This window comes from Phalacrocorax aristotelis, chromosome W (genome assembly GCF_949628215.1).
Source record: "Phalacrocorax aristotelis chromosome W, bGulAri2.1, whole genome shotgun sequence".
Taxonomy (NCBI): Eukaryota; Metazoa; Chordata; class Aves; order Suliformes; family Phalacrocoracidae; genus Phalacrocorax; species Phalacrocorax aristotelis.
Genome location: NC_134310.1, coordinates 10,193,348 through 10,337,526, shown reverse-complemented (window position 1 = coordinate 10,337,526; position 144,179 = coordinate 10,193,348). Strand labels below are relative to the sequence as shown.

Sequence of the window (144,179 nt, the reverse complement as noted above, 5' to 3'; positions counted from 1 at the left end):
TTAATTTGTTTTATGGCAAAGCCAGCCTTCAGAAGGATTTGGACTATTTAATTCTTTGAAGGGGTACCTTTCTCTCACGCTTGACAGGAGTCTCCTCCAGAGGCTGAGGGCTTGTTTCCCTTTTCCAATTGCTTTGTCAGTGCCCCCTTCCCTAGAAAGGGATCCCAGTTGTTTGGTTCTTTGCCCTCTAATTCCAGACTACTGGCCCCATTATCCCAGCATCGGAGCAGCCAGGTGGCAATGTGCTCACCTGACGTACGGCTGAACTCTTTTTACATATCTCACAGCTCACTCAAGGATAGGGATCAGGTAGTTTCTGTTTCTTGTACAAGTTCTTCCTCTTCCTCCTCCTCTCCTCGTGATGGCCCTGCTTCTTCATCATCTCTTTCTAAACAAGTTGACTTTCTCTTCCAGGATTTCTTCTTGTGTATAGGGGCAACTGATACTGGCACGGGTTGGTCCTCTGATTTAGCTGCAACGCTTGTCATTGGGGTTGGAGTAGCCGCAGTGTCTGTCGTGGGGATTTGAGTGGGCGCAGTGCTTCTTGCATTCCTTGTCCTTGTCCTTTTAGATCTAGAGGCCTTCTCTTCCCCTTGGGAGTACTGAAGAGTGTTAAATAGGGCTCGATAGGCATGAGCTAGGCCCCAGCACATTGCAGTGATTTGTATCTCTCTGGAATTGCCAGGGTGACAACATACTTCGTCCAAATGTTCTACTAATTTTTCAGGATTCTGCACTTGTTCAGGGGTCAAGTCCCACATCACGGGGGGTGCCCACTGTCTTAGGCATTTGCCCATACTATCCCGCATACCCTGCCACACATATCTATTGAGCCTTGGGGCAGATCTCTGGATGATATTTTTAAATTGCTTATTAACCTTATACAGAGCTGAAATGGTCTGCCAAAGCAATATCAACAGATGTATCTTACCTACCAAAGTATGTTCAAGGTACTGAAAAGTAGTTGTAATGAAAGAGGAGACATTGGAAGGGGTTAATTTTCCTCACTGTGGGGGTCGGCTACCTTTCCAGCTTCCCAAGCTCTGCCGTATTGGCGGGAGGCTGGGAGGGGCAGGGCCACGGCAGGAGCGGCTGACCCCGTCTGGCCAACGGCATGTTCATTCCATACCATCTGACACCATGACCAGTATATTAAGGGGGGGCAGTTTGCAGCTTGGAAGAGGCACGGCGTTGGGTTGGCGGGCAGTGAGCAGCTGCATCGTATGCAGTTTGTTTCGGCAGTTCGTTCCCCTTCCCCCCCTCATGTTTCGCGCCTCTCGTTGTTCTTTTTTCCACTGCATTTTTGTTGTTGTTTTTTTAATTTTAATTATTAAACTGTTCTTATCTCAACCCACGAGTGTTACCCTTCTGATTCTCTCCCCCATCAACTGATGGGGGAAGTGAGTGAGCGACTGTGTGGGGCTGAGTTGCCGGCTAAACCACGACACCTAGGTATTTGCCCATGCTATCCCACATGCCCTGCCACTCGTAACTATCAAGCCTTGGGGCAGATTTCTGGGTGATATTCTTAAGTTGCTTAGTCAAAACCAAAACAATATGCCCAAAATAATAACAATAAGTGCACCTTAACCACCCAAGGATGTTCAAGATACAAAAAGGTTGCGGAGACATCATAGAAGAAAGTAGCAAAGATACCATTCCGTACTTTCTCCATATAAAATCTCTCCAAGGAGGAGGTATAATTGCTAATCGCCTCAACAAGGTGGTATCCAGAGTAGAGTAACGGTTTCAGCAAAAACCCCAAATGCCAGATAAAGCTGAAAACCAGGGTTTGCATAACAAATCTCTTAGGCAAAACCTTACTAATCACAGCAGAACACAGCAGACTAAACAAACCAACATCAATCTTTAACACCAACTGCCAAAACGACAACATGGTGCTGTGACCAGCAGCTGTTGTTATCTCCAACCCTTGAGCCCCATGTTAGGCACCAAAAAAGACTGTCATGGTTTAGCCGGCAGCTCAGCCCCACACAGTCGCTCACTCACTCCCCCACCGGTGGGATGGGGGAAGAGAATCAGAAGGGTAACGCTCGTGGGTTGGGATAAGAACAGTTTAATAATTAGAATAAAACAACAACAAAAATGCAATGGAAAGGAAAACAATGAGAGGCACGAAACATGGGGCGGAGGGGGTGGGAAGGGGAATGAACCACCAAAACAAACCACACGTGATGCAGCCACTCACCGCCCAACCCAATGCCACCAGTCCCTGAGCCACAACTGCCCCCCCCTGCACCCCAACCGCCCCCATTAATATACTGGTCATGGTGTCACATGGTATGGAATGAACATCCTATTGGCCGGTCAGGGTCAGCTGCCCCGGCCATGGCCCCGCCCCTCCCAGCCTCCCACCCACGTGGCAGAGCGTGGGAAGCTGGAAAGGTCCCTGACTACTGCAGGCACTATAGTGAAGAGAATTAACCCCTTCTCAGCCAAAACCAGCAGATGGGAGATGTGGGTCTCAGGTGGTTCAGTGGATGAAGTTTCAACCTTTGTCTCTTCCTAACCCCAATGTAAACATTTTAATTTACATTGCAAGTTTTTCAGAATTCCAAAAGAAATTAAATTAACAGGCCTGACATGGTAATAACTTAAACCAAATTCATGCAACAAGGAGGAGTCATTTGCCATCACTTCTTGGAAGAATTTGTCAGCCTTCATTGGGAACAAAAGATTAGGTAGCAATCAGGGCAAAACGTGACTGGTTATTTTCCAACACTTGAAAATAAACACCTTTCTTTCTAGAAATCCTGACAGCTGCCAAAAAGTACAGTTCAATCGCTCTGCTGACTACAATGTACTGCTGAAAGACAGGGCAGGGAGTGTGATGAAGGTAAAGAGCACAACTGTTCTTTAGAAGGTATTTTTCCTTTTTTTTTTTTTTTTTTAAAGTGCCTGCTAATTATGCTATTGGGCTCCAATCCTTAAAATGGTGAACTAGATGAGTAAACATACTGTGAAGAGCAATGAAACAGAACATGCTTTGATAATGATTTAGGAGCCATGTGTTGACAATTATAGTGAATTAACTGTTTCATGGGAAGTATGATTTTTGCTTCTCTCAAGTTCCATGTACAGCATTTTGCCTCATGTTTGAAAAACCAGCTTAAGTTATAGATATATTGTTTTGATTTAAAAGTGCCAAGCGCACACCGTACAGATTAATAGACTGTCAAAAGCAAGGAAATTCAGTTGGCAGGCTGCAACCTGTCTTTAATTCACTGTTTCATATAGTCCAAGTTTCTCAGAATGCATGCTTTAATACAAGAGCTTTTCAGTATACCTGTATTGGATTTACATGGCAAGGTTTTGGTAGCAGTGGGACTGCATAGGTGGCTTCTGTGAGAAGATGCCAGAAGCTTCCTCCATGTCCAATAGAAACAGTGCTAGCTGGCTCCAAGATGGACCAGCCGCTGGCCAAAGCTGAGCCAATCAGGGACGGTGGTAGCGCCTCTGTGATACCATATTTAAGAAAGGGAAAAAAAAATGCTGCGCAACAGCAGCTGGAAGAGAGGAATGAGACTATGTGAGAGGAACAACTCTGCAGATACCAAGGTCAGGGAAGAAGGAAGGGGAGGAGGTGCTCCAGGTGCTGGAGCAGAGATTCCCCTGCAGCCCATTGTGAAGACCATGGTGAGGCAGGCTGTCCCCCTGCAGCCCATGGAGGTCCGCAGTGGAGCAGATATCCACCTGCAGCCCGTGGAGGACCCCACGCTGGCGCAGCCCATTCCTGAAGGACTGCACCCCATGGAAAGGCCCCACACTGGAGCAGTTTGTGAAGAACTGCAGCCCATGGGAAGGACTTACATTGGAGAAGTTCGGGAAGGACTGTCTCCCTTGGGAGGGACCCCATGCTGGAGCCGGGGAAGAGTGTGAGGAGGCCGGCGTGGCAGAGACAAAATGTTATGAACTGACTGCAACCCCCATTCCCCATCCCCCTGTGCTGCTCGGAGGGGAGGAGGTAGAGAAGTTGGGAGTGAAGTTGAGCCTGGGAAGAAGGGGGGGCAGGGGAAAGGTGTTTTTAGTTTTGTTCTCAATAAATTAAATTAATTTCCCCAAGTAGAGTCTGTTTTGCTTGTGAGGGCAATTGATAAGTGAGCTCCCTGTCCTTATCTTGACCCACGAGCTTTTAATCATATTTTCTCCCCCCATCCTGTGGATGAAGAGGGAGTGATAGAGCAGCTTGTTGGGCACCTGGCAGCCAGCCAAAGTCAACCCACCACAATACTACCAAGAATTAGACTCTTGGAACCACAGTCTTGGATGTCTGTTCTTTGGTGCATGTTGTTTGGCTTACGCTTTTAGAAATAGCTTTAGTAGATGAGTGAAAGATGTACGGGTAGGGGAAATAAGGTGATATAAAACAAAATGAACAAGGCAAATGTTGGAAAATGTTATTTAAACAGGAAGCTTTAATTTTAGGACAAGAAAAGAAATTATTTTGGCTTAAGTTGACTCAGAATTTGTTAAGTGGGTGCATGAAGAAGGGAAAATACTTTTCCATTAATATATTTAGCCTGTGGTGTCTCAGGATGTGTGTATTATAAGATAGTCATTATTTTTCTTTATTTAAGCTATATGTGGTCATAAACAGTAATAAAATAAATTTTTTGATTGTTGCTTTGATAATAGTAACATTTTTAGTGATAACTTTTCACATTTTAGAGTTCACATATTGAACTCGTCATTTTCATTTCAGTCTAACATCTTCTAATTGAATCCTGCCATCAATATACAATTTCTCTAAAATGACATAGTGAAAAAGTACAATAACTAATTATACCAACCAACTAATGGCATATATTGAGTATTAAGTTGCAAAATCTCACCCCATCTGCAAAAATAAGAACTTGTTAATTTATGGGGGCTACAACCTTTATAACTGTTAAAGAATTTAAGACAGCTCAATCTACCACTGCAGTCCTCAGAGCCTTTACACAGCTGTTGCCTAATCCAGTAGTACCTGAAGTACCTCAATTTTCTATATTAAGATTTATTGCTTTTCTAAATTTCTGCTTCTGATCACATATCCACACAATCCCCTGGCTTTAAAGGACTGAGCAGATCAGTGCTATCTCCTTACTACATCCAGGAGCATGCATTTCTATGATCATCCTCCTTAAGGTTTCAGTTTTGTAGACATTTTCATCTGCCACTAGATTTCTAGATCGCGTTTGTTGTTTTTATTCTCCTTTGTGGCTTTGGCAAGACATTTCTTTACCTAAATCCAGAAATGGGCTAGGCATTATTAATGTGTAGAAACCTAAGCTGTGAATTGCTTACAGTCCAGGTAGAAAATCTAAGTGCAGGAAAGTGAAAACACAAAGCTCTGCTTACTGAGCAGAGAAATGTTTCTTGTGGGATGCATATCTGTTTGCTTGAATTATATTTGTGGGGATGAGACACCTGCCTGCATAGGAAGGGAAAGTTTGTTTAATTGGAAATTGTGATTTTAATTTGGTTTTAAGTACCGGTGCTTGTAATATTGGTTTTGGTCAATTATTAAGAGAAAAAGAATTTTGCAAAGTATGTTTTCTGGTTGGGGGGGTTTGAGTCCCCTAGTTGGTTTAGAAAGGGGTTCGAGTCCCTGAAGTTTAAGGAGTGGGTTAGAGTCCCACTGAAAGGGGTTCGAGTCCCCAATTTGGTTAATTGTCTTGAGTGGTCTCTGAATTTTGGCTTGGTTATCGGAACGGCAGATTTGGTTTTGCATGTTTGGATCAGATAGTTGTTTTGGAACTCACATTTAATATGGGTGGGGAATCATCTAAAGGAGACATCTTAAGGAAATCACCTTTAGGGTGTTTACTGAAGCATAGAAGAAGGGGGGGATCCCCTCACAAGGAAGCAGTTAACTGAGTATTGTAATCATTGGTGGCCGATGTATACTTTGAAATATAATACTATAATAATACTATATTATTATAATGTAATAATACTATGCTACAGTTAATGTTGTTTTGTAAAAGAGAAGGAAAATGGGATGAGATACCATATGTGGAGTTGTTTTTCATGTTGCAGAATGGTTGGAAAAGTAGAAAAGAACGTGGCTGCAAATGTTTTGGCTTTAGAATCAATTTGGGACAAACACCTAAACAATGTTGTTCTGCATGTAGTATTGGTAAAAGGTATAAAAACACAAAGAGCCAGTGGAAGAGGAAGATGATGTAGGATTCTTAGTAGCCCAGGGACAGGGAACTCTATGGGGAGGTAATGATCAGGGTGGAAACAGGGAAGATGGAGAAGTGGATAATAGGGATGTGAACAGTGATGTTGAAGAACTGGGGGGGGGGGGGGGGGCAGATATTGTTTGGTGTAAGGAACGTGATTCTAAAACTGAAAAACTTGTCAAAATTATATCAGATGATACAAGGGAAAGATGAAACTCTGTCAGCTTTCTTTGAATGTGATGTGGCCAGGAAATGGATGGATGCTGAAAAGTTGTTGTAATGAAAGAGGAGGCATTATAGAAGATGGTAGCTAAGGTGCCATTCTGTATTTCCTCCATAAAAAAACCCTCAGAGGAGGCGGTATAATTGCTAATTGTATCCATGAGGTGGTAGCCGACGTACAGTAACGGCTTCAATATAAACTTCAAATACCAAATAAAACTCAAGGCCAATGTTTTAAAAACAACTCTCCCAGGCAAAACATCTCTAATCACTGCAGAGCACAGCAGACCACAAAAACCAGCACCAGTCTGTAACAGACACAGCAAATACAAGAGCATGGTGCAGATCGGATAAACTAATATTGAGAACAGAGTCTATGCTGTGACCAGCAACTGTTATTATCTCAACCCTTCGAGCCCCACGTTGGGTGCCAAAAAGGACTGTCGTGGTTCAGCCCCAGTCAGCAACTAAACACCACGCAGCCACTCGCTCACTCCCCCCACCCCTCTGGGATGGGGGAGAGAATTGGAAGAGCAAAATAAAAAAAAAAACTTGTGGATTGAGATAAGAACAGTTTAATAGTTAGAATAAGATAATTATAACAATGATTATTATAGTAATAACAATAATGATAATATTATTAAAAGGCAAAGGGAAAAAAGATAAAACCACAAACGATACAACCGCTCACCACCCGCCGACCAACGCTGCCGGTCCTCGAGCCGTGATTGTTGCCTCCCTCCCCCAGCCAGCTCCTCCCAGGTAACATACTGGGCATGACGTTACATGATATGGAATATCCCTTTGGCCAGTTTGAATCCGCTCACTTAGCTGTACCCCCTCCCCTCCCAGCTTCTTGTGCACCCAGCAGAGCATGGGAAGCTGGAAAAGTCCTTGACTAGTACAAGCACTGCCCAGCAACAACCAAAACATCTGTGTGTTATCAACATTGTTTTCATACTAAGTCCAAAGCACAGCACTGCACCAGCTGCAGTGAAGAAAATTAACTCTATCCCAGCTAAAACCATGACACCTTCCCTTCCCTCTCCGTTTCTCTGGACACTCATTTTTCCAATGTCCCCTCTGTCTACACCATGCACATTGGTCTTTCCCAAAGGCCTCTTAGGTCTCCCACTTTTGAATCCTTTACTCTCTTGTAGTGCCGCTACCAATGCCCGCCTGTCTTTCCTTCGGTCTTCCTCTTCTCTATTGCTAAACACTCTCCATGCTTCATCTAATAAAATCTCCACATTTCTACTTTCTGCTGGCCTCAATTTCTGCAACTTCCTCCAGATATCACTTGCTGATTGGCCAATGAATAGAGACACTAACTGCTGGATTCCTATCTCCGATCCTGGGTCTAGAGGAGTGTGTCACCTCACAGTGTCCCGTTGTCGTGGTTTAGCGGCAGCTCAGCCCCACACAGTCGCTCGCTCACTCCCCCACCGGTAGATGGGGGAGAGAATCAGAAGGGTAACGCTCGTGGGTTGGGATAAGAACAGTTTAATAATGAAAATTAAAAGAAACAACAGTAGAAATGCAATGTGAAGGAGAACAATGAGAGGCGCAAAGCCCCGGGGGAGGGGGGAAGGGAGGGGAGGGGAGAGGGGGAACGAACCGCCGGAACAAACCGCACGCGCCGCAGCCGCTCGCCGCCCGCCGACCCGACGCCGCGCCGCCTGCGCGCTGCCACTGCCCCCCCTCAATATACTGGTCATGGTGTCACATGGTATGGAATGAACCTGCCATTGGCCAGTCGGGGTCAGCCGCCCCCACCATGGCCCTGCCCCTCCCAGCCCCCCCCTGCCACGCCACGCGGCAGAGCGCGGGAAGCTGGAAAGGTAGCTGACCCCCACAGTGAGGAGAATTAACCCCTTCTCAGCCAAAACCAGCACATTCTCCACCCCTTATTCCATACCACTTACACCATGCCCAGGTCCCATATGATGCAATACAACCGTACCAACCACCACCCCTCCCCTTCCCATCCTTTAACATAATACACAGACATCATTCCCTTAGTTCATGGATCTTCCCTGTAAAATGTCCATTAAAATGTCCATTGAGTTCACGCAGTCCATGACTCTGGGCTCCATCTGTTGTATCAGTCTTTCCGGGTGGGAGAGATGGTGTGTGGCGTTGGGTTGCTGCATACCGAGTCAGTCATCGTTCCATCACTGCTGCACGGCTTGTTTCATAGTTGATCTTCCATGGGTTGGGAGGCTCGTACTCTGATATCATTGATACAACACAGAGGTGACACACAATATTATATAGCAGTTCACATTGTGCCATTCAGTTCATTGACTGTTTTCACCCAAAATCAAATCCCCTTGAGGCACACATCGGATTTCTCCATCCTCCCGCATCACCCACCAAGTGCACCCAGGTCCTCGAGCAAAAGCAATCCCACGAATGGGTTTGCCTTTGCCAGAGGCAGGAAGAACCCAGACTGTTTTGCCCAGCATACTTTTTCTGTGCACTACAGGGACTCTATCCCCTTCCACAGTATGTAGGATTTCTGACTGGGCAGGGCCAGCTCGGTTGGCAGATCCCCTCGTGTTGACTAACCACGTGGCTTTTGCTAAATGTGTATCCCAGTGCTTGAATGTCCCACCCCCCATTGCTCTCAGTGTGGTTTTTAACAGTCCATTGTACCTTTCAATTTTCCCAGAGGCTGGTGCGTGATAGGGGATGTGATACACCCACTCAATGCCGTGCTCTTTGGCCCAGGTGTCTATGAGGCTATTTCGGAAATGAGTCCCATTGTCTGACTCAATCCTCTCTGGGGTGCCATGTCGCCACAGGACTTGTTTCTCAAGACCCAGGATAGTGTTCCGGGCAGTGGCGTGGGGGACAGGATATGTTTCCAGCCAGCCAGTCGTTGTTTCTACCATTGTAAGCACATGGCGCTTGCCTTGGCGGGTCTGTGGGAGTGTGATATAGTCAATTTGCCAGGCCTCCCCATATTTATATTTCAGCCATCGTCCCCCATACCACAGAGGCTTTACCCGCTTCGCTTGCTTGATTGCAGCGCATGTGTCACATTCGTGGATAACCTGTGCAATAATATCCATGGTCAAGTCCACCCCTCGATCACGAGCCCACCTGTATGTTGCATCTCTCCCTTGATGGCCTGAGGTGTCATGGGCCCACCGAGCTAGAAATAGTTCACCCTTATGCTGCCAGTCCAGATCCACCTCAGCCACTTCAATCTTGGCAGCCCGATCTACCTGCTGGTTGTTTCGATGTTCTTCAGTGGCCCGACTCTTGGGGACGTGAGCATCCACATGCCGTACCTTTACAACCAGTTTCTCTACCCGGGCAGCAATATCTTGCCACAATGTGGCAGCCCAGATGGGTTTGCCTCTGCGCTGCCAGTTGCTTTGCTTCCATTGCTGCAGCCAGCCCCACAAGGCATTTGCCACCATCCAGGAGTCAGTATAGAGATAGAGCACTGGCCACTTTTCCCGTTCAGCGATGTCTAAGGCCAGCTGGATGGCCTTTACCTCTGCAAACTGGCTCGATTCACCTTCTCCTTCAGCAGTTTCTGCTACTTGTCGTGTAGGACTCCATACAGCAGCCTTCCATCTCCGGTGCTTTCCCACAAGGCGACAGGACCCATCAGTGAACAGGGCATATTGCTTCTCATCTTCTGGCAGTTTGTTATACAGTGGGGCTTCTTCAGCACGTGTCACCTCCTCCTCTGGTGATAATCCAAAATCTTTGCCTTCTGGCCAGTCCATAATCACTTCCAAGATTCCTGGGCGACTGGGGTTTCCTACTCGAGCCCGCTGGGTGATCAGTGCAACCCATTTACTCCACGTAGCATCAGTTGCATGGTGTGTAGAGGGGATGTTTCCTTTGAACATCCAGCCCAGCACTGGCAGTCGGGGTGCCAGGAGCAACTGTGCTTCAGTACCAACCACTTCTGAAGCAGCTCGAACCCCTTCATATGCTGCCAATATCTCTTTTTCAGTTGGAGTATAGCGGGCTTCAGACCCTCTGTATCCCCGACTCCAAAACCCTAGGGGTCGACCCCGGGTCTCCCCAGGTGCTTTCTGCCAGAGACTCCAGGTAGGGCCATTCTCCCCGGCTGCAGTGTAGAGCACATTTTTTACATCTTGTCCTGCCCGGACTGGCCCAAGAGCTACTGCATGGACTATTTCTCGTTTAATCTGTTCAAAGGCTTGTCGTTGCTCAGGGCCCCATTTGAAATCATTCTTTTTCCGGGTCACTTGATAGAGAGGGCTCACGATCAGACTGTAATTTGGAATATGCATTCTCCAAAAACCCACAACGCCCAAGAAAGCTTGTGTTTCCTTTTTGCTAGTTGGTGGAGACATGGCTGCTATTTTGTTGATCACATCCATTGGAATCTGACGACGACCGTCTTGCCATTTAATTCCTAAGAACTGGATTTCTCGTGCAGGTCCCTTCACCTTACTTTGTTTTATGGCAAAACCAGCTTTCAGAAGGATTTGGACTATTTTCTCACCTTTCTCAAAAACTTCTTCTGCTGTGCTGCCCCACACAATGATGTCATCAATGTATTGAAGGTGTTCTGGAGCTTCTCCCTGTTCCAGTACAGTCTGAATCAGTCCATGGCAAATGGTAGGACTGTGTTTCCACCCCTGGGGCAGTCGATTCCAGGTGTACTGGACGCCCCTCCATGTGAAAGCAAACTGTGGCCTGCACTCTGCTGCCAGAGGGATTGAGAAGAATGCATTAGCAATATCAATTGTGGCATACCACTTGGCCGCCTTTGACTCCAGTTCGTATTGAAGTTCTAGCATGTCTGGCACAGCAGCACTCAACGGTGGAGTGACTTCATTCAGGCCACGATAGTCTACTGTTAGTCTCCACTCTCCATTAGACTTCCGGACTGGCCATATGGGACTGTTAAAGGGTGAGTGGGTCTTACTGATGACTCCTTGGCTCCTCAGTTGGTGAATGAGTTTATGGATGGGGATCAGAGAGTCTCTGTTGGTGCGATATTGCCGCCGGTGCACTGTTGTGGTGGCGATTGGCACCTGTTGTTCTTTGACCTTCAGCAACCCCACCACAGAAGGGTCCTTTGAGAGACCGGGCAAGGTAGACAGCTGTTCAGTTTCCTCCGTCTCCAAGGCAGCTACACCAAAAGCCCACTTGTAACCTTTTGGGTCCTTGAAATACCCTCTCCTGAGGTAGTCTATACCAAGGATGCACGGAGCCTCTGGGCCAGTCACAATGGGGTGCTTCTGCCACTCATTGCCAGTTAGGCTCACTTCGGCCTCCAATACAGTTAGCTCTTGGGATCCCCCTGTCACTCCAGCAATGCTGATGGGTTCTGCCCCTATATAGTTTGATGGCATTAAGGTGCACTGTGCGCCGGTGTCCACTAAAGCTTTATACTCCTGTGGGTCGGACGTGCCAGGCCATCGGATCCACACAGTCCAGTAAGCCCGGTTATCCCTTTCCTCCACCCGGCTGGAGGCAGGGCCCCTCTAGTCCTGATCATGGCAGTCACAACTCACTTCCTGTAAATGTGAATCAGGAGTCCCTCTATTACACTTAGAAATAAAATCTGCGCTTCTACTCCTCTGTCTGGGGACTTGCTCGCTGGAAACTGGAGCAGCAGCTTTCCTGGAAGAGCCTCCCTGAGTGACTGTTCTTCCTTGCAGTTCATGTACTCGTGCCTGTAGGGTCGAAGTAGGCTTGCCATCCCACCTCATCATGTCCTCTCCGTGGTCACGCAGGTAGAACCATAGGGTGGCCCGTGGTGTGTATCCCCTTCTTTGAGCCAAAGGACGCTTATTCCTAACAGCTGAGACACTGCTCTGTCGAGGTGGGGAGTAGGACAGATCTTCTTTGAGTTGCTGGACCTCTTGGGATAGTTTCTCCACAGCAGAGACAAGCGAGGAAGAGATATTTGTGTCATAATCCCGGAGCCTATCTATCACCTCTGCCACCGTTGGTGTCTCGTCATCTTTCCAGGACATCACTGCCAATGAGTTTGCATGCGAAGATGGTGCGCTCCGTACAAACTTCCGCCACATGGGTCGTGTGCACTCGGCTTCATCTGGATCTTTGGATGACCGTTGATCATCCAGGTCACCATAAATCACCTCAAACACAGCTAATTCCCTGAGATACTGGATGCCTTTCTCCATAGTTGTCCATTTTCCTGGGCGATATGTAACATCTTCTTTAAAGGGATACCTTTCCTTCACTCCAGACAGGAGTCGCCTCCAGAGGCTGAGGGCTTGTGGTTTTTTTCCAATTGCTTTGTCAACGCCCCCTTCCCCAGAAAGGGATCCCAATTGTTTGGCTTCTTTTCCCTCTAGTTCCAGGCTACTGGCCCCATTATCCCAGCATCGGAGCAGCCAGGTGGCAATGTGCTCACCTGAACGACGGCTATAATCTTTTCGCATATCTCGCAACTCGCTTAAGGACAGGGATCGGGTGGTCTCTATTTCATTTATTACTTCTCCCTCCTCTCCCCGCGATGGCCCTGGTTCTTCATCATCCCGTTCTAAACGAGTTGATGTCCGCTTCCAATATTTCGTCTTATGTATGGGGGCAACTGATACTGGTACGGGTTTATTTTCTGAGCTAGCTCCGGTACTTGTTGTGGGGGTTTGAGTGGCTGCAGTGCCTGTTGTCAGGGCTGGATTGTCTACAGTGCCAGTCACTTTGCATTTCAATCCAGAGACATTCTCTTCCCCCTGGGGGCACTGAATACTGTTGAGCAGGGCTCGGTATGCATGGGCCAGACCCCAGCACGTTGCAGTTATCTGTGTCTCTCTGGAGTTCCCAGCGTAACAACATACTTTTTCCAAATATTCTACTAGTTTTTTAGGATTCTGCACTTGCTCGGGGGTGAAACTCCAAAACACTGGGGGTGCCCACTGCCCTAGGTATTTGCCCATGCTATCCCACATGCCCTGCCACTCGTAACTATCAAGCCTCGGGGCAGATTTCTGGGTGATATTCTTAAGTTGCTTAGTCAAAACCAAAACAACATGCCCAAAAACTAACAATGACTGCACCTTAACCACCCAAGGATGTTCAAGATACAAAAACGTTGTTGTAACAAAGGCACAGACATCATAGAACAAAGTTGCAAAGGTATTATTCTGTATTTCCTCCATATAAAATCTCTCAGAGGAGGAGGTATAATTGCTAATTGCCTCAACAAGGTGGTATCCGAAGTACAGTAACGGTTTCAGCAAAAACCCCAAATACCAGGTAAAGCTGAAAACGAGTGTTTGTATAACAAATCTCGTAGGCAAAACATTACTAATCACAGCAGAACACAGCAGACTCAAACAACCAACACCGATTTTTAACACCCACTGCAAAAAGGACAACATGGTGCTGTGACCAGCAGCTGTTGTTATCTCCAACCCTCGTGCCCCACGTTGGGCGCCAAAAAGACTGTCGTGGTTTAGCGGCAGCTCAGCCCCACACAGTCGCTCGCTCACTCCCCCACCGGTAGATGGGGGAGAGAATCAGAAGGGTAACGCTCGTGGGTTGGGATAAGAACAGTTTAATAATGAAAATTAAAAGAAACAACAGTAGAAATGCAATGTGAAGGAGAACAATGAGAGGCGCAAAGCCCCGGGGGAGGGGGGAAGGGAGGGGAGGGGAGAGGGGGAACGAACCGCCGGAACAAACCGCACGCGCCGCAGCCGCTCGCCGCCCGCCGACCCGACGCCGCGCCGCCTGCGCGCTGCCACTGCCCCCCCTCAATATACTGGTCATGGTGTCACATGGTATGGAATGAACCTGCCATTGGCCAGTCGGGGTCAGCCGCCCCCACCATGGCCCTGCCCCTCCCAGCCCCCCCCTGCCACGCCACGCGGCAGAGCGCGGGAAGCTGGAAAGGTAGCTGACCCCCACAGTGAGGAGAATTAACCCCTTCTCAGCCAAAACCAGCACACCCGTAATCTATCTAAAAATTCCGAGGGGATTTCCTTTGGGCCTTGCCGAACGGTATATAAGGCTGACCAATTGATTGTTTCAGGGATGGCCCGCTCCATTCCCTTTATGATCCAGTCCCTGTATTCATTCAATAACCTCATGTGGGCCCCTCTATTAGGGTTCCAGTGTGGATTTTGTAAGGGAAAGTGTTCTTTTATGTCCCCTCCTGTACCCTCAAGATGATCATTAGCCAGATCTTGGGCCGTTTTTAAGATTAGCTGCTTTTCAGTTTCTGTCATATGGTCTAATAATGACTGAATATCACTCCAATCAGGATTATGCTGTTTTACCAGGAACTGGAAATGCCTGGTTACCCCCACAGGGTCACTTCGGTAACTTTTCACCATATTTTTCCATGTTTTGAGATCAAATGAGGAAAAGGGAACTTGTGTCAGGATAGGATCTCCCCCGGTCCTACTGCTTGCCTTAGGGGCGCCTGCAATACTACTTGTTCCTTCTTACTCCGGGTATGAGAGGATACTGGACTCCCTGGAGGGGTTCCAGGACTGGAACCCTCACTCTCCTCTTGTTGTGCCCTTAGCTGGGTCCAGCCTCTTTCTGGTGGTTTATAATATTCTGGTAGATCCCCTGTTTCAGGATCTCTTACCTTCCCTGGCTTCACACATCTCTGCCCTATGCTACATGCTGAGCAACATCTCTTCAACTTTCCTTTCCCTTCTTTCTTATTCTCCTTCTCTAAAGCTAACACCATTGGGTCCTGCGGGACTGTCAGTCCACAGTTGGTTTAGTACTCGGGGTGACTTTGGAGGGTAAAGAACATGTCCACGTACGAGACCTCATCCCACTTCCCCTCTCTCCTCAAAACCAACAGCAATTGCAATAAGGTATTATAATTCAGTGTTCCGTTAAAGGGCCATTTCTCTCCATCGTCTAATTTATACAAGGGCCACCATTGATTACAATACTTTATTAAAGCTTTCTTATCCATACCGCCACCTGGCGGTCCTCCTATGTCCTTCCAACGGGCTAAAATGCAGACTAAAGGGCTCTTCTTTAGCATTCCACTACTTTGTCCGCTTATTTTCTTAACCAAGGAACACAGCCTGATTATACCGACAACAATAAAACCTAACCCAGGGCAAGTCAGGTAAGGATGTACCTGCCCCGCAACGGATACAACTAAAGTCTAGGCAATTAATAAGATAGTGTTCCTGCCTTCCACCGAAGGAAAAAAGGCCGGGGGAGGGAGGCAGCAATCGCGGCTCGGGGACCGGCAGCGTCGGTCGGCGGGTGGTGAGCGGTTGTATTGTTTGTGTTTCTGGATTTTTTCCTTTTTTTCCTTTTCCTTTTTATTATATTATCATTATTATTATTATTTTATTTTAATTATTAAACTGTTCTTATCTCAACCCACAAGTTTTCTTTTTTTGTTGCTTTTGCTCTTCCGATTCTGTCTCCCATCCCACAGGGGTGGGGGGGTGGGGGGTGAGCGAGCAGCTGCGTGGTGTTTAGTTGCTGACTGGGGCTGAACCACGACAGTCCTTTTGGCAAACAACAATGCTTACAAAGCGGACAGATGCTAGTTCGTGCTCTGTTCGTTTGTTAATCCAGCAATGTTCCTGTCAGCAGAAAATCCTATGGGAAATTTAGAACATGATTGCCTGCTAACTATTGGACAAGTCTATTCCAGCAGACCGGACCTGAGAGATGAACCTCTGGAAAATCCTGATCTGGAATTGTTTACAGATGGAAGCAGCTTTGTGCAAGAAGGGAATCAAATGGCCGGATATGCTGTCGTTACCTCCACTAAGGTAATGGAGTCAGAGATGCTGCTTGCACCCACCTCAGCACAGAAAGCAGTATTGGTGGCATTGCAGCAGGCTCTGCGAATGGCAGAAGGACAAAGGGTAAATATCTGGACTGATTCCAAATATGCATTTGGTGTGATCCATGCTCATGGAGCTATTTGGAAGGAAAAAGGACTGCTATCAGTCCAAGGATCATCGATAAAGCATAAAGAAGAAATTCTCCAACTTCTGGAAGATGTGCAGAAACCAAAAGAAGTGGCGGTAATACATTGCAAAGCTCATCAATTTGGTCAGACGGCTGTAAACATAGGTAATCGATTGGCAGCTAAAGCTGCAAAGGAGGCTGCAGAACAAGGTATCCTTGCACTAGTACCAGTAAAACAGATAAAAATTCCGAACTTGAAACCGAGGTACAATAAATTGGATGAGCAATTAGAATCATCACAAAATGCAGAAAGATGGTGGGTAACACCAGAAAAACAGGTAATAGTGACCCCGCAAATTATGACAGAACTTGCAAAAGAAAAACATGAGCAAATACATTGGTGCATAGATGCTACGGCTTTGAGTTTAAAAACCTCGGTAGTGTGTGTAGGGATGACTGGACTAGTTAAATCCATAGTGGCTAAGTGTCCAATCTGTCTTAAAAATAAACCCCTGAACCAAAAAAGAAACCACCTTTAGGATTATCGAAACAAGGAAATTCTCCCGGAGATTATTGGCAAATTGATTTTTCTGAGTTACCCAGACAAAATGGATATAGGTATTTGTTAGTGCTGATTGATACATTTTCTGGATGGACAGAAGCTTTCCCTTGCCACACCAACAAAGCTAGAGAAGTAGTTAAAATAGTGCTGAAGGAAATAATACCAAGATTTGGGGTGCCAATGGGAATGTCCTCTGATAGGGGACCACATTTTGTGGCAGATGTTGTTCAACAAATTAGTAAAATTTTGGGTATAAAATGGGACCTACATACCCCCTGGAGACCACAATCAAGTGGGAAAATTGAGAGGATGAACCAAGCACTAAAGAGGCAAATAAGTAAGATCTGTCAAGAAGTGTCTTTAAAATGGCCACAGACCTTGCCATTGGCTCTCTTGAGAATTAGAATTCAACCAAGATCTAAAGATGGTGTAAGCCCATATGAGATTTTGTATGGCAAACCTTATCAAATTCCTCTCATCCCAGGGGATATGAAGGTAGCAGGGGAAACAGATTTAAAAGTGTATTTGGCTTCTTTAGGAAAAACTCTTGGAGCTCTCCAGAGATATATTGTGTTGGCTAGATCACTTGCCTTGGATATGCCTATACATCAGTATCAGCCAGGTGATTTTGTGTACATAAAGACCTGGAACTCTGAACCACTGCAGGAGAAGTGGAAAGGAGCTTTACAGGTACTGTTAACAACCTACACTGCAATCAGAGTAGAAGGAGTGCAACCATGGATACACTACACTTGAGTGAAGAAAGCACCATCATGGAAAATCATCAATAGAGACCCTGAGACTGCTAAATTGACTTTAAAATATGTATAAGTTTTTCTGTAAATGGGTGTTTGTTTTGGTGTGGAAACTTCTCGATAGGAAAAGAGGAGATAAGTGCAGAGGATCAAAAAAAGGGTGATTATTTCTATAAAATGACATTGCAGGATAGGATAGCCTTAGATATGCTCTTGCTAAAAGAGCATGGAGTCTGTAGATATCTGAAGGATAAAATAGACCATTGCTGCATACATATCCCGAATGTAACTCAGGGTGTCGAACATGATTTGAGTCTGTTAGGACAAGTAGAAAAAGACGCTCACAAAATTCAACAGGATATGCAGGAAAATTTGATTGGTAAGATATTTAATGGACTGGGACGGAATCTCAGCTCCTGGGTAATATCTATAATAAGCATGGTGTTGCTCTTGCTGGTCGTGGTTCTGATAATCCTCCTTGTCTATTCTTGTCTAAAGAAGGTTCTAGCAAAAGAGATGGCGATGAATTGAAAGGTCACTCTTGCACTGGCAAATGGAAAATATGGTCCAGAGAATTTTGATAGGGAAATCCCTATCACATAGAGGTTAACAGGCATTGATATTATAGGGTAACTAGTGGTAGGATATTGAGTACTAGTTTGTAGTGAAAGTGTTGAGAAAAATAATCTCAAAACTTTCAAAGGGGGGAAATGTAACCAGGGTGATGAAATTAACCAACCATGGATGTCGCTATACTCCTTGGATAGCCCTGTCCAACTGGACATCAAGTCTGGAGACATGGAGTATACAAATTAGTATATTCTTTGATCTGTATTTTAGTCATTAGTTAATCATTAATGCGAACGAAACAATAGACAATGTATTTCTGTCAGAACCCCTCTTTTAAGGCTCAAAGCCTAATTTTTAGATCCCAAACCCTCGCTTTTAGGGTCCAAACCTCTGTTTTAAGGATTAAAGCCTCATTTTTTAGGTAGCAATAATTCAGGGAGTAAATGGTTGGGTGTTACTAATGCAGTCCAGTGTAGCTTGACAAATACTGGGGCCCAGAGCCAAAACTTAGCCAAGATAATGAGGTAGCCGAAACAGGAACAGCCTGCACGATGACTAAAACTTGTTGCTTTGGGGGAGTCAGAAAGGCCTCAAGATAAGAAATGCCTAAACAAAGTTACGATGACATTTGACCTTAAGAAAAGCCGATGTACAGAGCTATAAAGATAAAGAACTGCAGTTCTTTAGGCAGTTCTCAAGGCTAGTACATACGTAATCTCAGAACTGAGTTTGCGTGAAAGCAAGGGTTAACTAGCGGACACAGTGAGGAAGAGTATATCCTTCATCCAGAGACCCCTGACGACCACCCGGAGACACCAACAGGTATGCGCAAATGACATCTGCGTATGATGAATATGTATATATTTTATCCCTACGCACGTTAGGAGGAGCGATCCCCCGTGCATCCGGCGCCGTAAATAAAGAATGCCTCCCTTTTAACACTACATTGGTGTTATAAGGTTCATTCCTGATTTCAGTGACACCACCTGTTTGCTGCTGCGTGCCCCCACCCCCCCACCCCATCTTTCTCTCTTACAGAATGTTCTCCTTAATGTGAGGTGCGGAAACAAACTCTACAACTCACAGAGAGTTATAAAGCAGGTATGTTTATTGCAGCGCTGGGTGCAAGGGGGATCGTGCCTCCTAACTTGCACATCGCAAGTCATGATGGACAAAGCTTATATTGCTCAGTTATATACATATGCATTAGATTTCCTGGAACTAATTATCTTAATTACCCATGCGTTTTAAGTCCCTTCTTCCACATATGGACATGAGTTGGCCCATCCAGTAATCTTGTCACAGTGTGTTGCAAGGTGTGTTGGTTTCAACTGGTGTTCTGACTCTCATCTAGATGGAGATGTCCTTAGTTCCTTTTGTCTTGGTTTCGACTGTCACCTGCTGCTAGGTTGTTTGCATCCTCCCCCCAGGACGTTCCCCATCAGGCTTGTGAAGATTATGTCCTTGAGTGCATTCTTGCCTGAGGCCCCTTACAACAGTGGCAGTCCTGAGGCTGTTGTGTGTTTGTCCTGGGTGCTTCTGAGTGGAACCTCAGGGATCATGGGGTGGTTTCCAGACAGGAGTTTGGTAGTTCTGCAGTGTCCTTATCTTTATGGTTCTGTACATCTGCTTTTCTTAAGGTCAAATCTCGTTGTAACTTTGTTTAGGCACTTCTTGCCTTGAAGCTTTTCTGACTCCCCCAAAGCAACAAGTTTTAGTCATCTGCAGGCTGTTCCTGTTACCTTACAGCCCAAGGCTACCTCATTATCCTGGCTAAATTTTGGCTCCGGGCCCCAACATTTGTTGAGCTACACTAGATTGCATTAGTAACGTTTAACTATTTAGTCCCTGAATCAATGGGTGAGCACTCTAAGGTCTTTATAATGTTTTCTGTCGTAATTGTGGATGTGGAAGGGGCTATTGCAATGTAAGAGGTTTGCTTGATTTCCCTCTGCCTTCTGTTTTGTGCTTAGCTGACTGCCAGCTTCAAACACCTTGTTGAATCCAGAAGTGCACCATAGACTTTATGTCCTTAACTTCATATCTAAACTCTGCTATTGATGTCTTTGATTTGGAGTTTTGCAGGGCCCTGTGGGCATATGCTGCTTGTACCTATCACAATTCCAAAATATGCCATGGAAATCTAGTCTACCATTCTGTAGTGCTTGGAATTAGTGACCTCATGAGCCAGAAAAACTGTTCCAAGGATGGACACTCATCTTCTACCAACCCTGAAGTGACCCATGATTCCTGCAATTACAGTGTCCACACAGGAACCAGAGAACATCGGGGAGAGGAACAGACTTCTACTTATCTATTTTGTGGCTTGTTTGGTGATCCACATTTGAGAACTTTTAAGGATCACTTCCAGCCATGCAAAGTGGAAGGTGCTTGGCCTCTCATAGACAGTAACTACTTATTAGTGCAAGTGACAAACATGCCTGTGGTCCCAGGATCCAGTGCTACTACTACAAATAAGGTATGGGTTGCTCTTAAACACTGTGTATGCATACAGAAGTGGAAAGCCAAGACAGAGTAGTAAACTACTCAACAGTTAAGGGTTGTAGTAGGTTGAGAATCTTCCATGGAGTAGTTTGAGGAAAATAAAACTACTGGGTTAATCTTTTAGAAAATTGCTTCTTTCTTTAGAAAACAACAACATTCAAACCAGGTCCCCCCAAAAAAAACAACTCAACCCATCCATAAGATAATACCACATAAACATTTAAGAATAACTAAATTGATGCTTTAAAACAAGCGTCAGACTGCAGCAACTGTGACTGTCCCCACACTAAGTGGAAATTCTAGGGCGAAAGGATAGAAGGAGTGTGGGTCTTTGCATTAATTCTTCAAATTGTATAATAGAAAAAAAAAAGTATTGAGTGGCACAACAAATTAGTTACCCAGGATATTAAGTCTTTAATTGGAAAGATATGTCCTGTGGGAGATGCATTCATTCACAAAATGCTCTTGGCAATTTGTAGGTGTCTTGTGTAGTTGTGATGCTGATAGTAAGGACACATGTTGCTTCAGTGACTGAAGCTGTTATATATTCCATGGTCTAATTAAAACTTGCTGTGCTAGTTTCTTCTGAGCTTGTTTGATCTGTTTATGCCTGTTGGCATAGGATCCCAGGGCCTTTCAGATAGAGAATGAAGGATTACCAAGTAGCTGGGAGACTTGAGTTGAGTCTCTCCTTTTCCTTTCCTACAGACTTCCAATATGAGTTTGAGTTACAGAATCACAAAATCACAGGTTGGAAGGGACCTCAGGGATCATCTAGTCCAACCTTTCTGGGAAGAGCCCAGTCTAGACAAGACGGCCCAGCACTCTATCCATCTGAGTCTTAAAAGTGTCCAACGTGGCTGAGTCAACCACTTCCCTGGGGAGATTATTCCAACGGCGACTGTCCTCACTGTGAAAAATTTCCCTCTCATGTCCAATCGGAATCTCCCCAAGAGCAACTTGTATCCATTCCCCCTTGTCCTCTCCATGGGACTCCTTGTAAAAAGGGAGTCTCCATCATCTTTGTAGCTACCCCTTAAGTACTGGTACATGGTGATGAGATCCCCTCTAAGCCTCCTTTTCTCAAGGCTGAACAAACCCAGCTCTCCCAGCCTATCCTCATATGGCAGGCTTCCCAGTCCTTTGACCATCTTGGTGGCCCTTCTCTGGACCCCTTCCAGCCTGTCCACATCCTTTTTGTATAGCGGGGACCAGAACTGCACACAGCACTCCAGGTGTGGCCTGACAAGCACTCAGTAGAGAGGGATGATGATTTCTTTCTCTCTGCTGGTGATGCCCTTTTTGATGCAACCCAGCAACCTGTTGGCCTTCTTGGCCGCAGCAGCACACTGTTCGCTCATGTTGAGCTTTCTGTCCACCACGACCCCCAGGTCCCTTCCCACAGAGCTGCTCTCCAGCCAGGTGGATCCCAGTCTGTACTGCACTCCCAGATTATGTTTTCCCAGGTACATGACCTTACACTTGTTGAACTTCATAAGGTTCTTGCTGGCCCACTCTTCCAGCCTATACAGATCATCCTGCAGAGCAGCTCTCCCTTCTGGAGTGTCTACTTCCCCACTTAATTTGGTGTCATACGTAAACTTCATCAGGCTACACTTGATGCCATTATCCAGATCACTTATAAAGATATTGAATAACATTGGGCCCGATATCGATCCCTGGGGGACTCCACTTGTGACAGGTTGCCACTTGGAAAAGGAGCTATTTACCACCACCCTTTGGGTGCAGCCTGTCAGCCAGTTCCCCACCCACTGCACAGACCACTTCTCTAGGCCATAACGCATTAATTTCTCCAGGAGGAGACTGTGGGGGACTGCATCAAAGGCCTTGGAGAAGTCCAGGTAGACAATGTCCAACCCCCGCCCCATGTCAACCAGGCAAGTCACTTTGTCATAGAAGGCCACCAGGTTTGTCAAGCACAAGCTGCCCTTAGTGAAGCCATGTTGGCTTTTCCCAATCATGTGCTTCATTTGACTTGTGATGGCCCCCAGGAGGATTCGTTCCATAAATTTCCCAGGGATTGAAGTAAGGCTGATGGGCCTATAGTTACCCAGATCCTCCCTCGAGCCTTTCTTTTAGATAGGGGTAACATTTGCCTTCCTCCAGTCCCCTGGGACATCCCCTGTTCTCCATGACTTCTCGAAGATTATGGAGAGCAGCCTTGCGATGATGTCAGCCAGCTCTCTCAACACCCTCGGGTGGATATCGTCTGGGCCCATTGATTTGTAGGGGTCAAGCTCCTGTAATACTTCACGTACTAACTCTTCCTTCACCGATGGTGGGTCGGTGTTTGGATCAACCGGCAATTTCGTTCCCAAAGCCTGGGACCCGACAGTGCTGGTAAAGAAAGAGGTGAAGAAGGTGTTGAGGACCTCTGCCTTTTCTGCATCATTGGTGATTGACTCTCCTATTCTGTTTAACAGGGGGCCTATGTTTTCCTTCTTTTTCTGCTTGTGGTTAACATACCTGAAGAAACCTTTCTTGTTATTTTTGACATCTACGGCCAGTTTCAATTCGAGCTGGGCTTTTGCTTTTCTAACTGCATCTCTGCATGCTCTGGCAGTGCCCTTGTAGCTTTCGATGGATAATCCTCCACTTCTCCATCTCTGGTATGCCTCCCTTTTGGATTTGAGTAGACCCAGGAGGTCATGGTTGAGCCAAGGGGTCCTCTTGCTCCACTTACTTCCCTTTCCTTTGTAGGGGATAAATTGGCTTTGTGCTTCCAATAGAGAGTTCTTGAAGAACTCCCAGCACTCACTAGCTCCTTTGTCTTCCATGGAAGCTTCCCATCAAAATCCCTCCCAACTGAGCCCTGAGTGAACTGAAGTTTGCTCTGCTAAAATCCAGAACCCTTGTCTTAGAGCTGACCTTCAGCACACTCAGCAGGATCCCGAACTCCACAATATTGTGGTCACTGCAGCCAAGGCTATCACTAACTGAGATATTACAAAGCAGGTTTTCTCGGTTTGTGAATAGCAAGTCCAGCAGCGCCTCATTCCTGGTTGGCACGTCTATCATTTGTATCGGGAAACAGTCCTCTATGTGTTCCAGGAACTTGGTGGATGACATGCGAGCTGCCCTATTGTTCTTCCAGCAGATGTCTGCATAGTTGAAGTCACCCATAAGGGCCAGGTTTTGTTGGCGAGAAGCTTGCTTTAGTGCCCCAAATATCGCTTCATCACCTTCGTCATCATGATTAGGAGGTCGATAGCAGATGCCCACTATGAGTTGGTCACTGGCATCTCTGTATCTGATTTCTCCAACTACAGAAGTAGACCTCCCCAGTCTTTTGGGGAATCTTCTGAGGCTTAATGGCTATTACAGGGGCTGTAGAGGAAGCAGGTAGGAAGGGTATTGTAGAATGCCTTAAATAGAAGGGGTGGTGGTGTTTGTTCCCCTCCAAATAAAGTGTGCACACAAAAAAGGCTTTGTCTTTAGTCACTATGACAGGTGTTCCGGATATCACTAGCACAGTTGTCCCTGAGTAGTAAATAAGGCAGAGGTGCTTGTACTTCCCTATGGAAACCTTTCCTTCTTGTTTGCAGTAACTGAAAACAGGAAGGGAACTTTTCTTATCTGGGTGTCTTGTACTGGGTTGCTTGAAAGTGAAAGGGAGGGCAGAGAAGGAAAAACAAACAGGTAGTGGAAAATCCAGAGCTTTTACTGTAGTGGGTTTACTGGTCATAAAGTTTGGAACCTGGGAATAGGTTGTATTAGCAGTATAGTGAAACATTGGGTAAGGGCTGAGAGATGTCTCTTTTGCAGTCTGATCTTATTTTTTTGTAGAACATCACTGGACTGAACAGCCTGTACTTACTCTCCTTTAAGTAATTAATATTATAACACTTGTTTTCCAGTTATCACTCAGCTTCTTAAAAGCAGGAGCATCAGAACACTGACCATGTGTGATTTAATTTTTTCATCTTTATAGACTTCCTGCCCAAGGTAAAGATGAACTTGGCTTTCTTTCTCAGAAGAGGTACATGTTACTGCTTTGTTAAAGGACTTCAGTCACAAGCTGCTTTGTCTGTGAGGTGGAGCTGATAATGTCCTATCTTATAATGCAATGGGTTTTTTTCCTATTAGTAAAGAGTGGGAGGGAGAAAGAAACAGTTTGGCCTGTGCAGGTTAGTGCTGTGCTTGGGCATAAACCGGTCAAATGGTTCAGCAGGTAGCTGTGGACAGATTGAAAATGTAGATGCTGAAGCACTTTCTACGGATTTGTGATATTTCTAAAAGGCAGAGGCCTGCCCGTGCCTTTAAGTCAACGTCTCTGTTCCCATATCAAAAGCTACCTGCCTGTGCCTAAACTAGATGACTTATGATTGACTCTCTAGATAGGTAGTTGTTGTATCTCCCCTGTGAGCAGCATTCAATCTTAGCTTAGGGCAGACTGAAACCTCTTGGGGTTAAATATGACAGGTTTTGCCTTAGGTTCGTAGGTATATCCATTACAATCTCCACCCCTCGTCCCTTTGGGCCAGGTTATAGGGTTTAACATTGCAATGAACTCCTCCCCTCACCCCTGCTCCAGCTTGGACTTATCCACAAACTGCAGTCCCTTAGGCATGTATGTGCTCCAAGTGAAGGCTTATCTATGAGCCACGGTCTCTCCAGGGGTACACCTGCTGTGGCATAGACTTATCCATAGCCACAGTCACTTTGAGATATGCCTGTTCCAGCGTGGCCTTCTCCATGGGCCGCAATGCCTTCAGAGATATACCTGCTCCAGCATGGGTTTACCCACAGCTGCAGTCCCTTCAGGAGTGAACCTGCTCCAACATGGCCTTGACCATGGCTGCAGTCCCTCCAGGGGCGTGCCTGCTCTGTCATGGGCTTATCCATGGCCACACGCTTTGAGGTGCTCCAGGATGACCTCATGCACAGCCAATGATGCTTCACAGTGTACCTGCTGCAGCATGGACTTATCCTTGGGCCACCATCCTTCAGAGGTATTTCTGCTGCAGCACAGACATAACCACGGCCACAGCCGCTTCGAGATGTACCTGCTCTGGCGTGGACTTATCCATGGCTACAGACACTTCAGGGTGTCCTGCTCCCATGTTGCTTCATCCACAGGTCACAGTCCTTTTGGCTCAAGTTCACGCTGGAGTTCCAGCCTGTCCAGTCAGCAGCACAGAAATAGCAGCGATGCCCTGGCCATCTGCTGTTGCTGTTATCAAAATGTTCCCAGGTACAGCAAGCAGTGAAAGCAAAAAGCAGCCACTAACAAGCACTAGACTCAAATATACAGTAAGGCAAGCAAGCTCTAGGGCAAGCCTGTCAATTAATAGCTAAACAGCAATAACAGCTATAAATTCAATCTAGCACATTCCAATTAAATCTGTCATTATCTCAAACCCTTTGAGCCCCACGTTGGGTGTCGTGGTTTAACCCCAGCTGGCAACTCAAGCACCACACCGCCGCTCAATCACTCGCTCCCCCCCACCCCGGTGGGATGGGGGAGAGAATCGGAAAAGTGAGAAAATTTGGAGTTGAGATAAAGACAGTTTAACAGGGAAAGCAAAAGCTGTGCACACAAGCAAAGCAAAATAAGGGCTTCATTCACTGCTTCCCATTGGCAGGCAGGTGTTCAGCCATCTCCAGGAAAGCAAGGCTCCATCATGCGTAGCTGTTACTCAGGAAGGCAAATGCCATTGCTCCAAATGTTCCCCCCCCCCCCCTTCTTTTTTCCCCAAGCTTTATATACTGAGTACAACATCATATGGTATGGAATATCCCTTTGGCCAGTTGGGGTCAGCTGTCCTGGCTGTGTCCCCTCCCAGCTTCTTGTGCACCCCCAGCTTACTCACTGGTGGGGTGGTGTGAGGAACAGAAAAGGCCTTGGCTCTGTGTAAGCACTGCTCATCAGGAACTAAAACATCCCTGTGTTACCAACACTATTTTCAGCACAAATCCAAAACATAGCCCCATACAAGCTGCTATGAAGAGCATTACCTCTATCCCAGCCAAAACCAGTGCACAGGAAAGCTAACAAAACCTAATAAACATAATTATGAATAACCTGATGAACATTTCTGTCTTAAAGAACACTATAACTTCACTGCAAATGTGGGAAATTGAAGGATATGGAGTGTACTGGGTTTTGTTGGGATGGCATTAACTTTCTTCATAGCAGCTGTGCTGTTTCAATTTGTGACCAAAAGAGTGTTGATAACACATCAGTGTTTAGACTATTGCTGAACAGCACACCACTTAGCTCAAGGCTTTCTCTGTTTCTTGCTGCCTCTTCCCCCCCACCCCCACCCCAAGCTAGCAGACTGGGGATGAGCAAGAACTTGGGAGGGGACACAACCTGGATGGCTGATCCAAATTGACCAAAGGGATAGTCCGTGCCATATGACATAACACTCAGAAAAAAAATACTGTGGGATAGATTTTCCAAAGTAGCTCTTGCTCAGAGATGGGCTGAGCATCAGTCTGCTTCTGGGAGGTGGTGAGTGCTTGCCTTTGCATCACTTGGTTTTTTTGATTTTTTTTTCTGTGGGTGTGTTTTTTCCCTTATTAAATTGTCATTATCTCAACTCATGCATTTTTCTTACTTTTGCTCTTCATTTTCTCCTCGGGTGGGGGGAAAGTGCGCAAGCAGCAGGTGGGTGCTCAGTTGCTTGCCAGTGTCAATCTACCACACAAACCTGTTAGAATCTATGGTAAAATAGCACCTACTAACTACAGACCTAGAGCACTGTTATTACATTATGGTGCTCGCAGAATAGTGTGAGAATGCAGAGTTACAAGTTTTCTATTTAAGGCACACTAGCCATGCACCTTCTAGAGCTGTGTTATCACAGAATGCTTGAGGTTGGAAGGGACATCTGGAGGTCATCTGATCCAACCCCCATGTTCAAACAAGGTCACCTAGAGCCAATTTCCCAGGACCATGTTCAGATGGCTTTTGTAATATCTCCAAGGAGAGAGACTCCACAAGCTCTCTGGGCAACCTGTTCCAGTGCTCGGTCACCCTCACAGTCAAAAAAAAAAAAAAAGGAAAGACTTTCCTGATGTTCAGATGGAACCTCCTATGTTTCAGTTTGTGCCCACTGCCTCTCATCCTGTCACTGGGCACCAATGGAAAGAGCCTGGCTCTGTCCTCTTTGCACCCTCCCTTCAGCTATTTATATACATTAGTGAGATCCCCCCTGAGCCTTCTCTTCTCCATCCCAGCTCTCTCAGCTTTTCTTCATAGGAGAGATGCTCCAGTCCCTTCATCATCTTCGTGGCCCTTTGCTGCACTCTCTCCAGTAGTGTCGTGGTTTAGCTGGCAGCTCAGCCCCACACAGCCGCTCGCTCGCTCACACCCCCACCAGTGGGATGGGGAGAGAATCAGAAGGGTAACGCTCGTGGGTTGGGATAAGAACAGTTTAATAATTAAAATTAAAAAAAAAAAAAACAAACAACAGAAATGCAATGGAAAGGAAAATGACGAGAGGCGCAAAACCCGGGGGAGGGGGATGAACCACAGAAACAAACTGCACGTGATGCAGCCACTCACGACCCGACGCCGCGCCGCTCCTGAGCCGCAACTGCCCCCCCTCAATATACTGGTCACGGTGTCACATGGTATGGAATGAACCTGCCATTGGCCAGTCGGGGTCAGCCGTCCCCACCATGGCCCCGCCCCTCCCAGCCCCCCCCCCCCCGCCACGCGGCAGAGCGCGGGAAGCTGGAAAGGTAGCCGACCCCCACAGTGAGGAGAATTAACCCCTTCTCAGCCAAAACCAGCACAAGTTGTAACCACCGCATATCTGGCCATCTGTTTCCCATCTTCTACAAAGCTGCTACCATCTGTAAACAGCTCCAAATCAGGATTAATTAATGGTTCACCTCTTAAATCCTGTCTGCTGGAATATACATGTGCAATGGTTTGCAGACAGTCATGGTGCAAGGGTTTGGAGTCCCTTATATCTGAATTCAAAAACATCGCTGGGTTGATTGCTGTGGTGATTTTAAGTTCCACATCATTCTGTTCCAACAAGATAACTTGATATTTGAGCATACGCTTTGGAGACAACCAATGTCCCCCCTTTTGCTCTAAGACAGAAACCACCATATGCAGAACATACACTATGGTTCTTTGCCCTATTGTTAATTTTCTAGCTTCTTGGATTAGAAGAACAGTTGCAGCTACAGCACGCAAACATCCTGGCCATCCTTTACTCACATTATCCAGTTGTTTAGAAAAATACCCCACAGCTCTTCTCCAGGTTCCCAGTCTTTGAGTCAGCACACCCAAATCAAGATGTTGTCTTTCATGTGCAAATAAAAGTTTTAGACAAATTGGGCAGTCCCAATGCAGGTGCTGACATCAAAGCCTTTTTTAAGTCCTTAAAAGCTACTTGGCATTCAGGGGTCCATAGTAGGTGGTTCTCTGTTGACCTCTTCAGGGTTTCATAAAGGGGCTTTACCAATAGTCCACAATTGAGGATCCACAGCCTGCACCACCTGGCCATACCCAGAAATGCCCTCAGCTCTCGTATGGTTCTTGGTTCTGGAGTTTGGCAGATTGCTTCTTTTCTGTCAGCTCCCAGTCTCTGTTGTCCTTGTGAAATCTCAAAACCTAAATAAACCACAGTCTGTCTTCCCACATGAGCTTTGCTCTTTGATGCACAATATTCTCCTTGTGCTAAGAAATTAAACAGGCTTATAGTCTTTTGTAGACATTCTCTCCGAGTCTCTGCAGCCAACAAAATGTCATCTACATATTGCAGTATTGTTCCCTCTGGGGTTTCCTTCTTTCATAATTCCAGATCCTTTGCCAGCTGGTTGCCAATTATTGTAGGACTATTCTTAAACCCTTGTGGCAGCACTGTCCAGGTAAGCGGTGCTTTGCGCCCAGTGGTGGGGCTTTCCCACTCAAAGGTGAATATTGCCTGGCTATCTTTGTCTAGAGATGTGCAGAAGAAGGCATCCTTGAGATTGAGCACAGTAAACCACTTGTGCTTTTCCTTCAAGGTTGTCAGCAAGGTATATGGATTAGCCACTGCTGGGTGAATAGCTTGAACAGATTCATGGCTCTTAAGTCTTGAACTAATCTATATTCCTTGCCATTTTGTTTTGGTGTTTTGTTTTGGTTTTTTTTTTTACTGGCAATATCGGAGTATTATATTAATTCACACTCTATCAATAATCCATAATCCAAAAATTTCATTATTAATCCTTCCTATCCTCCCCTTTGATAGGGTACTGTTTTTGCCTTGCTAGCTTAGTTCCAGATTTTAAGATGACTTTTACTGGTTCCACCAATTTAGACCAACCTGGAATTCCATCAGCCCATACCAAGGGTGTTACTGCATCCTCTACTCCTGCCGGAATGTCTTCCTCTGGTCTTTCTGCATTCTGTAGCATAAAAATTCTCGCTTCCACAGCTTTTGATTCAGGTATTAATAATTGCACTTCTCCATTCTTAAAGTTATCTGCGCGTCTAATTTGCTCAATAAATCTCTTCCCATCAAGGGCACCGGGCATTCAGGAATGTATACAAGTTTGTAAGTAAAAACTCCATTTCCCAGTCTACACTTGACTGGTTGGAAGAAAGGCCTTACCTCCTTTTTCCCTGTGGCCCAAATAATAGATATGTTTTGTTTACTCAGTTTACCTGTACAGGTATTTAACACTGAACATGCCACTCCTGTATCGATTGAAAAAAGAAAAAATTCTATCTTCAAGGTAACCAGGGATTCTGTTGGGAGACTCAATTCAGCCCCTGGCCCCCATCAATCTGAATCTCGACCCAAAGTAAGCAGCTCTTCCACGTCGGGATTTTCCTGTTTTCTTGGAAGATTTCTCTGAAAACACTTCTGAAGGCATTCCCTCTCCTACTTCCCCTTTTGTTTACAAAAAACCCCACACTTATCCTTATTCAAAGGTTTATGCTCCCCAGGTCTAAAGTAGGTGGGGTCCTCATACTTCTTCCCATAGGAGGGTGATCTAACCTATACCCATCATTTTGCCTTTTACTATTTTGGTTGCCTTCCGCTACTGCTGCAGCCAGCAATTGAGCCTTGTGATCCTCTTTCTTAAGTTGCTCCTTTTCCTGTTGATTCACCACCTCCCTATCAATATACACCTTCCACACTACCTCTAACAACTTATCCATAGATCTTGCCTTTGCTCCTTCTAGCTTTTGCAGTTTTCTCCTAATATCAGGATTTGACTGCCCCACAAGGAAAGTCACAAACATTAGTGCATCAGTCTCTCTCTCCAGATCCAAATCCATCCATTTCCTGGCCACATCACATTCAAAGAAAGCTGACAGAGTTTCATCTTTCCCTTGTATCATCTGATATAATTTTGACAAGTTTTTCAGTTTTAGAATCACGTTCCTTACACCAAACAATATCTGCCCCCCCCCCCCCCCGCCAGTTCTTCAACATCACTGTTCACATCCCTATTATCCACTTCTCCATCTTCCCTGTTTCCACCCTGATCATTACCTCCCCATAGAGTTCCCTGTCCCTGGGCTACTAAGAATCCTACATCATCTTCCTCTTCCACTGGCTCTTTGTGTTTTTATACCTTTTACCAATACTACATGCAGAACAACATTGTTTAGGTGTTTGTCCCAAATTGATTCTAAAGCCAAAACATTTGCAGCCACGTTCTTTTCTACTTTTCCAACCATTCTGCAACATGAAAAACAACTCCACATATGGTATCTCATCCCATTTTCCTTCTCTTTTACAAAACAACATTAACTGTAGCATAGTATTATTACATTATAATAATATAGTATTATTATAGTATTATATTTCAAAGTATACATCGGCCACCAATGATTACAATACTCAGTTAACTGCTTCCTTGTGAGGGGATCCCCCCCTTCTTCTATGCTTCAGTAAACACCCTAAAGGTGATTTCCTTAAGATGTCTCCTTTAGATGATTCCCCACCCATATTAAATGTGAGTTCCAAAACAACTATCTGATCCAAACATGCAAAACCAAATCTGCCGTTCCGATAACCAAGCCAAAATTCAGAGACCACTCAAGACAATTAACCAAATTGGGGACTCGAACCCCTTTCAGTGGGACTCTAACCCACTCCTTAAACTTCAGGGACTCGAACCCCTTTCTAAACCAACTAGGGGACTCAAACCCCCCCAACCAGAAAACATACTTTGCAAAATTCTTTTTCTCTTAATAATTGACCAAAACCAATATTACAAGCACCGGTACTTAAAACCAAATTAAAATCACAATTTCCAATTAAACAAACTTTCCCTTCCTATGCAGGCAGGTGTCTCATCCCCACAAATATAATTCAAGCAAACAGATATGCATCCCACAAGAAACATTTCTCTGCTCAGTAAGCAGAGCTTTGTGTTTTCACTTTCCTGCACTTAGATTTTCTACCTGGACTGTAAGCAATTCACAGCTTAGGTTTCTACACATTAATAATGCCTAGCCCATTTCTGGATTTAGGTAAAGAAATGTCTTGCCAAAGCCACAAAGGAGAATAAAAACAACAAACGCGATCTAGAAATCTAGTGGCAGATGAAAATGTCTACAAAACTGAAACCTTAAGGAGGATGATCATAGAAATGCATGCTCCTGGATGTAGTAAGGAGATAGCACTGATCTGCTCAGTCCTTTAAAGCCAGGGGATTGTGTGGATATGTGATCAGAAGCAGAAATTTAGAAAAGCAATAAATCTTAATATAGAAAATTGAGGTACTTCAGGTACTACTGGATTAGGCAACAGCTGTGTAAAGGCTCTGAGGACTGCAGTGGTAGATTGAGCTGTCTTAAATTCTTTAACAGTTATAAAGGTTGTAGCCCCCATAAATTAACAAGTTCTTATTTTTGCAGATGGGGTGAGATTTTGCAACTTAATACTCAATATATGCCATTAGTTGGTTGGTATAATTAGTTATTGTACTTTTTCACTATGTCATTTTAGAGAAATTGTATATTGATGGCAGGATTCAATTAGAAGATGTTAGACTGAAATGAAAATGACGAGTTCAATATGTGAACTCTAAAATGTGAAAAGTTATCACTAAAAATGTTACTATTATCAAAGCAACAATCAAAAAATTTATTTTATTACTGTTTATGACCACATATAGCTTAAATAAAGAAAAATAATGACTATCTTATAATACACACATCCTGAGACACCACAGGCTAAATATATTAATGGAAAAGTATTTTCCCTTCTTCATGCACCCACTTAACAAATTCTGAGTCAACTTAAGCCAAAATAATTTCTTTTCTTGTCCTAAAATTAAAGCTTCCTGTTTAAATAACATTTTCCAACATTTGCCTTGTTCATTTTGTTTTATATCACCTTATTTCCCCTACCCGTACATCTTTCACTCATCTACTAAAGCTATTTCTAAAAGCGTAAGCCAAACAACATGCACCAAAGAACAGACATCCAAGACTGTGGTTCCAAGAGTCTAATTCTTGGTAGTATTGTGGTGGGTTGACTTTGGCTGGCTGCCAGGTGCCCAACAAGCTGCTCTATCACTCCCTCTTCATCCACAGGATGGGGGGAGAAAATATGATTAAAAGCTCGTGGGTCAAGATAAGGACAGGGAGCTCACTTATCAATTGCCCTCACAAGCAAAACAGACTCTACTTGGGGAAATTAATTTAATTTATTGAGAACAAAACTAAAAACACCTTTCCCCTGCCCCCCCTTCTTCCCAGGCTCAACTTCACTCCCAACTTCTCTACCTCCTCCCCTCCGAGCAGCACAGGGGGATGGGGAATGGGGGTTGCAGTCAGTTCATAACATTTTGTCTCTGCCACGCCGGCCTCCTCACACTCTTCCCCGGCTCCAGCATGGGGTCCCTCCCAAGGGAGACAGTCCTTCCCGAACTTCTCCAATGTAAGTCCTTCCCATGGGCTGCAGTTCTTCACAAACTGCTCCAGTGTGGGGCCTTTCCATGGGGTGCAGTCCTTCAGGAATGGGCTGCGCCAGCGTGGGGTCCTCCACGGGCTGCAGGTGGATATCTGCTCCACTGCGGACCTCCATGGGCTGCAGGGGGACAGCCTGCCTCACCATGGTCTTCACAATGGGCTGCAGGGGAATCTCTGCTCCAGCACCTGGAGCACCTCCTCCCCTTCCTTCTTCCCTGACCTTGGTATCTGCAGAGTTGTTCCTCTCACATAGTCTCATTCCTCTCTTCCAGCTGCTGTTGCGCAGCATTTTTTTTTCCCTTTCTTAAATATGGTATCACAGAGGCGCTACCACCGTCCCTGATTGGCTCAGCTTTGGCCAGCGGCTGGTCCATCTTGGAGCCAGCTAGCACTGTTTCTATTGGACATGGAGGAAGCTTCTGGCATCTTCTCACAGAAGCCACCTATGCAGTCCCACTGCTACCAAAACCTTGCCATGTAAATCCAATACAGGTATACTGAAAAGCTCTTGTATTAAAGCATGCATTCTGAGAAACTTGGACTATATGAAACAGTGAATTAAAGACAGGTTGCAGCCTGCCAACTGAATTTCCTTGCTTTTGACAGTCTATTAATCTGTACGGTGTGCGCTTGGCACTTTTAAATCAAAACAATATATCTATAACTTAAGCTGGTTTTTCAAACATGAGGCAAAATGCTGTACATGGAACTTGAGAGAAGCAAAAATCATACTTCCCATGAAACAGTTAATTCACTATAATTGTCAACACATGGCTCCTAAATCATTATCAAAGCATGTTCTGTTTCATTGCTCTTCACAGTATGTTTACTCATCTAGTTCACCATTTTAAGGATTGGAGCCCAATAGCATAATTAGCAGGCACTTTAAAAAAAAAAAAAAAAAAGGAAAAATACCTTCTAAAGAACAGTTGTGCTCTTTACCTTCATCACACTCCCTGCCCTGTCTTTCAGCAGTACATTGTAGTCAGCAGAGCGATTGAACTGTACTTTTTGGCAGCTGTCAGGATTTCTAGAAAGAAAGGTGTTTATTTTCAAGTGTTGGAAAATAACCAGTCACGTTTTGCCCTGATTGCTACCTAATCTTTTGTTCCCAATGAAGGCTGACAAATTCTTCCAAGAAGTGATGGCAAATGACTCCTCCTTGTTGCATGAATTTGGTTTAAGTTATTACCATGTCAGGCCTGTTAATTTAATTTCTTTTGGAATTCTGAAAAACTTGCAATGTAAATTAAAATGTTTACATTGGGGTTAGGAAGAGACAAAGGTTGAAACTTCATCCACTGAACCACCTGAGACCCACATCTCCCATCTGCTGGTTTTGGCTGAGAAGGGGTTAATTCTCTTCACTATAGTGCCTGCAGTAGTCAGGGACCTTTCCAGCTTCCCACGCTCTGCCACGTGGGTGGGAGGCTGGGAGGGGCGGGGCCATGGCCGGGGCAGCTGACCCTGACCGGCCAATAGGATGTTCATTCCATACCATGTGACACCATGACCAGTATATTAATGGGGGCGGTTGGGGTGCAGGGGGGGGCAGTTGTGGCTCAGGGACTGGTGGCATTGGGTTGGGCGGTGAGTGGCTGCATCACGTGTGGTTTGTTTTGGTGGTTCATTCCCCTTCCCACCCCCTCCGCCCCATGTTTCGTGCCTCTCATTGTTTTCCTTTCCATTGCATTTTTGTTGTTGTTTTATTCTAATTATTAAACTGTTCTTATCCCAACCCACGAGCGTTACCCTTCTGATTCTCTTCCCCCATCCCACCGGTGGGGGAGTGAGTGAGCGACTGTGTGGGGCTGAGCTGCCGGCTAAACCATGACAGTCTTTTTTGGTGCCTAACATGGGGCTCAAGGGTTGGAGATAACAACAGCTGCTGGTCACAGCACCATGTTGTCGTTTTGGCAGTTGGTGTTAAAGATTGATGTTGGTTTGTTTAGTCTGCTGTGTTCTGCTGTGATTAGTAAGGTTTTGCCTAAGAGATTTGTTATGCAAACCCTGGTTTTCAGCTTTATCTGGCATTTGGGGTTTTTGCTGAAACCGTTACTCTACTCTGGATACCACCTTGTTGAGGCGATTAGCAATTATACCTCCTCCTCGGAGAGATTTTATATGGAGAAAGTACGGAATGGTATCTTTGCTACTTTCTTCTATGATGTCTCCGCAACCTTTTTGTATCTTGAACATCCTTGGGTGGTTAAGGTGCACTTATTGTTATTATTTTGGGCATATTGTTTTGGTTTTGACTAAGCAACTTAAGAATATCACCCAGAAATCTGCCCCAAGGCTTGATAGTTACGAGTGGCAGGGCATGTGGGATAGCATGGGCAAATACCTAGGTGTCGTGGTTTAGCCGGCAACTCAGCCCCACACAGTTGCTCACTCACTTCCCCCATCAGTTGATGGGGGAGAGAATCAGAAGGGTAACACTCGTGGGTTGAGATAAGAACAGTTTAATAATTAAAATTAAAAAAACAACAACAAAAATGCAGTGGAAAAAAGAACAACGAGAGGCGCGAAACATGAGGGGGGGAAGGGGAACGAACTGCCGAAACAAACTGCATACGATGCAGCTGCTCACTGCCCGCCAACCCAACGCCGTGCCTCTTCCAAGCTGCAAACTGCCCCCCCTTAATATACTGGTCATGGTGTCAGATGGTATGGAATGAACATGCCGTTGGCCAGACGGGGTCAGCCGCTCCTGCCGTGGCCCTGCCCCTCCCAGCCTCCCGCCAATACGGCAGAGCTTGGGAAGCTGGAAAGGTAGCCGACCCCCACAGTGAGGAAAATTAACCCCTTCCAATGTCTCCTCTTTCATTACAACTACTTTTCAGTACCTTGAACATACTTTGGTAGGTAAGATACATCTGTTGATATTGCTTTGGCAGACCATTTCAGCTCTGTATAAGGTTAATAAGCAATTTAAAAATATCATCCAGAGATCTGCCCCAAGGCTCAATAGATATGTGTGGCAGGGTATGCGGGATAGTATGGGCAAATGCCTAAGACGGTGGGCACCCCCCGTGATGTGGGACTTGACCCCTGAACAAGTGCAGAATCCTGAAAAATTAGTAGAACATTTGGACGAAGTATGTTGTCACCCTGGCAATTCCAGAGAGATACAAATCACTGCAATGTGCTGGGGCCTAGCTCATGCCTATCGAGCCCTATTTAACACTCTTCAGTACTCCCAAGGGGAAGAGAAGGCCTCTAGATCTAAAAGGACAAGGACAAGGAATGCAAGAAGCACTGCGCCCACTCAAATCCCCACGACAGACACTGCGGCTACTCCAACCCCAATGACAAGCGTTGCAGCTAAATCAGAGGACCAACCCGTGCCAGTATCAGTTGCCCCTATACACAAGAAGAAATCCTGGAAGAGAAAGTCAACTTGTTTAGAAAGAGATGATGAAGAAGCAGGGCCATCACGAGGAGAGGAGGAGGAAGAGCAAGAACTTGTACAAGAAACAGAAACTACCTGATCCCTATCCTTGAGTGAGCTGTGAGATATGTAAAAAGAGTTCAGCCGTACGTCAGGTGAGCACATTGCCACCTGGCTGCTCCGATGCTGGGATAATGGGGCCAGTAGTCTGGAATTAGAGGGCAAAGAACCAAACAACTGGGATCCCTTTCTAGGGAAGGGGGCACTGACAAAGCAATTGGAAAAGGGAAACAAGCCCTCAGCCTCTGGAGGAGACTCCTGTCAAGCGTGAGAGAAAGGTACCCCTTCAAAGAATTAAATAGTCCAAATCCTTCTGAAGGCTGGCTTTGCCATAAAACAAAGTAAAGTAAAGGGACCCGCAGAAGAGATCCAGTTCTTAGGAATCAAATGGCAAGATGGTCGTCGTCAGATTCCAATGGATGTGGTCAACAAAATAACAGCCATGTCTCCACCAACCAGCAAAAAGGAAACACAAGCTTTCTTGGGCATTGTGGGTTTTTGGAGAATGCATGTTCCCAATTACAGTCTGATTGTAAGCCCTCTCTATCAAGTGACCCGGAAGAAGAATGATTTCAAATGGGGCCCTGAGCAACAACAAGCCTTTGAACAGATTAAACAGGAGATAGTTCATGCAGTAGCTCTTGGGCCAGTCCAGGCAGGACAAGATACAAAAAATGTGCTCTACACTGCAGCCGGGGAGAATGGCCCTACCTGGAGCCTCTGGCAGAAAGCGCCAGGGGAGACCCGAGGTCGACCCCTAGGGTTTTGGAGTCAGGGATACAGAGGGTCCGAAGCCCATTATACTCCAACTGAACAAGAGATAGTGGCAGCATATGAAGGGGTTTGAACTGCTTCAGAAGTGGTTGGTACTGAAGCACAGCTGCTCCTGGCACCCCGACTGCCAGAGAATTAACCCCTTCTCAGCCAAAACCAGCACATTCTCCACCCCTTATTCCATACCATTTACACCATGCCCCGGTCCCATATGATGCAATTCAACCTTACCAACCACCACCCCTCCCCTTCCCATCCTTTAACATAAGACACAGACATCATTCCCTTAGTCTATGGACCTTCCCTGTAAAATGTCCATAAAAATGTCCATTGAGTTCACCCAGTCCATGACTCTGGGCTCCATCTGTTGTATCAGTCTTTCAGGGTGGGAGAGATGGTGTGTGTGGCGTTGGGTTGCTGCATACCGAGTCATGCATCGTTGCATCACTGCTGCGCTTAGCTTGTTTCACAGTTTTTCTTCCATGGATTGGGAGGCTTGTACTAGGATATCATTGATACAACACAGAGGTGACACACAATATTATATAGCAGTTTGCATTGTGCCATTCAGTTCATTGGCTGTTTTTGCCCAAAATCAAATCCCCTTGAGGCACACATCGGATTTCTCCATCCTCCCGCATCACCCAAGTGCACCCAGGTCCTCGAGCAAAAACAATCCCATGAATGGGTTTGCCTTTGCCTGAGGCAGGAAGAACCCAGACTGTTTTCCCTAGCATATTTTTCACATGCACTACAGGGACTCTGTCCCCTTCCACAGTACATAAGGGTTCAGACTGGGCAGGGCCAGCTCGATTGGCAGATCCCCTCGTGTTGACTAACCATGTGGCTTGTGTATCCCAGTGCTTGAATGTTCCACCCCCCATTGCTCTCAGTGTAGTTTTTAACAGTCCATTGTACCGTTCAATTTTCCCAGAGGCTGGTGCGTGATAGGGGATGTGATACACCCACTCAATGCCGTGCTCTTTGGCTCAGGTGTCTATGAGGTTATTTTGGAAATGAGTCCCATTGTCTGACTCAATTCTCTCTGGGGTGCCATGTCGCCACAGGACTTGTTTCTCAAGACCCAGGATAGTGTTCCGGGCAGTGGCATGGGGGACAGGAGATGTTTCCAGCCAGCCAGTTGTTTCTACCATTGTAAGCACATGATGCTTGCCTTGGCAGGTCTGTGGGAGTGTGATATAGTCAATTCGCCAGGCCTCCCCATATTTATATTTCAGCCATCGTCCCCCATACCACAGAGGCTTTACCCACTTCGCTTGCTTGATTGCAGCGCACGTTTCACAGTCATGGATAACCTGTGCAATAATATCCATGGTCAAGTCCACCCCTCGATCACGAGCCCACCTGTATGTTGCATCTCTCCCTTGATGGCCTGAGGTGTCATGGGCCCACCGAGCTAGAAATAATTCACCCTTATGTTGCCAGTCCAGATCCACCTCAGCCACTTCAATCTTGGCAGCCTGATCCACCTGCTGGTTGTTCCGATGGTCTTCAGTGGCCTGACTCTTGGGGACGTGAGCATCCACATGATGTACCTTTACAGCCAGGTTCTCTACCCGGGCAGCAATATCTTGCCACAATGTGACAGCCCAGATGGGTTTGCATCTACGCTGCCAGTTGCTTTGCTTCCACTGCTGTAACCACCTCCACAGGGCATTTACCACCATCCAGGAGTCGGTACAGAGAGAAAGCACTGGCCACTTTTCCCATTCAGCAATGTCTAAGGCCAGCTGGATGGCCTTTACCTCTGCAAACTGGCTCGATTCACCTTCTCCTTCAGCAGTTTCTTCTACTTGTCTTGTAGGACTCCATACAGCAGCCTTCCATCTCCGGTGCTTTCCCACAAGATGACGGGACCCATCAGTGAACAGGGCATACTGCTTCTCATTTTCTGGCAGTTTGTTATACAGTGGGGCTTCTTCAGCATGTGTCACCTCCTCTTCTGGTGATATTCCAAAATCTTTGCCTTCTGGCCAGTCCATAATCACTTCCAAGATTCCTGGGCGACTGGGGTTTCCTACTTGAGGCCGCTGGGTGATCACTGCAACCCATTTACTCCACGTAGCATCAGTTGCATGGTGTGTAGAGGGGATGTTTCCTTTGAACATCCAGCCCAGCACTGGCAGTCGGGGTGCCAGGAGCAGCTGTGCCTCAGTACCAACCACTTCTGAAGCAGCTTGAACCCCTTCATATGCTGCCAATATCTCTTTTTCAGTTGGAGTATAGCGGGCTTCGGACCCTCTGTATCCACAACTCCAAAACTCTAGGGATCGACCTCGGGTCTCCCCATGTGCTTTTTGCCAGAAGTTCCAGGTAGGACCATTCTCCCTGGCTGCAGTGTAGAGCACATTTTTTACATCTTGTCCTGCCCGGACTGGCCCAAGAGCTACTGCATGAACTATCTCCTGTTTAATCTGTTCAAAGGCTTGTTGTTGCTCAGGGCCCCATTTGAAATCATTCATATTCTGGGTCACTTGATAAAAAGGGCTTACAGTCAGGCTGTAATTTGGAATATGCATTCTCCAAAAACCCACAATGCCCAAGAAAGCTTGTGTTTCCTTTTTTCTAGTTGGTGGAGACATGGATGCTATTTTGTTGACCACATCCATTGGGATCTGACGATGTCCATCTTGCCATTTGATTCCTAAGAACTGGATCTCTTGTGCGAGTCCCTTCACCTTACTTTGTTTTATGGCAATACCAGCTTTCAGGAGGATTTGGACTATTCTCTTCCCTTTCTCAAAAACTTCTTCTGTTCTATTGCCCCATACGATGATGTCTTCAATGTATTGTAGGTGTTCGGGAGCTCCACCTTGTTCCAAAGCATTATGGATCAGTCCATGGCAAATGGTAGGGCTGTGTTTCCACCCCTGGGGCAGTCGATTCCAGGTGTACTGGACACCCCACCAAGTAAAAGCAAACTGTGGCCTGCACTCTGCTGCCAGAGGGATTGAGAAGAATGCATTAGCGATATCAATTGTGGCATACCACTTGGCTGCCTTTGACTCCAGTTCGTATTGAAGTTCTAGCATGTCTGGCACAGCAGCACTCAACGGTGCAGTGACTTCATTCAGGCCACGATAGTCTACTGTTAGTCTCCACTCTCCATTAGACTTCCGCACTGGCCATATGGGACTGTTAAAGGGTGAGTGGGTCTTCCTGATGACTCCTTGGCTCCTCAGTTGGTGAATGAGCCCATGGATGGGGATCAGAGAGTCTCGGTTGGTGTGAGATTGCCGCTGGTGCACTGTTGTGGTGGCAATCAGCACCTGTTGTTCTTTGACCCTCAGCAACCCCACAATGGAAGGGTCCTTTGAGAGACCAGGCAAGGTAGACAGCCCACCTGTACCCTTTTGGGTCCTTGAAATACCCTCTCCTGAGGTAGTCTATGCCAAGGATGCACGGAGCCTCTGGGCCAGTCACAATGGGGTGCTTCTGCCACTCATTCCCAGTTAGGCTCACTTCGGCCTCCAATACAGTTAGCTCTTGGGATCCCCCTGTCACTCCAGCAATGCTGATGGGTTCTGCCCCTATATAGTTTGATGGCATTAAGGTGCACTGTGCGCCGGTGTCCACTAAAGCTTTATACTCCTGTGGGTCAGACGTGCCAGGCCATCGGATCCACACAGTCCAGTAAACCCAGTTATCCCTTTCCTCCACCCGGCTGGAGGCAGGGCCCCTCTAGTCCTCACCATGACAGTCACAACTCACTTCCTGTAAATGTGAATCAAGAGTCTCTCTATTAAGCTCAGAAATAAAATCAGCGCTTCTACTCCTGTCTGGGGACCTGCTCACTGGAAATTGGAGCAGCAGCTTTCCTGGAGGATCCTCCCTGAGTGACTGTTCTTCCTTGCAGTTCACGTACCCGTGCCTCTAAGGTCGAGGTAGGCTTGCCATCCCACCTCATCATGTCCTCTCCGTGGTCACGCAGGTAGAACCATAGGGTGGCCCGTGGTGTGTATCCTCTCCTTTGAGCAATAGGACGCTTATTCCTAACAGCTGAGACACTACCCTGTACAGGTGGGGAGTAGGACAGATCTTCTTTGAGTTGCTGGACCTCTCGGGATAGTTTCTCCACAGCAGAGATGAGCAAGGAAGAGATAATTGCTTCGTAATCCCGGAGTCTATCAGTGACCTCCGCCACTGTTGGTTCCTCGTCCCCTCTCCAGGACATTGCTGCCAATGAGTTTGCATGCAAAGATGGTGCGCTCCGTACAAACTTCCGCCATATGGGTCGTGTGCACTGGGCTTCATCTGGATCTTTGGATGACTGTTGATCGTCCAGGTCACCATAAATCACCTCAAGCACAGCTAATTCCCTTAGATACTGGATGCCTTTCTCCATAGTTGTCCATTTTCCTGGGCGATATGTAACATCTTCTTTAAAGGGATACCTTTCCTTCACTCCAGACAGGAGTCGCCTCCAGAGGCTGAGGACTTGTGTTCTTTTTCCAATTGCTTGGTCAACGCCCCCTTCCCCAGAAAGGGATCCCAGTTGTTTGGCTTCTTTTCCCTCTAATTCCAGGCTACTGGCCCCATTATCCCAGCATCGGAGCAGCCAGGTGGCAATTTGCTCCCCTAGGCAATGGCTATCATCTTTTTGCATATCTCGCAACTCACTCAAGGACAGGGATCGAGCGGTCTCTGTTTCATTTATGACTTCTTCCTCCTCTCCTTGTCATGGCCCTGCTTCTTCATCATCCCGTTCTAAATGGGTTGACATCCGCTTCCAATATTTCTTCTTGTGCATGGGGGCGACTGATACTGGCACAGGTTGATTCTCTGAGCCACCTCCAGTACTTGTCATGGGGGTTTGAGTAGCCACAGTGCTTGTCCTGGGGGTTTGAGAGGCCACAGTGCCTGTCACTTTGCCTTTCAATCCAGAGACCTTCTCTTCCCCTTGGGAGCACTCTATACTGTTGAGCAGGGCTCGGTACGCATGGGCCAGGCCCCAGCATGTTGCAGTTATCTGTGTCTCTCTGGAGTTCCCAGGGTAACAACACACTTTCTCCAAATATTCTACTAGTTTTTCAGGATTCTGCGCTTGTTCAGGGGTGAAACTCCAAAACACTGGGGGTGCCCACTGCCCTAGGTATTTGCCCATGCTATCCCACATGCCCTGCCACTCGTAACTATCAAGCCTCGGGGCAGATTTCTGGGTGATATTCTTAAGTTGCTTAGTCAAAACCAAAACAACATGCCCAAAAACTAACAATAAGTGCACCTTAACCACCCAAGGATGTTCAAGATACAAAAAGGTTGTTGTAATAAAGGCGGAGACATCATAGAAGAAAGTAGCAAAGATACCATTCCGTACTTTCTCCATATAAAATCTCTCAGAGGAGGAGGTATAATTGCTAATCGCCTCAACAAGGTGGTATCCAGAGTAGAGTAATGGTTTCAGCAAAAACCCCAAATGCCAGATAAAGCTGAAAACCAGGGTTTGCATAACAAATCTCTTAGGCAAAACCTTACTAATCACAGCAGAACACAGCAGACTAAACAAACCAACACCAATCTTTAACACCAACTGCCAAAACGACAACATGGTGCTGTGACCAGCAGCTGTTGTTATCTCCAACCCTTGAGCCCCATGTTAGGCACCAAAAAAGACTGTCGTGGTTTAGCCGGCAGCTCAGCCCCACACAGTCGCTCACTCACTCCCCCACCGGTGGGATGGGGGAAGAGAATCAGAAGGGTAACGCTCGTGGGTTGGGATAAGAACAGTTTAATAATTAGAATAAAACAACAACAAAAATGCAATGGAAAGGAAAACAATGAGAGGCACAAAACATGGGGCGGAGGGGGTGGGAAGGGGAATGAACCACCAAAACAAACCACACGTGATGCAGCCACTCACCGCCCAACCCAATGCCACCAGTCCCTGAGCCACAACTGCCCCCCCTGCACCCCAACCGCCCCCATTAATACACTGGTCATGGTGTCACATGGTATGGAATGAACATCCTATTGGCCAGTCAGGGTCAGCTGCCCCGGCTGTGGCCCCACCCCTCCCAGCCTCCCACACACGTGGCAGAGCATGGGAAGCTGGAAAGGTCCCTGACTACTGCAGGCACTATAGTGAAGAGAATTAACCCCTTCTCTTCTCAGCCAAAACCAGCACAATCACTAACTCCTTGAGGTCTTCCCACGAGGATCACTACAGAAACTGAAAAGCAAAAAATCATCCTTGATGTTTATTAATGCATTTAAGATTGAACTACATTGGTATTAATAAAAACAACAGTATGAAAGGAAACAAGCTGTTTTGTAGAAAGTACTAGAAAACAATGTATCAAAGTAGAGGTTTTTTTTTTTAAATATTGCATCTTAAACAGGCATGGGATGTCTTTGTATCTGCTCTGAAGTGCCTGACTCCATAGTGGGTAATGCTAATAAAATTTACTAAATATAGCTAGAAGTTGATGATAATCTTCTAAAATCAGTAAGTCATTATCAGTGCACTCCAGAAACATGGATTGCTTGTGACCTGCTGTGTTGCCCTTCCAGCAGATATCAAAGGCTTGCAAACATGAGGCTTCTTCCCTTTGTCTGAAGAAGGCCTCATCTACTACTGCTTCCTGATCAGGCAGTCTGTAGCTTATACTCACCCCAACATCACACATGTTGGTCTGCCCACTAATCCTGATCCAAAAACTCTTATCATCTATCCCTAGGCAGAGCTCCAGGCAACCCTGCTCCTCCCTCACAACTCTCATTCCTTGCCTTCCCAGCCTGTCCTTCCTGAAAAGCCAGTATCAAGCCATTGCAGCACTTCAGTCCTGTGAGCTATCCCACCATCTGTGATCCCAATGAGAATATGCACCTGCAAGTGCATACAGGCCTCTAATTCTTCCTGCTTGTTTCCTATGCTGTGCACATTAGTGTACAGACACTTCAGAGAGGCCCACACTCACGCTGATTTTCCCAGAAAGGGTGTGAGCCTCCGCCATCATTCTGTCCTCTCAGCATGTCCTTATTTGTGCGTGTACACCTAAAGTCAGCCCCCTTCTGCCCTGTTTTGTTGGTGTCAAGGTCTCTTTTGTCCACATCACCCTGCCAACCCAGGCCACCACCTCCTCACTTGATTGCAGGTCACTGGTGCTCTTTAAGTGTAGCTTGGATACCAGGGCATCCACACTGAAGATCAAAATGGGGAAAACACAGTGACTGAACAGGTAAACGGTGATGCCAACACAAGAGCCAATAAGCTAATGGTAACCAGTCAGAGAATACATTTATCTGTCCTTAAAACACTCATAGCAGACATGCATTTTTTTAAATGCGCTTTTGCAGACAGACCACCAAACTACTCTTTTTAAGTAGTACTGGGGATGGTGAACTTGGCAGTGTTAGGTTAATGGTTGGGCTCAATGATCTTAAGGGTCCTTTCCCAACCTAAATGATTCTATGATTCTATGCATGGTAGATGAAACAACTGAATCTTTATCAGCAGCATGAGTTCTCTTGGAGCCGCCAGAATTCTTACTTCCTAAAACCTCTTGTAGAGAACAACACTAAGATCTGAAACAAGAGGCTTGTTGTCAAATGGATACTTCAGAACTGGACACACTCCTCAACAACTTACCATTATAAAAGAACAAAATAAAGACCAAATCTGCATGCATGGAAAATTAATTATAAATGGCTTATTTGCAGAGGATATGGTGCATATATTACTATTTAGGGAAATCCCATAACAGTCAATCTTATAAGCCATGGAGAACACCTGTACCATCAAACTTAATTCCCCTCTGCATTCAGTGAAGTCTTAAACAGCTATAACATGATTAAAGTTAACACAACCTAAATACACTATTTAGCAAAGATTCTAACCAAAGCCACCAAGTATGTTCTGTCTTGCTTATCTCTGAAAGACCCAAGATGCCTTTGACAAAAGTGGATGCAGATTAACCATGTCACATAGACACGATCAGCCACAATGCCATGCTAATATAGCTACACTGATGGTGAAGCAGACTTAGTGGGACTTCTCTATTGATGTGTTATTATAGTGGATCCAAGATTCCAGCTCACTACCCAAACTTTAAGAACTAGGCAGTGGTTGTAAATGCTCTAACTTCTAGATTTTCACCACTGGAAGAGGAAGATGCATAGCACCCATGCACAACCTTACTAGGCACCACTAGCTAACCACTGCTTCAGCAATTAAGCTCAAAAGCATAGTTCAAAACCCTCCCAACCCTGGGAAGATGAAGAGCTAAGAAATGAAGAAGCATTAGTTATCTGAGTTGCAGCCTACATTAATTTAACCATACTTGGCTAAATGATATTAGCTTAGAATGTGCATCAGCTGTACCTACAGTGAGAGCACAACAGACAGGTACTCTGAAGAGGTTTTGGTTCAATTTTAATGCTGTCATGTAAATCTGGTTAATTGGAAAAAAATGCTCAACACATTGCAAGATGAGAAAAATTGGAGCAACATATTTGCTCCAACCACATGATGTCAGGGTAGACATTTATCTTCCCTAATTATGTTGTGTATTAAAATTTAGTACTTAGTTTAATATTTTTATGGTTAAATGAGAAAGGTACAGTGTAGAAAAACACCATCAGAAAACAAGAGCCCATGTATCCTTTTAAATTTAATTTGTCAGACAGAAGTTACCTATGTACAATCAATGTGCATTGTAGCAATGCTATTAATAGAAAGCCATTCAAATATAAAACTGGCTGCATAGCACATTTGACATTATTGCCCATTTTAAGAGGGAAAACAAATATATTTCCAATAAATTTTGGCTGATTTGGATTCAGAAGTGTTCGGATATTGAATGCTCCTTCTTTAAAACCAATGGACTGGAAAAAACTTTCCAAATCACAGTTTAGCTGAATATTTCCCACCATTTCATTACAACAAATCACAATATTGACAGCTTAATAGAAAACCAAAACCATGTATCTGAAGCATCCAATAAAAAGGGGGCACTAAATGGAATAAAAATGTTCTCTTTCCCCATTTTTGCATTCTGAATAGTGATTTCATAAAGATATTTTATTAAAGAGTGTTAGTATACTGACTTTGTTTCATACTTGTGACAAGAAGGCCTGAGTTGGTGGGGAAAGGAACAAGAGAAAAAAAAAGCTCATTTTATTAGTTTGCAATAATTTTCAGCCATTTATTTTATTTTGTAAAAAGGCATTATTACAACTGATCACAAACAGGAGAAATCCTGGCTATTTTACAGTTATAAGTACAGAACTTAAATATTCAAGCTTGTGATGAAAAGCGGCAAGGTGGTTGCAGTGTACAACGTAAACAAATAGCTTTGGAAGGTGAACAAAGTCCTTGAGAATTCTTCACTAAGAAAACAAAACAAACTCCTCGTTCCTTCCTGAAACGTGATCACAGGTCAGTGTTTAAAAACTCATTTGCAAACATAATTTAAACTGCGTTCAGCCTCAGTTTTATGAGATCCAGTCTGAATGGGGCAGTGTTGAGGTCCCTGTGAAAGTAAACATTTTCCATTTCTTAAAGAGGGGAAGAAAAAAAAAAGTGCCACAACATTTGCAGCACAGTGCAGCATAAACTTTAAATACAAAAATATTTTTCTATTGTTGGGATAATAGACCTTGCATCCTGGAAAGAAGTAACAATACTGCTACTGACAGAATATCCAGTCCATATCTTTCAAGTCACATAAGGCAATTACTGTGTTAGCTTACTGTATATGGCTAAAAGAAGGTCCAGAAAATGACAGTCTTTGTTATGTTTTCCGGCTACTCCATGTATGTTCAGGTGTACTTTTGTGATCTGATGAGTGTTCAAATGGAGATCTGTGTCCTAAAGGAGATCTTGAATCATAAGGAGACCTCTGATCTAATGGTGACCTCGGGCCACTACCAGAAGCTCTGTGGTCCATTTGCCAGTCTGAGTGGTACCTATAATCTCTGGAAGATTTATGATGGCTGTACTCTGAAGTGGAACGGTGATCTGAATGTATCCTGTGGTCTGAATGGGAACGGTGATCTGAATGAGGCCGACTGTCTTTTAAACTTCCTTCCAGGTTTGACCTGTGATCTCTGCTCCTGTGGTCATCCAACTTTCTATGTTTACTATCACTATAGTATCTGAAAAAATTTACTTATATTAGTATTACCGAACACACGGTAAGAATTACAATTATGTCAGTTCAACAGAACTGCATTAGAAAAATTCCTTTGCGATTCTGCATTACTCAGAAAAGATACTTTAATGCTTACTACAAACATACTGCAAAACCAGGAAGGGAATTCTTAACAGATTTTACAATTGCTGAAGCAATTTACCTGCTGTCTTGTTTATAGTGATCCCAGTCTCTGTGGTCTTTTCCATTGCTGAAGGCTGAATAGAACCTTTTCCTAGATTCACTTTTCTTATAAGCATCCCCCTGATGCCTGTCCTTATGATGATCATGGTATTGTGACAAATGTCTATCAGAAGAATAACTGTCCCTGCTACTGTCATCATGGTTTGTATTCTCTTTCAGTCTTTCAACATCTGTTTAATAAAGCAGAGGTTATAAGGAAGTCTTATACACTATAAATTTTTTTCTTCACCAATTCAAACAGCACTTCTACCTGTTAGATTTAAAGCAATTTAAAAGAACATTATAATTTGACAGAAACAAGATCTAAATAACTGAAAGACAAATGTGCTAATGTGAACAGAGAGAAACCTCAGAAGTAAGCAGAAGGCAAGCAAGCTAGAAATGTAGATATGTAGAGCTGAGAAACTAAAATTTTCCACCTTACAGACAGAATGGAGAGGATCAGTGTGGTCCAAATGAGCAGTGAGTAGAGACCAGGTGTCTTTAGTAGAGCGATTTTAGACAGAATAGTAAGAAGTTCCTCTCTAAGGAGAGATAGCCCTAGCATGAACATCGGTTTTAGAGGTATACCTTGTTAATGAAAGGTTTTTAGTGGTATTACTAAAATACATTATATTTATTTTAAACCCATTATAACATACTCAAGGTTTTACATAACATGATTTAAAAGCAAGCATTACAAGAAGGCAAGTGCAGGAGCATAAAAAACAGTAGTATTGTCAACAATAAAAGACATCCCATTGTCCTGGTGTCGGGGGGCAGCAACCTGAAACTCGGGAACTGTCTGGGCACCATTTGGCAGATGGTGAGCAATTGCATTGTGCATCACTTTGTACATTCTTTTACCATTATTAATTATTATTATTATTTTCCCTTCCTTTTCTGCCCTATTAAACTGTCTTTATCTCAACCCACGAGTTTTACCTTTTTTTTTTTTTATTCTCACTCATCCCACTATGGGGCGGGGTAAGTGAGTGAACAGCTGTGTGGTGTTTAGCTGCTTGCTGGGTTAAACCACAACAGCCCTTTTTGGCGCCCAATGTGGGGCGCGAAGGATTGAGATAATGACAAATCTGACCAGAGCATGTTAAGGCAAATTTGTTATAAACATTCATTATATTAGTTTAATAGTCACTGGTCACAATGTCAATTTATTTGCTCTTAAAGTTCTCATGCTTGCTCTCAAAGTTGGATTATATAACACTATACTTGCAGTATATGTTCCCTGTTGTGCTGTTTATCACCACTAGGAGCTGGGTCAAGGCTATCATTTTGCTGCACTTTTTAACAGTGGTTTATGATATGATAAAATCATTGGTCATGAGACTAATTTGGTATTTGTACTTGACATTACCATCATCTCCGTACCTTGGGAGCCACCTCTCGGAAACTATTAATAATTACACTCTCTACCTTTTTTCCTCAGAGAACCAATCTATGGAGGAGATGGGAGAACACTTTATCCCACTCCTTCACTTTCCCTCTCTCCTTCAGACTAGTTACAACAGCTCTTGAGAATTTTGAATATCCTTGGGATGTTCACACCAGCATAGTCCTATTGCTATGTCTCCTGAATGTGTTTCAGGTCTTGCTTAGGGTTAAAGATGATATGTCCTACTGGTCTGTACAGGTAGGGAGTATCTCAGCCATTAGGAGTAAGCATCCCTTTGCTCAAGAGAGAGGATATAATGGATACACACCATGGGCCACCCTATGATTTTACCTGCATGACCACAGAGAGGACATGAGGAAGTGGGATGGAAAATCTGCCTCGACCCTAGAGGCATGGGTACATGAGTCGCAAGGAAAAACAATCACTCAGGGGGGTTCTTCCAGGAAAGCTGCTGCTCCAGTTTCCAGTAAGCAATTCCCCAGATGGAGGAATAGAAGTGCTGATTTTATTTCTGATCCTAATAGAGACAATTGTGATTTGTATTTACAAGACGTGAGTAATGAATACTATGATCAGGGGTCCCTGCCTCAATCCCAGCAGAGGAAAGGAACAACTGGGTTTACTGGACTGTGTGGATCCGATGGCCTGGCACGTCCGACCCACAGGAGAATAAGGCTTTCATAGACACTGGTGCACAGGGCACATAATGCCATCAAGCTATACAGGGACAAAACCCATCAGTACTGCTGGAGTGACAGGGGGATCCCAAGAGCTAACTGTATTGGAGGCCGAAGTGAGCCTAACCGGGAATGAGTGGCAAAAGCACCCCATTGTGACTGGCCCAGAGGCTCCATGCATCCTTGGCATAGACTACCTCAGGAGAGGGTATTTCAAGGATCCAAAAGGGTACAAGTGGGCTTTTGGTGTAGCTGCCTTGGAGACGGAGGAAATTAAACAGCTGTCTACCTTGCCTGGTCTGTCAAAGGACCCTTCTGTGGTGGGGTTGCTGAAGGTCAAAGAACAGGTGCCGATCGCCACCACAACAGTGCACAGGCAGCAATACTGCACCAACCGAGACTCCCTGATTCCCATCCATGAGGTCATTCATTGTCTGGAGACGCAAGGAGTCATCAGTAAGACTCACTCACCCTTTAACAGTCCCATATGGCCAGTGCGGAAGTCTAATGGAGAGTGGAGGCTAACAGTAGACTATCGTGGCCTGAATGAAGTCACTGCACCGTTGAGTGCTGCTGTGCCAGACATGCTAGAACTTCAATACGAACTGGAGTCAAAGGCAGCCAAGCAGTATGCCACAATTGATATCGCTAATGCATTCTTCTCAATCCCTCTGGCAGCAGAGTGCAGGCCACAGTTTGCTTTCACATGGAGGGGTGTCCAGTACACCTGGAATCGACTGCCCCAGGGGTGGAAACACAGCCCTACCATTTGCCATGGACTGATCCATAATGCTTTGGAACAAGGTGGAGCTCCCGAACACCTACAATACATTGAAGACATCATCGTGTGGGGCAATAGAACAGCAGATGTTTTTGAGAAAGGGAAGAAAATAATAGTCCAAATCCTCCTAAAAGCTGGTATTGCCATAAAACAAAGTAAGGTGAAGGGACCTGCACAGGATATCCAGGTCAGGAATCAAGTGGCAAGATGGCCGTCGTCAGATCCCAATGGATGTGATCAACAAGATAGCAGCCATGTCTCCACCAGCCAGCAAAAAGGAAACACAAGCTTTCTTGGGCGTTGTGGGTTTTTGGAGAATGCATGTTCCAAATTACAGCCTGACTGTAAGCCCTTTTTATTAAGTGACCCAGAATATGAATGATTTCAAATGGGGCCCCGAGCAACAACAAGCCTTTGAACAAATTAAACAGGAGACAGCCCATGCAGTAGCTCTTGGGCCAGTCCGGGCAGGACAAGATGTAAAAAATGTGCTCTACACTGCAGCTGGGGAGAATGGTCCTACCTGGAACTTCTGGCAAAAAGCACATGGGGAGACCCGAGGTCGATCCCTAGAGTTTTGGAGTTGTGGATACAGAGGGTCCGAAGCCCGCTATACTCCAACTGAAAAAGAGATATTGGCAGCATATGAAGGGGTCCGAGCTGCTTCAGAAGTGGTTGGTACTGAGGCACAGCTGCTCCTGGCACCCTGACTGCCAGTGCTGGGCTGGATGTTCAAAGGAAACATCCCCTCTACACACCATGCAACTGATGCTACGTGGAGTAAATGGGTTGCAGTGATCACCCAGCGGGCTCGAGTAGGAAACCCCAGTCGCCCAGGAATCTTGGAAGTGATTATGGACTGGCCAGAAGGCAAAGATTTTGGAATATCACCAGAAGAGGAGGTGACACATGCTGAAGAAGCCTCACTGTGTAACACACTGCCAGAAGATGAGAAGCAATATGCCCTGTTCACTGATGGGTCCCATCATCTTGTGGGAAAGCACCGGAGATGGAAGGCTGCTGTATGGAGTCCTATACGGCAAGATGGAGAAACTGCTGAAGGAGAAGGTGAATTGAGTCAGTGTGCACAATAAAGGCCATCCAGTTGGCTTTAGACGTCGCTGAATGAGAAAAGTGGCTGGTACTCTATCCTGGAATACCATCCTGGGCCTTGAAAAAGAAGTACTATGGTGACATGGCACCACAGAGAGAATTGAGTCAGACAACGGTACTCATTTCTGAAACAACCTCATAGACACCTGGGCCAAAGAGCACGGAAAGCACTGAGTGTGTGTATCACATCCCCTATCATGCACTAGCCTCTAGAAAAACTGAAAGATACAATGGAGTGTTAAAGAGTATTCTGAGAGCAATGGGGGGTGGGACATTTAAACACTGGGATACACATTTAGCAAAAGCCACATGGTTAGTCAACATGAGGGGATCTGCCAATCAAGCTGGCCCTGCCCAGTCAGAAATCCTACATACTGTGGAAGGGGATAGAGTCCCTGTAGCGCACGCAAAAAGTGTGCTGGGCAAAACAGTCTGGGTTCTTCCTGCCTCCGGCAAAGGCAAACCCATTCGTGGGATTGCGTTTGCTCGAGGACCTGGGTGCACTTGGTGGGTGATGCGGGAGGATGGAGGAGTCCTGTGTGTACCTCAAGGGGATTTGATTTTGGGTGAAAACAGCCAATGAACTGAACGGTATGCTGTTAATTGCTATAGAATCGCTTCTATGGTCATTATATGCCATATCAATGGTATTACCATAAGAGTGAGCTAAATTAGTGAAGAATGACTTTGATGAAACTGAGCAAAGTGCAGCGGTGATAGAACCGGACAAGTGTCACACAGAATCACAGAATGGTAGGGGTTGGAAGGGACCTCTAGAGATCATCTTGTCCAACCCCACTGCTTGAGCAGGTACACCTAGAGCATGGGGCACAGGACCACGTCCAGGTGGGTTTTGAATGTCTCCAGGGAAGGAGAGTCCACAACCTCTCTGGGCAGCCTGTTCCACTGCTCTGTCACCCTCACAGTAAAGAAGTTTTTCCTCATATTCAGGTGGAACTTCCTATGTTCCTTGTGCCCATTGTCCCATGTCCTGTCATTGGGCACTACTGAAAAGTGTTGCAATAATGGAACCAGAACTGGCTTCAGCATGCAACAGTCCAACACCACACACCCTGAAGGACTGTTATGACAGATGAAGCCCAAAGTTATGGACTAAACAAACTCAACAAACATTTTATAGGGATGGCCCATAGACTAAGGGAATGATATCTGTGTGTATATATCAAAAAGGTGGTGGTGATTATTTGGGATGTATTGGAAATTGTGAGACCTGGGCATGATGTAGATGGTATAGAGTAAGGGGTGGATAGTGTCCTGGTTTCAGCTGGGATAGAGTTAATTTTCTTCCTACTATATGGTACAGTGCTATGTTCTAGATTTAGTATGAGAATAATGGTGATAACACACTGATGTTTTAGTTGTTGCTAAGTAATGCTTACACTAGTCAAGGACTTTTCAGTTTCTCATGCCCTGCCAGTGAGAAGCTGTGACATGGCCAGGACAGCTGACCCAAACTGGCCAAAGGATATTCCATACCATATGACATCATGCTCAGTATATAAACTGTGGGGAGTTGGTTGGGGGGGTGGCAACCGCAACCTGGGAACTGGCTGGACACTCTTTGGTGGGTTGTGAGGAATTGCATTGTGCATCACTTACTTTGTATATTCTTTTACCATTAGTAGTATTATTTTCCCTTCCTTTTCTGTCCTATTAAACTGTCTTTATCTCAACCCACAAATTTTACTTTTTTTTTTATTTTCTCCCCCATCCCACTATGGGGTGGGGGTAGGGGAAATGAGCGAACGGCTGTGTGGTGTTTAGCTGCTTGCTGGGTTAACCATGACTTCAGGGAGTATCTTTCTTACAAGATGGTGACACTACAACTGCTACAAACAGGTATAGAGCCTCGAAGAAGTTTGCAAGTGTTGAGTTGGCCACTCTCCATCCTCAAAATCAAATACAAAAAAGTGTATTTTCAAAAAATTAATTTATTTATTTTAAAAGAATGGCTAAATAACTTGCTACTAAAATCAGTAAGTACCTAGTTCAGTCTGCGCTCAGTTGAATTTCATCAGCAAACTAGTGAAGTTATGCTAAGTCAGCCTATCTCTATGATACCCAGCAGTATAGGAGTTCTAGGAGACAGTTTTAAGCTTATTTCATTTTACATATCATCATTTAAGATAACCAGCACAATAATAAGCTCAAGATTTCTTACCTGGATTTCTAATTACATGTGTATTCATGTTGCTGCTAATATTCTGGTCACTATGTTGCTAAAAGAGACAAGTACAAAAATTGTCATTCATAAATGGCAAAGTTGCATCTGAATCCTTCAGAAAATATCATAAGAAAACAAACTAGTTTACTATGAACAGTAAAATATACTTCAAATGTATTGAATGTACTCAAATGATACTTTATAAAACAGTTATAAAACTTATAATATATATTTGTATACTTAGAGAGTCTGAAAGTATTACCTGAGGTTCTTGGCGTTTTTTGATTGCATGTTTATACAGCTTGTGCAGCTTTCTGGCATCAAATTCTGTAAACTTAGAGACAAAAATCCACAAGTTTCTGAGGAAAAAGAAAGAGAGGTTATAATTCTTCTATATATTAGTTTTTATTGTATCATACAACAGAACATGGACTTAAATGAAATTATTTCAACAGTACTTCAGTAAACTTGAAATCATTGCAAAGTCTGTTACAAAGAACATTACCTAGCTGCACAGCAAACATTACTTAGCTGTATTTCAAACATTTGAGAAATTAATTCCTTTAATAATTTGTCATTTTATAATATTTATCACAATGATAATTCTGCAGAATGCAAAGTGCATGAAAAGTAGTATTAATGGCAATTCTGTTAATAGAATGATTTGTGCAATTGCATAAAAATGTAGTTTTCAATTTGTTGTGCAAGTCTTCTGAAAGATTGTTTAAAATATGTCAGAAAACTTGAGTATTTACTACTCAGTAAAGATTCTTCCAAACTTGAAATCTCTTGCAGTGTAAGAAATTTGACCTACATGCCTCATTTCCTACAGATATCAGGGACAGGATTTTTCCACAGATTTCCAAAGCCTGGTCAAAGCTTTTGAAACCAAATGAGAAATTTGAAAGAGGATGAAAGCAGCATGACAAAAACTTTGATCTTAATCTACGCTATGAAAGAAGAAAGGAAAACAAATCAATTCTTTTGGTGTCAAGAAGCCAAAACCCTAAAGACAACATTTGCTTCTATGATCACAGACACCAGATCTAAAGCCTAGAATTCTTTTAGAAAAGTTTACAGGTATAGTGCTTAAAAGCCTACAGAATGTTACTGTTCTAATTAGCATTTAGTTCAGAAACATCTCAAGTGTGTAGGCTCAAGAAGCATCTATCTCCTCTTTCACTGTGATGATTTAAACATTATAGTTTTCGCCTAGAGGTTTGCAAAAGTAGACGCAACCAGCCAATGGTGCGCCCAATGACATCTGTCTACGAAATATAGAATTAATACCTTTACCAAATTCTATGTCTTATTAAAGACAGATGAAATACATATTTTAATAATCTATGTATGGTACTGTAGCATTTGTATGAATTACTATTATAGTAGCTCTACTATGAATTTCCACTTAAAGAAATATGTTTACCAAGGTGTCTTTAAGACATGAATATTGCTTTTGTATTTCAGTTCACCCTAATATTTTGAAGTAAATCAAGTACAAACAGCAGAAATATTCTATGTTAACAACAGTCTGCAAGGAAATTAAACACTTGACTGAGTGCCATATATGGAAGCGCAGGATAGATCACAGAATCGCAGGTTGGAAGGGACCTTAGGGATCATCTAGTCCAACCTTTCTGGGAAGAGCAGAGTCTAGACAAGATGGCCCAGCACCCTGTCCAGACGACTCTTAAAAGCGTCCAACGTGGCTGAGTCAACCACTTCCCTGGGGAGATTATTCCAACGGTGACTCTCCGCACTGTGAAAAATTTTCCTCTCATGTCCAATCGGAATCTCCCCAAGAGCAACTTGTATCCATTCCCCCTTGTCCTCTCCATGGGACTCCTTGTAAAAAGGGAGTCTCCATCTTCTTTGTAGCTACCCCTTAAGTACTGGTACATGGTGATGAGATCCCCTCTAAGCCTCCTTTTCTCAAGGCTGAACAAACCCAGCTCTCCCAGCCTATCCTCGTATGGCAGCTTCCCAGTCCTTTGACCATCTTGGTGGCCCTTCTCTGGACCCCTTCCAGCCTGTCCACATCCTTTTTGTATAGCGGGGACCAGAACTGTACACAGTACTCCAGGTGTGGCCTGACCAGCACTGAGTAGAGTGGGATAATGATTTCTTTATCTCTGCTGGTGATGCCCTTTTTGATGCAACCCAGCATCCTGTTGGCCTTCTTGGCCGCAGCAGCACACTGCTTTAGCAACCATGAAGGATTAAAGTCCACATTATGATAAAACTAACTCAAATTGTATTAAGAACTTAACAACAATATATAACAAGTTTATAAACCAACGTTTTTCTTATTTTTTCCCCAAAGTTATCACCTCACAGATGCATAAGAACACTTAAAACCACTTCTTTCATTTTGAAATACATCTGAGTATGTTATGATAAATGTTTTTTATAAAGTCATAGTTAATATTTTATTTCATTTTAGAGTATATTTTTGAAAAGAATAAAGGATTCTGCAACTCAAATCATTCAAACTTCAGCACACAAATTTATAATGGCCTATTTTTAGCATGAAAAAAACCCCCAACCAAACAAACTGCAAAGTTGAAAAAGCCAGATTCTTTAATAAGAACTCTTTTCCACTAAACATTAAATGTACTCTAAATACAGTTATTTTCTGTTTGCTTTTGGTTTTAAGAAGTGAGATGAGTCCACCTACTGGACAAAATGCATTGCTATGCAAGTATGAAAAAGTAAATCCATTAAAAGCTGGAGTAATTTATAATCACCTTTTTATAAGTCCTTATGTAATACAGCAGAGAAATACAAGAAAGGGAGAGTAAGAAATGAGAAATAATTAAAACCTATTCTGCTTAATAGAAGCTATTATGGATTTTCCTTTTTAAAGAAAAATCATGCAGAATAACTTACTTTCTCCACTGTTTAATTTGTTCAGGATTTGTGTACTCCTTTAGACATTCAGTAATGTGGTCCCCAATCTTGATTAGACACTGTCTAGTATGCTCCAACTGTTCCCTTTCAGAAAGGCCTTTCTCTGGTCTATCCAGTTGTTTCAATGCTGCTTTGACAGGCCTCATTCTTTCTTTGCACTATGAAATGTAAAAAATACATTAATTCAAAGGAAAATAAAAAGATTTTAAAAAATGTAAAATACAACCCACCCTTACTGTGCTATTTATACAGGCAAAGACAGTACTGTTGTAAGCAAAATGGAAAACAAGTCTTTGCTTACAGCTCTTTTAGTTTTACTACAAGGTTTCATTTGGAAAAAGCAGTATTTTAAATCTAGTTAAAAATTTACTCCTATATGAAAGCATTAGATCGTATGCAACAAATATTAAAGATTTAAGAAAGCACTAATTTAATTAATATAAAAGATTTTCTTAGGGAAAGGAATTATTATAACTGGGGTTTACAATCATGGGTTTAAATTTCAGCACAAGTATACAGGACGAGTTATTTTACTTTTTATGACCTTGAAAGCTATACAAACTCAGTGTCAAGATTAAGTATGCGAATGTTTAATATTAAAATATATATAACTTAAAATAGTAGATACTTTCTGCAACAATGAAACTTGGCATTCAACAGAGGATCAGCATTCCTTCTCTGAGCAGTTTTTAAGCCTGAGTTCTATGCAGATACTGACAGAAACTGAGCTATCTAAGATAAAGCTAGTTTAGGTGTGCCTATATTAGTAACAGTGATGACAACACAGATGTACCCATAGATATATTTCATATGTGCATACTTGAATTTTCACACTAATTCAAATGTGTTAATAATAAATGCAGATAAACCAGTTAGCATGTTTTAAATTATAGACACTTGCTTGGAAATACCATTCAATCACAATGGCAAGGTAGACATTTTTACCTGTAGACAAGGTAGATATTTTTACCTGTCACAAGGTAGACAAGAAGTCAAATGAGTTAGCCTCAAATGGAAATTACTGCTGTGGGTTGTTGAAAAGGTAAACATGCTAATTAGATTGCATCTGACCATGGCATAATGAATATACCTTCCAAAACAGAGGGCCTGGCCAAAAAAATGTTCTATGCGCAACCCCAATCTAGAATTGCTCCCACTAAGGAAGAGAGGCAAGTCTGTATATCCAGAATAAAAAATATGAGGGGTTTTGGAGAATGTAACCATCACTATGTCAACATCTAGGGAAAACTCAAAAATCAGTGAAGCTGTTCCATTACCAGTTGTCCTGATTTCGGCTGGGATAGAGTTAATTTTCTTTCTAGTAGCTGGTATAGTGCTATGTTCTGGATTTAGCATGAAAATAATGTTGATAACACACAGATGTTTTAGTTGTTGCTAGATAGGGCTTACACTAGTCGAGGACTTTTCCAGCTTCCCATGCTCTGCCAGGGGCACAAGAAGCCAGGAGGGGAGGGGGCACAGCCAAGAGAGCTGATCCAAACTGGCCAAACGGATATTCTATACCATATGATGTCATGCTCAGTATATTAACTGTGGGGAGATGGCCGGGGAGGGGCAGTGATTGCGGCTCAGGAACTGGCAGGGCATCAGTCGGCAGGTGGTGAGCAGTTGCATCACTTGTTTTTTCCCTGGGTTTCGCTTCTTTCTGTCTCTTGTTTTCATTTTCATTACAATATTATCAATATTATATTTTATTTTAGTTATTAAACTGTTCTTAACTCACCAGTTTTCTTGCTTTTGCCCTTCTGATTCTCTCCCCCATCCCACTGGGGTGGGGGGAGTGAGTGAGCAGCTGTGTGGTGCTTAGTTGCTGGCTAGGGTTAAACCGTGACACCAGTTCATGCCATTAAGTAATTAAGCAGCTACATTACATATCGCACTAACCACAGCTTAAAGAAACCTTTAAAGAGACAGCTTACAAAGTACACTGCTTAAGTGTAGAGGTAAACAGAGAAGCGTAATTGTATATGGGAATGAAGTGATTTTCAGTCACCTAGCCACACACAAGATAGCCTGGAAATTATGGATGAGTCACTTATAACATTTAGATAAAAAACAAAACACAAAACAAAAAACCCCACATACATAAACTGGTCAGTACCATACTGATGAGAAAACAAGATAATTTGCCTCTCACAACCAGCAGCTTGGTAGATCCAGTAAACCTGTCTGGCAGTAACAGACAACTGTTGAGACCTGAATGATAGAACTTCCACAGCAGAAAAGTAGCTGCTCAAAGTAACTCCTTAGCATCTTTCCAAAGACCCCAATCAACCTATAAAACTTTACACAGACTGAGTTTACCTACCTTTTTTCCTTCCAATATTGATTCTGTTGTGGTCAAAAGTGGCGATATAACTGAAATTCTTTTGGCATCAGAGATACTATGCTGGCAAGATATTTCTAAGGACTTTAGGGTTTGTTCCTTCCTCTAACACATGAAGTCTGTAATACTTCAAGAGCAACTTTGAAACTTAATTTCTCTTGTTAGCTTACGAAGAACAAAGGGGCATTTGATAAGGCCAAGCCAGAGACTACAGCAGCTGCATTAAAATTCATTCGTTTCTGTCCTTTAAGAAGCAGTATCCACAAATTATTGAGGACGGATTTTCACAGTCTGTATTTTAAAACTGTTCAGCGCACAAATGACTAGACAAATACTCTTCACTATACTGCATAAATGCAATAAAATAAAATTGCTGGCCTGAAAACCAAACTGACTTTAGCATAGTGTTGGTAAGCCTTCACTGATCTAAGGTTTTACTGGCAATAGATATATGTGTTATAATGCCTAATAGCAGAATCAAGAACATCAGAAATTTTGTTCATTTAGAATATCAAGTGTAAACACTAAGTTATCAACAAGGGACTTACCACACTGAATGTCTTCTGATCCAGTTCTTCAGATTCTTCAGATATAGGAACTGGTTCACTAGTTGCAGTAATATGAACTGGAATATCCAACAATGAAACTTTTTTATTTTTTTCTTTATTTTCAGATTTGATTTCATTTACCTAAGAACAAAATATGAAAACGTATCTGAGAAGCAAATCTTATTTTGGGGCTGGAATTATACTGTAATTAGGCAATCACTGTAATTGCTGCATTCTCTTCAATAATAACAAGAAAAAAAAAATTCTGACATTCAATGACAGTACCTTTGATTTTCTCTCTCCGAGGGATAGAGAAGGAGAATGGACAAGTTTCTTGCACCACTTGCACTCTCAGTCCCACTAAGCTATGAATCTTTAAAGAGGTAATTTCCCATTTCATTTGCTTGTCCCTTTAGTTACAAGTGGTAAAAATAAAACTTCAAATGATGCAAAAAACTTCAGTGAAATGACAACTGTAAAGTAAATGATTCAGACCACCGTTTCAACTCAAAATCGTTCACAAAAACCTGGTGGCCTTTTCTAGCGCTATATAAGAAAAATAAACCTAGTTACCTTTTCTTCCTTTACTTCTTTTTCTTTCTGTGTGGATTCTTTTACTTTGTTTTCTCTCTTTTCTTTAATATTTTTTAATTCTTTCTTATCCTCTTTTTCTTTTTTCTCCCTTTTCAAATCCCTCTTATTTTCTTTTTCTTTTGTCTCTCTTTTTCCTTCAGCTTCCTTCTTTAGATCAATATTTGGCTCAGGCTTTTCTTCATTTTCTTTTTCTGCTTTTATTTTTTTATGTGGATGTTTCACTGAAACAATCTCATCCTGTAATATACAAGCATATGCCACATTAAACTGAGTTCCAACTATACAAATTTTGTAGCCATCAGATTAAAATGTACTTTATATCTGTGTGTGATTTCTTCACACTTAGGTTTAACAACTATCAAATGGAGCTAGATGCAGTTGCAAAATAAAATGAGGACCTCTCACTCATTTCCTTGATGTGACACAAAACAAGTACAGATTGAGCAGGGGTAATGGGGGGGTGAGAGATTAAGTCCATTTAACTTTCATATCCCATAGAAATCTGCCCCCATAAAGGGGACGTTCTTCAGCAAGCATAGCCTGCTAGGGAGGGATGGCATCCACCTACCTGGAAGGGGTAAGGGAATCTTTGGCAGCAGGCTGGCCAACTTGGTGAGGAGAGCTTTAAACTGAGGGACTTGGGGGTGGCCACCAACGTGGCAATGCTAATGCAATAACATACAACGGGGGAAGCTCAAGAGGAAAAGGAAATAGTATGATCTCTGGAAGCAAGGTCGGGCTTTGCAGGAAGATTACAGAGCTGTGGTTCATATATGCAGGGAGAAGACATGAACGGCCAAAGCTCAGTTAGAGTTGAAACTGGCCAGTGTTGCGTCAGACAGCAAGAAAGGCTTTTTTAAAGTATGTTAATAGCAAGAGGAGGTCCAAGGAAAATATTGGACCGATACTTCTTGAAGATGGTCACCTGACTAATAGGGATGAAGACAAAGCGGAGGCATTCACTGCATTTTTTGCCTCAGTCTTTAATAATACTGATATACCTTTGGCTGCCCAGTCCCCTGAGTTGGAGGACCATGACTGCAGGAACAGTGACTTTCCATTTGTGGGCACTGAAATTGTAAGGGACCAGCTGTATCAGCTGAATGTTCACAAGTCCATGGGGCCTGATGGGTTTCATTGCAGAGTACTGAAGAAGGTAGCGGATGTTATGGCAGGACCCCTCTCAATCATCTACCAAAGGTCTTGGGAGTCTGGGGAGGTCCCTGCTGACTAGAAGCTAGCAAACATTATTCCAACTTACAAGGGCATGAGGGAAGACCCAGGGAACTACAGACCTGTTAGTCTAACCTCAGTACCTGGAAAAATTATGGAGAAGATCCTACTGGGTACTACAAAAAGGCATTTAAAGGACAATGTAATCCTCAGGCACAGTCAGGATGGGTTCACAGAGGGAAAGTCCTGTTTAACTAATTTGATCTCCTTCTATGATAAGGTCACCTGCCTAGTGGATGAAGGGAAGACAGTGGATGTAGTTTTTCTGGATTTTAGTAAGGCTTTTGATACTGTCCTTCACAGCACCCTTCTGGACAAGTTGTCCAACTGTGGGATGAGCAGATACATGGTGCGCTGGGTGAAGAACTGGCTGAAGGGCAGGGTTCAAAGGGTTGTAGTGAACGGGGCTACATCTGGCTGGCAACCAGTCACCAGCAGTGTTCCTCAGGGCTCAATATTAGGACCAGTTCCATTCGATATTTTTATCAATGATCTGGTTGCAGGAGTTGAATGCACCATTAGCAAGTTTGCTGATGATACCAACCTGGGAGGTGCTGTTGACTCTCTCGAGGGACAAGAGGCCTTGCAGAGGGATCTAGATAGATTGGAGCATTGGGCGATGATTAATGGGATGAAATTTAACAAGAACAAATGCTGGATTCTGCACCTGGGACAGAGTAATGCTGGGCACAAGTATAGTTTGGGAGAGGAGCGGCTGGAGAGCAGCCCTGCAGAAAGGGATCTGGGGGTGCTGGTCAGCAGCAGGCTCAGTGGCTCAATATGAGTCAGCAGTGTGTCCTGGTAGCCAAGAGGGCAAACCACATTCTGGGGTGCATCAAACACAGAATAACCAGCTGGTCAAGAGAGATGATGATCCTGTTGAATTCAGCATTGGTACAGCCTCACCTTGAGTATTGTGTGCAGTTCTGGGCCCCACAATTTAAGAAGGATGTTAATGTCCTTGAATGTGTCCAGAGGAGGGCAACAAAGCTGCTGGTAAAAGGGCTGGAAGGTATGTCCTATGAGGAGCGGCTAAGGACTCTGGGTTTGTCTAGTTTGGAGAAAAGGAGACTTGAGGGGTGACCTCATTGCTCTCTACAGCTTCCTGAGGAGGGGAAGTGGGGAGAGAGGTGCTGATCTCTTCTCCCTGGTATCCAGTGATAGGATGTGTGGGAATGGGTCAAAGCTGCACCAGGGGAGGTTTAGACTGGACTTCGGGAAGCATTTCTTTACAGTGAGGGTGGTCAAACCCTGGAACAGGCTTCCTAGAGAGGTAGAGGTGGTCGATGCACCAAGCCTGTCAGTATTTAAAAGGCATTTGGACAATCCCCTTAACAACCTGCTTTAACTTTTAGTCATCCCTGAAGTGGTCAGGCAGTTGGACTAGATGATCATTGTAGGTCCCTTCCAACTGAAGTAGTCTAGTCTATTCTGTTCTTTTCTAATGGAGATCTACTGGCTCTAGCCATGGCAAGCACCTTATTGCATTACAAACCTAACATGTTTATGACATTCATAATGAAGTGTATGAGTTCATAGTCTGCTCCACAGAGCATATAAAGAAGTGTCATAATGATTCCTTGAAGAATATTATAGGTAATATATATAAAGCTATTTCTTATTCTATAATTTCAGGACTTCTGCTTTTTACTGTCTACCAGAGCTGGAGGATTAGGTATAAACTTGGCATCTGCTGACACTGTAGTTATATTTGATTCTGACTGGAATCCACAGAATGATCTGCAAGCACAGGCTAGAGCTCATAGGATTGGACAGAAGAAACAGGTATGCACACTTGTCTTTTAAACTTCAAACCTGGAGGAGGGTTTCATATGATAGCCATAAGCTGTCTGTCTGTGCCATTGCAGTCTTCATGTATTTTGAGAATAACTAGTTGGCGACAAACACAGCAGCGGGAACAGTAAGTTCCGCAGCTGGGCACTAGATTGGGGTGGACGAGAGGGTTCCCGGAGCCAGGGAAGCCTGAGGAAGAGCAGAGCAGCCCGCCAGGTCCCAGCAACTCTTGCGAATGAGGCTGACACGGTCTGGGCATTGCCACGAGCAACCGTGGGAGAGTTAAGGCCCCGGGGAGTGTGAGGGACCAGGAGCACAGCGAACGGGGCATGGCATGGCAGCCAGGGCATGTCGCGGCAGTTTGCTCGGCAGTTCACGCAGGCAGGGAGAGCAGGGAGGGTGCTGCATCCTGCTTGTAGGCCCACAGCCCAGGGAAGTTCTCTAGGTCTCTGCCAGGATGGTGGGCGCTTGCCTCAGAGCTAAAAACAGTGTTCCCACGGAGAAAGCCCCAGAGATGTCTGATGCATCCACCCAGATGGAACTGGTAAAGAAGGAGGCTTCAGTACAGGTGGTAGGTTGCAACGAGTGCCTGGACCCTTCTCCTAGTGTGAAGGTAAGCACCTGCACAAGGTGTGCACAGGTTGATGATCTGCTGTGCCAGGTGACTGAGTTGCAGGAGACAGTTAGAAGGCTGCGCAGTATTAGTGGAGCCGAGGCAGAGAGAGATAGGTGGTTTCAGAACCACATTCCTGTAGCAGACACCACTGAGAACGAGGCAGCTTGGACCCTGGTGACCTGCAAAAGCAGGGCTCTGCTTCAGCCCCCACCCTCCATCATCACTACCAACAACAGATATGAAGCTTTAGCAGCTGCAGACACTCACAAGTAAGGGCTGCAAGGTGCAACTATACCAGCAACACAGAACAGATACCGTAAAAAGAAGAGATCGGTGCTTCTAGTGGGTGACTCCTGTTAAAAGGCACTGAGGCACCCATCTGCCGACCTGACGGGGAGTCACGAGACGTTTGCTCCCTTCCGGGAGCTAAGATCCAAGACATTGCTGAGGGGGTGCCACAACTTGTCAAGAGTGCAGAGAACTATCCGCTGTTCCTCTTCCATGTGGGCACAAATGAAGCTGCAAGCCAGAGCCTGGGAAGAACTAAGGAAGGCTATGAAGCTGTGGGGGAGCAAGTGAAAAATATTGGTGCCCAAGTCGTCTTCTCCTCCAGCTTAAACCAATAGAGAAAAATGGGCAACTAGAAAAAGGCGAATAATGCAAATCAACTCCTGGCTACGTGGCTGGTGTCAACGTGAGGGTTTTGGCTTTTATGACACCTGGACATTCTTCAGCAAGCATAGCCTGCTAGGGAGGGATGGCATCCACCTACCTGGAAGGGGTAAGGGAATCTTTGGCAGCAGGCTGGCCAACTTGGTGAAGAGAGCTTTAAACTGAGGGACTTGGGGGTGGCCGCCAACGTGGCAATGCTAATGCAATAACATACAACGGGGCAATAAGACAGGCCAACCAGAGCAGTGACAAAGGTGCCGTAGCTGCCTCACAGGATGACAACCAGGACACCAACCACCTCAGGGGTGTGCATGGCTATAGTGGATCCTCATGCACCCCTCCAGGGAAACCTGTATGCTCAAGTACCTTTCTGAAATGCCTGTACACCCACGCACGCAGCGTGGGGAATAAACAGGAGGAACTAGAGGTCTGTGTGCGGTCGCAGGGCCATGATCTCATTGCAATCACAGAGACATGGTGGGATAGCTGTTGTGGTTTAGCCAAAAACTCAGCCCCACACAGCTGCTCGCTCACTCCCCCACTGGTGGGATGGGGGAGAGAATCAGAAGGGTAAAAGTGAGACAGCTCATGGGTTGAGATAAGAACAGTTTAATAATTAAAATAAAACAATAACAACAACAACAACAACAAAAAATAATGCAATGAAAAGGAAAATAATGAGAGAAAGACGAAACCAGGGGCTGGGGGGAAGGGGGAATGAAAAACCTAAACAAACAAACAGGTGGCGCAGCCGCTCACCACCCACCGACCCAACGCCACCAGCCCCCGAGCCGCAACCACCTCCCTGCACGCCACCTCTCCCGGTTAATATACTGGTCATGTCTTCATATGTTATGGAATATCCCATTGGCCAGTTGGGGTCAGCTGTCTTGGCTGTGCCCCTCCCACCTGGCAGAGCATGGGAAGCTGGAAAGGCCCCTGACTACTACAGGCCCTACTTAGCGACACTTAGCCGCTACTTAACAACAACTAAAGCATCAAGGTGCCATCCACACTTTACCAGCTACAGTGAAGAGAATTAACTCTATCCCAGCCAAAACCAGTCCAATAGTTCACATGACTGGAATGTGGTCATGGATAGCTACAGGCTTTTCAGGAAAGACAGGCCAGCAAGGCGAGGTGGGGGAGTTGCTCTTTATGTGAGGGAGCAACTGGAATGCATCGAGCTGTGCCTTGGAGTGGAAGGAGAACAAGTTGAGAGCTTGTGGGTAAAAATTAAGGGACGGCCAAATATGGGCGACACTGTTGTGGGCGTTTGCTACAGGCCACCTGATCAGGAAGTTGATGAAGCCTTCTACAGGCAGCTGGAAGTAGCCTCACAATCACAGGCCCTGGTCCTTGTGGGGGACTTCAGCCACCCTGATATTTGCTGGAAAAACAACATGGCGAGGCGTGCATGATCCATAAGGTTCCTGCAGAGCATCAAGGACAACTTTTTGATGCAAGTGGTGGAGGACCCAACGAGGCAAGATGTGCTGCTCGACCTTATACTAACAAACAAGGAAGGGCTGGTTGAGGATGTGAGGGTTGGGGGTAGCCTTGGCTGCAGTGACCAGAAGATGGTGGAGTTCAGGATCCTGTGTGGTAGAAGCAGGGCAACAAGTCCGATTACAACCCCGGATTTCAAGAGAGCCAACTTCGGCCTCTTCAAAGACCTGCCTGGAGGAATCCCATGGGCTAGGGCTCTAGAAGGCAGGGGGATCCAAGAGAGCTGGTCAGTATTCAAGGACCACTTCCTCTGAGCTCAAGATCAGTGCATCCCTAGGAGGAAGAAGTCAGGCAGAGGAGCCAGGAGACCCGCATGGATGAGCAAAGAGCTTCTAGAGAAACTCAAATGGAAGAGGGAGGTTCACAATATGTGGAAAAAGGGACTGGCCACTTAAGAGGAATATAGAAACGTTGTCAGGGTATGCAGAGATGCGACGAGGAAGGCCAAGGCCCACTTGGAACTAAATCTGGCGAGGGGTGTCAAGGATAACAAGAAGGGCTTCTTTAAATACGTCAGCAATAAAAGGAAGACTGGGGATACAGTGGGCCCACTGCTGAACGAGGAAGGGGCCCTGGTGACACAGGATGCAGAGAAGGCAGATTTACTGAATGCGTTCTTTGCTTCGGTCTTTACTGCTAAGGCTGGCCCTCAGGCATCCCAGCCCCCAGAGGTGAGAGGGAAAATCTGGAGAAAGGAGGACCTCCCCTTGGTTGAGGAGGACTGGGTTAGAGATCACCTAGGCAAACTGGATCCTCACAAATCCATGGGCCCCGATGGGATGCGCCCACGAGTGCTGAGGGAGCTGGCGGATGTTCTTGCTGAGCTGCTCTCCATCATCTTTGAAAGGTCATGGAGGACAGGAGAGGTGCCCAAGGACTGGAGGAAAGCAAATGTCACTCCAATCTTCAAAAACGGGCAAGAAGGAGGACCTGGGAAACTCTAGGCCAGTCAGCCTCACCTCCATCCCCGGAAAGGTGATGGATCAGTTCATTCTGGAGGTCATCTCCAGGCATGTAGAGGAAAAGAAGGTTATCAGAAGTAGGTAACATGGATTCATCAAGGGAAGATCATGCTTGACCAGCCTGATAGCCTTTTTGATGGTGTGACTGGCTGGGTCGATGAAGGGAGAGCAGTGGATATTGTCTATCTCGAATTCAGTAAGGCATTCGACACAGTCACCCACAGCATCCTAATAGACAAGATAACTTAGTGTGGGTTGGATGAGTGGACAGTAAGGTGGACAGACAACTGGCTCAACAACAGAGCTCAGAGGGTTGTGATCAATGGGGCAGAGTTTGGATGGAGGCCTGTAACTAGCGGTGTTCCCCAGGAGTCTGTGCTGGGTCCAGTCCTGTTCAATATATTCATCAATGACCTGGATGAAGGGATAGAGTGTAACCTCAGCAAGTTCGCTGATGATACCAAGCTGGGAGGAGTGGCTGATGCGCCAGAAGGCTGTGCTGCCATTCAGCGAGACCTGGACAGGCTGGAGAGCTGGGCCGAGGGGAACCTCATGAAATTCAACAAGAGCAAGTGCAAGGTCCTGCACCTGGGGAGGAACAACCCCACGCACCAGTACAGGTTGGGGGCTGACCTGCTGGAAAGCAGCTCCGCTGAGAAGGACCTGGGAGTGCTGGTGGACAGCAAGTTGACTATGAACCACCAACGTGCCCTTGTGGCCAAGAAGGCCAACGGTATCCTGGTGTGCATTAAAAGGAGTGTGGCCAGCAGGTCGAGGGAGGTTATCCTCCCCCCTTTACTCTGCCCTAGTGAGACCACATCTGGAGTACTGTGTCCAGTTTTGGGTCCCCCAGTTCAAGAAAGACAGGGGACTGCTTGTGAAAGTCCAGCAGAGCACTACCAAGATGATCAGGGGACTGGAGCATCTCCCTTATGAGGAAAGTCTCAGAGACTTGAGTTTGTTCAGCCTGGAGGAGAGAAGACTGAGGCGGGATCTCATCAGTGCTTATAAATATCTAAAGGGTGGGTATTAAGAGGATGGGGCCAGACTCTTTTCAGTGGTGCCCAATGACAGGACAAGGGGCAATGGGCACAAGTTGGAACACAGGAAGTTCCACCTGAATATGAGGAGAAACTTCTTTACTGTGAGGGTGGCAAAGGAGTGGAACAGGCTGCCCAGAGAGGTTGTGGAGTCACAAAATTAGGTGTAACATAGCCCCTAAAGTTCATCTGTTGGTTGGTTGGTTTGATTTTTATTTCTCTTCTCCCTAGTGGTTTCTGCTGTGTGATAAATTTAAGTCAATTACTCAACCAAAACAGAGGCCTAAAGGAGTACATCAGAAGTAATAAATATGTAACAAAGTTGAGTAATGTATTAGAATAATGAAAGCCTTGACATACACAGAAACATTCACTTGCATGTCTCAAAACGTTATTTATTCATGCTGTTCTTTCTAATCCATTTGTTTTTTTTTCCTGAGCCTGAACAAAAGTTGCTACCTGAAGAATCATTATCAGCAGTATTAATGGATTAGTCAGAAACAGTTTTATATGCAGATGTTACATTAAAATTGCATTTCTAGCAGATACAATGCTCAAGTCTTTAAAGAACACTGAAATTGCACAATGTCACTTGCAATTGGGTGACAACATTATTTTATGATATCATAATTTGGAAAACTAATCTTAATGTCTGAGCTACAGGCCTATCATTAAATTAAAATATATATAATCTTTCATGTGATTATATTGATGCAATATTAACTGCCATTCAAATGCTTCAATTTTATTAACCCAAACAGAAGATTAAATATAAAGTGTTACTAATAGAAACAACTGAATAGCTATTTTTACCTTATGAATGATCTTTACCTGATTATCTTCATCATCTTCATCAGATCTTTCTGAGGGTGGTGATGAGGAATCACTTTTTATTTCTTCTTTAATTTTTGAAGCCTTTGTTGCTCTATTCTTCTTAGTTCTTGTTTTTCTCCTCTTTGAATTGCCCTGAATGCAGATTAGTACCTTTGTTATGTCAACTGACAAGTGTCTTTGCACCACGGTTGCAGAAAGATTTGTTTTTTATGTTAAAGAAAGCATTCATTTTATTTATTGCTACTAATGACCACCACTTTTCTCAGGACCGGAGACTGAGCCTAACGCAACAGTAGAGAATATATACAATTAAGAGACAATAAAACATTATTAAACTTTTAATTCATTCCTTGAGTTAGTCTCATATAATATGATTAGCAATACAGAGAAAAATTACAGAAAGCAAAGAAGAGTGGAACTAAAAATAAAACAAGTATCTGTTGACATGCCCATAAGCATATTATGTTATCTCACTACTGAATACCAAGCTTTACTTACTGCACCAGTAAGCCTTTGTGCTTCTTTTCTTGCAAGGTCTTTATTCAGTAATTTAATGAGGTAATCTGCACGGGTCTGTAACTGCTTGGCCTGGGGTTTCTTATCCGGATCATCAGGTAAAATCTGAGGAGAGCAATGGTAGTATCAACTACAAGTACACGTTACCAAATTAGGAAGCTGCTAGTCTGGAGCACTGGGAAAAGAAGCAGCTGAATTAAAAAAAGGTAAAAAACCCCAATCCACTCCAACTATACCTGACCAATATGCCAGCATGCTTCAAGGAACTGAGAATTTCTTAAGTGTTTTATTTTTCCCCAAACACACAACTAATGTAGTCTTGAAAATGGTCTCACAAAGTTTACAGTAAACTCAAGAAACTAACCTCAGGATTTGTTTCCACTCTCATAGTTTATCTAAAAAATTCAAAGCTCTTGTACCACAGTCACCCACAGATGTAGTTCTCCTTTGTGCTTCTAAATGCATTAACTCATTACCACAGGATATTTCAGAAGCCAAAAATATAAATGAGTGGTTTCATAAAACAAGCAAATTAATGGAAGGCAGGGGCAGGATACCATTAAAACAGATTTGCATACAACCCTGGCTCCTCAAATCCCAAAGCTACAGGTTGTTGGCAATGTAATTGAGTTTGCTTCACTCCAGTCTTTCTCTAAATGTTTCTCACTACTTCTAAGCAGCCATTGCTCTACTTCTAATCTGATGAGTATAGCTATTCTCATGTTGCGGATGAAAGACAGTTTCAAGTAAATAAACCAGGGATAGGAAACCCAAACCAAAACCTCAAAACAACCTTCCCTCCAAAAGATCAAGAAAAAAAATTAACACAACTAGAGCATTTAAACTAGGGAAGGAAAAGATGGAAGAGAAAGAATTCAAGTGACAGATCCAAATACATAGAAATACAGAAAAATAACAGACTCTAAGAAGGTATACTTCAACTGAATACACAAAATCTTGAAATCTAATAATTTACCAGAAGGATACAAAGGAGTACAACTGACCTAACTTCTGTGCAATTTCAGTTATCATAAAATAAGCTCTTTCAGTAACTGCTCTTATTAGCAAGTCCTTGATGAAATTTTGTGGATTACATACCTTTTGTGTCAAACTGAGATCAGGATCCATTTTTATCATTTCCCAGCTGCCATAACCATATTCATAGATACCTATTAACAGATTGGAATCATCTTCCTTACCCCAATCTATATCAAAATGAGCTGCCTTGGTGTGGCATGGGATGACGTATCTAGTAGAAATAAATTAGAAACATAAATAAGCGATCTTCTTAAACTTAGCAAGGGAGAGGGGAACATGCCACACATCATTAAGATCCTGGTATATTTAGGTAAGTAATCCAGATATCTATCAGGTTTTCTTAAAATTTCTATAAAATATTTATTAAAATCAGCACCAAAACATGTTTTGAAGCAGATCAAGATTAAGATACAAAGAACAGCAGACATCTATCTGTGACCATGGATCGAGTCAGAACTGGCTAACCATGAAGATATGCTTAAAATATTACTCAAGTGTAACTGCTACCTGAATAAGCAGATAGTCTAGGGACTACAAGGTAGCAAGCTAAAAAGTTCAGAGGGCTAAACAACTACCAATAATTACCATCTGCTCCACTTTGACAAATATTGCTTTCTCTCAGGCAGAGGTGACACAAAGCAGCTCCTCAACAAGCCTAATTTCTAGTCTGGAATAATTAAGAGTAACTGAACCCAGTCCCCAGTGAATACAGTTCAGAAGCCAAAGCAAATACTGGCTTCTAAGGAGAGGGAAGAAAGACTAAATAAAGGATGTGGAGCAAATTTCTGCTGCCAGTTCTTAGGGAGAATGGAGCAACACTAGTGTCCCAGTGTGCTTAAGAGTCTGGATTGCTTAAATATATGCATAAAGTTCTTGAATAACCTTCTGCATTATGGTTTCCTTTAGGAAAAGAAAAAAAAATACCTTTTCCTTTCTTCTGGATCTGAAGGAATGGATTTGTGCAATGGTGCCAACTCTTCTTCATGAGAGATGACTAGCTTTGCATTCACCTGCACTCCTGATATTCGGAATGTTGGGCCTTTAACTTTCCCAAGTCTACCTCCTTAAAATAAAGGACCAAATTATTAAAATATTTAGCCTTTATGTATATCTTATAGACAAACAAAGAAAAAAGAAAGTTTGAATGTCTGCTGCTGTAGCATCAATTATAGCAAATGACTTTTTCTTAACCAAATGCTTTAATTAAACTCCAGAATCTCGAGGTCTTTCAGATAATAATAGCAGATTAATTTTAAATTTCACGGTAAAGCAAAAAGATGCTGCATTCTACTGGAAAAACTCAGGGAAGGGGGAGGGGGACCCAAACCCCAAAAGTCTTCTTACTATAAATCACCTAGCATGCTAACAGTTTGTTAATGCTTTCCCCAACACAACTGTTTTGTTATAATCAGAGTGCAAGAATTATTCAGACTTCTTGACACTTTTTATACCTCTCCCCCACCCCCAAACACACTTTACCTGCTCTTTCTTGTCCAAAGAAATTGTCCTTTAAAGCCTTAATACATCCATTATGTACAAGTTCTCCCAGACGTTTAAGGTCCGTCTCAGATTTATCAACTAGCTCAGCATCTCTAGCTATAGCATCTAACCTGTAAGAAAACATATATGTTTTTACAGCTCTCAAACTTTAGTATTATGAATGACTCCTTCAGATTCTGAAACTCGAGAAGTGATCATGTAAGTTATCATTCACGCTTTCTATGCTGTGTGCAATTTTGATCCATGCAGTTAAAAGCATAAAAGTACAGAATACAGAAACTGAAAAAGGGTGTTTCACATAGAGGACAATACAACAGGAACTAGAAAGGACCCTAACTATACACTTCTGAGTTACATTACTACACATTCTTTTAAACAGAAAAGGAACTATTATATATAATAAGATCATATAGACTATAAAGACTATTAAAGAAAATGAAGGTGGGAAACGATTCTCAAAATACAGAGTAATACAGAAAGCTTAAAATAAGAACTGACAATAAGAAAAATGCAAAACTGGCAGTTAGTCTGTTGAAAGCCTATGGCTTTATCCACTCTATAAAACAAGAAAACTGAACGATTGTCACTAATGCAGATTAAACAAGACGGTAAATTATGAAGAAAAACAACCAGTCTTGCAAAATTGAAAGATTTTTCATACTGGCTGTCTATATACTTACTATATATGAAGAAAGGAAAAAAAATTAGTTTAAATTCATGTTATAGTCAAGGGAAAAGATTAGGCACACTATTTTCTCTTCAACCTAAGGTTTCTTGGTGCATTGTTCTAATTTTAATAAAAACAAGGTTCAAAGTTGCTATACAAATATAATCAAGTAAGTTTACCTTTCAAGTGGGCCACCAAATTTCTTGTAACTCTTGATAAACCTAATAACAAAAAAATAATTTTGCAGTTAAAAACATATGCTTAACTACACTGGTTTTAAAAATGTATTTGTAAAGTCTTAGTACAAGGCTATGTGAACAATGCAAAGAAAATAAGAGCTAGAGAGACTAGGAGAGCTTAGTATATCAAGATACCCCCCATTTAAAGCCAGAGTTCTATTTGGTTTAATAACTGATGTAAATAAAACAACAGAAGATACAATTTATTTTAAAAAGTAATTTACTAATTAGTTTCACAAGACAAAGGATTCAGCAACGTGATGTGTCTAATCATTAAAATAAAATGTGGATTTATAGTAAATAGAGAATTCAGACATTATGTTAGGCCTTATAATAAAGAGCTAGCTGCAATTTTAAGGGGATTTTAAGACTTAGGAAAACATAACATGAAAGATAAAGGCATGCAAGAATACCCCTGACAAAAGCAGCAAACCATTTTATGTTAGATGAAATGAAAAGGAAACAGGGCTCTTTAAGGTTATTTATATAATCAAAAAGATTTTGTAAGCTTTACAGTGTTTTAGAGAAACATGAATACTGAAATTACAGAAGCAAAGTAGCATTTCACAAACCAATCAAAGTAAAGCAAACAATTTCTCCTCCTTCTACCAATGAAGTATTTTTAGCACAAAATATTAATGGGACCAGCTGTACAGATTCACTTATGTACTGGTTTTCACTGAGATAAATTTAAATTTCTTCAGAGCACCATACCTGCTAGTATGTTTCAGATTTGTGACCAAAACAGTGTTGATAACACAGGGATGTTTTAGCTATTGCTGAACAGTGCTTACTCAGATTAAAGGCCTTTTCTGCTTCTCACACCACCCCACCAGTGAGTGGGCTGGGACAGCTGACCCCAACTGACCAAAGGGATATTCCATACCATATGGCGTCATGCTCAGTATATAAAGTTGGGGGAAAAAGAAGGAAGGGGGGACATTTGGAGTGATGGTGTTTGTCTTTCCAAGTAACTGTTACGTGTGATGGAGCCCTGCTTTCCTGGAGATGGCTGAACACCTGCCTGCCCATGGGAAGTGGTGAATGAATTCCTTGTTTTGCTTTGCTTCTGTGCGCAGCTTTTGCTTTCCCTATTAAACTGTCTTTATCTCAACCCACGAGTTTTCTCACTTTTACTCTTCTGATTCTCTCCCCAAATCCCTCTGGGGGAGATTGAGCAAGCAGCTGTGTGGTGCTCTAGCTGCTTACCGAGGTTAAACCACAACTTATCAAACTGGATTTTGTATTTATTTATTTTTTTTTTTAAAAAGCACCATATAACATTAATTCAATTAGAATGGCAAGAAATTTAAAACAACAAAACTCACTGAACATTTGTAGATATTTCCACAAAAATGCATTTATCGTTTCTTCAACTACAGTTTTTAGGTTAAATGATGGGAAGTAGAATATTTTGTTTGTATGGTTAAAAAAAAAAAAGCTCAGCCATTTTAGAAACTGTTTTTTTAAAATCACTGTCTTCAGGGGATGCAGGAAGAATAATACAGATTAAAAGACTGTAAAACAATTGAGAACACTGTTCGTACCCAATGTTATCCCTCATCAAAATAGGTTCAAATTCTGGACATAACATTTCTTTATGTCAGCACCCTAAACTACACAGAGTAAAGCCTTAAATGCCTAAAATAAAAATTTTCAACTAAATTCAGGAAACATAGACTGTTTTCCATATTTTCAAACTCTAAAATGATAAAAAAAGATGTTTTGTCCCTTTAAACATGCATGTCCCCCCCCACATCTTACCGCCTAATCTCTGCATCGCTAAAACCTTTAATATTTTCTCGAGGAATAGTTCGTGGTCGTCCACGTTTTTTTGGTCGTTTTCTTTCTGAGATGGAGTCACTATCAGATCCAGAATATCTTCCGCTCCTACTGCGTTTCCCTTCACTTCCATTAAAGTTGATCTGGAATTTCAGATTAAGTAGTTCAAAAGCTACGTGACTAAAACATTTTATTTAATGTGTTGTCTAGCCTGTCAAAAATGGGGTGGGGGGGTGGGGTGGGGTGTGTGTGTGCCATGTGAAAACCACCCAACCCAAAAGTACAAGCCAAAACAGCAGCAATGAAAAAACCAACCAACCAACCAACCAACCACAAAAATCAAAGTTAGTTGGTCAAAACCCAGAGATACCTGTTTTGCACAGTTTCTCATCCTTGGGAGCATATATATTTCTTCAAGCTCTTTTTGTCTTTCTTCCTCTTCTATTCGTCGCCGCTGGACTTCTGGAATGATTTCTTCCCAATTTCTTAAATTTTTTTCTGGTTCCAGCTCAATGTCATCTTCATCCATATTGGAAAAGTTAGCCACCTTAGGTATTGGAACATAAGTATTTTCACCAAATCAATAAATGATTTTATTTAAACAAAGAGTCAGTAATTAATATTTTAGGAAAACTTACTTCAGAATGGCATATTTTATTTATTTTTATATACCAAAATATACACATATAAAATGCTTCATGAAGCACTGTCTCTAATGAAAGTATTTTCATATATGAAATGCACACACTCCATGCAACAGGGCTGAATATAAAGATGAGAATCTTTTTCTTCTTTTACAATTTGAGTAATACAGGAACACTATGAAATACCTCCCCAATAGCTGTGATTGTTTAATTTCCTTCGAAGCAGAAAGCAACTCTAACTGAATGCCCGAATTAATATGAAACTATAATAATGTAGAACTAACCAATCATTAATAAACTGTAGAAATCATAATATGTTGCAAATGAATGATTAGCAGGAAAGTGATTTAGTACTCTACTGATCTAAAAAAGTCCTGCCCTGCTTTAAACAAAAAACAAGAAAAAACACACCACACTCACCAAACCTAAGCAACAACAGAAAGATACACACACACACAAAAAAAAACAACCCCAAACCACCACATACAATTTGGACCCACTTAATATTTTAAGTGTTATCCAGTTAAGCATATCTGGCATATGGGGGCTGAAAGTAATTTCTAAAAGTCATCAACTAAAAAATTCAAGCTTCATTCTCTAGTTTTCAGAAGTACTACAGGTGCTTAACAGCATAAAGCATTAAATGAACAACAGGCCTCCCCAGTATTCTAATAATTAAACCAAAGACTAATGTATTTGTAAATATCTTTCTTATTTTGTTAGCAAAATACATTATGTATTATTAAATGTTTGCGCTGGCAGTAATTACCCTGTATAGGTGAAAACACATTCTATGCCAAAGAATTGATTTATTATCGCACCTGTTTCATAATAACGAAGAAAAGATGAATAGGTGCACAAAAGAAGAAGAAAAAATAGCATTTATAAAGGAAAGTATAATTAAGGGAAGAGGGAGGGAACAGAGCAATACCTTGAACTGTGAAAGCAACTCATCTCCTACAGTCAGTGGGCCTGGCTCATTTTCTCGAGTTTCAGCCCTCTTCAGGATTTCATCTATATCCATTTCCTGAAACAGAAGTTTCTCTTTACAACAAAATAATTCATACATATTTTTAGTTTCTCTGCCCATCAAGTGTAGACGCACTGTTCCATTTACCTGAGGCTCCTCTTCTTCCCCTTCAGGTTCTTTAAAAAGTTCTTCAGCACCGAACTTCAAAATTGCTGATAACTCTTCCTTATTAAAAGGTGTTGAGCTGAAATAGAGAAAGTTTCAGATAAACACTTTATCTTAGTGAATGTTTTCAAATTGCTATTATCATGAGTCAAAATTCCTTTTGACTTTAAAAAAAGCTATATTTAATATGTAAAAAAAATGCACAAAGACAATATACTTGGCAGTCTTTACTTACATACCTCCTTACCACATATTTTTTGCCTTTTATTAAACAAGTGAAAAGACTTGTATTTTTACTCAAATAGTCAGGTATACCTAAGCATAAGTTAATATGAAAGAATAAACAAACATACCTGGAAGGAGTAGAGCCCGTATGTAGTACAGTTTTCCCTGTAGTGTCCATTCTCTGAATTACTAAGTGATCTAACACCATCTTTTTCTTGGCTCTTTCAAGAATATCTTCTTCTACTGATCCTTTTGTGACTAGCCGATAAATATTAACCTAAGCATATTACAAAAAAAGGCTTTATTTAAATGCTCACAAATTACACATGAAAACAATATTCAGATGAAGTTAAAATACATTGAGCAACAAGGGAGAAATGTTAGTTGTGATTACATATCTTTTAAATCTTACTGAACTAGTATTTCATATATGAAAGCAGTCAATCATCTTACCATAGTCGCTACATAAACTATTTTAAAAAAATATAAACAAAAAGAAAGAAATCCTTAGATCTCTCCTCTTTAAACTTCTGTAAATAGGCACGAGCATGGCCACAAAGAAAAGTGTTATACCTGATTACTACTTGAAGCCTTCTACGAGAAACAAACCCAAGGAAAACTATGAAGTATTTAACTTTGAGTAAAACGGATGCACGTGAAGTCTAGCAGTTACATTCTAGAATGACATGATGCCAACGAACGTGGGAAAAGTGCACAACTCTTCCCCCTACCTATCCATATACTACGGCTACCATGCAATCTCTCCATAAACAGAGATTATAACTTTCTTTTAAAACAGGCAAATTCGTATTACTAATATTTTTAGATATTCTTGGCAAGTATTCACAGAATCACAAAATGGTAGGGGCTGGAGATCATCTAGACCAACCCCCCTGCTTGAGCAGGTACACCTAGAGCATGGGGCACAGGACCACATGCAGGCAGGTTTTTAATGTCTCCGGGGAAGGAGACTCCACAACCTCTCTGGGCAGCCTGTTCCACTCCTTTGCCACCCTCACAGTAAAGAAGTTTCTCCTCATATTCAGGTGGAACTTCCTGTGTTCCAACTTGTGCCCATTGCCCCTTGTCCTGTCATTGGGCACCACTGAAAAGAGTCTGGCCCCATCCTCTTAATACCCACCCTTTAGATATTTATAAGCACTGATGAGATCCCGCCTCAGTCTTCTCTCCTCCAGGCTGAACAAACTCAAGTCTCTGAGACTTTCCTCATAAGGGAGATGCTCCAGTCCCCTGATCATCTTGGTAGCGCTCTGCTGGACTTTCACAAGCAGTCCCCTGTCTTTCTTGAACTGGGGGACCCAAAACTGGACACAGTACTCCAGATGTGGTCTCACTAGGGCAGAGTAAAGGGGGGAGGATAACCTCCCTCGACCTGCTGGCCACACTCCTTTTAATGCACACCAGGATACCGTTGGCCTTCTTGGCCACAAGGGCACGTTGGTGGTTCATAGTCAACTTGCTGTCCACCAGCACTCCCAGGTCCTTCTCAGCGGAGCTGCTTTCCAGCAGGTCAGCCCCCAACCTGTACTGGTGCGTGGGGTTGTTCCTCCCCAGGTGCAGGACCTTGCACTTGCTCTTGTTGAATTTCATGAGGTTCCCCTCGGCCCAGCTCTCCAGCCTGTCCAGGTCTCGCTGAATGGCAGCACAGCCTTCTGGCGCATCAGCCACTCCTCCCAGCTTGGTATCATCAGCGAACTTGCTGAGGTTACACTCTATCCCTTCATCCAGGTCATTGATGAATATATTGAACAGGACTGGACCCAGCACAGACTCCTGGGGAACACCGCTAGTTACAGGCCTCCATCCAAACTCTGCCCCATTGATCACAACCCTCTGAGCTCTGTTGTTGAGCCAGTTGTCTGTCCACCTTACTGTCCACTCATCCAACCCACACTAAGTTATCTTGTCTATTAGGATGCTGTGGGTGACTGTGTCGAATGCCTTACTGAATTCGAGATAGACAATATCCACTGCTCTCCCTTCATCGACCCAGCCAGTCACACCATCAAAAAGGCTATCAGGCTGGTCAAGCATGATCTTCCCTTGATGAATCCATGTTACCTACTTCTGATAACCTTCTTTTCCTCTACATGCCTGGAGATGACCTCCAGAATGAACTGATCCATCACCTTTCCGGGGATGGAGGTGAGGCTGACTGGCCTAGAGTTTCCCAGGTCCTCCTTCTTGCCCGTTTTTGAAGATTGGAGTGACATTTGCTTTCCTCCAGTCCTTGGGCACCTCTCCTGTCCTCCATGACCTTTCAAAGATGATGGAGAGCAGCTCAGCAAGAACATCCGCCAGCTCCCTCAGCACTCGTGGGCGCATCCCATCGGGGCCCATGGATTTGTGAGGATCCAGTTTGCCTAGGTGATCTCTAACCCAGTCCTCCTCAACCAAGGGGAGGTCCTCCTTTCTCCAGATTTTCCCTCTCACCTCTGGGGGCTGGGATGCCTGAGGGCCAGCCTTAGCAGTAAAGACCGAAGCAAAGAACGCATTCAGTAAATCTGCCTTCTCTGCATCCTGTGTCACCAGGGCCCCTTCCTCGTTCAGCAGTGGGCCCACTGTATCCCCAGTCTTCCTTTTATTGCTGACGTATTTAAAGAAGCCCTTCTTGTTATCCTTGACACCCCTCGCCAGATTTAGTTCCAAGTGGGCCTTGGCCTTCCTCGTCGCATCTCTGCATACCCTGACAACGTTTCTATATTCCTCTTAAGTGGCCAGTCCCTTTTTCCACATATTGTGAACCTCCCTCTTCCATTTGAGTTTCTCTAGAAGCTCTTTGCTCATCCATGCGGGTCTCCTGGCTCCTCTGCCTGACTTCTTCCTCCTAGGGATGCACTGATCTTGAGCTCAGAGGAAGTGGTCCTTGAATACTGACCAGCTCTCTTGGATCCCCCTGCCTTCTAGAGCCCTAGCCCATGGGATTCCTCCAGGCAGGTCTTTGAAGAGGCCGAAGTTGGCTCTCTTGAAATCCGGGGTTGTAATCGGACTTGTTGCCCTGCTTCTACCACACAGGATCCTGAACTCCACCATCTTCTGGTCACTGCAGCCAAGGCTACCCCCAACCCTCACATCCTCAACCAGCCCTTCCTTGTTTGTTAGTATAAGGTCGAGCAGCACATCTTGCCTCGTTGGGTCCTCCACCACTTGCATCAAAAAGTTGTCCTTGATGCTCTGCAGGAACCTTATGGATCATGCACGCCTCGCCATGTTGTTTTTCCAGCAAATATCAGGGTGGCTGAAGTCCCCCACAAGGACCAGGGCCTGTGATTGTGAGGCTACTTCCAGCTGCCTGTAGAAGGCTTCATCAACTTCCTGATCAGGTGGCCTGTAGCAAACGCCCACAACAGTGTCGCCCATATTTGGCCGTCCCTTAATTTTTACCCACAAGCTCTCAACTTGTTCTCCTTCCACTCCAAGGCACAGCTCGATGCATTCCAGTTGCTCCCTCACATAAAGAGCAACTCCCCCACCTCGCCTTGCTGGCCTGTCTTTCCTGAAAAGCCTGTAGCTATCCATGACCACATTCCAGTCATGTGAACTATTGGACTGGTTTTGGCTGGGATAGAGTTAATTCTCTTCACTGTAGCTGGTAAAGTGTGGATGGCACCTTGATGCTTTAGTTGTTGTTAAGTAGCGGCTAAGTGTCGCTAAGTAGGGCCTGTAGTAGTCAGGGGCCTTTCCAGCTTCCCATGCTCTGCCAGGTGGGAGGGGCACAGCCAAGACAGCTGACCCCAACTGGCCAATGGGATATTCCATAACATATGAAGACATGACCAGTATATTAACCGGGAGAGGTGGCGTGCAGGGAGGTGGTTGCGGCTCGGGGGCTGGTGGCGTTGGGTCGGTGGGTGGTGAGCGGCTGCGCCACCTGTTTGTTTGTTTAGGTTTTTCATTCCCCCTTCCCCCCAGCCCCTGGTTTCGTCTTTCTCTCATTATTTTCCTTTTCATTGCATTATTTTTTGTTGTTGTTGTTGTTGTTATTGTTTTATTTTAATTATTAAACTGTTCTTATCTCAACCCATGAGCTGTCTCACTTTTACCCTTCTGATTCTCTCCCCCATCCCACCAGTGGGGGAGTGAGCGAGCAGCTGTGTGGGGCTGAGTTTTTGGCTAAACCACAACAGCTATCCCACCATGTCTCTGTGATTGCAATGAGATCATGGCCCTGCGACCGCACACAGACCTCTAGTTCCTCCTGTTTATTCCCCACGCTGCGTGCGTGGGTGTACAGGCATTTCAGAAAGGTACTTGAGCATACAGGTTTCCCTGGAGGGGTGCATGAGGATCCACTATAGCCATGCACACCCCTGAGGTGGTTGGTGTCCTGGTTGTCATCCTGTGAGGCAGCTACGGCACCTTTGTCACTGCTCTGGTTGGCCTGTCTTATTGCCCCGTTGTATGTTATTGCATTAGCATTGCCACGTTGGCGGCCACCCCCAAGTCCCTCAGTTTAAAGCTCTCTTCACCAAGTTGGCCAGCCTGCTGCCAAAGATTCCCTTACCCCTTCCAGGTAGGTGGATGCCATCCCTCCCTAGCAGGCTATGCTTGCTGAAGAATGTCCAGGTGTCATAAAAGCCAAAACCCTCACGTTGACACCAGCCACGTAGCCAGGAGTTGATTTGCATTATTCGCCTTTTTCTAGTTGCCCATTTTTCTCTATTGGTTTAAGCTGGAGGAGAAGACGACTTGGGCACCAATATTTTTCACTTGCTCCCCCACAGCTTCATAGCCTTCCTTAGTTCTTCCCAGGCTCTGGCTTGCAGCTTCATTTGTGCCCACATGGAAGAGGAACAGCGGATAGTTCTCTGCACTCTTGACAAGTTGTGGCACCCCCTCAGCAATGTCTTGGATCTTAGCTCCCGGAAGGGAGCAAACGTCTCGTGACTCCCCGTCAGGTCGGCAGATGGGTGCCTCAGTGCCTTTTAACAGGAGTCACCCACTAGAAGCACCGATCTCTTCTTTTTACGGTATCTGTTCTGTGTTGCTGGTATAGTTGCACCTTGCAGCCCTTACTTGTGAGTGTCTGCAGCTGCTAAAGCTTCATATCTGTTGTTGGTAGTGATGATGGAGGGTGGGGGCTGAAGCAGAGCCCTGCTTTTGCAGGTCACCAGGGTCCAAGCTGCCTCGTTCTCAGTGGTGTCTGCTACAGGAATGTGGTTCTGAAACCACCTATCTCTCTCTGCCTCGGCTCCACTAATACTGCGCAGCCTTCTAACTGTCTCCTGCAACTCAGTCACCTGGCACAGCAGATCATCAACCTGTGCACACCTTGTGCAGGTGCTTACCTTCACACTAGGAGAAGGGTCCAGGCACTCGTTGCAACCTACCACCTGTACTGAAGCCTCCTTCTTTACCAGTTCCATCTGGGTGGATGCATCAGACATCTCTGGGGCTTTCTCCGTGGGAACACTGTTTTTAGCTCTGAGGCAAGCGCCCACCATCCTGGCAGAGACCTAGAGAACTTCCCTGGGCTGTGGGCCTACAAGCAGGATGCAGCACCCTCCCTGCTCTCCCTGCCTGCGTGAACTGCCGAGCAAACTGCCGCGACATGCCCTGGCTGCCATGCCATGCCCCGTTCGCTGTGCTCCTGGTCCCTCACACTCCCCGGGGCCTTAACTCTCCCACGGTTGCTCGTGGCAATGCCCAGACCGTGTCAGCCTCATTCGCAAGAGTTGCTGGGACCTGGCGGGCTGCTCTGCTCTTCCTCAGGCTTCCCTGGCTCCGGGAACCCTCTCGTCCACCCCAATCTAGTGCCCAGCTGCGGAACTTACTGTTCCCGCTGCTGTGTTTGTCGCCAACTAGTTATTCTCAAAATACATGAAGACTGCAATGGCACAGACAGACAGCTTATGGCTATCATATGAAACCCTCCTCCAGGTTTGAAGTTTAAAAGACAAGTGTGCATACCTGTTTCTTCTGTCCAATCCTATGAGCTCTAGCCTGTGCTTGCAGATCATTCTGTGGATTCCAGTCAGAATCAAATATAACTACAGTGTCAGCAGATGCCAAGTTTATACCTAATCCTCCAGCTCTGGTAGACAGTAAAAAGCAGAAGTCCTGAAATTATAGAATAAGAAATAGCTTTATATATATTACCTATAATATTCTTCAAGGAATCATTATGACACTTCTTTATATGCTCTGTGGAGCAGACTATGAACTCATACACTTCATTATGAATGTCATAAACATGTTAGGTTTGTAATGCAATAAGGTGCTTGCCATGGCTAGAGCCAGTAGATCTCCATTAGAAAAGAACAGAATAGACTAGACTACTTCAGTTGGAAGGGACCTACAATGATCATCTAGTCCAACTGCCTGACCACTTCAGGGATGACTAAAAGTTAAAGCAGGTTGTTAAGGGGATTGTCCAAATGCCTTTTAAATACTGACAGGCTTGGTGCATCGACCACCTCTACCTCTCTAGGAAGCCTGTTCCAGGGTTTGACCACCCTCACTGTAAAGAAATGCTTCCCGAAGTCCAGTCTAAACCTCCCCTGGTGCAGCTTTGACCCATTCCCACACATCCTATCACTGGATACCAGGGAGAAGAGATCAGCACCTCTCTCCCCACTTCCCCTCCTCAGGAAGCTGTAGAGAGCAATGAGGTCACCCCTCAAGTCTCCTTTTCTCCAAACTAGACAAACCCAGAGTCCTTAGCCGCTCCTCATAGGACATACCTTCCAGCCCTTTTACCAGCAGCTTTGTTGCCCTCCTCTGGACACATTCAAGGACATTAACATCCTTCTTAAATTGTGGGGCCCAGAACTGCACACAATACTCAAGGTGAGGCTGTACCAATGCTGAATTCAACAGGATCATCATCTCTCTTGACCAGCTGGTTATTCTGTGTTTGATGCACCCCAGAATGTGGTTTGCCCTCTTGGCTACCAGGACACACTGCTGACTCATATTGAGCCACTGAGCCTGCTGCTGACCAGCACCCCCAGATCCCTTTCTGCAGGGCTGCTCTCCAGCCGCTCCTCTCCCAAACTATACTTGTGCCCAGCATTACTCTGTCCCAGGTGCAGAATCCAGCATTTGTTCTTGTTAAATTTCATCCCATTAATCATCGCCCAATGCTCCAATCTATCTAGATCCCTCTGCAAGGCCTCTTGTCCCTCGAGAGAGTCAACAGCACCTCCCAGGTTGGTATCATCAGCAAACTTGCTAATGGTGCATTCAACTCCTGCAACCAGATCATTGATAAAAATATCGAATGGAACTGGTCCTAATATTGAGCCCTGAGGAACACTGCTGGTGACTGGTTGCCAGCCAGATGTAGCCCCGTTCACTACAACCCTTTGAACCCTGCCCTTCAGCCAGTTCTTCACCCAGCGCACCATGTATCTGCTCATCCCACAGTTGGACAACTTGTCCAGAAGGGTGCTGTGAAGGACAGTATCAAAAGCCTTACTAAAATCCAGAAAAACTACATCCACTGTCTTCCCTTCATCCACTAGGCAGGTGACCTTATCATAGAAGGAGATCAAATTAGTTAAACAGGACTTTCCCTCTGTGAACCCATCCTGACTGTGCCTGAGGATTACATTGTCCTTTAAATGCCTTTTTGTAGTACCCAGTAGGATCTTCTCCATAATTTTTCCAGGTACTGAGGTTAGACTAACAGGTCTGTAGTTCCCTGGGTCTTCCCTCATGCCCTTGTAAGTTGGAATAATGTTTGCTAGCTTCTAGTCAGCAGGGACCTCCCCAGACTCCCAAGACCTTTGGTAGATGATTGAGAGGGGTCCTGCCATAACATCCGCTACCTTCTTCAGTACTCTGCAATGAAACCCATCAGGCCCCATGGACTTGTGAACATTCAGCTGATACAGCTGGTCCCTTACAATTTCAGTGCCCACAAATGGAAAGTCACTGTTCCTGCAGTCATGGTCCTCCAACTCAGGGGACTGGGCAGCCAAAGGTATATCAGTATTATTAAAGACTGAGGCAAAAAATGCAGTGAATGCCTCCACTTTGTCTTCATCCCTATTAGTCAGGTGACCATCTTCAAGAAGTATCGGTCCAATATTTTCCTTGGACCTCCTCTTGCTATTAACATACTTTAAAAAAGCCTTTCTTGCTGTCTGACGCAACACTGGCCAGTTTCAACTCTAACTGAGCTTTGGCCGTTCATGTCTTCTCCCTGCATATATGAACCACAGCTCTGTAATCTTCCTGCAAAGCCCGACCTTGCTTCCAGAGATCATACTATTTCCTTTTCCTCTTGAGCTTCCCCCGTTGTATGTTATTGCATTAGCATTGCCACGTTGGTGGCCACCCCCAAGTCCCTCAGTTTAAAGCTCTCCTCACCAAGTTGGCCAGCCTGCTGCCAAAGATTCCCTTACCCCTTCCAGATAGGTGGATGCCATCCCTCCCTAGCAGGCTATGCTTGCTGAAGAATGTCCCCTTTATGGGGGCAGATTTCTATGGGATATGAAAGTTAAATGGACTTAATCATCCTGTTTGTTTCTCATACTGCGTGTGTTGGTGTACAATCATTTCAGATATGTTCCTGAGCCCTCCGTGCTCCCAGGAACAGTTTAAATATTCCCACTAGCATTGCCACTCTCAAGCGATGCCATGCCAATCCTTGGCTTACCTACTGCAATCTTGTTGGTATCCCCTTCCCCCATCGATTCTAGTTTAAAGCTCTCGATCAGTATGTTGTGGGTTAACCCCCGTAGGCAGCTAAGCACCATGCAGCCACTCAATCACTTCTCACCCACATCCCCAGTGGGATAGGGCAAGAGGAAAGGAAGACTAAAAGCAAGTAAACTTGGGGGACAAGATAAAAATTGTTTAATAAGCAAAGGAGAAGTGGAAGAAGAGTGAAAGAAAAGAAAACAAAACCAAAACAAGTCATGCAAAAGCAATCACTCACCACCTCCCATGGGTAGGACCAATGGCCAGCTAGTTCCCAAGCAAAAGATGGCTAACCTCCCTAAACCTCCTCCTCTCCCTTTTTATTGCTGAGCATATTATATGGCATGGAATAACTCTTTGGTTTGTTTGGGTCATCTGGCTGGTTATGTCCCCTCCCAACCTCTTGCAAACACTCTAGCCTATTCACTGAGGGAGCAGAGTAAGAAACAGACAAGGCCTTGACACTATGCAAACACTGTTCAGCAACAGCTAACACACTGGTGTGTTATTAGCATTGTTTTTGTCACAAATCTAAAACAGCACCCTACAAGCTGCTATGAAGTCTATTAACTCCAGCCCATCCAGACCCAGTATAAGTATAAAGCAAACTGATATCACTTTCTCTTGTGAACAGTTATTGACTTCTCCATGGTTTAAAGGAAGCAGCATCCTAGAAGATAATCAAAAGCCATTTGGGGAGGAAAAAACTAAGCAAAACACTGGCCAAAAGTACAAACCCCCTTGTTGTTAAAGCCTCATGTGTGCCCAAGTCCCTCTGTTTTTTTTGTTAAGAAAACTAAAGCATTCTGCTGGGGTCAATACTCTTCAACATATTCATAAATAATATGAAAATGAGATGAGCAATGAGGTGACAATGTTTGCAGATGATACGGAGTTATTCAGGGACAACTACAAAGGACTACAGAAGGATCTTATGAGAGGGGCAATAAAAAAGCATATGAAATTGAAGATGAAATGAAATAGGAAATAATTTTGAGTTTTAAATACAGCAAAAGGTAATAGCAAGCCATTACTGCTCAGGAATGAGTCCTTGGAATTGTCATAGATATTTCCATGAATGCCTTAGCTCAGTAACAGGAAAAAAAAAGTTTTATTGATTATTAGGAAAGAAATAGAGAAACAGGAAATAATTTTATTGCTGCACAACTCCATAGCTTGCCTCCATTCTTGAATACTGTGTGAAGTCTGGATCCCCCTTCATCTTAAAAACTGTACAGTACAACTACAAGGATTCCAGAAAAAGGCAATGATGTCTATACTAGAAATTTAAAACAGAACTTCTGTATTTAACAAATATCTGAAGTTTATGTTATGAAATTAAGTCCTTCCTCCTCAACCATAGCAGAAACATAAGCTCAGCAGCAACTGACAAATACTATACTTCTATTACTGAAAAACCCTGTCAGCGTAGCACAAAAGACCTAAGATTATCAAAGGTATGGAATAGCTTCCATAGTAGGAAACCTAAATAAACTAGGAATCTCAAGTGGTACACAAACAATGACTAGAAAACAGTTCTTCAGTTTCTTCCAGGACAAGGAAATAAGAGGCAACAAATGAAGAGAAGAGAAGCCAAATTTAAAGCTATTAAAGATAGTTATGTATATCCTTGCATGAAGAAAAACTCAAACCTACTTAGGCAATAGGCAGAATTTCTGTGTCAAATGATTGTGTAAAAGTTCAGTGCTCCTGTAACAACTGAAGTATTAAGTCCTACACAACAAAATAAATTCTTCAGTTTTTATACAATACTTAAAATTACTTTGATAAAGAGCACTAACAAAAATCTAAAAATATAACTATGTGGTTATATTAGTTAAACACCATTTTCATAAATTCTATGTTTCCTATTTAGTCTCCTCCTAGTTTTTCAGTGATTTTTTTTGGTTGTGGATTTGTGGGTTTTTTTTTGTTTGTTAATAGTTGTAAACCTTATAGTCTAGGCAATAACAATGGTATTTCAACATAATCTATCCCTCACTTTATTCTATCTTCAATATTTGTGCAATATTTGTTATATTTCTTGGAGGGGGGGGGAAAAAAAGCTGAGTAGATTAAAAAAAACAACCACCCATTAATAGCATACCTCTGATCCTTCTGCATTAAAATGATCCAGGGCTTGTTTCCTCAATTCCCCTTTTATTGATCCATCAAGTCTCTAAAGAGATTGAACAATACAGTTAAAAAGGAACTCCTACTATATTCTAATCAGAGCAACTTGAATTCTCAATTGCCAAAACAATTGGGGGGTGGAATAAGAGGAATGTAACACTTCATCTTTCCAATTCATCAGTTTCATTTCAAAATACATTTCAAAATAGCATTTAGTAATTGCCAGTCTCTTCCTATACGTGAAATTAAACTTTCATAAATCTTTCTACAAAAAGGACACACTTCTTAAGATAAAGTGGTAAAGATCAAGGCTTCTTGGCTACTACCAGCAAAATTCTTACCTGAAAGGGAAACTGACGATATTTCAAATACTCTGCTAGGATGTCTAGCATCCTCACCATCTGAGAGAAAATCAGTACTCTGTTGCCACGTTCTCGTAGACGAATCAGTAGCTTGTCAAGAAGGATTAGTTTCCCACTGCTACGTATTAAATGCTACAAGACAAGAAAACATGTATTGCAAAATAAGTTCACCTCAACACTAATATACACTGCAGATGGTTAGACATTCATTAACTGAACATGAAAGTTTAATAAGTGTTTCGTCAGTACTGATCTTGTAAAAACTCATTATAAAAGCATTAAGTAGTCTAACTGAAACCAACAGGAGTACTGACTAGCATGTTTTTCAAATAAATGCATTTCTCAGCTCTGGCTCATAAAACAGCATCTTAACTTTTCATTAAAATATTAATTAAATATGCTGTGCTATGAGTTAAAGCAGTTACAGTGTAGACTCAAGTTCTTTTCTACCAAATAAACGACGATGACAAAGAGACTACCTGGCTACCTTAGTACTACTTGCTCCTCACTTTCTGTCTTTTGAACAGAAATAAGCATTGCTGCTTGATCCTCTAAGTATTTTTAAACAATGCCTAATCAGTCAAGTTTCTCAGGAAAGACAGAAGTGAGAGGAATCTTGTTTGTAGATGTCAACAGGCTTTAGTTAGGTTACAATGTTAAGCCTTCTCAGCTCCAGTGGGAACAACTAGAACAGAAACTCAGATGCATGCCAAATTTAACGTTGAAAACATTAGGCCTCTTTAGCTGAAGAGGCTCAGGATAGAATTTTGGAGAGTAAAAAATTTGGAGTTAGGTGCTTTTATCTTTTAAGCCAGAAATGAGAAGGATGTATCATTCATAATTAGAGCTAACAAAGCTTATTCAGATGAGCCAAGGAAATCATTGTTACAAGTATGCAATTATTAGCAATAATGGCTGAACAGTTGATGAGTTTATAAATTTAAGGTAGTTAGTGTGCGCCAAGTTGCAAATGAAACATCCTTTAGCTTTGATAAGCACTTCATAATATAAAATAGCTTGTGCAGTAACAGCTTGTGATTTCAATCTAGTAGTTTTGGGAAAGTATTTAAATTATGAACCTCAAAAGTTTACAGAAAAAAAAAAAGAACCCTGATCTTTAGAAACATTTATGTTGTTATAAACTGCATCAATTATAACAGTCCTTTTATTTGTTGCTGTGGTTCTCAACAGTTTTAGTACAAAGATTAGTTAACCTTGGCAAAAAAACCCAAACTATAAACCTACAACACAGTCACAGACCATCTTTGGTAGTGATGCTATAATTGCTTTCATTTATAACAACAACAAAACTAGACTCAGCTTTGGATGCTTATTACTTTTATTTCCTTTCACTTTGGTTGTTTGAAGGCATGCAGAGAACAGTGTTTGATTATAAAAAAAGCTTAAAGAGATTCTGCAGATTACTTTCTGCTATCACACAGATTGCTGGTGTACCACTGCCAGTCACATGCATTTGCATTTATATTCAATTTACCCATTTATTTAACTGCTTTATTTTAATCTGGGTTTAAAATAGGACTTAAGTTTATTTAGTCTGAAAATACACAGACTATTTCAAACTGTTTCCTTTTTATTTTGATCATAATTCAAGCCAGGGATATTTTATTTAGTATTAATCTCTCTATTATTCAGTTCTAGTTAAGAAACAAACAAACAACAACAGAAAAATCAATTCACTTACCTGTAAAACCCAGGATGCACATTTAATGGAGAACTTGTTCTTTCTTAATATACTTTAATAAGAACTAGTAAATTGCCAGAACACTGTAAAATTACTGCGTGCATATTAGAGGTGCAAAAACACTTTTTAAAAAGAAAAAAAAAGGTATTACCTGTAAGGCCTCCTGTTTATTATAGAATTCATTATCATCTGGTGGTTTAATGAGGTAGCAATGGTTACAGCACTTCTTGAGTTCCATCATGATGTTCAAAAAGCCTGAGGTACTGCCTTTTGAACCTTTACTCAGGGCTTTATAATTTCTGGTTAAAATCCATCTATGAAATAGAATGTGCAATGGAAGTAATTTCTAACCATTTGTGGAAACATGAAGGATGGAAGTTCTCAAAATATCAGTTCAAATTGTGTTATGAGAACTATTACACTTCAGTAATTTTCATACAGACATATCATTAAAATAGCAGGAATTAAAAAGTGTCATTACTTACTTGTAATATTGCTTCTGCAATGCACTCATTTCCATCCTCAAAATTTGTTCAACCTTGGCAGGTAAAGACTTTTCTACATCTTTTTTAACTCTTCTGAGTAGAAATGGTTCAAGTTCTTTGTGAAGACTTGCATAACCAAACTCTCTCCCTTTGCCATGCTCCTCTTCAAAATCTTCCCAGGAAGAAAACCTTCAACGTAAGAAAGAATAAAGGTAAAATAGTGACATACCATGAACACACACACAAAGACCATAAATATACCACATGTGCACAAACACATATGGACTTCTTCCCTACTCCCCTCTGTTTTATTTAATAAGTTTCTGAATTTGCATCTCAAGAAATTCCAAATATTTTGTCTGCAAATAGGAGATCAGAAATTTCCAAACTCTTTTACAGAATGAAAATTCAAAACAAACTACTGAAAACCCAAAATTTTACTCTTCTGCATGGAAACTCAGGTAGAAGATTGCAGAAATTCCATTGTATTTCTCAAGAGCAGCATGAAAAAATAGTTGTATAGCTGAAGGAAGTGCAAGAGAACAGACCACTTCACATACTTTTTGCTGCCTATATGGACTAGCTGAAATGTGATTATCCTCTGGTATGTGCTAACAGACTAAAAGAATGGACTTTATGATCAAATGAAGAATAGGTGCCAGACAACAATCTTAGTGGCTTTGCTTGTAAAGTTCTGAAGAAGTCAATGCAATGCATAGCTCTAAAACTAATTGGAGCTACAGTGCTTTGTATTTACAAGATATCCGAAAGGAATATGTGCTCTTATTTATCCCAGATATAAAGAGAGGTCAGTGTAGAATAATGTCAATACAGTAAACCTATTTATGCAAACCATAAGAGCAAATTGGCTGCCTGACTGAACCACTGGATATCGGGCATTGTGGTACAATCTTGTTTTCATTCATGGTACTAACACAGAAGACATCCTCAGTCCCATTCTATTTCCTTAGAGTAAATCCATGTGATTTTCCTTTTAGATTAAGATGAAGCATCTTTTCAGAGTTCTAAGCCATACATCAATCCATCTTTTTTGTGGATGGCTAAAATAGAAAAAGTGACAACTGCTACCAAAACAATTTATCAAGAGCAGCATGAAAAATGCATGCATCTACTTTATATAAAATATTTTAACTATTTCACAATGGAATTCTTTATCTCTATTGATTCTCCAATCACTACAATATTCCACTGTGAGAAACTTCACCACAAAAAAAATAAAAATCATGTTCCTTACTTTTCTGGCATGATGAAGTGCAGCAAAGACCAAAGCTCTTTGAGGGAGTTTTGCAGAGGGGTTCCAGTAATAAGAAGACGATGATTAGACTTAAAGTCTATTAAAGTCTTATACAGAAGGGAATCATCATTTTTCAAACGATGAGCTTCGTCAACTCCTATAAATACCCAATTCAGACCACCAAGGAATGACTTAAAGAAATTGGGAGGGGAAGACATTATACAAGTTAATATATTATGCAACTTCTGACATTTTACATGAGGTTATATATACACCATCACTCCTTTTATTTTAATAACAAATGGACACCTATATGTTTTTAGTATTAATTATGTTTTTTATGTTTTATGTTTGCTGGATTCAACAAAAAGCTATGCGGGCATCCCAAGTTTAAAAGGAAAGTATAAACCAAGTTTATACTTGGGGGGGAGGAGAAAGACAAAAAGCTGGTCTATAAATTTTCAATTGACCCCCAAAAAAACCAAAACCAAAAAAAAAATCCACTATTGACTCTCTTATTTCCAGCATGTACAAACAAATGAAATGGAAAGCCAACGAGCAGAACTTTTTAAATTAAGATTTTCATATGCTGTTAGGATTAACAATAACTCTATGTGCTATCATCATGAAGAGAATACTAATATACATATATATAATACTGCACACAAATACAAAGATAAAACATGGGATTTCAGAGTTGTGAATCACAGGTGTTTGGGGCTAGGGGTTGGTTTGTTTTTTCAGTTCCTGGATGATGGTCTACAGGAAAGTAGAGATTTTGAGATGCAAAGAAATTACTACAGTAATGTGAAGCTCAAACAAACTGAAGAAAAAGAAGTTTTACCCACTTGATATGGGGGTGGACAGGATGACACAGAAAGCCTCACCACACATACATAAAATCTAAAAGTGCTTAAAGAAAACTTCACTGTCATACTTCCAAGAGTAAAGCTGTCATACTCCCCATCCATTTTAATGGCCCAGAACCCAAATATGTGCCAACTCTAAAGGAGTTTTACACTCTACAAATTATTTTATCTCTCTGAAGAAGTAAGTGTGATTACCTTATCCTTCAGCAAAATTTCATAGGTTGTTAGAAGTATATTAAATTTTAATCGCTTGGTCTGTGGATGCATCCATTCATGAGTTCTTATCTACAAGAAGAATCAAGTGAACTATAAGCTAGAGAAAAATGGACTTATTGATCGGGATGACTTCAGGTACTACAGCAATAGAGATTTTAAGTGACATACAAGAATCTGATAATGAAAAAGGAACATAACAAATGAAGTTGTTTTTGTTTTGTTTAAAGTTATTAAACAGTGGTGGGGGTGTGTTCTTTTTGCTTGGTTGGGTTTTTGTGGATTGGTGTGTGTGTGGTTTTTGGTTTTTTTGTGGTTTGCTTTGTTTTGTTTTGTTTTAAACTTTAATGGATAAGGTTACTTACATTCCTCCTTTCAGAAAACAAATTAAGATTATGTCTGTCTGGCTTAAATGTTTATTTTATGCACCTAAATAATCACATTACAAAAGACAATTTATTTTCAAATGCAAGGTTGCATTTAATCCTTTTTATTATTAAGGAGGAATGAAATCTTTCACATACATTTATATTGGATCAAAATTTATGCTTTTAATTTGCATTTTAAACACATACAATGTTTCAAATAAGTATTTGCTCATTCCTAATCAAAATATGAGATTAACATAAGACAGGAACATGAAGTAAGTCTTGTTTACCACTAATCTTTTTCAATGATGCAAAGAAATACTCACCATATTTCTGCTAGTTATATCTCCTAAGTAAACCACAGCATTCATCTGAGGAGCCCAAGTTTGAATCTCTCTTTGCCAAGATGTCAAGGTAGAAAGTGGCACGACTAGCAAGAAAGGCCCATACAGTTGATGTTCATGAAACAGGTAGTTCAGAAAAGATATTGTTTGTATTGTTTTACCCAGACCCATTTCATCTGCAAGAATACAACTATTCCCTCTAAAAAACAAAACAAACAAACAAAAATTTATAAATACTTTCAAATTAAAAATGGCAAGACTAATTTAAGACTATACTTACTTGCACCATGAGTGAGCAAGCCAGTTCAGTCCATTTAACTGATAATCTCTTAACTCTAAACTCTCATGTCCTCCAATATAAGATGGTTGCTTCTTTAGTGCAACAAACCTCGGCCTCTGTTTTAGAATCTGTCAAAAGCAAATTGAACATCAGTCCTGCTACTAAGTGAAGTTACCAAAACGTCTTATAGAAACAAAGTAGCAGTAGGAATCTGTTTGGTCAAGTCTAGTATTTATTCATCACAGACAACTGGGCCATATAACAATATCAACCCATTTGCAAGCTAAAATTAGTTTGCTGATCTAAATTCCACAACAGAAGTGACATGAACTCATTCACAAATGTTACTTTTAAAACAAATTAAAGTACTAAACAATTCCATCTTTGAATGGCAATAAAATAAGTAGGGAACAAATATCTATAAAAGGCTATTCTTAATAGTGATACTTGCTACGTATATAAATATAGCTATCATTCTTCTGCTCTAAACAACATTCAAAAACATTTTAATATGCATCTTATTTCTGGATGCATAAAAGAATTTTTTTTTATTATTATTGCAACTGTATAAATCCATTGAAATTACACACTCACCTTGCAGTCCTTAAATGGAGTGGTCTTGGACTGATTTCTGCTAAAATACTCATCAATACACCCCTGAAATTTTTTGGCAATGAGAGCACCATCTTCCCAGCTGCATTCTGAGTAAGGCAGACCCTGCCATTTGCAATAGTAATCTGGATAACCAGCTGCTGATTTCTGATTTGAATGAGCTGCAGAAATGCATCAGAGATACCAGATCAATATTTTCCTTCTGTATTTTACAAAAGCACTCATTTTAGGTGATAAGACAACATGAACTAGTTTCACAGCAAAGACAGTATGACAACTTTTCTTTTAATCAGAGATTTTCTTTTGCCTTAACTTGTTAGGGTTACTAATAACCTAAATTTCTTAACTATAAATTCAACATGCAAGTAATAAAATTTAATATTCTCAACACTTTTTTCCATCTGGAAGTTTTTCACATACCAATTATCCTTTCCACTATTTGATACTGTTTATGTAGATCATCTGTAAGTTCCTGCTGGCAGTTATAATATTCCACGTCTTCCGGAGAAGCATTTTTCAACCTGAAATGGGAATTTATTTGCAGCACTTATTACATTGTGTAGTTCTAAAACTAAGAAAATCTGGCAATTTTAAAGCTCTGAACGTAAGCACCGTAGGAATGCTGCTTAGAGAGCTTCTTTGAAGAATCTACAACTCAAATTCCTGCTATAAAAGTGTTGCATCTGGCCTAGGTACCTCCTCACTGATGACTGAGAAAGCTTATCAAGAGACATTACTATCAGCTACAGCTTGTACTTTTCATGCAGATCATTTACAACGTCTGTTCTCAACACTTAGCGTACTTCACATGGTATTTTCACAGAACAGCACTGATGGCTCAGTATAAGAATCTATTTTATGAGTAGGAGTCACTAAAAATCCCAGCACTATTCATAGATTATATTAAACATACTAATAAAATGGAATACCAAAACATAGCTCTAAAATGTAAGATTTTTTTTTTTTTCACTTCTTGGTTCTGAGGCTTTAACAGAAGTTTGAGCTAAGAAAACTAAATGCTGTAATGTTTTGAGTGCTTTAGCCATTTCTGGGTTTGTTGTTGCTCTTTTTTTTTTTTTTTTTTTTAAAAAATCTCTGCAGCAATTCCTGAAGAATTCTGATCAAAATACAATCAATGACAAAATTAGTAAAAGGTAAGATTTAAAACAAAACCAGAAAATCCACCACCCATCTTGTTAAAACTTCGTTTATAATACATTAAAATCTAGGTGCAGAAGCTGCTTCCTTAAAAGCCTGATTTTACAAGATGGGTGAGTATTCTCGCTTGCTCAAGTAAAATTGGTATGCTCAGAATCTTACAGGATCATAAGGTGTTAGGGAAGCTTCAACTTTAAAGCTTTTTTCTTCCTGTTGTATAGGCACTTGAAACTATGCCTTCAAAGGGGCAATAAAACTCACAGAAACACAATAAAACATCTATATTGTTACAAAAAATATGCAACGTGGAAGTAGTTATAAAAATACTCACCAGCGTTTTGTTTCCTGATCCTTCTTCTTATAGTTGTCCAGTTTCTTCATTCCTTTAACATTTTGTTGCTTCAGTGTTTCCTCAGTTTCCCAAGTATTATGGATGTGTGACCAGCCTTTCCATTTAATAAGATACTGTACTTCTCCTACCTCCTTTGACTTTTCAAACCCAGTATTTGGGTCACCATCTGCCTCAACTGCATAGATGGTGGTTGCAGCACCAGTGGCTGATAAAGAAACCACACCATAAGGCTTGATTAAGCGTGCACTGCCATAAATTAACCAGTAAAAAACATAGTGCAGAAAGCAATTTGTGATTGTCTTATATGAGCATGTAACTTGACTAATTATATTTACAACCCCTATGGTACTACTCTTATTTGAAGAATTACGATGTAGCTATATTAACACACACACAAGTATACCAATGAGATTAAAAAAAAAAACAACCAGAAAACTCTGCATCTAACCTACCAGTATCTCAGGAGAATTTTCTAGCATTTCTAGTTTCTCTAGTGATCCCCAGAGAATGCTCCACTAACACTGCTTGCTGTCATCTTTGCTATATCCTTCTCACCTCTGAGAATATAACAGATATTTGACATTGTGCTTAATCAGCCTTGAGTCTTGAATAGCCTCCTATTCAATTAGTACTATGGATGTTATAAATCCAATTCACAGAATCAAAGAATGTCTGAGGTTGGAAGGAGACCTCTGCAAGTCATCTCATCTGACCCCCATGCTCAAAGTCACCTAGGCCAGTTGCCCAGAACCATATCTGGATGGCTTCTGAATATCTCCAAGGAGAGGGACTCCACAAGCTCTCTGGGCAACCTGTTCCAGTGCTCGGTCACCCTCACAGTCAAAAAAAAAAAAAAAAGAAAAGACTTTCCTGATGTTCAGATGGAACCTCCTATGTTTCAGTTTGTGCCCACTGCCTCTCATCCTGTCACTGGGCACCAATGGAAAGAGCCTGGCTCTGTCCTCTTTGCACCCTCCCTTCAGCTATTTATATACATTAGTGAGATCCCCCCTGAGCCTTCTCTTCTCCATCCCAGCTCTCTCAGCTTTTCTTCATAGGAGAGATGCTCCAGTCCCTTCATCATCTTCGTGGCCCTTTGCTGCACTCTCTCCAGTAGTGCCATCAGTCTCTTGTACTGGGGAGCCCAGAACTAGACACAGCACTCCAGATGCAGCCTCACCAGTGCCGAGTAGAGGGGAAGGATCACCTCCGTCGACCTGCTGGCAATATGTGGCCTAACGCAGCTAAGAATACCATTAGCCTTTTTTGCAGCAAGGGCATATTGCTAGCTCATATTAAACTTGGGGTCCACCAGGACCCCCAGGGCCTTTTCTGCAAAGCTGCTTTCCAGCTGGGCAGCCCCCCAGCATTTACTGCATGGGGTTATTACACTCCCCAGGCGCAGGACTTGGCACTTCCCCTTGTTGAACTTCATAAGGTTCCTGTCAGCCCATTTCCCCAGCCTGTCAAGGTCCCTCTGGATGGCAGCACAGACCTCTGGCATATCAGCCACTGCTCCCACTTTTGTGACATCTGCAAACATGCTGAGGGTACACTCTGCTCCATCATCCAGATCATTAACAAATATGTTGAACAGGATCGGACACAGTATTGGCCCCCAGAGTACACTGGTAGTTACTGGCTTCCAGCTAGACTTCATGCCACTGATCACCACCCTCAGGGTCCAGACATTCAGCCAGTTTTCAATCCACCCCACTATCTGCTCTTCTAACAACATACATCAAGAGTTTGTCCATGAGGATCTTATGGGAGAGTGTCAAAGGCCTTCCTTAAATCGAGTTAGACTATATCCACTGCTCTCCCCTCATCTACCAAGCCAGTCACTTCACCGCAGAAGTTTATCAAGTTGGTCAAGCATGACTTCCCCTTGGTGAAGCCATGCTGACTACTACTGATGACCTTCTTGTCTTTCATGTGCCTGGAAATGGTTTCCAGAATTAGCTACTCAATCACCTTCCCAGGGATTGAGGTGTGGCTGACCAGCCTGTCATTCCCTGGGTCCTCCTTCTTGCAGATAGGAGTGATACGCAAACTGGTAACAACAGATGAGGAGAAGGCTGAGGTACTCAACCACCTTTTTGCCTGAGTCTTCACTGGCAACCTCTCTTCCCACATCTCTTGTGTGGATGGACCTCAAGGCAGAGACTGGGGGGAGCAAAGTCCCTCCCACTATAAGAGAAGATCAGGTTTGTGACCACCTGAGGAACCAGGATATAAACAAGTCTATGGGATCTGATGAGATGCATCCCAGAGTCCTGAGGGAATTGGCTGATGTAGTTGCCAAGCCACTCTCCATGATATCTGAAAAGTCATGGCAGTCAGGTGATATCCACAGTGACTGGAAAAAAGGGAAAGGAAAACATTCTGCCCATCTTAAAAAGGGTAAAAAGGAGGACACAGGGAACTACCATCCTGTCAGTCTCACCTCTGTGCCTGGAAAGAGCATGGAACAGAAGCTATGTTAAGGCACATGGAGGACAGGGAGGTGATTCGAGGCAGCCAACATGGTTTCACCAAGGGCAAGTCCTGCCTGACCAACCAAGTGGCCTTCTAATATGGAGCGACTACACCAGTGGACAAGGATCACAGAATCACAGGTTGGAAGGGACCTCAGGGATCATCTAGTACAACCTTTCTAGGAAGAGCACAGTCTAGACAAGATGGCCCAGCACTCTGTCCAAGCGACTCTTGAAGGTGTCCAACGTGGCTGAGTCAACCACTTCCCTAGGGAGATTATTCCAATGGTTGACTGCCCTCACTGTGAAAAATTTTCCTCTGGTGTCCCATTGGAATATCCCCAAGAGCAACTTGTGTCCATTCCCCCTTGTCCTCTCCATGGGACTCCTTGTAAAAAGGGAGCCTCCATCTTCTTTGTAGCTACCCCTTAAGTACTGGTACACGGTGATGAGATCCCCTCTAAGCCTCCTTTTCTCAAGGCTGAACAAACCCAGTTCTCCCAGCCTATCCTTGTATGGCAGGCTTCCCAGTCCTCTGATCATCTTGGTGGCCCTTCTCTGGACCCCTTCCAGCCTGTCCACATCCTTTTTGTATAGCAGGGACCAGAACTGTACACAGTACTCCAGGTGTGGCCTGACAAGCGCTGAGTAGAGCAGGATAATGACGACTTTCTCTCTGCTGGTGATGCCCTTTTTGATGCAACCCAGCATCCTGTTGGCCTTCCTGGCCACAGCAGCACACTGTTCGCTCATGTTGAGCTTTCTGTCCACCACGACCCCCAGGTCCCTTTCCACAGAGCTGCTCTCCAGCCAGGTGGATCCCAGTCTGTACTGCACTCCCAGATTATGTTTTCCCAGGTGCATGACCTCACACTTTTCCTTGTTGAACTTCATAAGGTTCTTGCTGGTCCACTCTTCCAGCCTATCCAGATCATCCTGCAGAGCAGCTCTCCCTTCTGGAGTGTCTACTTCCCCACTCGGTGTCATCAGCAAAATTCATCAGGCTACACTTGATGCCATTATCCAGATCACTTATAAAGATATTGAATAACATTGGGCCCAATATCAATCCTGGGGGACTCCACTAGTGACAGGTTGCCACTTGGAAAAGGAGCTATTTATCTCCACCCTTTAGGTGCAGCCTGTAAGCCAGTTCCCCACCCACTGCACAGACCACTTCTCTAGGCCATAACGCATTAATTTCTCCAGGAGGAGACTGTGGGGGACTGTATCAAAGGCCTTGGAGAAGTCCAGGTAGACAATGTCCACTGCCCGCCCCATGTCAACCAGGCAAGTCACTTTGTCATAGAAGGCCACCAGGTTTGTCAAGCACGATCTGCCTTTAGTGAAGCCATGTTGGCTTTTCCCAATCACGTGCTTCATTTGACTTGTGATGGCCCCCAGGAGGATTCGTTCCATAAATTTCCCAGGGATTGAAGTAAGGCTGATGGGCCTATAGTTACCCAGATCCTCCCTCGAGCCTTTCTTTTAGATAGGGGTAACATTTGCCTTCCTCCAGTCCCCTGGGACATCCCCTGTTCTCCATGACTTCTCGAAGATCATGGAGAGCGGCCTTGCGATGATGTCAGCCAGCTCTCTCAACACCCTCGGGTGGATATCGTCTGGGCCCATTGATTTGTAGGGGTCAAGCTCCTGTAATAATTCATGTACTAACTCTTCCTTCACTGATGGCGGGTCGGTGTTTGGATCAACCGGCAATTTCGTTCCCAAAGCCTGGGATCCAACAGTGCTGGTAAAGAAAGAGGTGAAGAAGGTGTTGAGGACCTCTGCCTTTTCTGCATCATTGGTGATTGATTCTCCTATTCTGTTTAACAGGGGGCCTATGTTTTCCTTCTTTTTCTGCTCATGGTTAACATACCTGAAGAAACCTTTCTTGTTGTTTTTTATGTCTACAGCCAGTTTCATTTTAAGTTGGGCTTTTGCTTTTCTAACTGCATCTCTGCACACCCTTGTAGTTCTTGGTGGATAATCCTCCACTTCTCCATCTCTGGTATTCTTCCCTTTTGAAGCTGAGTAGACCCAGGAGGTCATGGTTGAGCCATGGGGTCCTCTTGCTCCACTTACTTCCCTTTCCTTTGTAGGGGATAAATTGGCTTTGTGCTTCCAATAGAGAGTTCTTGAAGAACTCCCAGCACTCACTAGCTCCTTTGTATTCCATGGAAGCTTCCCATCGAATCCCTCCCAACTGAGCCCTGAGCGAACTGAAGTTTGCTCTGCTGAAATCCAGAACCCTTGTCTTAGAGCTGACCTTCAGCACACTCAGCAGGATCCCGAACTCCACAATATTGTGGTCACTGCAGCCAAGGCTATCACTAACCGAGATATTACAAAGCAGGCTTTTTCGGTTTGTGAATAGCAAGTCCAGCAGTGCCTCCTTCCTGGTTGGCACATCTATCATTTGTATCAGGAAACAGTCCTCTATGCATTCCAGGAACTTGGTGGATGACATGCGAGCTGCCGTATTGTTCTTCCAGCAGATGTCTGCGTAGTTGAAGTCACCCATCAGGACCAGGTTCTGTTGGCCAGAAGCTTGCTTTAGTGCCCCAAATATCGCTTTGTCAGCTTCGTCATTGTGGTTCGGAGGTCAACAGCAGATGCCCACTGTGAGGTCCTGCTTGGATATGAACCCTTTGACTTTAACCCAGAGGCATTCGATAGAGCAGTCACAATCACCATAGTTGACTTCGATACATTCAAGGTGTTCCTTGATGTAGAGTGCAACTCCTCCACCTCTTCTACCTTGCCTGTCTTTACGAAAGAGCTTGTAACCATCCATTGCGATGCCCCAGTCGTTTGAGTTGTCCCACCATGTTTCAGTTACTCCTATGATGTCGTACCCTTCTGAGTGGGCACGGAGCTCCAGTTCCTCCTGTTTGTTACCTAGACTGCGTGCATTCATGTACATACACTTGAGGTGTTTACGCTTTTGTTTCACCTCTTGGGAGACAGCTAAGGAACCTTTATCATCACACTGCTTGGCCTGACTTACTCCCCCCCTTGGACATGCTGGTGTGAGCATTTTCGCCACGGATCCCACCCCCCAAGTCCTTCAGTTTAAAGCCCGCCTCACCAAATTAGCCAGCCTATTGCTGAAGATTCCCTTACCCCTTTTAGACAGATGGATTCCATCCCTCCCTAGCATGTTGTCATCATTGAAGAACACCCCATTGTCATAAAAGCCAAACCCCTCATGGTGGCACCAGCCACGTAGCCAGGAGTTGATATACATTATGCGCCTGTTTCTGGCTGCTCCCTTCCCTCGAACTGGCAAAATGGAAGACAAGATCACTTGGGCGCCAATGTTTTTCACTTGCTCCCCCAGGGCTCCAAAGTCTTCCTTGATTTTACCCAGGTTACGGCTCTCAGTGTCGTTTATGCCTACATGAAATAGTAATAGTGGATAGTAGTCTGTTTTCCTGATGAGTTGTGGCGCCCTCTCAGCAACGTCTCGGACCTTGGCTCCTGGGAGGCAGCATACCTCTCATGACTCCCTGCCAGGTCGGCAGATGGGTGCCTCAGTACCCTTCAACAGAGAGTCACCCACCATGAGCACTCGTAGTTTTTTTTTATGATGTCCACTGTATGTTGCTGGTACAGTTTCCCCTTGCGGGTGACTCTGCAGACCTTGCTCATGGGTATCCTCAGTCATTAAGGCTTCATATCTGTTTCTGATTGTGATGGAGGGTGCAGGCTGATGTGGAATCCTGCTCCTGTGAGTCACCAGGGTCCACGGTGCCTCATTCTCAGTGGTGTCTGCCACAGGAACATGATTCTGAAGCTACCTGTCTATCTCTGCCTCAGCTCCTCTAATACTGCGTAGCCTCTTAACTGTTTCCTGCAGGATGGATGTCATCTACCTGGACTCCTGTAAGGCCTTTGATATGGTCCCCCACAACATCCTTCTCTGTAAATTGGAGATACATGGATTTGATGGGTGGACTATTTGGTAGATAAGGAGTTGGCTGGATGGTCGCATCCAGAGGGTAGTGGTCAATGTCTGGAAGGAGACTGGTGACAAGTGCTGTCCCTCAAGGGTCCATACTGGGACCAGTACTGTTCATCTTCATCAGTGACACAGACAGTGGGATCAAGTGCACCCTCAGCAAGTTTGAAGATGACACCAAGCTGAGCACTGCAGTTGACACACCTGAGGGATGGGATGTCATCCAGAGAGACCTGGACAAGCTGGAGAGGTGGGCCTGTGTCAACCTCATGAGGTCCAACAAGGCCAAGTGCAAGGTCCTGCACCTGGGTTGGGGCAACCCCCCGTATCAATACAGGCTGGGAGATGAAGGGATTGAGAGCAGCCACGCAGACAAGGACTTGGGGGTACTGCTGGATGAAAAGCTGGACATGAGCCAACAATGTGTGCTTGCAGCCCAGAAAGCCAACTGTCTCCTGGGCTGCATCAAAAGAAGTGTGGTAAACAGATCAAGGGAAGTAATTCTGCCCCTCTACTCCGCTCTAGTAAGACCCCCTCTGGAATACTGTGTCCAGCTCTGGAGCCCTCAGCACAGAAAGGACACAGACCTGTTGGAGTAGGTCCAGAAGACAGGCACAAAAATGATCTGAGGGATGGAACACCTCTCCTGTGAAGACAGGCTGAGAGAGTTGGGGTTGTTCAGCCTGGAGAAGAGAAGGCTGCAGGGAGACTTTATTGCAGCCTTTCAGTACTTAGAGGGGGCTTATAAGAAAGATGGGGACAGACTTTTTAATAGGGCCTATTGTGACAGGACAAGGGGTAATGGTTTTAAACTAAAGGAGGGTAGATTCAGACTAGATATAAGGCAGAAATTTTTTTCGATGAGGGTGGTGAAACCCTGGCCCAGGTTGCCCAGAGAGGTGGTAGATGCCCCATCCCTAGAAACATTCAAGGTCAGGTTGGACAGGGCTCTGAGCAACCTGACCCTAGTTGAACATGTCCCTGGTCATTGCAGGGGGGTTGGACTAGATGACCTTTAAAGGTCCCTTCCAACCCAAACCATTCTATGATTCTATGACATTTGTCTACCTCCAGTCCTCGGGCACCTCTCCCAGTTGCCATGATCAATCAAAGATTATCAAGAGTGGCCTCGCAATGACATCTGCCAGCTCCCTCAGCACTTGTGGGTGCATCCCGTCAGGGCTCATGGACTTACATAAGGCAAATTTGCCTAAGTATTCCCTGACCTGATCCTCTTCCACCAATGGTACATCCTCCTTGCTCCAGACTTTCCCCTAGTCTCTGGGGCCAGGGATTTCTGAAAGCTGGTCTTACTAGTAAAGACTGATGTGAAGAAGGCATTCAGTACCTCAGCCTTCTCCATGTCCTGTGTTACCAGGACCCTGCCCCATTCAGCAGCATGTCTACATTTTCCATAGCCTTCCTTTTGCCGCCTATATAGAGGCCTTTCTTGTTGCCTTTGACAACCCTCGCCAGATTCAATTCAAAGGGGTCTTTGGCTTTCCTAACTATGTCTCTGCATGCTTGGAGAGTGTCTCTCTATTCCTCCCAGGTTATCAGTCCCTGCTTCCACCTTCTGTATCCCTCCTTTTTGGTTTTGAATTTTGCCTGGAGCTCCTTATTTATCCATGCAGGCCTACTGGCATTTTTGCCTGACTTCCTGCTCATTGGGATGGGCTGCTCGAACTATTTCTTCCTAAACTCATTTTTCTACTCCCCCTAGTCTTTTGAATCTTATGTGGGGTAATTTTTAATTAAATACAGTCAGTATTATAGCTGAAGCACACTAGCAGCAGGTAACAGGCTCATTTCTGTGAGGAGAGCCAAACAAAGAAGTGGACCCAACCAGATGCAGGGGACAGATATAGCAAGAGCGTGGCAATAGCAAAGGACAGCACAAGCAATAACAACATCTGGACATGCCCAATATAAGAAGATTAGTCCAAAAGGTTTTTAATACAGCGGTGACACTGTGCATTGGAGTAAGGGGCTAGAGTAAGACTACAGTGGAATTTAGGACAGTATGGGAAAAGAAAGTTGAGAGGAAAGAGAGTGCAAGCTCTGAGATTGGTCAGAAACTCTAGACATCAGGTATAACTAATGGAGAAAGGCAGTTCTGAAGTATGAGTAGGCCTAAGTTTTCTATTATCAGAACCCTAATTTGCAGGCTGAAAAAAACCCAACCCACATAAGCAGGACACTGCATACCATCAGCTGCTGGAAATATGACACCCCTACCATCATTCATAAAATTACTTTTAGAAGTGCACATGTAAGCATACCACTGAAATTTTAGATTTCACCATCCACTGCATTGTATTGGGATTATTTCTACAGGAATAACTGAAATCAACCTCAATGGTTCAGCCTTCCCAACATCATCCTTCAGCATTCAGGCTACTGGTTAGCTGTCCTATCCAGTCCACTTTTTCTCCATCTCCCTGTATATAGTTTATACCTATCAGGTATCAATAAACTGTATAAATAGTGGTGTAACAGTATGGTATGCATTTATGCAATATGGAGCTATATTCCACTTCATTTTTTCTTTTTGCATTAGTTAGCTACTGAAGTTCTTCTATGTTTTACTTTATAAAGGCTTACAAAAGAAACATCCTTATAAGTATGAAAAACAAAATAAGATTACTTTCTGGTATTTTTAAACTTATTCTTTACAAACATCACAGGTTACCTACAGTTGAGAACAGCTGCTGTCTACATTGCACCACAATGCACTGCAGCATCTTAAGAACACTGATAAAAAAATACCTCCTTTTCGGCCAATTCGACTATCCATAAACTTCTCTATAGTTTCAAATTCATCTTCTTCAGGCTGCGGGACATCTTCTCCACAAACTTCCAACAAGTCATCAGAATCTGTCTTGGTTTCTTCAGCTTCTTTGTAACTAACATTGACTGTTGCCTGGCGACGAGACCCTCTCTTATCATACTCATCATCATGTGATGAATCAAGTTGCCTCTTTTTCTGTCCTACAATCTTTTTTCCAGTTTTTGGCTCAATTCTTGAAGACAATAATAAACAACACAACAGTGGGGTTTCAACACGAACAACTACAAGCCTTCTGTATTTGTTTCTGAATACATGTATTTCATGACTGCTCAGTTACACTACTTTCAGTTGGAGCAGACAGGAAAGAGGTATTCAACACAAACCACTAGTATGATAACATCTTTTGTAGCTTAATATTTATTACAGAACTTGAAGACTTTTTTTAATGTTTTAATTTGCCTGTATAGTATTACAATACTTGATTACGAATTAGAAATAGTACCAGAGTATCTAAAATGCAAGACTTCTTACCTGCTTGGGGGGTTCCGGCTTTTGACCTTGTTTTTTGGCTCATAGTCAGATTCACTATCTTCACAACTGCTTTTTTCTCTATCTTCCTCTGATTCAGAATCAGAACCAGTTCCTGATACTGACCCTGACCCAGACATTTGCCAGTCTTCACTGTACATATTGAGAGACAAAACAGTAACTCACATTAGGTTTTTTGGGTTTTGTTTGTTTTGTTTTTAAATCAGGTATTCACTACAGGTTCACTTTAATTTCAACATTCTTCACAGAAATAAAAATGTTCTAATAGTCATTTCAGCTGGAAGGACAGAAATGTATCATGAATGGATAACAGGTAAAAATGCCCAAAGGGAGTTGAATTAAGTTTTCTGTTATCAAGAGGTAGATGTAAAAATAAAATCAAACAAAAAATATGGATTTCCTGTATAAACTACATTTTAATAACTGAGTTAATTTTACATCAATAAATCCAAAGTCCTTAACAAGACTTTAGCTAGAAAGATACATATTTACTGGAACTTACCTATTCCAGTAAGAATAGGTAAAATAGGGGGAAGAGAAGTCTGGCATGCATTCTTGAAAGGCTGCTAAATCTTTATACTACCATCTATTATCAGGTTTAAGGGGTCTTTGACCAAGATGCTCAAACAGTACTAATGGCCTTTAAAGGTAGAATATTACTCAAAGACCTTTTCATTAAATTTCAGATCAGGAACCCTAAGAATAAGTGCTTTGACACTTATTTCACTTAAATATGCATTGGTCCTAAAAGTGATGTTTTCATTGTGGTCAATATATCTGTGTGTCTTGGAAATACTATAGAATCATGTGTCTCCTTAAAAGGTTTTTTTCCTGCAAGCGGTAAATTAAAAAGTACCCAAACAACACCTCCCCCAAATAAAAACAAAAAACCCTACCCCAAACCAACCAACTCCCCCACCCTATGCAAATCCACAACCTGTATTTATTTGGAGATATAGACAACATATAGAATACCATACTCTAGGGCTTGGATCCTGTACTAAGTTATATGCATGAGAACTCTGATCTGCTTGTCAGATAACAACTGCAAACATACTTGTTCAAAATAGGTATAAATCAAAATAGAAGCACTGGATATATGAGGTTATTTGGTTACTAGCTTCTAAACTTAAATATCTTTCCTGTAACAGAGTATGTTATTAGATGTAGTCACATTCTTAAGTAACAGAAGACTGTTGCTAGAGAAGTACTATTTTGCATAGCAAGTTTTGCCTCCGCCTCCCCCTCCCCCAATACCATTTCTTGAAGATATTATATTGGCAACCCTGAATATTGAGATGATTCAATTAACTGGAGAAGAGGAATGAGAGAATGATTCAATTTCTATAGTGTTCATTAACAACAAAAAAAAAATCTAACCAAAAACCCAAAACAAAACACAAACACCCACACCCACAGAGGTCACTACCAATGAGAAGGTATAACCTTTTTCACAAACTTTTTGATCTGCAACTTGAAACCAGCTCAATTTCAACTTAGCTTTACTGACTAGCCAAGACAGTTTATTACTGTCAAACCTATAATCATTTTTTGGGGTTTTGCCTCTAAAGTGTTTAAAAATTTGGTATGAACTATGGGATTCCAACTTAAATTTTATCTGAGACAACCTACTTAAGTAGTTTCCTATTTCTTCAATAATTTTCAGGGAGGACCTTCAGCTCAAAAATATGCTGTAAATGACTACTTTAAAAAATAAAAAGTGCTGATGAATGTTTTTCAATAATGCTTTAAGTAATACAGTCTCTTTTGCTCAGAAATGAATAGTGATATACATGTTCCTTTGAGAGTATTTATTTTAAAATATTCCAAAACATTAATCAAAATTGAGAAGCACAAGATTATATATTTCAAGTGTAGAGAAGCGAAGCCTGGGTAATTATAAGCATTATATCACCATAACAAAAAATTATATTATTTATGAAAAACATCTTACTCTCTATGTTTTTTCTTCTTGGTTTCACTGGAAGAGTCATCTGCAGAATCTTCACTGCTCGATGAATCCTGCAGATGAAGAAAAGAATATATACGATTCATTACCACAAAAAGAATGAAGTATTTTTAGTATTAAAAAGATAATTCAGCTCCCACTTTCAAACCGAAATCATATTCTTAATGTCTTATCCTCTTCATCCCCCTCAGTGTACCACTGAGACTGAATAAGATCAGAATTGCTATTGATTTCATATTTCTCAATTTATGAATATACCATGTCAGCAGAACTCTAGAAAACACTACAAAAAAAACCTGTCTTAAAATATAATCATTGTGCCTACATATAGTCAGTTTAGACTGCTGCAAGTTAATAAATCAAAATGAAGGTTCTAGCAAAAGCCTAATAAAATCCCCTGCTTTTTGAGAGCTCTCTCTCACCTTTCATATCTTCTCACATTTAAACACTGCTAAGAAAATTTTAAGAATAGCATGTATGTTTCTTCTCTCTCCACTCCTAAACAAAAAATAATAAATAAATCTATGAACCCTCTTAAAATTATTTTCCTAAAACCAATCTCATAGAGATTAAATTTAGATAATTTTTATCCTGAAAGAGAGTCTTCAGGAAAAGAGTACTTAGAAACAGCTAAAAATTAATATTTTAACTATATATGGTTAACTCCTTTGTTTAGTTTTAATGATGAGCAGCTAAATCTGACTAAAAAAAAAAAAAAAAAGACGCCCAGAGTAATGATTAAAGACCTGTGATCACACTGCTTACTTTTTTTTTTTTAATGAATGAAGGAAATATGAAAGTCTGCTTTTAAATAAATTCTAATTCACAAGTGTCCTGAAAAGATATTCCTACTGCACAAAGACAACTTTTTTAAAACCTAAACCATAGGCTAAACAAATCTCTAAAATTGAAATATGGTTCTCCAAATACAAAAATTCTTTTATAACTGTTACAAAAGTTGCAAAAATATAGCTTTCTACACCATATAGTGTTTTTGAAAACTGCAGCAGCTACCTTTATACAGAAACAACAGTGGAAAAGTCTTTTAGTATTTTTAATTGTCTTTATGGAACTCAGAAGGCAGAAATGCAATAAAAGTTAATACTGTGTGACTTGAAAATTTTGTCCATACATAACAGAATTTCTAGCTAAAAATATCAATCTAAACTGCTATCATTTTGGCACAGCTCATCTGAAAACATGCAACTAAATATTCCCCCCCCCATGTTTCCTTATAAAAATGTAATTTATTTGAACATTACTTTTATAGACTAAAACCAGACTTTTTAAACACGCACACTTAAGAGAACAGAACTTGGCTCTACATAATTTTATTCTAACATATGGGGAAATGAGACATGCATGTTTACATTTTATTTACTAATTTATATGTTATTCACCTCTTCTGAACCACTGTCTGATGATGCTGCCTTCTGCTGTTGTTGCTTCTTGAGCACTGCTGATCTCTGCACACCAAGTGTACTTGGACTGGGCTTCCAAAACTGAATTGGAATTCAGATACAAGAGTCATTTAAACTTATTGAAACTTTAAAGTTTACCACATACTTTTCTTAAGATGAGCAGCATCACTAGTAAGACTGATCCCAATTTTATTAATAATAAAAAACTCACTATAAAATACCACATGCATTAATAATATTGGATAGCATTTTAAAGCAGCAAGGCTTCTGCAGAAAGGAATGTTTTACAGTAAGTATAACAATAGTTGTGCAGGCCTATCTATTATTAAGATAACTTCTTTTTTTAAGTAAATTTTTAAACAGATCTAGATAAGTCCTTTCAGGCCACTTAGCTGATATATTTTTGCTTCATATGGGAATACTGAAGTACACAGAATCTCAGAATATTTCGAGTTAGACGGGACCAATAAGGATCACTGAGTCCAACTCCCTGCTCCTCACAGGCCTACCTAAAACTAAACCATATGACTAAGAGCATCATCCAGGCACTCCTCGAACTCTGACAGGCTTGGTGCTGTGACCACTTCCCTGGGGAGCCTGTTCCAGTGACCAACCACCCTCTCAGTGAAGAACCTTTTCCTAATGTCCAATCTGAACTTCCCCTGATGCAGCTTCATTCCATTTCCTTGTGTCCTATCACTGGTCACCAGAGAGGAGATCAGCATCTCCTCCTTCTGCTGCCCCTCTTGAGGAAGTTGTAGGCTGTGATGAGGTCACCTCTCAGTCTTCTCCTCTCCAAGCTGAACAAGCCAAGTGACCTCAGCCGCTCCTTGTAAGTCTTGCCCTCGAGACCTTTCACCATCTTGGTTGCCCTCCTCTGGACACACTCTAATAGTTTGAGGTCCTTCTTATATTAAGGCACCCAAAACTGCACACAGTGCTCAAGGTGGGGCCACACCAGTGCAGAGTGGGAGAATCACCTCCCTCGACTGGCTGGCTATGCTGTGCTTGATGTGCCCCAGGACACAGTTGGCCCTTTTGGCTGCCAGGGCACATGGTTGACTCATATTCAACTTGCCATCAACCCAAATCCCCAGATCTCTTTCTGTGGGGCCACTCTCCAGCCTCTCCTCCCCCACTTTGTATGTATAACCAGGATTGCCCCATCCCAGGTGGAGAATCCGGCACTTGCTCTTGTTAAATTTCATATGGTTGGTGATTGCCCAGCTCTCTAGTCTATCCAGATCTCTCTGTAAGGCCTCTCTACCCTCGAGGGAGTCCACGGCTCCTCCTAGTTTAGTATGATTGGCAAACTTATTTAACAGAGGAGAGTTCAGGTAACATTCATCCATTCCATTTAAGAGATTTCTAAACACCACTTTTTTTTTTTCCTCTAAATTTGGCAGACTTTTTCCCCATACAGAAGACATGCCATATCTAAGCCTAAAATTGTCATACATTTATTGATATGAAGAAACTAGGCATTAGAGAGATAATGTTATTTCTAAACTTTTTTACATTATGTGTGGCTTTGTCTTCAAAAATATGCAATAAGTTAATAGGTGCTTCTGCATGATAAAATTTAGGTAAGTATCTAACTGTACATATTTACAGAGATGAGAATTTAAGAGCCCAATGTTTGTTATGAGAGCTAAGCACGTGCATTCACTAACCCAATCAAGTTAAAATTCTAAGTAAATATTAGGGGGTTTTTGTTTGTTTAAATTAAAACTGCTCTTGTAATTATTCTGCAGAGGGTTTTTTTCCCCTACAAAGGGTTAATTTATATGTTTTGTTTTACCTCAGATCCATCAGCTTTTGGTGGTGGTTTAGCTTGAACTTGTTTCTTCTCTCTAGATGTATCAGACTCTGATTCTGATTGACTGCCTGACTCTGAACCAGACTCAGAGTCACTGCTACCTGATTGACTGCTACTTCCATCACTACTGCTTCCAGAGCTTGAACCAGATCCAGAAGCTGATGCTGACCCAGAATCATTATCTGATTGGCTGCAATTAGAAGTTAACAGGATATTACACAATGGCTAATTAAACAGGATTAAAAAAAGAAGTCACATTAAAAAGACTTTAGCTTCACCTATAAATCAATTGTTAGGTTAGCCCAGACACATGGATAGCATACAAATGAATGCACTGGATTAAATAAATCAGGAATGAAAATTCAGAGTTTAATAAGATTTTTTTCTTTTAAGGTTTAGTGAAAAGTAAGAAAGGAGAGAGAGAGGGAGGGGAGAGAGGCAAGAAAGAAGGGAGAACATTAATCGTTAATGTAGAGGAGTCAAACAAGGGTATTTCTCACCCACCCAAACCCTTACTTAGCTCTATCAAACCCCACATACTTTTGTGTACACACACACATGCACACTTGTTTTAAGTCTTTTTAGATTAGCAGCGTCCCATCCCCCCAATTTCTTTTTTGAGCATGCATTTCTTCAAAGCAAATATAAACTCTGTTTTGTTTCCCTAGTTTTACTTTTTTCATAAAAGCAATAGGGAAAGAAGTATCTTTAAGGAAGTACTTGCAAACTACATTTCATGTTGTGATTTGGACCAACTATATACAAAATACAACCAAACACGTGATTAAATAAAGTGTTTATAAAAGTAACTGGAAAACCAGAAGTGTATTGTCACACATAATATAAATCCATGCAGACCATCTTACACTGTTAAAACAACAACAGTAAAATCCAAAACAATAAAAACCCAAAAGCTCATATCAAAGTCTAAGCCTATCACTGCCAGTACAAGTCATTTGGCTGTCAGCCAGCAAGGGGGTGTGTGTGTGTGGGATGGTGGTGGTAGATTAATCATCTTCTGCACTAGAACACACTTAATTGACAACATTTAAAGCCACAAAGCAGAACCGCTATTCTCCCTATCGCTAACACCAATTAAATTGTACTAGCGGGGGAAGGAGAATGAAGCTATTCACAAACTGATTCCTGTAGACAGCACCTCAACCAATCATCTGCGTCTGTTGACTTTGAAAGAAAGAAAGAAACAAAGCATGAAAAAGCTTCCTTATTTTGAAGTGGGGGATATGAAGAAATTCAACTGCTGGTTTTACTTACACTTGCTGAGGAGAAAACTGGGGAGTGACAAGGCTGCTTCCAAAATTCCGATTCCTGTCATCAAGGGCCTACTTCAGGCATGATGCTATAACACTAACATATTAACCTGACTTGAAAAATAAAAGCAAGGCACCCACTGTAGAATATGATTGGAGTTTAAACTATTTACCAGAAATTAAGGGCAACATCCACTGTGATTCACCAAATATATTTTGAATACAATAGTATTATTTTATACAACTGTTACCTTACCTGTAGTGTTGGGTAAATTAGAGTGTTATAAAACAATAGCATTTCTCAGCATAGCACAGTGCATAGGTAAATGTCACAGGGACTGTGGAAGATGGTACATGAAGAGAAGAAAATTCAGCAAGGAGAAACCTCAAGACACAAGTCAGACAAGTCCCTGTGACAAAATACCACCAAAAATGCCTAAATCCTACATTTAAATAAGTAAGCAAAAATCATGTGAGTAAGATTCACAGTTGATGGGAAATTTTAACAGTTTAATGTTTTTCAACATAGGAAGTAAGTGGCAAGTTCAAAAACAAAAGGATTGTGAGATAGAAAGAGAAAGTCTAATAGATAGTTTAAGTATTTGCTCAGGAGCTAGATGTAAAGAAATCAACTAATTCCAAATCATTTTCTTTATGAAGAGATCAACTAGCTATCATCTATGCTCTCCATTAAGTAATACCAATTCCATCAACAGATGTGGATCATACAAAATTCAGTGTTCAGAAAAAATACATAGACTCCTTATCTTGGCAACACTGCCTCTAAACGGATTCCCCACTGGGCTTTGCAGGATCAGCAAAATAAGACCTATCTCATCATCCCTGTTTCTCACAATAAATTGACCCAATTTGGACATGAGGAGGGTAATATGACCAGACTGCATATCAACTAATAGTAATACCTCAAAAAGAGTAAAAGTTTCAAAGTCAGTATTCAACTGATTTATTAATAAATGCAAGATTATAATACAAATCTGTAGCTAAAAGCAATAGGGATGGGGAGATGAAGAAAGGAAAATACAAGAAACAAGAAAAAAAAAAAAATCACATAATAAGGTTCACCACAATTGTTTCAGGGCTACCCTAATGAAACCCTCTATGAGGAAGAATCACTGCTGTAGACTAACAGCTAATTTTTACTTAGAATAAAAAAAAAAAAACAGAAAGATAAACTTTAAAGGCCCTACCAAGCTGCCTTATCCCACAGTGTTAAACCAGCACAACAAGAAAATAGGAGAGGGCAAACTGAGCATCAGCAAGTTTTTTTTGAAAACAAGGCCTTGCTAAAACATTTATCAAGTCTTGAGATGCTATGGCAGTGCTCATACATGCTTTAAAAAGTTTCAAATTCACTGGTAAAAAGTACCTATGGGAATTCAAGCACAGAGGACTAGTGCATACTGGGTAGAGTTTACTTCAATTCTAGTCATCCAAATTAATGCAGATGCGTCAAACCACACTAGTTTCTGGCTGTACACCCTCTTATACACATATTTGCAGAGATCTTGATGTAACTACAGCACACACAAAAACCAGACAAGATGAATAGCTGTGACTTCATTTTTACTGAAGTGTGGAGAACTTGCCTATCACTGGCCTATCACTGGCCACAGGATAACCAGCTGTGGAAGGCTCCAAGGCCTACCAGTACACATTTAATTCATCATGTGTTCTCACTGGGGGGTGGGTGTGTCCTTTTCTACACTAAGCTTCAGTAGAACTTTGACTTGGAGACACAATCCCCTACAAGGGCAGCAACCCAAACCCCAAAAGTTTTATCTGCAAAGGAGGTAGGAAGCAGGGCAATATATGAATACATTCTTCATATTCTGCAATGAAGATACACTATAGATTGCCAAGACCATACAAGCAGCACTGCATGATACAATACTTCAATAGTCTGTATATGAAAGGACTTTCCTCTGAGAAATATAACAATTTTAAACCAACAGTATCACTGATGAGGAACCCTAGGCAAAACACATACTATATAGTAAATGCTACAGGATAAATACTCAATTTTCAGCATTAAAAAAACCCCACACCACCAACCCCCCCCCCCCAAACCCAACTTGTCCAAACATCAGAGAGAAAATTGCTATTTTTATTTCCACCACTGAAATAACTACAGTGATCTCAGAAGAGAACAAGTTTATGCCAAGGCAAATCACTAGCTGTCACATATTTCCAGGTGCAGACTTTGTCCTTGCTTTTCCTGTACTTTGGCCAAACCTTAAAAACAATTTTTTAAAAACATTCCTTCTTTCACAAAGTGTTAAGCTGATATGTCAGTATTTCAAACTATGATGTTCAACTGACTTTTTTTTTTTTTTAAAAAAAGAACTTAATACTAGCATCTTTCAAATTCAATTTTACACTAACATAGGTGTCACAAAAAGGCTTAGGAACAAGGAACTCAGTTTACCCACGCCCTCTATCAAACTCACTGCCTCTGCTCTCTCTCAGAAATAATTTTTTTCTTAAACCTAGGGGAGAAAATATATATTTTATACATACACACACACAAAATAAAATGGAAAACTCATTCCCATACCAAGCCATTTGGAAATTGCAGCAGTTGAAAGAAAACATCTTTGTATCAATACCACAAAAGAAAAGTCTCTTGCCTAACAGGACTATTTGCCCATTCAAACATAAGTTGAATGGAAATTTTCAGCCTAAGATTTATTTCTCAATTATCTTTAAAAGATAATTAAAAGATCTTTAAGAAACAGATCATCATCAGCCAGACTACCAACTTGCATGATCAACTTCCGAGATAAAGCAATGCCTTACTTGTTTTTGAAGTAATACTTGTAAGAAAGCAACAACAATGAAGATAAGACACCTATTTAACTTTCTTAAAAATAAAAAATATTCAAGAAAGTCTCCAAAATATGCCAAGACTTGCTTGGAACAAAGGAAGAAGTGTTATCTGAAGAGGAAACTAAAAACCTACTTCTTCCCTCACACAAAACGTCTGCAGCATTCTAGCCACGTCTCTTAAGCAGTGCCCATAATAAAAACTGGGGTATTGAAAATTAAGTATTTTGAAAATTACATCTTACTGAAAAACTACTGTAGTAAACTACCATAATAATATTTACAATTTCAACTTCTTTTCAACACAGCTACTAGCTGTTTGCTACACTATGTCAATTTACCACCAGAGAGCATCCCTTTCTAACACTTTGCTTTTGCAGATGTAACTTCACTGGGATATATATGTACTTGGCTTTTTATTTTTGTTTCACTTGTCTAGCGCTGTCCTAGTCAAAATTTAACAGAGTCATTACTTCTCAGTATCGCCTAAGCAAGGCCCAGATTCACCCTGCCTCAGGACTTAATTGTAGCCATTTTTTTTTGCTACAATATTTTAGCTAATGTATTAATGAAAGAAAAACAGAACTCTCCTCCCCCAGCCTCCCCACATTTTACTGCAAACACAAAACTACTGGCACACTAAGGGGTAAAAAACAATAATGGAGAGCAGCCTTCCTTTCTCCCTAACACAGATGCGTTAAGCAACCCTTAGTTATTAAAAATGAACAGAAATCTCTAATCCCTGTCATGGGATTACCTATGACCCTCTGCCACATGCGTGGTAATTCAGATTAAACTCTAGTAATTCAGATGCTAACCCTAGGAGGAAGGATGGAATTATTTAAGAAAAGGTACACAGTTACACACATGCATGTGTTAAAAAAAAAAGTTACATCATCTCCTTGCAAATAGAGGAGGAACTAAGGAAGAAGCAACTTCAAAATTTCACTTTAAATGCTCCTACATTTACTCTGAATTTCAGCAATTTTCACACAATTTGAAAAATGGTACAAAGCAGCAGTATAAACTATCACAGCTGAAGCCAAGCACCTTGTAAACAGTGTCTTGGTCCTCAAACAATATATTTGCCTGCTGGTGAGTGATGCTCCATGAGAATAACTTATTTTGACAATGCTATTTATGCCCTCTCCAACCTTTCCCCAACACAGCACCCCCTTAGTGGTGTCAGTGCAGTCTGTAGAAGGAGCACAACTGAACAGGGCAATTTTCCTTAAAACTGCTGTCCTGAAACCTAATTATAAAACAGTGCAAATCAATACAGAATTTCAGAAAACTAACTAAATAAATTTCAAATGAAAAGTTTTTTTTGTTCTTGTTTTCAATTTTAGTACATGCACACACATTCCACGTTACACCATGACGGACTGCAGCTGCTTTTCCAAGTGCTTAAAATGCTATGCAGTCTAATACCTTTTCCCCTTTCTTCAAGGAACATTACTGACATGACTAAAAAAACACCAAACCAAACAAAAAAAAACCCAAAACACCACCAAAAAACCAAAACCACTGCAGAACTCATTACACTGCAACATCTACCAGCATCACTGTAAGTTCAGAGACCTTGTTTGCCATAGTTTTAAAAAATCTAATTGAGTTTTTGAAGCTTGTAGGAAAAGATCTAGAAGTTTCATACACATTTCTAGAAGCTCAGATGACATTTTTTTGATCCACTAAAATTAATACTGTAACAGCTATTATAGGGCAAAACCAATCATAATCAGCTTGAGAAAAGTTCACTTTCTTCTAAGAATTTGAAAGACAAGCAATCTCTCACTCCAACTTCTATCAGCAGCATGCCAGAAGTGGTTTAATCTTTCTTGAGGTTGAAAAGGAAAGGAGATACAGTTTAAGAAACATGTACATTTTCTAGAAATAATCATTGCAAGCTATCATTGCTAACCAAGCTACAAGTGAGAGTATTTCAGACTATACGAAAATTTGACTTTTAAAATAGTTGTTCCATTAGGGGAAAGAGAAAATACACCTCCACCAAAACAAACCCCCCCCCAAAACACAACACACTCATGATAGCAAGACTGTTTCCTTTCATCCTTTTATTAAAAGAAGCAGAACCTAAGTTCTATTATAAAGGCGTTTAAAATGTAAATTAATGGAAATAATAGCTGTGAGGTAGTCATATTTTAACATTCTTGTCACATTTTCTTTTCCTCCTTTGCCTATGGGCTTCTTTGATTTTCCCTGCATTATCTGTGGCATAGTATACAAGCAATTCCTCCTCTAACTAAAGAGCTTTAAATATTATCTGATGCTGTCTCACAATGTATAATGCCTATTAACACGAAATAGCACCACTGACCTCTACAAGATTAATCACTTGAACTGGCACTACTAATTACTGGGATTCTGGCATTGTATCCTTAGTGTTAGGATGCAAGGAACATTGAAACTCAACTATTTCTTCAACCAAAGACTCAGAATACTGTCATAATTACCTGCTACCTAATGCTGTTACATAAATATCGTCTCAGGAACACCAATTTTGATCCTCTGCTCTCCAGAGTTCCTCTTACATAAGAGGACAGGCAAAGTGCTTGCACCCTTCTCTTCCTGTACAGTCCAGGGTCAGCTCCTTTTCTTTAGATGCTTTTATTTGAAACAGTTCAGCAAAAGGTGAAAGAGAACCCCATAATCATCCTGTTGCAGATACCTGAAGTAGCCTAAAAAAGATGGTTTGGGTACAACACAACCAGCCTTTTTTCCCCTTTCAAAAAAGTGTGCTTGAAACTGGAAGGTAGGAAGCAATCTTCAGGCATCTAAGCCTAAATTAGAACCTTCCTGTCTTTCCCTCACCCTTTCTGAATATACTCAAGAGACTGGCAGAAATAAAACAAACACCAAACAAAAACATAAAATACCTTACATATAATGAGAGAAAGAGACAGTGCACAAAACTTAATTTTCAGTTAACTATTCACCTGCATTTGTCAATTTACCCTATCCTACCTTGTCACATTATGTCCTCCCTTTACTCTGCTCCTGCATTGCTGTCCTCTTCCAACCAACTCTATCCTGTGGTGTAATTTGCCTTCCCCCCACTCTTCTTCACTGATGAATGTGCTTTCAAGAAGAGACCAAACATCAACAGAAATGATAAATACTATCAAGACCAGAACTGAAAGAACTCTAGATCTAAAATAATAGGGCAAGGGAAATTAAGCTACAGAATAAAGATGCTGTTAATATGATATATACAGAAAGGGAATAGTCAGCATTTCCTGTTGAAGAGCATTTGTGCTCTTTTAGATACTTAATTCTGTTATTCAAAACAAAATTTCTGCTTTTGTAAGTCCTTCTTTCGAAAATGTGTCATGTAAGCCTTCCTCCCCCTGCTTCAAGCGATTTTTAAATATAAATATAAACCCCAATAAAATTAAAACAGCACTATTTGATAAAAGGTATTCTTGAATAAGAAACCATACATTACATACACTGTACTTTGTTCAAGTAAAAAAAAACAAACCACCAAACAACCAACAACCAAACCCAAACCCAACAACACTAAACAAAGACAGGAATGCATGAGACTGCACAAAACAGTTATAGGAGCATCACAGGACCATGGGAAAAAAGAAGCAATAATGATGACCTCTTTAGTCCTGTTGAAGTGACTATTTCTCTGCCATGCAAACAAATCACTGCAATGATGACAAAGTTAACTGACAATGCTAACCTGCAGTAGTAGACATGCAGGAATATATACTCAGAATGAATAGCATGCTCTCAGGATGGGATTTCTACATGAAAAAGTATAGTTTGCCAACATACATAAAACCAATGTAAAGTCTACAGAGAGCATCTTCCAGAATACGTAGTAAAGAAGCTTCTTGCACCCCTAGCCCTTGAGTCAAATAGTTGCATTTGTACAGCAGCATACATCAAATCTGATTTGGTATGAGTTTGACAAAACTAAGAAGTTGGTCTGTATTACATTTTATAGACGCTGTCTCTGGATATTCTCAATATATTCAAGAGCAATTTAAGAGAGATCCACAAAAGCAATATTTATTTTCAAACTATTTTGCAAGAAAAGCAAGACAGCTTACTGAGAATACCAAAAGAAATAATTGTTGCATGTTTGTGCCTGTTAATTTTTCAAACCCCAATAAATACCTATGGAATAAAATAAGAGTATGCTTTGGGGAGAAGACAGACTTAAAGGGAAAACAGGGGTGGGGGGAGAGAATGTGGAATGGGGGGTTGCAGTCAGTCCTTAACAGGTCATCTGCCGCTCCTTCCTCCTCACACTTTTCCCCTGCTCCAACATGGGGTCCCTCCCACAGGATAGTCCTTCAAGAACTGCTCCAGCATGGGTCCCCCAGGGGCTGCAGTTCCTGACAGAAAGCCTACTCCTGTGTGGGCTCCTCTCCAAAGGCTGCAGTTTCTGCTAGGAGCCTGCTCCAGATTGTGCTCTCTACAGGCTGCAGCTTCCTTCAGGGCACATCCACCTGCTCTGGCATGGGGCCCTCCATGGGCTGCAGGGTAGATATCTGCTCTGGAGTGGTCTTCTCCACAGGCTGGAGCAGAGATTCCCCTGCAGCAACTGGAGCACCTCCTCCCCCTCCTTCACTGACCTCAGTGTCTGCAGAGCTGTTTCTCTCACATTTTTTCCCCCTCATTCCTCCCTCCCTCTCATGCACACTCTGCTGCACACTGTTTTACCCTTTCTTAAATGTTATCACAGAGGCGCCACCAGCTTCACTGATTGGCTCATGTTTGGCCAGTGGCAGGTCCATTTTGGAGCCGGCTGGAACTGGCTTTGTCCAGCACAGGGGCCACCCCTGCAGTCTTGTCACTACCAAAATCTTGCCACATAAACCCAATACAACTCTCTATACATACACACTTTTTCCTCTTTTTTTTCTCCCCCTAATTTGTATTACCTACTTCTACCAAAAAGAAACCAATAGATGAGAATACTTCTGTAAATAAGCTTGGGGAATCTTTCTTTTAACTCCCACTTAGGTTTCTTGAAAGCAGGAACTTAGAATAGTGCCTTTCAATTTATCTTTTTAACCTTCTGTGGAAGGTATGAGTTTATACAGCAAATTCAAGCCTGCTGACATGCTGGCAAAGAGATGGCTTTACTTAACTATACTATCTTTTATGGTCCACAGATTATTAAATCAACAAAATGAATTAAATTCATAGAAATTACAGTCTTGTATTAACATCAGCTTTCAAGAACATAAACAATGTCAAGGGACCTTGGTGCAAGAAACCACTTTCTGCTTACTGGAAAAAGGAAGTACAATACATCCCAGACAGCTACTTTCCAGATAAGCTTTACTGAGCACACCCTTTTTTATCTACAGAGAAGTAAGGTCTGCTCAAGCACTCCATGTCTTGTTCTACAGGAAACACAGGAAAAGCAAAGAGATGGGAAACCAGATTGCTATTCAATTGGCACCAATGTTTCACTTCTGCATTCCTTGTTCTACCTGGAGCTTGTGTTGCAGTTCAGCTATAACTGCCCTTCCTTGCTCATTAAGCTTTCTTAATGCTAGCTAACTAATATGTATTTACTCCTATTCAAGTTTGCAACAGAATGCTTTCAAGAACACTACACAAAAATGCTTTTCTTAAATTTAAGAGTTAGTTTCTCAGAGCGTTGCTATAAAGTTTTTGTGCTTATACTTACTTGCTATCCAGATAATGATTATATGTGATATTTCACCTAGAACTACTGAAAACATTCCAGAGCAGTGATTTCAGGCAAATAAAAAACTGTAGAGTAGACTCCATTGTAACTATTACACAGAAAGCAGCAAGATTAGATTATAGTGTTTATGTCAGTCTACAACCTTCACTATGCTTGGCACTCACACAGATTTATAGCTTCAGAGGTTGCTATCATGGCCAAGGAAAGTCCAAACACTGCAACAAGTTATTAAGCTGTGAAAATACAAGAGAATCGCTTCTACTTGTGGCCCAACAGAACTTCAAGCTCAGCACTTGCAGCAATGGAAAGATTTCTGGTCATCTACCAGCCAGATGAAGAGACTTGACAGTGGAAAGGAACACAGGAGCATGGCAAATTGCCCATTTCTTTCCCACATGCTTCAGAAATGCTTCTTCACAGCCAGTCACAGGGAATAGAAGACAGCTACAATTCCTTATCACAGTGCTAGCCAGTGTATACAATCTAAGGTTTCCAGATAGCCCCTTCTCCAGCTCTTCTATTGCTGAGAATACTCCTGGCTTTCCACAACTTCTACAATTCATGGTAAGAGTTTCTTTAAAACAATATAAAGCAGTATCCATGAAGCCGTATATTTCTGTAAAGCCAGCCCTGATCCACTGCTGCTCTTTACTTTCCAAAGTAGTGATGGTGGCTTTCCTAGATCTGGCTATATTTAATTGTGATCAGGACTATCACCCCAGAGCAACAACCATGGAAGCTTACACAGACATCAAAGAGGGAAAAACTGCCTTGCTACATTTGTAAAGTGTCATATTTTTAAAGTGACATACTTTTTAAAGATTCATTGTCATTATTATCAACTGTATCACTAATGTTGCTTAGATTTGTCACTGTATCTGCCTTCATCTCTCCTTTTCTACCTACTTTTGAAAGTCTGACTTTCTCTGCAGTTTCTTTCCAGCAGCAATTCTCAATTACTTTCTCAACTTGTTTTGCTTCTCTTCCTAGCATTCTGAATGGAACAGGATCACTAAAATCCTAGTAATGATAATTTGCCATCAATAGTAGCTATTTTGTTTCTATTCTGTAGAATTCATATTTCCAGACCATTTGAAGACTACATGCAGCTTCACTTCCCTGGTTACAGTTAGATACCTGTCTGCAGTCACACCTAGCTAAAGGAATTTTCCTCCTAGTGAAAATCATTTAGAGTTCTGGAAAACTTGAAGGAGGTGACAACAGGACATGAAGAAACAAAAACAAACAACAAAAACAAGGGCAAGTCATACTATGCTGGAAGGCTGTGCTGCCATCCAACGAGACCTGGACAGGCTGGAGAGCTGGGCCGAGGGGAACCTCATGAAATTCAACAAGAGCAAGTGCAAGGTCCTGCACCTGGGGAGGAACAACCCCATGCACCAGTACAGGTTGGGGGCTGACCTACTGAAAAGCAGCTCCGCTGAGAAGGCCCTGGCAGTGCTGGTGGGCAGCAAGCTGACCCTGAGCCAGCGATGTGCCCTTGTGGCCAAGAAGGCCAACGGTATCCTGGTATGCATTAGAAGGAGTGTGGCCAGCAGACTGAGAGGGGTTATCCTCCCCCTCTACTCTGCCCTAGTGAGACCACATCTGGAGTACTGTGTCCAGTTTTGGGCCCCCTAGTTCAAGAAAGACAGGAGACTGCTTGTGAAAGTCCAGCAGAGCGCTACCAAGATGATCAGGGGACTGGAGCATCTCCCTTATGAGGAAGGGCTGAGAGACTTGGGTTTGTTCAGCCTGGAGAAGACTGAGGCGGGATCTCATCAGTGCTTATAAATATCTAAAGGGTGGGTGTGAGGAGGATGGGACTGGACTCTCTTCAGTGGTGCCCAATGACAGGACAAGGGGTAATGGGCACAAGTTGGAACACAGGAAGTTCCACCTCAATATGAGAAAAAACTTCTTTACTGTGAGGGTGCCAGAGCAGGGGCACAGGCTGCCCAGAGAGGCTGTGGAGTCTCCTTCCCTGGAGACATTCAAAACCCACCTGGACACGGTCCTGTGCCCCCTGCTCTGGGTGTGCCTGCTCAAGCAGGGGGGTTGGACAAGATGATCGCCAGAGGTCCCTTCCAACCCCTACCATTCTGCGATAAGCATCAAACACTTATTAAAATAATTATTGTGATAATAGGGCAGACAGAAAAAGGGCTCAATTCTTTAATATTGGAAGCCTTCACCCTTCATTTACAAAAACAGAGTTTCCTGATAGCAAATGGCAAGTGTACAAATGGGTTTTCCGAGATCTGTCTGTGAATTAGGCTACAGGGTTATTGACTGATACAAGCCATGGGGAAAATAAGTTTAACATTTTAAAACTTTTTTAAAGCTTTAAAATGTGCTCAGCAGCACATTTAAGATGCAGAACAAAGTCTCACCTCACAGGCAACTATCATGTTTTAAGTAATTTGCATCTTCCTGATATTTACTTATAATAAAGTTGTCTGGAGGCTTTTTTGATACTTAGTTGGTTTAGTCTTATGAGATTTGCGACAGCTTTTGAATAACTTTGATATACTGGTATTTACAAGTGATCATAGTTTGATACACAATATTATTCCTACATTATCTTTAGCTAGGTGGCTCATTTCAAGTAGTAAAAAACTTCATAAGTACAAAGTCATCAGAGTTGTCCCTGACAGTTAATTTTTATTGGAGGTCCAGAAGACTAGCTTTGTTCATACTGTTTTATTTTGTTCATGTTCCTCTACTCAACTGACAAGACTTGTTTTGGGTTTGGTTGGGTTTACTGTTTTGTTTTGGGGTTTTTTTTGTTTTGTTTTGTTTTTTAAATGTAAGTTATCAGGAATATTTTGCCACTTACTAGAAGAAACCCAAAATTTGTCTGCTAACTAGACAAGTACCATCTTTACTGGAAACAGAAATCTAACAAAAAAAAAAGCTTACAAATTATTCACAAGATTCAAAGTTTACTGACTTTCTAGAATATTTCTAGGTGTAATATGGAAGCTTGACATTAAAAAAATACACAGAAGTTGTTAAAGTTTCTTTAGTTTTACTGCTCATAGGTTTCCTAGAGATTTGTACCTAATATCACCTAAACATTTCTCTCTTCTCCCTTCTTCCCACCCCATTACTCACTATGCTACATCCAAGCTTAATGACCAGCACGTGCTGAATGATCAGCTGTCCATTATGTTGTCCTTGGATTTCTTCACTTGGGGCAATAATTTAGATCTATCCCCTCTACCCAACTGGCTGTTTCCATAAAGCCCACAGAACTCAGTTTTCTTTATGACCTCTGACTGATGGAATCAACTAACAGGTTCAACAGGCTGTGATCAGAAAGAGGAGGAAACAAACAGATGGGTAGACTGACAGCATGATCACAACTGTCTCTATTTGTAAGTTTGCCTTACCTTCTTAGATCTGCAGCATTCATCATATTCCCAGTTTTAGAAATATTAAATTCCTAGTGCAGTAGATATTTGTTGAACTTACCAGTGTTCTAGAATAAGAATTTAATTCCACACCTACAAGTTCACTGTTATCCTCATGTTGCAGCAAGGAAGTTCTAACCAGGCTTTTCCAACCAAGTGAACCTTCTACACATCCTAGAACACCAGCAACTGACATCAGAGGGGTGGATTTTTTTTTTAATTAAGAAAACATCTGGGAAAACTGTACTTTCACTTTGGAAAACAAACATGAAGTTAATGCTTTCCATTATACTGCTTTGACAACTCAACAAAAAAAGAGAAAGCCTCACTGTTGAGTGAACTCAACAGTCCACTGTTCCAATTTTAGAGGTAGCCTAATTTGGGGTTTATACAGCACATATTATGTATGCATGCCCTATACTTCATAGACATGAGTTTTACTTTAACATTTCAATCTAACCTGTTTCAGTTTTTAACACTTCAGATAACTTTTGAGGAAAGAGAGTAATGGATACCGATAGAGCTTAAATAGTATTAAAACCGTATTATGTAAGGTATATACACGATTGTTACAGCTATTAAATGAAGCTAACTGATTCTAACAAGCAGATTAAGCATCTGTAAAAAAGCATGGCCAGTCCTCCTAAATAACGGTCTACTTGCTCACCAGGAAGCTTTGGCACAAAGTTAAAACGTAAACCAGTTCTAATAAACAAAATACAGGAGAATACATAGCTAAGGACTGAAAATACTTACCTTGACTCTCCACTACTGTTTCTTACAATGTCTTCATCACTGTGTCTATTCATTGTAAATATTAAGAAGTTTAAAAGATAAATAGAAGTCCACTCAGGTTAGAAGGCAGATATCAAGAATCTACTTCTTGGTACTCTGTTTTCCAGGTGACTTGTTTACTCAACTGTTCTCTGCAGGTATTGAAGATTTTTCCCAAATTACCTAAAATAGCAAAGGAAAATGTTGACATAATTTGAAATATTTGATGGTTGCTAACTGAAAGATACTGAAAATAACCTGTCCTGTCACAACAACACTGAAAGGGAGTATCTATCACATTTAACATCTTTTTAACTGAAAAATAGTTTTTGATATGCCATAGTACTGTCTTAAGAACAACCAGATCTAACTTTTAAAGGAAAACAGCCTCCCCAAACACATAAATATAAATTATAGATATTAATGCTCCAAGATCTGATTAGCAAAATTATTTCATGCACAAAACAAACATATCAGTAGCATTTCCAGACACTGACATGTTTACATCCAGTTGGGGGTAGAGGCAGGAAAATAGAGACTGTCCCATTTTTTAAAATTGGCTCAACTACATCAAGCTAACAAGATCCCACAGATGGATTGATCATTATTTCATATACATTAACATCTTCAATCAGGTCTCTGCCGTGTCAGATGCACCTAGAAAAAGTTTAGGCTCACTTTAAATGGAGCGCAAGTATGAACTCACTGATAGTCAGCTAAAGAGCAGCGCCTCTCACAGATTTAGTGGTGTGAAAGGGATTAGGGGATCGCCTGCAGGTTGGCTGCCTCGAGGTGCTCTCCTCTAATACAGCCCGACCTACAGCTCGTGATGGAGGTGGGTGCCACCTCGTTCCGGGATGGAAAAAGCCCTGCGCTCAGGCACCATCTCAGATACCAGAGCCACTCCAGCCAGCAAACAAAGGCCATGACGGGAGAAAAATGATAGGAAAGAGCCCTGTAACCCCAGAGAAGCCGCGAAGCGAGTCTGGGGCCCCCGCGGCGGCGAGCCAGGCAGTTTAGTGGTTCCTCGCGGATCGGCCGCTGATGCCCAACGAGGCCAAGCTCCGCGCTGTCTGCCCTCCCGCGCCCAGGGTGCGAACACCCTGCCACCTCCGGGACCGGCACTCCCCGGGCCCCAGGAAACATCTTTAGTGGCCACAAAACTCGCTCCTTGTCGCCCATTCCCTGCTCCGCGATGATCCTCCCCGACCACCCGCGCCGCGCTCTCGCGGCCTCCCGTGACCGACCGCTCCCAAGGCGCTCCCGGGGAGAGCCCAGGCCAGGGCTGCCTCCCCACCTCCCGCGGGTTCACCTCCCGCCCCCGGAGACTGCCCTCTGCTGGTGGCGCGACCCGCACAGGCGCTGCTCCTGGCCAAGGCTCCCTGGCGGTATTGCCAGTCCTCCGTGCTCGCTTCTCCCAGCGCCCCCCATGGCCAGAAAAGAGCGAAGGCCGCACTCCTGCCTCTCCCAGCCGGTTCGTCACAGGCTCTCCCCGCAGGAACCAGCGAAAGAGGCTCAACCCCGGCTGCCCGCCTCGACTCCCTCTTCGGAAAACAGCGAGTGGGCCCAGGAGCCCAGCCCCGCGCTGGGCATCCAAGCCCTTCTCAACGCCAGCCGCCTCCCCATCCATCTTCGAAAGCGACTGCCACCGCTCAACTCCAGACCAGGGAAAGGAGCCATGGCGGGCCTCTGCCTACCTGCGTGCGTGCGCCCGGCCCGGCCCGGCCTCCCTAGGGCTGCCCTGGTCCGAGACGGCGCTACACCCCACGAAGAGGTCTGTGCTGCAACCTAGGGTCGGAGGCTGCTCCTGCGGCTGCCACAGGGCCTGGGCCGCCGGCTCCTTACAGCCCCACGCGGTGGGCTCGCCTGCAGCCCCCACCGGCTTGAACAATAGGGCCCCAAACCGGGCAGGGAGAAGCCTGGGGAATAGGTGCTGTGTTGCTCCGCCGCCGTTTCTTAAGTCCTCCCGACCACCGCCATCACGCTGCCACTCCGTTCAACCACCTACCTCCTCCTCCTCCTCCCCCTCCCCCTTCCCCCCCCCCTTAGTCGGATGGAAACCCTGAGCGTGATGTCAGTCCTGCGCCCTGGGACAGAGCGGGGAGGAGGAGGAGCAACAGCCGGGAGGGGACAGCGCCGCCGGGCCATGGCGGCAGGAAGGGCCGCTTGGAGGGGGTGGCGGAGCCAAAGCGGCCTCCTGGCCGCGACGGATACTGCCGGAGCTGGGGGTGGCGGCGGCAGGCGCGCGCCCGCCCGTCGCAGCAATGAATGGGCACTGGGGCCGGTGCTGTCCCTGTGTGAGGGGGCAGGGTGCGGCCTGGCCTGAGGGGCACCCATGACCCATGCAGGTGGCAGAAAACCTGGCCTAGGCCACATGTTACTGTTTAGTGTGGTGTGGTTTTTTTTTTGTTTCAGGTTTTTCCTGTCTAAAATCAGAGCCCCCTAACAAACACATTTGCATTTCTTAGTCTTCCTGTGCGGTTACAAGTGGCATTAGGGTGTATTTAGGAAGTCTTGGCATGCAGCTGCACAGAAGACGCTTGCCTCCATGATGAAGGCATCCCCCAGTTGGAGGCAGAGCACTCCTTTCTTCCTCTTGATATCTAACTCGAGTTGTTTTGAAGTGATTAATGTTTGTTTAAGGTGGCTCATGTTCAGAAAAAAAATAATGTAAATCGTGCTACTGCTGGAGTCTACATGTTCCCAGAGTGGCAAAAGAAAGTAGTAGCTGCTGAGTGAAAGACTGCTCTGAGCAATGAAATTACACAGCCAAATGTGTTGGAAAGAGGAAGTGATTTACCTGCTTTCTCCTCTTTGGATTCCCGCATATGCAATTATATTCCATCATGCTAGGGAGGACTGTGGGGTCATTACTGACCACGATGTGGTACCAGACATGGAATTTTCTTCAGCACCCTGCAAAAGAGGTTGAGATTAACATGAAAACACAGTTTACTCATGAAGGAAGGAAAGGCTTGAAAGAAAAGAGTCATTGTGTGGGTATACCAGAGCAAGGTGGCTATAGTAGCTGTCAAATCAGTTCATACTTGAGGAGTTGTGTTGACCAGGAGCCAGCATCTGAGCCACAGTCAGGTAGAGATGCTGGCCTAGGGTTTATCTCATGGCTCCCCCCCCTAGGGTGAGCAAAGCTGGGCAGCCAAGGCACCTGCTACCCCCTCAGCAGGGCTGTAGGGGTTTCCTGTGGCTGCTCCTTCAGCCCACCAAGTTTTGGGATTAGCTGTTACACACAGCAACTCTGTCTCCATCTTGGAACCAGACTGAAGCAGCAGAGGCTGGGTGAGGCGCTTCCACTAGTCCATCTCTTCAGCACCATAGGAAAATACCCCAAAATCTCAGGAGTTAAAGACAGAGAAAATAAATGGGTGTTCCCCCCTTAGAGTTAAAAAAATGCATAAGAAGGTGTTCAGACAAGAAAACATCTTGAAAGCCTACAAAAAAAGCTGTATGTTCCTTCCTGAGGCACTTAAGTTTGCGTAAGTCAGCTTAAGGGAGAATACTTCATTGTGATAGAGAAAGGTGCCGCAAGATCAATAGACTTTAAACTCAAGAATGTCAGAATAAAAATAGCTTCTTTAAATTAAATTTAAATTGAAAATTTTAATTTAAATTAAGGCCATTAACACTGAAATGCTTTACCAAGGTGTACTGGGTGTGGCTGGGATGGAGTTAATTTTCTTTGTAGCAGCCCGCATGGCACTGTGTTTTGGATTTGTGGCTAAAACAGTGTTGATAACACACCAGTATTTTGGGTATTGCTGAACAATGCTTGCACAGCATCAAGGCTTTCTCTTTTTCCCCACTCTGCCCCCGCAGCAAGTAGGCTGGGGGTGGGCATGAAGGCTGGGAGGGGACACAATCTGGACAGCTGACCTGAATTGGCCAAAGGAATATTCCATACCATACGATGTCATGCTCAGCAATAAAAACTGAGGGGATTTTGGGGGTTTGAAGGAGGTAGCTATTGCTCAGGCTGGGCATCAATCTATTTGTGGGAGGTGGTGAGTGATTGGCTTTGCATCACTTGTTTTGTGTTTTTGTTTTCTTTCATCTTCTTTTTTCCTTTACTTATTAAACTATATCTTAACCCAGAGTTTTCTTGCTTTTGCTCTTCCTATTCTCTTACCTGTCCTGCTTGGGTGGGGGGTGGGTTGAGTGAGTAGCTGTGTGGTGCTTAGCTGTTGGATAAGGCCCCAAATCTGCAAACATTTTGAATATTTTCAGTTTCCTGGCATTCCTCTGGTGAGTATTTAGGGCAATCGCTTCATTAAGATGGATATATTCTGCAAGAGTAAGAAAGTGTGACTGTATATAAACTAAGTATATTTGTAATAGCTTATTATAGCTATCAAAGTTAACAATAGCTGTGGAAAATATGACAGCATTAGCATAAATTAGTAATTAAAGTGCGTGCTAGGGAAACTTACCAGCAGTACTATCAAGATTATAACATCACCTGTTGTGGCATATGCTTCCTTTCGCAGATGCACAGTACCTCTACAGTTACATCCAGCCCAGCATATCAGATGTCTATGGAGAACTGCTGTATGATTTCTAGAAGGCTCTGGAATGCATGATGCTACTTTAGATTAATTAAGCAATAATGCATTTACTTGCACCCACTACAAACACCCCTTTGCCAGGAAGGCATTACTTGTTATCTTCACTATAATCTGTTACTACTGGGTAGTTTGCTAACAATTGTCTTTTTTTTTTTTTCTTTTCCAGGACTTCAACATCAGTAGTTTCCACATCCAAATTAATATGGTTAAACCTATTTCTTTTCCAATGAGGATTAATCCTTAGCTTGATTGTAAAGCTTCATGGTTTATTTAGAGCTGTGAGGTGTGTCTGCTTTCTGTCTGTAGCAGAGATGCTAGCCTGTGTCCACTAAAAAACACTTCAAAATACTAACCACCCTTTGTAACCCAGGAGGTACTCTCCAGTCCCTAAGACTTCTAAACATTTCTCAAAGCTGAGTTCCCCCAGGAAGTACCTGCCCTTTTGTTTGTGTTCAAAGAAATGAAGATGCTTTATTTACATTTGCAACCTCACCTGCAATCACTGCCACTACTAGACAAGCTTAAGATTCAAGCAGAATAAAGTTCTGTTTCAGCAGGACCTGAAGTTAAACCCCTAATTACAAAATTTGGGAGAAATCTACATTTTATAGAATCAAAGAATCATTAAGGTTGGAAAAGACCTCTAGGATCATCAAGTCTGTTGCTGTATGCTTCTATAGGAGAACTTGTCTTGGGCCGCATGTCTCTGGGACACAGGGCTCTACCCACCCTGGGGACAGTGATGCACAGACATCAATATGATGGATACAAAATGTCCGTTTATTTAACTGCGTCACACGCTTATATAGCTCTTGCGCTTCCTGTTCCTGCCACTCCTATGGGGAGGAGTCTATCTTTCTGTCACATCCCGTGATCTCCCGGTCGCCGATCCCTGTCTATTCCCCTACACAAGTCAAACTGTCAACCCAACAATACCATGTCTCCTAAACCATGCCCTGAAGTGCCACATCTACACGTCTTTTAAATACCTCCAGGGATGGTGACTCCCCCACCTCTCTGGGCAGCCTGTTCCAATGCCTGACCACTCCTTCAGTGAAGAAATTTTTCTTCATACTCCATACTTCCATACTCCTTCCTTTTGCATTTGACGTTCTATCATCTGCAACTGCTGGACTGCCTCAGGGTCTAAACTCCTGGGCTCCCATGGGTCGGTCCCTTTCAGCAACGCATAGAAAGGTTGCATCTCCTCACCGGTGACGCGCACAAATGTCCGCAACCACTGCAGTGCTCCTACCAGCTTCTGTACATCATGTAAATTTTTAACCTTAGGTGTAAGTTTAATAGGCTGAGCTTGTATGCAATCCCCTTCTATTCTAGCCCTCAGAAATCCACACACTGGTCCTCGCTGTACCTTTGCCTCAGCTACCTTGAGGCCCTGTCCCTCAAGGCCCCTTTGGGTGTCTGAAAAGACTTGTTCACACAACGCCTCGGTAGGCGCAGCTATGAGGACGTCATCCATGTAGTGGATCATGTAGATTCTCTCCTGATACTGCTGCCTTACTTGCTGCAATGCAGAAGCCACATACCTCTGGCAGATCGCTGGAGAGATTTTCATCCCCTGCGGAAGTACTGTCCACTGCCATCTACTACCTGGTTCTGTGTGGTTCACCACGGGCAGAGTAAAGGCAAATCTCTTTCTATCATCTGGATGTAGCAGAATGCTGAAGAAGCAGTCTTTGATATCTAAAACAATGACTCGCCATCCTTTCGGGACAGCACTCAGATCTGGTAGGCCGGGTTGGAGAGGCCCCATGTCCTCCATTTGCTGATTTACTGCTCTAAGGTCATGCAGCATCCTCCATTGGTTTTTATCTTTCTTTTTTATAGCAAATATAGGGGTGTTCCAGGGGCTCATCGAGGGCTCTAGGTGCCCTGCTTCGTGCTCTCATTTTACTATAGCTCTTACAGCCTCTGTTTTCTCTGTTGTCAGGGGCCACTGCTCCACCCAGACGGGCTGTTCGGTTTTCCACACCAACTTGTGCTGACAAAGTCCCTCTGAGGCAGTGGCCCTTATGCTAAATTTTTCAACCCGATCCCCATCTGGGCAAGGGCGTCTCGCCCTAACAAGGGGCTTGCTACCCCATCTGCTACTAGTATGGTCACTACGGCCGTGAGGAGCTTCCCTGCCTCCTCGTCCATGACTTCGAGTTTCACAGGGCAAGTACTAGTCCTCGTTTGTTGTTCTCCTCCTACCCCTATTATACGTTTTCCCATGGCGAGGGGCCAAGTTGGTGGCCACTGTTCGAGTGGCATCACTGTGACATCTGCCCCGGTATCCACTAACATTCCCAGGCATATCCGTGCCGGGCAACTCGGCTCTTGTGGGGTAATCATCACCGCTGCCATGGGTCTCTTGTTACAGCCTATGACCAAGGCCACGCGGGGGCCGTAACCTGCAAATCTTGCTGGTTCTGCTCCCCTGCCTGAAGGTTCACTCCCCCTTGGCCCGCTACGGTGGGCCAAGCTCCTGGCACCGGCACCATGATGGGGGCCATTTGACTCACAGGAGGCGCGAATCCCCCTCGCTTCGCCCTCCTTTGGCCGTTTCCCGGCTTTGTGGCTGGACAATCTCTTGCCAGGTGTCCTGGCTTCCCACACACCCAGCACCTCCCTACTGGGCGCGCTCCTCCTCCATTACATCCTCCCCCTTCCGCTAGTGGGCACCCAGCTTTAAAGTGCCCTAGCCGTCCACACAAGTGACATCTCGGCCCCACCCCGGCCGCTTGCACCATCACCCTTTCTTCGCTTCCACAGTCAGGGTTCTGGCAGATGTGCGCTCCCACACCGCCATGCTGATTCAACGCCTCCTGGCACAAGACATGCCTGATGGTTTGACCCAATGATGCCCCCACCGCCAGGGTGCAGAGGACATCTTGTGTTTGCGGATTTGCTTGATTTCGGAGGCAATCCATAAGGACTGCCTCCTTGGCTGCTGGTGGCAATTCTGATTCTATAATAGCCTTCTGCAACCTGTCACAAAACGTTGTAAATGGCTCTGCTAGTCCTTACTGTATCTTTTGCCAAGGTTCTGCTTTTTTTTCATACCTGCCCACTTCGCTATATGCTCTGCGGGAACTCTCCGTTACCGCTTGCAGCTCCCTGCCCCTCCTCCAGGAACTATCCGGACAGGGAATATCCCGGGCATCTCTATCCTTACTCCATCGAGGGTACAATCTCTGGCTATCAGCCGCCAGTTAGGTAACTCGGCTGACTGTCGCTGGGGCGCACCCTTCGTTAAGAGTCCTGTCTGCCGCCGAGTTACTTCCCCTAGTGCGTGCATAGCCTGCTGCAGCTGCCGCAGCACGTCCTCCGCGGACCCCTCCGGAGCTGCAGCGCCCCGGACCTCCCCTTTTGGCAGTCCCTCTCCTCCCTCCTTCTGATTGGTCCTCCGAGTCCCTGCTGCCTTATGCCTCTTTTTTGCGCGCTGCAGGCAATCTGCCCCGTCTTCCCACATGTGGACATCGGTTTCTCCCCCAACTTCTGATTCGCTGCTACTCGAGGTTGATCTATACCCACCCTGTCCTCCCCTCCAGGCACCCCAATCCCCCTCCTCGCCTGACTCCCATCTCAAGGGTTGCCCCGGGAGCCAGTCTCGAGGGTCGGGCAGAGGGCGGTGCCGCTGCCGGCGCTGCTGCCGGCGCTGCCTCCGGCGCTGATCATCTTTCTCCTTCCGCTCCGTCGGTCCCGCTGCGTCCGCCGCCACGTCCCCCTCCCCGCGCGCAGGTACCCGCGCCTGCGCCAAATCGTCCCAGGGGTATGCAGGGGGGGGACATTCCAAAGGTCCTGCTGGCTCAACAGGGAACACCGCCGCTTCCCGATCCACCTCTTTGGGAGCCTCAGACTGAGTAGTTGGCCAGGCTACTCTGTCCTAACTCCCCGCTTCTTCCCCATCCCCCGCGATGCTTGCCCCTGTCTGTGTCCCCACTGCCCCTCCTGGGTCTATTTCCGTGCTACTGTCGACTGTAGCACCGTGCAGGCACAGCCGCGCCTGCCGCCACGTCTCCTGATCATCCCGAGCTTTCAATAGTAACCGGTGTATCTTTCCCCAGAGCTGTATGTACTGGGGTTTTCCCATCATAGCCCTTTCGGCTAACTCCTCTTTAATTCTCACCCAATTATCCTTACTAAATATGTCTGCGGGACTTCGTATGAGCCCCTGCGTAATCATCCATTGGATGGCCTTTGAGGTAGGCGCCTTCGATATCGAAGTTCCATATTCCTTCCCCAATCCCTTCAGTACCTTTACGACAGATTCCATGGCGTGCCCACCGACCTGCGGCTCCCCGTCCCACCCCTGCGTGCCCCAAGCTATCTTTTCCCCCCGGCGAACTTGCCATGCCGCCCCGCCGATCACGTCGGGGTCACCACTTGCTGCTGTACGCTTCTATGGGAGAACTTATCTTGGGCCGCATGTCTCTGGGACACAGGGCTCTACCCACCCTGGGGACAGTGATGCACAGACATCAATATGATGGATACAAAATGTCCGTTTATTTAACTGCGTCACACGCTTATATAGCTCTTGCGCTTCCTGTTCCTGCCACTCCTATGGGGAGGAGTCTATCTTTCTGTCACATCCCGTGATCTCCCGGTCGCCGATCCCTGTCTATTCCCCTACACAAGTCAAACTGTCAACCCAACAATACCATGTCTCCTAAACCATGCCCTGAAGTGCCACATCTACACGTCTTTTAAATACCTCCAGGGATGGTGACTCCCCCACCTCTCTGGGCAGCCTGTTCCAATGCCTGACTCCTTCAGTGAAGAAATTTTTCCTAATATCCAATCTAAACCTCCCCTGATGCACCTTGAAGCCATTTCCTCTCTTTCTATTGCTAGTAACTTGGGAGAAGAGACCAACACCCACCTTGCCACAACCTCCTTTCAGGTAGTTGTAGAGAGCAATAAGGTCTCCCCTCAGCTTCCTCTTCTCCAGGCTAAACAACCCCAGTTCCCTCAACCTCTCCTCATAAGACTTGCTCTCTAGACCCTTCTCACCAGCTTCATTGCCCTTCTTTGGACACAGTCCAGCAACTTGATGTCCTTCTTGTACTGAGGGGCCCAAAACTGAACATAATATTCAAGGTGTGGCCTCACCAGTGCCGAGTAGAGGGGCACAATCACTTCCCTACTCCTGTTGGCCACACTGTTCCTGATACAAGCCAGGATGCTGTTGGCCGCCTTGGCCACCTGGGCACACTGCTGGCTCATGTTCTGCCAGCTGTCAACCAGCACCCCCAGGTCCTTCTCTGCTGGGCAGCTTTCCAGCCACTCTTCCCCAGGCCTGTAGCATTGCATGGGGTTGTTGTGACCAAAGTACAGGACCCAACACTTGGCCTTGTTAAACCTCATACAATTGACCTCGGCCCATCGATCCAGCCTGTCCAGGTCCCTCTGCAGAGCCTTCCTACTGTCGAGCAGATCGACACTCATGCCCAACTTGGTGTCATCTGCAAACTTACTGAGGGTGCACTCAGTCCCCTCATCCCGTTCATTGATAAAGATATTAAACAAGACTGGCCCCAAAACTGAGGCCTGGGGAACACCACTCGTGACCGGCCACCAACTGGATTTAGCTGCATTCACCACAATGCTCTGGGCTCAGCTATCCAGCCATTTTTTTATGCATTGAAGAGTACACCTGTCCAAGCCACGAGCTGTCAGCTTGCCTAGGAGGATGCTGTGGGAGACAGTGTCAAAGGCTTTGCTAAATTCCAGGTAGACAACATCCACAGCTTTTCCCTCATCCACTAGGTGGGTCACCTTCTCATATGTCGTGGTTCAGCCTCAGTCAGCAACTAAACACCATGCAGTCGCTCGCTCGCTCGCTCGCTCGCTCCCCCCACCCCTGTGGGATGGGGAAGAGAATCGGAAGAGCAAAAGCAAAAAAACCCACCACTTGTGGGTTGACATAAGAACAGTTTAATAATTACAATAAAATCATAATTAATAATGATTATGATATAATAACAATAATGATAATATAATAAAAAGGAAAAGGGAAAAAGGGAAAAAAACAGAAACACAAACGTTACAACCACTCACCACCCGCCGACTGATGCTGCCCGTCCCCGAGACGCAATTGCCACATCCCTCCCCCAGCCAGCTCCTCCCAGTTAACATACTGGTCATGACGTTATTTGATATGGAATATCTCTTTGGCCAGTTTGAATCCACTCTCTTAGCTGTGCCCCCTCCCCTCCCGGCTTCTTGTGCACCCGGCAGAGCATGGGAAGCTGGAAAAGTCCTTGACTAGTACGAGCACTACCTGGCAACACCAAAACATTGGTGTGTTACCAACATTGTTTTCATACTAAGTCTGAAGCACAGCACTGCACCAGCTGCAGTGAAGAAAATTAATTCTATCCCAGCTAAAACCATGACAGTGGTAGACTTCTTTTTTTCCTGAGTGCCAGTAAAAGCTCTGTGTTAAGCCAGGCTGGTCATCTTCCCCGCTGCTTTGTCTTGTGGCACTTGGGGACAGCCTGCTCCTGCACCTGCAAGACTTACTTCTTGAAGAATGCTCAGCCTTCCTGGACTCCTTTGCCCTTCAGGACTTCCTCCCAAGGGTCTCTGTCAACCAGGCCCCTAAACAGGCCAGTGCCTGCCCTCTGGAAGTCCATGGTAGTGGTTCTGCTGACCCCACCTTCTTACTTCACCAAGGATTGAGAACTCAATCATAACATGGTCACTAAGCCCAAGACAGCCTCTGACCACCACATTTCCCACCTGTCCTTCTCTGTGAACAAGAGGTCAAGCGAGGCACCTCCCCTCATAGGCTCACTTACCAGCTGTGTGAGGAAGTTATCTTCCACACACTCCAGGAACCTCCTAGACTGTTTCTTCTCTGCTGTGTTGCATTTCCAGCAGACATCTGGTAAATTGAAGTCCCCCACTAGAACAAGGGCTAACAACTGTGATACTTCCTCCAGCTGCTTGTAGAACGGTTCATCTACCTCTTCCTCCTGGTTGGGTGGTCTATAACAGACTCCCAGCAGGATATCTGCCTTGTTGGCCTTCCCCCTCATCCTTACCCATAAGCACTTGACCTTATCATCACAATTGCTAAGCTCTATCTGATCGAAGCACTCCCTAATATATAGAGCCACCCCACCACCTCTCCTTCCTTGCCTATCCCTTCTGAAGAGCTTATAGCCATTCAGTGCAGTGCTCCAGTCATAAGAATCATCCCACCGTATCTCTGTGATGGCGACTAAGTCATAGCTATCCCTCTGCACAATGGCTTCCAGCTCCTCCTGCTTGTTGCCCATGCTGCATGCGTTGGCATAGATGCACTTGAGCTGGGCTATCGGTTTCACCCCCAACCCTGGCACGCCACCCCTAGGCTCCTCTTTGGTGGGCCTGGCTACATCCCCCTCCCCCTTTGAACCTAGTTTAAAGCCCTCTAGATGAGCCCCACCAACTCATATTCAGGAATCCTTTTCCCCATTTGAGATAGGTTAATTCCATCTGCGGCCAGCAGGCCAGGTGCCATGTAAACTTCCACATGATCAAAAAACCCAGAATTCCACCGATGGCACCAGCCTCTGAGCCATGTGTTAATCAGATGAGTTTTCCTGTTCCTTTCAGTATTGTTCTTCCCTGCCACTGACGGGATTGAGGAAAACACTACCTGCGCTCCTGATCCTTCAACTAGTTGCCCCAGTGCCCTGAAGTCCATTTTGATCGCTCTTGGGTTTCTCTCTACAACCTCATCACTGCTCACCTGCACAACCAACAGTGGGTAGTAATCAGAGGGCTGTACCAGACCAGGGAGTTTCCTAGCAACATCTCTGACCCAGGCCCCAGGGAGGCAGCAGACTTCCCTGTGGGATGGGTTTGGTTGGCATATTGGGCCCTCTGTCCCCCTCAGAAGGGCATCACCTACAACAACTACCCTCCTTTTCTTCTTAACAGAGGTGGTCATAATGCATGGGGCTGACCGGCTCTCCCTAGGCAACCCCCTGCATGGACCTTCACCTACATCCTCATTTGCCTGGCCCTCGAGTTCCAGAGCCCCATACCTGTTGTGTAAGGGCAACTGGGAAGGTGAGGGAGGCCGGGAAGGGTTTCGCCTGCCGCCCCAAGCACGGACCTGTTTCCATTTCCCCCATCTTTTAGGTTCCCTCCTTCTGCTAGGTGGCAAGAGGGTAGGGGTTCTTTGCTTCTTGTGGAGCTTCTTGTGAAGCCTCCATCCACTGCCTTTGCCCTGGGGATGATAGGGTGTGGCTCCACCAATCTATCTCCCTCTCACACTCCCTGATGCTCCTTAACCTTTCTACTTCCTCCTTCAGCTCTGCCACCAGGCAGAGTAGATCATCCACCTGGTCACACCGCAAGCAGCTGTCTCTGCTGCCCTCCAGTACAAGCACCAGGCTCAGGAACTCCCTACAGCTGGAGACCTGGACAGCCGTGTGTTTATGTGGGGGCTCTGAGTCGCCACATTCCTTCTCGAGTGGAGACCGTAGCTAGATACTCTCCTGGGGGGAGAATTATGTTATATTCTATTTAATCGTCTTATCTTCTTCAGTTTCCCTCACCTGAGCTACTTCAGTTCTAGCAGCCTGGTCTACCTGCTTGTTGTTTCAGTGTTCTTCAGTAGCACAGGTTTTGGGCATGTGAGCATCTATATGATCAACCTTTAAAGCAATGTTTTCTATATCTTGCCCAGATGGGTTTACCTCTGTTCTGCCAGTTGACCTGTTTCCATTGCTGCAACCACCTCCACAGGGCATTTGCCACCATCCATGAGTCAGTATAGAGATAGAGCACTGGCCACTGTCAATCTCTAGGGCCAGCTAGATGGCTTTCACTTCTGCGAACTGTCTCAATTCACATTTCCAGTGTAGTGGTTATGGCTGGGACAGAGTTAAATTTCTTCATGGTAGCTAGTATGGGGCTATGTTTTGGATTTGTGATCAAAACAGTGTTGATAACACACACGTTTTTGTTACTGCTGAGCAGTGCTTACACAGCATCAAGGCCTTTTCTGCTTTTCACGCTGCTCCCACAGTAAGTAGGCTTGTGGTGCACAAGAAGCTGGGAGGGGACACAGCCAGGACAGCTGACCCCAACTGACCAATGGGGTATTCCATACCATATGATGTCATGCTCAGCATATAAAGCCGGGGCAAGAAGTGGGAGAGGGGGGAATGTTTGGAGTGATGGCATTTGTCTTTCCAAGTAACCATTACACGTGATGAAGCCCTGATTTCCTGGAGATGGCTGAACACCTGTCTGCCAATGGGGCATAGTGAATTAATTCCTTATTTTGCTTTTCTTGTGCACACAGCTTTCATTTTACCTATTAAACTGTCTTTATCTCAACCCATGAGTTTTCTACTTTTACACTTTTAATTCTCTCTACCATCCCACTACGGGTGGGGTGGGGTTGAGCAAACAGATGTGTGGTGCTTAGCTGCCTACTAGGGTTAACCCACACCATGCTTACAAAATATGTATATATCTCAGTTTAATCTAAGTGATTATTTACAAGTTAAAATGAAATAGAACAACTTCAGCTGGTACAAGTGTGTGGATACATTTACTTTAATTAACTACATTGGTTTAATTGAATTGAATTATAAACTGATAATTGGGCAATTATGATTAAAGGCTATCCTTAAACCTGATATGTAGTACAATAAACTAAATCCTTTTTACAAATTGCTGTCTTGTCTGGACAGAGTATCTGTACATGATTGGAACACCTGAACAGTGACACTGCATTAGTGTATTGGCTGAAGGTTTTGCTGATCAGATTAAAGAAATAATTAAAACATTGGCATTTAAATGGTTATAATGAGACTTCAAAGTTAAAATCCATCAAGACAGTTGAGAAAAGTTCACAGTTCTCTTTCTACCGCTGTTTTGTTTGGTCTGCCTTTAAATTGCTCTTGGCTTGCTGGAAGCATTAATTATCTCTAAAAGTCTCTTGCCTGCTTTATAAATATGGTGTTCCTGTTAGTATAACCTTCTCAATCTTTAGCTAGGGAAAGTGTAAAGCAAGAGTGAATTTTTTTTTCCCCTAGGCAGTAATGCTTGATATTTTTAATATAAAGGCAAACCTATAACTACAGTAGACTGCTTCAGACTATATTCTGGACTAGGGGAAAAATTAATTCTTGAAGGCTTACTCAGTCACAATAAGCACTTACATGGCTGAAGGTAAAAACAGTAAATTTATCATCCAGGGATAAAAAAGAAATTTATAGCCATGATCCTACAAGCAGAAAATTGTCACTGTATAAAGAAGTGTCAGATGATAGTTTTAAACATTACTATTTTCTCCTTAAATATACTTCTTGATTTAATTAAATCTTATAATTTTTATTGTGATTTTTTAAATCACACTAATCCTATACATATCTATTTTGAAAAGCCTATGAAAGAATTATTAAATAACTTCTTTATGAAGGGAGAGATGAGTTTGCCACACTGTCAGTTTTAGAATTCTTGTTGTTTAGTTCTGTTTTGAAATTGGATAATGAGAGAAATAGACTGTTTTCCCTTAATTGCCTGTGATGTCCTCATTCTGTGAAGATATTGCCAATCTTTAGTTTCCTTTTAGTTTTGATGTGTCTGGAAAAGGAGAGACATTTTCTGATACGAATAGTATGTATATTGCAGGAAGGTGTATGGTGTGTATGTATGGTGGAGGAAGAACGAGTTGAGAGATTATGGGTAAAAATTAAGGGGCAGACAAATACGGATGACACTGTTGTGGGCGTTTACTACAGGCCACCTGATCAGGAAGAGGAAGTTGATGAAGCCTTCTACAGACAGCTGGAAGTAGCCTCACAATCACAGGCCCTGGTTCTCATGGGGGACTTCAACCACCCTGATATTTGCTGGAAAAACAACATGGCGGGGCACAGACAATCCAGGAGGCTCCTGCAGAGCATCAAGGACAAATTTTGATGCAGGTGTGGAGGACCCAATGAGGCAAGATGTGCTGCTCGACCTTATACTAACAAACAAGGAAGGGCTGGTTGAGGATGTGAGGGTTGGGGGTAGCCTTGGCTGCAGTGACCAGAAGATGGTGGAGTTCAGGATCCCGCGTGGTAGAAGCAGGGCAACAAGTCCGATTACAACCCCGGATTTCAAGAGAGCCAACTTCGGCCTCTTCAAAGACCTGCCTGGAGGAATCCCATGGGCTAGGGCTCTAGAAGGCAGGGGTCAGTATTCAAGGACCACTTCCTCTGAGCTCAAGATCGGTGCATCCCTAGGAGGAAGAAGTCAGGCAGAGGAGCCAGGAGACCCGCATGGATGAGCAAAGAGCTTCTAGAGAAACTCAAATGGAAGAGGGAGGTTCACAATATGTGGAAAAAGGGACTGGCCACTTAAGAGGAATATAGAAACGTTGTCAGGGTATGCAGAGATGCGACGAGGAAGGCCAAGGCCCACTTGGAACTAAATCTGGCGAGGGGTGTCAAGGATAACAAGAAGGGCTTCTTTAAATACGTCAGCAATAAAAGGAAGACTGGGGATACAGTGGGCCCACTGCTGAACAAGGAAGGGGCCCTGGTGACACAGGATGCAGAGAAGGCAGATTTACTGAATGCGTTCTTTGCTTCGGTCTTTACTGCTAAGGCTGGCCCTCAGGCATCTCAGCCCCCAGAAGAGAGAGGAAATCTGTAGAAAGGAAGACTTCCCCTTGGTTGAGGAGGACTGGGTTAGAGATCACCTAGGCAAACTGGATCCTCACAAATCCATGGGCCCCTATGGGATGCACCCATGAGTGCTGAGGGAGCTGGCGGATGTTATTGCTGAGGCCACTCTCCATCATCTTTGAAAGGTCATGGAGGACAGGAGAGGTGCCGGAGGACTGGAGGAAAGCAAATGTCACTCCAATCTTCAAAAAGGGCAAGAAGGAGGACCTGGGAAACTCTAGGCCAGTCAGCCTCACCTCCATCCCCGGAAAGGTGATGGATCAGTTCATTCTGGAGGTCATCTCCAGGCATGTAGAGGAAAAGAAGGTTATCAGAAGTAGGTAACATGGATTCATCAAGGGAAGATCATGCTTGACCAACCTGATAGCCTTTTTGATGGTGTGACTGGCTGGGTCGATGAAGGGAGAGCAGTGGATATTGTTTATCTTGACTTCAGTAAAGCTTTTGACACTGTCTCCCATAACATCCTCATAGGTAAGCTTAGACAGTGTGCTTTAGATGAGAGAACAGTGAGGTTGATTGAGAACTGGCTTAACGGCAGATCTCAGAGTTGTGATCAACTGGGTAGAGGCTGGTTGGAGGTCTGTAACTAGCGGTGTTCCCCAGGGGTCTGTGCTGGGTCCAGTTCTGTTCAGTATATACATCAGTGACATGGACGATGGGATAGAGTGTACCCTTAGCAAGTTTGCTGATGATACCAAGCTGGGAGGAGTGGCTGATTTGCCAGAAGGCTGTGCTGCCATCCAATGAGACCTGGACAGGCTGGAGAGCTGGGCAGAGAGGAACCTGATGAAATTCAACAAGAGCATGTGTAGGGTTCTGCACCTGGGGAGGAACACCTCCATGCACCAGTACAGGTTGGGGGTTGACCTGCTGGAAAGCAGCTCTGTTGAGAAGGTCCTGGGAGTGCTGGTGGACAGCAGGCTGATCATGAGCAGAGGGATCTGAGGGAATGGCAGGAAGATGTGCCGGGGGAGGTTTAGGTTGGATATTAGGAAAAGGTTCTTCACCCAGTGGGTGGTGGAGCACTGGAACAAGCTCCTCAGGGAGGTAGTCATGGCACCAAGCCTGACGATAGTCAAGAAACACTTGGACAAGGAGTCCAAGGAGGGAAAGGAATTGAACTTGATGATCCTTGTGGGTCCCTTCCAACTCAGGAATTCTATGATTCTATGAGCCAGCACTGTGCCCTTGTGGCCAAGAATGCCGAGGGTATCCTGGGGTGCATTAGAAGGAGTGTGGCCAGCAGGTCAAGGGAGGTTATCCTCCCCCTCTACTCTGCCCTAGTGAGACCACATCTGGAGTACTGTGTCCAGTTTTGGGTCCCCCAGTTCAAGAAAGACAGGGAACTACTGGAGAGAGTCAAGCAGAGAGCTACCAAGATGATCAGGGGACTGGAGCATCTCCCTTATGAGGAAAGGCTGAGAGACTTGGGTTTGTTCAGCCTGAATATCTGAAGTGCGAGTGTCAGGAGGATGGGGCCAGACTCTTTTCAGTGGTGCCCAATGACAGGACAAGGGGCAATGGGCACAAGTTGGAACACAGGAAGTTCCACTTCAATATGAGAAAAAACTTCTTTACTGTGGGTGTAACAGAGCAGTGGAACAGAGAGGTTGTGGAATCTCCTTCTCTGGAAATATTCAAAACCTCCCTGGACGCGGTCCTGTGCCCCCTGCTCTAGGTGTACCTGCTCAGTCGGGGGGTTGAATGAGATGATCTCTAGAGGTTCCTTCCAACCCCTACAATTCTGTGATTCTGTGATATGGTTTCTGGTTTATGTTGAATTTATTCAATTTTGGCCTATCCTTTCAACTCTTCCCACTCTTTTCTAGGATCATGGATAATTTTGCTAGTAAAGGGGCAATACAGATGTTACTGTAATTAGAAAAAGTTGTATTCTTAGTCCATATCTGCATTAGGAACCTCATAATTTAAGGTCTATTACTTTTATATCTAAAAAAGCCAAGAGGCTATACATAACAGCAGAGGGAGTTCTTGCTCTTTTAATTTGGAAATTGAGTAAAACCTCTACTCCTTCAGAACAGGTTGTGCTTTCTTGTGATGTTTATTGAGTGCTTATGTCGTGATTTAGCTGGCAACTCAGCCCCACACAGTCACTTGCTCACTCCCCCGCCGGTGGGATGGGGGAGAGAATCAGAAGGGTAAAGCTCGTGGGTTGAGATAAGAACAGTTTAATAATTAAAAAAAAACCAACAAACAACAAAAGCGCAATGGAAAGGAAAACAACGAGAGGCGCAAAATCCGGGGGGGGGTGGGGGGGAGGGGAGGAAGGGGGATGAACCACCGAAACAAACTGCACACAACACAGCCGCTCACCGCCTGCCGACCTGACACTGCACCTCCCCAAGCCGCAACTCCCCCCCTTAATATACTGGTCATGGTGTCACATGGTATGGACTGAACATCCCGTTGGCCAGTCAGGGCCAGCCGCCCCGGCCACGGACCTGCCCCTCTCAGCCTTCTGCCAACGCGGCAGAGCTCGGGAAGCTGGAAAGGTACTGACCCGACCATGACAGTGAAGAGAATTAAGCCCTTCTCAGCCAAAACCAGCACATTCGCCACCCATTATTCCATACCATTTACACCATGCCCAGGTCCCGTACAATCCAATACAACCTTACCAACCACCACCCCTCCCCTTCCCATCCTTTAACATAAGACACAGACATCATTCCCTTAGTCTATGGACCTTCCCTGTAAAATGTCCACTGAGTTCACCCAGTCCATGACTCTGGGCTCCATCTGTCGTATCAGTCTTTCAGGGTGGGAGAGATGGTGCATGTGGCGTTGGGTTACTGCATACCGAGTCAGTCATCGTTCCATCACTGCTGCACTTTGCTTGTTTCACAGTTTATCTTCCATGGGTTGGGAGGCTTGTACTCTGATATCATTGATACAACACAGAGATGACACACAATATTACATAGCAGTTCGCATTGTGCCATTCAGTTCATTGAC

General features: G+C 43.5%; 1 protein-coding gene across 4 annotated transcripts; it reads right to left on the bottom strand.

Moving 5' to 3' along the window:
* Window positions 1-46,960: 46,960 nt before the first annotated feature.
* Window positions 46,961-126,967, bottom strand: LOC142049352 (chromodomain-helicase-DNA-binding protein 1-like). Of its 4 annotated transcripts, none has more exons than XM_075077001.1 (37): window positions 126,625-126,967; window positions 124,910-125,110; window positions 110,904-111,111; window positions 109,082-109,183; window positions 107,667-107,734; window positions 105,695-105,844; window positions 105,142-105,395; window positions 95,911-96,136; window positions 94,842-94,942; window positions 94,404-94,582; window positions 93,810-93,937; window positions 93,512-93,728; window positions 92,800-92,889; window positions 91,736-91,926; window positions 90,481-90,669; window positions 90,147-90,309; window positions 88,273-88,425; window positions 87,906-87,977; window positions 83,060-83,209; window positions 77,257-77,405; window positions 76,886-76,982; window positions 76,700-76,795; window positions 75,495-75,671; window positions 75,107-75,267; window positions 73,283-73,324; window positions 72,416-72,546; window positions 71,861-71,999; window positions 70,997-71,147; window positions 69,881-70,003; window positions 69,362-69,514; window positions 60,702-60,959; window positions 60,129-60,269; window positions 57,213-57,391; window positions 54,586-54,682; window positions 54,321-54,378; window positions 48,134-48,344; window positions 46,961-47,935 (listed from the first exon to the last, which is right to left on the bottom strand). In XM_075077001.1, exons 2-37 carry the CDS (start codon window positions 124,960-124,962, stop codon window positions 47,572-47,574), a joined length of 5,421 nt encoding a protein of 1,806 aa, XP_074933102.1. In that variant the 5' UTR covers window positions 124,963-125,110; window positions 126,625-126,967; the 3' UTR covers window positions 46,961-47,571. The 4 variants fall into 4 exon arrangements, with proteins under 4 accessions (XP_074933102.1, XP_074933103.1, XP_074933105.1 ...); XM_075077002.1 differs by having other exon boundaries at window positions 69,380-69,514; XM_075077004.1 differs by having other exon boundaries at window positions 46,961-47,310; window positions 69,380-69,514.
* Between the last annotated feature and the right edge of the window lie 17,212 nt (window positions 126,968-144,179).

What these genes read in the sequence shown, in the direction of transcription:
- LOC142049352 (XM_075077001.1), bottom strand. Translation starts at nt 124,962, where the DNA reads ATGAATAGACACAGTGATGAAGACATTGTAAGAAACAGTAGTGGAGAG. An exon ending in AGCCGGAACCCCCCAAGCAG is followed by an intron (nt 105,396 to 105,694) that starts GTAAGAAGTCTT and finishes ATTGTCTTCAAG; the next exon opens with AATTGAGCCAAAAACTGGAA. An exon ending in GATCAGGAAACAAAACGCTG is followed by an intron (nt 94,943 to 95,910) that starts GTGAGTATTTTT and finishes TTCCCATTTCAG; the next exon opens with GTTGAAAAATGCTTCTCCGG.